The 135,853-nt window shown below is 50.5% G+C and overlaps 2 protein-coding genes and 2 non-coding genes across 4 annotated transcripts; 2 read left to right on the top strand and 2 right to left on the bottom strand.

Annotated features, from left to right (window-relative positions):
- The first annotated feature begins 6,090 nt into the window (after positions 1-6,090).
- Positions 6,091-11,630, top strand: LOC127042369 (zinc finger protein 560-like). The gene is made up of 4 exons (XM_050935859.1): positions 6,091-6,172; positions 6,854-6,980; positions 8,802-8,884; positions 11,159-11,630. The coding sequence occupies exons 1-4, from the start codon at positions 6,101-6,103 to the stop codon at positions 11,324-11,326; spliced, it is 450 nt and encodes a 149-aa protein (XP_050791816.1). The 5' UTR covers positions 6,091-6,100; the 3' UTR covers positions 11,327-11,630.
- A 2,771-nt stretch (positions 11,631-14,401) lies between these two features.
- On the bottom strand, positions 14,402-14,474 carry TRNAV-AAC (transfer RNA valine (anticodon AAC)). The gene has a single exon. It is a non-coding gene; the product is annotated as a tRNA-Val (tRNA).
- A 13,969-nt stretch (positions 14,475-28,443) lies between these two features.
- Positions 28,444-106,421, bottom strand: LOC127042372 (zinc finger protein 707-like). Its single transcript, XM_050935863.1, has 3 exons — positions 106,306-106,421; positions 30,915-30,997; positions 28,444-28,639 (listed from the first exon to the last, which is right to left on the bottom strand). Exons 2-3 carry the CDS (start codon positions 30,978-30,980, stop codon positions 28,472-28,474), a joined length of 234 nt encoding a protein of 77 aa, XP_050791820.1. The 5' UTR covers positions 30,981-30,997; positions 106,306-106,421; the 3' UTR covers positions 28,444-28,471.
- TRNAV-AAC (transfer RNA valine (anticodon AAC)) lies at positions 94,035-94,107 on the top strand. The gene has a single exon. It is a non-coding gene; the product is annotated as a tRNA-Val (tRNA).
- Positions 106,422-135,853: the final 29,432 nt, after the last annotated feature.

Raw genomic sequence — 135,853 nt, 5'->3', positions numbered from 1 at the left:
TCCGCACTGCTGGGATCCTTCCCTCATCTCCCCCCAAACCACTGCCCCACCCCCACTTCTGGGGTCCCCTCCCTACACTGTCTAACTCCACTGCTGGCAGGATCCCTTCCTGTTCCTTTCATTTCCTGCCTCCACTCTGGGCAAAAGCTCTGCACTCTTCCCACACCAGAAGTTGAACCCAGGCCACCTGGGTGAAAACCAGGAATCCTGACCACTAGCCCATATGGGACTATTGTTGCATCTGACTAAGTGGGTATTCACCCACGACAGCTCATGCTCCAATACGTCTGTTAGTCTATAAGGTGCCACCGGATTCTTGGCTGCTATTATTACTACAACTCAGGCCTTGGCTACACTGGAGAGTTACAGTGCAGGTGGTGGCTTTACAGCGCTGTAACTTACTCCCCGTCCACACTGGCAAGGCACATACAGCGCTGTATCTCCCTGGCTACAGTGCTGCATGTGCTCCACCTCGACGAGAGGAATAAAGAGAACAGAGCTGGTGATGCAGCGCTGGGGTGCCAGTGTAAACAGTGATTAATCTTACTACGCTGTCACTGACCTCCGGAACCTTCCCATAATGCTTTTAAGTAGAGATAACGCTCTTTGTTTTGGTGTGATGCCTCTGTTTGCTTTGCTGTGAGCTCAAGGCTCCCGGAGCTGCTTATCTAAAAACCAAACACAGTTACTGTTTGCAGTGAATGAGCAGAGGCAGGGGGATCCCTTTGGAACACCCACAGCTGGTGTTTGCTTGAGGAGAGAAGCAGCCGGGTGGGCACGGGGGGGGGGGGTCTGTTTTGGATCAGCGGCTTATCTGGTCTGTGAGGAAAAAAAACAAAGGCGGCTATTTGCATTTAGTGAATGAGAGAGGGGTGGGGGAGGAGGCTTGAACTTGCCAGGCAGGGAGCTGACACAGTGTCAGCTCCAAAAATCCACTCGCTCTGTCTCCCCCACGCTCCGTGTCACACTCCACCCCACCCTCCTCTTTTGAAAGCACATTGCAGCCACTTGAATGCTGGGATAGCTGCCCATAATGCACCACTCCCAACAGCGCTGCAAATGTGGCCATGACAGAGTGCTGGTAGCTGTCAGTGTGTCCACACTGCAGCGCTTTCCCTAAACAGCTGTAGGAAGACAGCTTTAAACTCCAGCGCTGGACAGCTGCAAGTGTAGCCAAACCCTCTCTAAGCCGACCCCTTATGAGAACAGCAGGGACTAGCATGACTAGATGTCCCGATTTTTGGGTCTTTTTCTTATATAGGTGCCTATTAACCCCACCCCCATCCCAATTTTTCACATTTGCTGTCGGATCACCCTAGCAGGGGTTGCACACAGGGCTGCATTAACCTTCAGGTGCTGAGGTTTCCCTCTCTCCATTCCCAGAGCCTGTGATCAGGAAACAGACATCAGGGCTCCCAGGTGCTGCACAGACCATGACTGAGATCAGACCCCATATTATGCAAGGTGCTGTACAAACCCTGGGCAACACTGAGACACCCAGGAGGTTCCCCTCAATTTCCCTGAGCCTCTGCTGCCCAACTTCTTCTGAATCCCTCTGGCTCACCCCCGCCCACAAAAAACCCCACCTTTCCAAACAGTCCTTCTTTCCTTGCCCCCTGATTCTGGTTTCACACCCTGGGACCATCTCCTCTCTTTGTCTCTCCCCCTCCAGGTGAAGCAGAGATGGAGGCAACTTCAGCCACTGGAGTCAGCCTCAGCGAGCACTGCAGCCGGCCCCGGGGGAGGGGGGGTGTTTGCAGACACAGGAAGGGAGCAGGGGGTGCTGGGAAGAAGGCGGCAGGAGAACAAAGCTCAGAGACCCAACATGGGGAAATTCCAGGGGGCGGGGCTCTGACACATCCCAGGTGCGGGCAGCTCCTGGGGGCGGGGCTCTGGCTCAGCTCAGGGGGCAGGGCAGCTCTCGGGGCGGGGCTCCAGCACAGAGCAGGGGCGGGGCAGCTCCTGGGGGCGGGGCTCCAGCACAGAGCGGGGGCGGAGCAGCTCCTGGGGGGCGGGGCTCTGGCACAGCCCATGGGCAGGGCAGCTCCTGGGGGCGGGGCTCTGGCACATTGTGACGCCGAGCCCGGGCTGAACAGCTGCTTCCTGGTTCTCCACGTGCTGCCAGCAGCGCTGGAGCTGCCCGAGCCGCAGCGGAGCGCTGTTCTCAGCTGCAGCCAGGATCTGCCCCCGGCCCCGGCTGGGATCCAGGTGGGGACAGAGACTGGGGCCCGGGGGTTCCCCTTGGTGTGGCTGGCGGGGGCGGGGAGGGGAGAAGCCGGAGCTGCAGGCGGGGGAAGGGCGGTGGGACATTGTGACCCGGAGCCCCCGGGGAATGAGAGGCGCTGGGGGGCAGGAAAGTGACTCTGCCCCAGGGAGCCTGGGAGAAGCCTTGAAGGCGCCTCGGCCCCAGTGGAGCTGCAGGAGGATCCGCCCGCCCGCCCCGCTGGGATGGGGGGGCCGGGGCCCGGCCGTCGTGTGGGGGGAGGGGCGGACCCCGGGCCCGGCGGGGGGGGGCGGTGTATTAAATCCCTCCCCATAGCAATGTGCTACTCCCGGGCACTGCGCATGCCCAGTAACAGCCGCTGAAGCCGCTGCCCTTCCCCCTGCCCGGACCAGCCGTAACGTTCCGCCGGGCGCTGGGGGCGGGGCTGGAGCGGGGCGGGGGAGTAACAGGGAGCGTGGGAGGGGCGGGCGCAGAGCAGGAAATTGATGGGCAGGGGGGGGTCAGGCAGCTGGAGGCAGGGTTCGTGGGGGGCTAAAGGGCACAATCCGGGCTGGGGGGAGGAGCAGGAGTTGAGCTCAGGGGGAGGCGCTGGCAGAGCCCCCCCCTTTGGTGTGAGGGCGGAGGTGTCGAGGGGGGAGGAGAAGCCGGAGTTGCAGGTGGGGGAGGTCACTGGGGTGGGGGTGTAGATCTGTCTCTGTGCAGCCAGGACATTCCCGGGGTGGGAGGGAGGTGAGTTAACTGGATCCTGTCCCTGTTTTTGCCACTTCCTCCCACACACACATTCTCTCAAGATTTCCCCTTTTCTCTCTCATTATCACACGTGGCTATAAAATCCAGGGAGATTCTCCTCCCCCCCCCAATGATCAGCTCTCTAATTGCCTCTGATTTTCCCTTTTCTCTCCATACTTCTCAAATGTCAATTTAAAATCTCTCCGATGGGGGGTGGATTTTCCCACCCATTTATCTGCAGCGATTTGTCCTTGTTTGGGTGGGAAATTGTTGCCCTGGGTCATTCCCCAGAACATGGCTCCCACTGGAGTGGGATGGGATGAGGTTCCCGTTCTCTGCCAGGGCAGGGAAGGGAAGGGAGGAGCACATCCCCCATGGAGACTGCCCAGACCCCATTTCCCAATTCCCCTGCGGCCCCCTTCCATTGTCCAGGGAGCCTTCCAGCTCCCCCCCCGCCCTTAAATCAGCTCCTCAAAGGGCTCTGAGCTGCTCACGTGAATGGTTGCCCCGTGGCCGGGGGGGACCATCACATTCTGTTTATGTATTGGACAGTCATATAAAATCCAGTCCAACAGTCCCCCTTTTCCACTAGTTATTTAATAGCAACATCAAATCCCCTCCGATCTTGGTGGTTTTCTCTCATGTTATCAAATGTCGTTTGTGACAGGGTTCTCTCTGCGTGTCTCAAAGATTGATATAAAATACCCCAAACATTTGCCCCACTTCTCTCTAGTTGTTTTATTTCTAATTGAATATGATGGGTTGTTTCCCAATGTGCTAAGATGCAGCCGCCTCTGGGGTGGATCCATGGTGGCCATTATTTGCTAGTGACAGCCCGTGGATCTTTCTTGCCCTCCAGGCCTTCCATTCTCCTGTTAAAGAAGCACTCCCCAGGCTCCCTCTGCCTGTGTGACTGGCCAGCAGGAGGTGGTGTTAACTTTCTAGCCACTTCTCACACTCTGTGAGGTAACACTTGCAGGGGCAGGGAAGGTGTCTGTGTGGGGAGATTGCAGCTGAAGGGGCATTGTGGTAGGGGGAGGCCTCTGGGTGGCTGGGCAGGGGGTACCCTAGTCAGGTTGGTGGGTTGTGGAGGTTTGGGGTTTTCGGGGGTGGTGGTTCTGATGTGCCCATCCCTGAGGCTATGGGTCCTGGAGGTGGGTATCGCTGGGGGCCTGGTGGCTGCAGAACAGTGGGGGTGGGTGTCTCTTGGGGAGGCGGGACAGAGGGTTAGAGGGAGCCTGGTTCTGTGCCAGGGGCTCTGTCTGTGCTTCCCCCGCTGGTTCCTGGTTTTGTTGCCATGCCCAGTGCACAGAGCTGGGGGAGGGGATCCCTGGCACTAGGTGAGGGCATGCCAGGGAAGCAGAGTGATGGGTCGCACTGTAAAGCATCAGGGGGTCACACTGGGCAGAGGAGGGGGTCCCAGGCAAATGTCAGGGTAGATCGTTCTGGAGGGTGGGGAAGTTCCTAGGCAGGCAGTGAGGGACTGAGTTCCCAGTGGGGGGGGGGTCCCTTGAGGGGGTCCCTGGCTGCTGGGGGCTCTTGGTGGGGGGAACCCTTTGGGATTCCCAACCTGGCAATCATGGTGTGGTGGGGGTTCTCTGGCCGGTGGGGCTTTGAGGGGTATCTGGGGTCCCTGGCCAGGGACTCTGGGGGCTGCGTCCCAGGGAATATCTGATGAGATCCTGGCTGGGGGGTGTCTGGGGCCCCTGGCTGGGGGGTCTGGGCTCTGGGTACTAGGGGGTGTCTGGGGGCTGCTGCTAACCATGATCCTTCTCTCTGGTCAACTTGTACCAGAGTTCTGGCTCCTAGTCACCAGGTCACCAAGTCCATTCCCCAGTCACGTGCCCTGTCACTGTGATAACTTTCTGTCCACTTAGCAAACACTGTTAGTGTGAATTCACAGAATTTACTTTTCTCCTCTTTTGAAAACTGCAGGAACTTTCGGTTCCGTTTGGAAAATTTTTGCCCCCAGTCCTTGTCCTAGATCTGCGGGGGTGAGGGAGGTGGGAAGGGAGTCAGCACTGCCACACGATGGTCTTTTCCACAGCGTTCTGAACTCATTCTTTCTGAAATCCGGTGTCATTGAGACCGTTGTTAATCCAGAGTCACTGTATGGAAAGACAAGGAGTGATTCCAGATGGACAGTGGGTCAAATGAGATCAGCCATTCTCCCTGTGAGGAGGGGCTCCCATTAGCTGCTCTCCCCAGAGAGCTAAAGGAGGGAAGCTGCTCATACACTCCGTCCCTCTCTGCTCAGGATATTGGGGTTCAGCTTCCTGGGTCAGATGCTGCAGCCTCCATTGTGATCTGGGAGACCAGGCTTGGCAGCTGCTGCTCCCCCAGTGGGGCTCTGTGCTGGGAAGTGACCTTAATTAAAGCTTCTTCTCTGCCCGGCCCAGGGGATGACTTTCTGCAGCTGGTCCTAGCCCCCTAGGGCAGTCCTGGGCCCTGTTACTACTAAATTCTGAGCCAGAGTCTCCAGGTAACTGAAAGACCTCAGGGAATGTCCTAGGGTCTGGCAAGAAAGTGACTCTGCACAAACAACACCACCTCATTTCTCCTCCCATTAGCGGTTGCCAGGAGGAAATCCAGCCATGGGAGAGCAAAGCCCCCAGGAATGGGACTGTCCCAGCCAGAGGGGCAGGGAGAGAGGACAGGGGAAGGAGAGGCTGAAAGGGGCAGTGGGAGAAATGAATGTGGGGGAGAGATTTCCAGCTCTCTAGTCCACCCAGACACATGTATTGCTGCATCCTGGGGCAGAACCACTTTCCAGTGAACAAAACAAGGATCAGACAGAGCAAAAGCCAGTTCCTGACTCCATATTCCCCCTGCTGGGGTGTGGCTGCCGTGGGGTCAGTGTCTGAGGGAATCCCCCACAGTGACTCCTTTGGTTCTGCTCTTATCTAGCCTTGTGTTCAGAGAAGGGGTGAGGGGAGAGAGAAGGGAGGTTAAAAATGTGTCTGTGGACTTAGCCTGGCAGGAGGGGCCAGGTCTAAATTGTAATAAACAGATTGAGCATTTCCCAGCATGACAGAATCTAGGGTGTCTGTCTGCAGGGAAAGGGCCTGGGGGAATTGTGATGTGAAATTAACTAAAACCGGTTCTGAAACGCCCACAACTGCCCTTCTCCCCCAGACAGGCTGCAGAATGTTTTGCTCCAGCTCATCCCAGCCTGGCGTGGGACAGGGAAGAGAAATGGCTGCAGTGGAGTCAGTCCAGGTAGAGATTATCGGGGGGTTGCTGGTGGGTTCCTGCTGGAGGAAAGGGAGAGCAAATACACCAGAGGTGGGAAGGTTTGCAGAGTCTGGTTTGGAGGTTGGAGCGGGGCAGGAAATTCACAGCGTGGGGAAAGGAGGAGGCCAGGGTGTGGCAGACCTGCTGGGAGTTATTTACTAAGTGGCCTAGATTCTAGGAACAGACCCAGGAAGTTTGGAGGTGGAAATGCCCTAATTTGTGAAGAGAGAAAATAACCCACCTACATGGAGCTAGTCAAACTGACCAGACTCCTAGTGCTGGAGCCTGACCTCATTAACCATCAGCTGCTGTGAGATATAAAGGGGACACCCATGAGTCAGGCTTATTGGAGCTGCCTCTCCCTTCATATCCCGCTCCTCACAATGAGGAGGGTGTTGGGCATCCTACCAGCGAGCTCTCCCTGGACCCTGCTAGGGGCTCCATCTCCTGTATCAGTCAGTGGCTAGTAGGGGGGTGATGGATATGCTGGGAGAGATAAGGGGCTCTCTCTTCATCCCCTCACCCTGGCATTTGCTGGATACTCTGAGCCAGGTCGAGGTGGGACTCTCCTGACTATGATCCACCCAGAGCTTCCATTTGATTCACTCTTCTCTGCCACAAATAGTGGGGCAGCAAGTCCTTAGTGTTGGACTCTTACTCTTTCAGGGGCTGGTGACCTTCAAGGAGATGGCTATGTATTTCACCAGGGAAGAGTGGGCTCTGCTGGACACCACTCAGAGAGCCCTCTACTGGGATGTCATGCAGGAGAACTATGAGACTGTGACCTCGCTGGGTAAGGGTTCCTGTCCCTTCTGTTCTTGGAAGGGGAAATGAAGAGTGAAGGTTCACGCCACCCCCACAATGCCATCTGTACCCTGTCCTGTTTCAGCATCACCCCAATAGGCCAGTGACACACATAATACCAGAGACCCTCCTCTGCTGCAGAACACTTTGGGAACAGAGCACAGGAGCCGTATTGCACAGTGTCAAATATCTCCTGTTTGCTCAAGTGAAACTGGGGGTTAGGTCTGGCATAACTGTCCCATACCCCTAATCATTTTTCTTGCCCTTTTCTGAACCTTTTCCAATTCCAATATTTCTATTTTTGAGATGGGGTGACATGTGCATGCAGTATTCAAGATGTGGGTGTATCATGGATTTATTTGCTGTTTTTACAAATATGATCTATGAGATATTCTGTCATATCTATCACTTTCTTAATTATTTCCTACATTGTTCACTTTTTTTCACTGCTGCTGCACATTGAGTGGATGTTTTCAGAGAACTATCCACAGTGACTCCAAGATCACTCTCTTGAGTGGAAACAACTAATTTAGACCCCATCATTTTGTATGTATAGTTGGGATTGTGTTTTCCAATGGGCTGCACTATGTGCTATCCTGTCATCTAGTACTGCTAAGATCCTGGATTCAGTAATATCCCTGCCCTTCCTGTTCCCTTTCTCCACCGAACCCCGCCAGCCCATGCTTCCTGTTCCCAGCTTCCCCAGGATTCTCGCACTGTCTCTGAACCTCTCTGTCAGCAAGAAGCAGTGCCAGGGACACTTGCCCTCTGTCTGGAGTCTTCGATTTCTGGGACATGGATTTACTTTCTCTGTGTTGTAAGAGGCTCTGTCATAATGAGTGTCTGTGATGTTACCCAGAGTACAATCTGGACTGTTAAATAGCTGTACCTCAGTCCTCCAGCATGGGGTGCCTTTTCCACTGTTTTCCCGCGAGAACAGCCCCTCTTGGCCAATTAACACACAGTCTCCAGCATGTAACTCACTCCCAGCTACACAGTATTGAGTGCTGCTAGACAGCCACTCATGAATTACACCTCAGGAGAAAACCAGCAAATTCTCAAGTGCCCAACTTTCCCCCAGAAATGTGCATCTTGCACTGTCCAGCACGCTGCTGAACGACCCAAGCTCATATGAAGTCTGTCATTTCATCAGCGGAAAATGACATGCACCAGCTTGTTATCCCAAACAGAGTTTCCAACACACTTCAATCCACACATACTGGTTAGATGAACAATAAACCAAGCTTGTTAACTACCAAAAACTAAAACTAGGCCCAGTCCATGAAAGGGGCACTCCCAGGAGAGACTGTACAAAGGCTGGAACATGAAACACCTTTGTAAACCTGAGACAGCTGCCTTGGGGACAATGACAGGGAGAATCCCCCAAAGTGACTCCTTTGTTTCTGCTCTTCTCTGGCCTCCGATTGTTCCTTCCAACGTGGAGTACTTTGCACTTGTCTCTACTGAATTTGATCCTATTTACTTCAGATCATTTCTCCCGTTTGTCCAGATCATTTTGAATTTTAATCCAATCCTCCAAAGCACTTACAACCCCTCCCAGCTTGGTGTTGTCCACAAACTTGATACGTGTAAGAGAGAGACTGTTACTGGGAGGGTTTCCCCATGTGTCAGAGGGTTACACCCTGGTGGGAGGGGGCTAGGCCTGTACTGGAATAAGGTCACTCTGTGCTTCACAGTGTGCTAGAACCTAGAATGTGCATTAGCAGGGGAAAAGCTGGGGGGAATCGGCTTGTGGAATGGACAAAAGCCTAGTCTGAATTCTCACACCTTGCCCTTTTCACCCCGGCAGGCCAGAGAATAACATCCATGTTTCGCTGCAGATCATCTCGTCCTCCCAGGGGCAAGGAAATGGCTGCAATGGAGCTGGCTCAGGTAAGAGATTATCAGGGTGGCGGGCTCTGCTTGGAGGTTGAGGAGCAGTAAATGCATAAGAGGGTGGGAATTGCTAGAGGTGGTGGGAAGCAGGAAATATCTCGGGTGGAGAAAGGGAGGGGACAGCATGTGACAAACCTGCTGAGACTTGTGTAGTGTAGGGCGTGATGGGTTGTCACCCCCAGGAGGCAGTTTGTGGAGCTTCTGGGAACTGCTGTGTCCTCTAACCCTCACGCTGGGCTGGCCCTTCTCACACTGCTTTGCTGGAGATTTCGCCAGCCTCTCCAGGGCCTGTTATCACCCAACACAACAGCAGGTGGCGCCATGCAGCCAACTAAGCTACCTGAGTGCGTTACCTAAGCCACTCAAGGACAGATAGAAGACAAGAGCCAATTTCCCACTCCCCAACCTTGCACACTTGCTGTAGTATAAATCCAGAATGATACCATCTTATAGTGCACAGGGATCTCTATAATACAAGCTCATTAATGTAGTTCCCCTTCCCCTCGATATGGGACAGATGTGCACAACAAGCTGAGATTTTCCCCAGACACTTCACTCAAAATACGCTGGTTAAGATAAAGCATCAAACAAGTTTATTAACTGCAGAAAGATAGATTAAGTGATTATAAGTGATAACAAACAGATCAAAGCAGATTATTTAGCAAATAACCAAAACTCAGACTAAGCCTAACATACTAGATGGATAGAATTTGAATTAGCAATTTCTCACCCTGACTGATGGTACAAGCAGTCCCCCAAGTTTCCATACACAAGCTAGAAATCTCTTGATCCTGGGAGCAGCACTTCCCCCACATCCGTTTTTGTTTCTCAGGTGTTTCCAGAAGTTCTCTTGTGTGGAGAATGAGGCCAAGAGATGATGTCACACCCCACCTTATGTAGCTTTTCCATATGGTGGGAACCTTTTGTTCCAAACTCAGTTCCTAGTCCAGTTTGTGGAAAAATACAGGTACTAAAATGGAGTTTAGTGTCATGTGGTCTGGTCACAGGCCCTGCTGAGTCATAGTAGCCATGACTCATAGGCTGGCTGAAACATTCACAGGAAGGCTAAGCTCTTCCACAGTCCATTGTCTTTGTTGAGCCATCAGCACTGTCTGGCTTCTTCCTTGTTGTACCTGAAAGGCTCATTGTGGGTGTTACCCAGAGTAAGCACATTTGAAATACAGATACAGAGTCAATATCCATAACTTCAGATACGAACATGATATGTGCACACAAATAGGATAATCATATTCAGCAAATCAGAACTTTTCCAGTGACACCACACATGATGCATCTTCTACAAAATAGATCATAATTATGTCCTAATCATATTATAATCATACCACTATGATGAATATGGGGGTGTAGTGTCAGATAGGTCCTAATTTCAAGGCACAGGAGTTGGGAATGGAACTTCCCCTCTTTGTGGAACAGGAAATAACCCTCCAGCCAGGGCTGGGACAACTTCCCAGACTCTCAGCGATGGAGCCTGAATCTACTGACATTTCATTAATTACCACCAACCCCAATCTTTGTGGCAACTGTAAACTTTATCAGTGATGATTTTGTACTCTCTTCTAAGTCATGGATAAGAATGTTAAATAGCACAGGGCCAAGAACCAATCCCTGCAGGAACCTGCTAGAAAGAAATCCACTCGATCATGGTTCCCCATTTACTATCAGAGTTTTTAATCTATTTAATGTATGCCGTGTTTATTTTGTATCATTCTAGTTTTTTTTAGTAAAAATATTGTGCTAATCAAGTCATGTCCCTTACGGAAGTTTAGGTATATTACATCAATACTATTAGCTGCAACCAAACTTTTGATCTCATCCAATAAGGATATCCCGTTAGTTTGATAGGCTCTATTTTCTCTAAACCTTTGTTAATGGGCACTACAATTCTGACCTTCTAACTTCTATTCTTTATGATTGACTTCCCCTTTCTTCCATATATTTTATTTGGAGAGTGCTTGGATTCCTACCAGGGAGCCACTATCAGGGTCCAGAGACAGCCCCATCTCCTATATTAAGCTCTGGCTAGTAGCTATGTGATAAATGTGAAGACCCTGCTTCTGTCTGTCAGATGGGAGACACAAAGGTTCTCTCTTTCTACCCTCTGATGCCTCCTGGCTGCTGTAAGCAAGGTGGGGTGGGACTCTGTTAACATGTGCCTCCCGGAGCTTCCATTTCCCTGGTGCTGCTGTTCCGTGAATAGTGGGGTTGTGAGTGGGTCAGCAGGTACTGAGTATTGGACTCCTGCTCTTTCAGGGGCCGGTGACCTTCGAGGAGGTGGCTGTGTATTTCTCCAGGGAAGAGGGGACTCTGCTGGACCCCACTCAGAGAGCCCTCTACAGAGATGTCATGCAGGGGAACTATGAGACGATGGTCTTGCTGGGTAAGGATTCCTGTCCCTTCTGTTCTTGGAAGGGGAAATGAAGAGTGAAGGTTCATGCCACCCCCACAATGCCATCTGTACCCTGTCCTGTTTCAGCATCACCCCAATAGGCCAGTAACATACATACTACCAGAGACCCTCCTCTGCTGCAGAACACTTTGGGAACAGAGCACAGGAGCAGCATCACACAATGTCAAATATCTCCTCTTTACTCAAGTAAAACTGGGGTTAGGTCCAGCATAATGAACAGAAGCTTCCTACCCCCAGCCTTCTCTCAAACCCTGAGCCTTCTCTACCCAAACCAGAATGTGCTTGGGGTGTAACAAGCAGGCGGCTGGAGTCAGAGCTGCCAGTCCAGGGTTACTTATCATACAGACACTCAGTGCGTCCTTGAACGCTGGCTGGGAGTATCCAGACAGGGGAGCTCCAGCAGCAGAACACTGAATCTCACCCAGGATTACAGATGACACAACTCCTCGCCGATCTGGATTGCACCCCAGCATGTGAAAATGGCCTAGGTTGGTAGTGACATTTCTTGAGACATGGAGAGTCTTGCTCCCATATCACCAGGTGTAATAAAAATAACAGGAAAGGCCAAATATGGAAAACTGATTGTTCAGCTTGCTTTTGACCTGCATCATATTTTGCAGTATATTCCAAATAAGGAAATTAACGTGCAACGTATGTGTCATTGTTTGTGGTTTTGAGCTGTAAAAGGCTTGTGTGATTTTTAGCTCAGGAACAGTATTCCAATAGCTGTCGCCCCCTGCGTGCTTGTAACCAAGAAAAGAGCCTCAGGCTGAGCTGATTCAAATATTAATCCTGTGGTCGTTTTCCACAACAGCCTCAATAGGTCCCTGTGATGGAATGTAAGGCTACATCTAGACTACCCACCGTATCGGCGGGTTAAAATCGATTGCTCGGGGATCGATATATGGCGTCTCATCTAGACGCCATATATCGATCCCCGAGCGCGCTTATATCGATTCCGGAACAACACCAACCCCAACGGAGTTGCTGATTTGACAGGGGGAGCCGCGGACATCGATCCCGCGCGGTGAGGATGGGTGAGTAATCCGATCTTAGATATTCGACTTCAGTTACGTTATTCACGTAGCTGAATTTGCGTATCTAAGATCGATTTCCCCCCGTAGTGTAGACCAGCCCTTAATGTCTTCACACCTTCCCCCTGCAGGAGAATGGCTGTTTGACCAGCTGTTTGCCTTGCTGTCTCTGAGGAACTGGTCTGTGGGTGTTCCCCAGAACTGTAACTTTTTCAGTAATATCATACTGTAAAATCTCACAATTTTCCATACAGTGTTACTACACATTTTAACAGGAGGATAATATTCAGTAGGTTATGCATTTTCTAATGATACCTCACAAGCCATTTTCCACTAGCAGGGTCTTCTCTGTTCACAGAATTTCTGATAGTTTGATGTCTGCTGGCACTGGATATCACTATTTTGGCATCTCTCTCTCTGTCTCAGTGAGCACCCGCTGTGGTTGTTGAAAGTCTGTGATGGGATCTATGGGATGCAACTGAACAGTGGCACCCCTGAGCCCTTTGTCCCACCACCTGGGCTCCCTCTCACACATGTGATGCTGAGACAAGCTGTGAATCTCTGGCAGATATTGCACTTACACAGACATCCGTAGGTAGGGACACAGCCAACTGAATTACATGAATGCTTCTGCAGCCACTCATAACACTAATGATAGAAAGTCGCCCCCCCTACAGCTCTGCAGCCTTGCACCCCTGGATCATACCATCTTGCCTTAATCAGAAGCCTGATCAGTGTGAGTTTATTACACAGGGTCCACCCCTCCCTCACTGTGAATAGTACATGAACCAGCCTTGTAATGGAGCTGAGATTTCCCAAGAACTTCAAGCAAAATACACCAGTTTAAGTAGAGCATAAAACAGATTTATTAACTACAGAAAGATGGAGTTTTAAGGATTATAAGTGGTAGGAATAAAAGATCAAAGTAAATTACCATGGAAATTAAAGATAAATTCACAATCTAAACTTTACACCTTATTACACTAGGGCGTAGTTCAGTTATGCACACAGGAAGGCTTAATGCTCGAGCTGCTGCACATGCTGGGCAGGCTTAAGGTCGGGCTCCCCATGGCAGGAGAGAAGAAGACTCGGCCCCTGGAGGGGCAGGCTGGGGCTTCCTGGATCCCATTTGCTCACAGCCAGCGCCCTGCCCCCATTCCCAAGTCATCCATGGCGCCCCCAGGTCGGCCAGAATGGAGCAGCAGTTTTCACTGCACTACGTCCACTTATGGCTTACAGGCAACTCCCAGACTCACCACAGTCCACCATCTCGGCCAGAAAGGAGCCCACTCAGCCTCACCATTGCTGCTTTTCCTTCCCCCCAGAACCCCGCTTCTCCTGGGCTGCAAGTAGCCATCCCTGGGATGCCAACAGGCAGCCACAGGGGTCTGTCTCTCAGCAGCCAACCGCACCTCCATGGGTTCAGCCCTCAGAAGGGCAGGTGGGGGTTTCCTGGATCCCAGTTGCTCACAGCCAGCCCAGCCTCCACCTCTAAAACCATCAGTCATGCCCCCAGGTTGGCCATAAAGGAGCCGCCATTCTCCACTTGGACTCAGCTTTGCTTGTTTTCCTTTCACCCAGAACCTCCCTTCTTCTCCTGGGCTGCAAGTAGCCACTCCTGGGAAGCCAAGAGGCAGGCACAGGATTCTACCTCCCAGCAGCCAACCACACCTCCCCAGGCTTTGCAGAATGAAGGGTGGTGCTCTACTAACCCCACTTAACCGCACAGCTTCTTCCCTGCCTTCCTCAGCTCAACTTTCCTCTATTGCCCCATTCCTGCCTCACTTCCTCCTTTGGCCAGTCACGCAAAGGAGCCCAGCAGGAAGTGAGAGCCTCTATAGGCCAACCTCCAACAGCAGAGGTGGCCAAGCCACAAGCCTCCAAATGGTGACTGGCCTAACTACTCTAGGTTCTCCAGCCTGACACCAAGGTGCTTTCTCCACTGCTGTCAGCATCCTCTGTCATGCAGGGGTTGGAGTTATCCCAGGGACAGGCCAATAGGAGGAGTGCCCTTTCTGAATAACAAGGGGATCTGGGAAAAGAAAGCCAGCATGTTTCTGCCTGGTTTTGAACCAGGGACCTTTTGCGTGTTAGGCAAATGTGATAACCACTACACTACAGAAACTCCACCTACTGGGTTGTTGCTCACTCTGGCACAGACCGATGGACAAATCTAGAGAATGTGGTGGTAGCCCCTCGATAGGTCAGCTGGCAGGGCAGAGGACTGGAGCCAGCACTCAGGAAGTCGTCCTTACCTCGCCCGTGTGACTCCAGCTTGAGGGAGAGCTTCTTTTTCTTCTCCTTGCTGACAAAGAGCAAGAGAAGAATGAAAGGTCAGGTGGGCCAACTCGGTGCAGAAGCCCATGCTGTCTTTTCCTGCTGCATAGCCTGAAATGAGGGACTCGTGGCAGTTAAAGGAACTGCTGCACTCTCAGAAAACATCCCGCCCGTGCATAAAGGAGGATAGAAGAGCCTGTTAGTCTAGCACGCTCCCAACTGAACTGTTTCAGCATCTGCTAGGTTTCTTTTTGGCCTGTTACTTTTCTGTCTGGGATGTTGTTGTCAGCTGTGGCACAGAAAAAGGACGTCATTGCGAGCTGCCCATGAAGATAAGATTAACTTTTGCCTTCCTTGCTCGGCTTTACTTGCTTCCTCACCCTATTCCTGCCTTAGTTCCTGTGTTACCTGAAGGCAACGGGGGCCCAGCAGTACGAAGAGGAAGTTAGACAGCTAGACCCTGGTGGCAAAAGTTCTGCCACCGCTTGCCACCCCACTCTCTTCTCCCAGCTTCACATATTGACCGCCAGGGACTTGGTGCCCAGCAGCGCAACGGAAGGCAGTGGACAGAGCCACCCTCGCCTTGAAGCTCTGGCTCATTAAACCGTATCTTCAGTCGCTGATGGCCAATGAGAGACCAACAGCGCTTGCCATTTTAGCACTTGAAAATGCCATTGGTCAGTCACTGGATCTCTTTAATGCTGTTACATAACAAATGAAAATAGAATCTCAGTGTGACATTCTGTACCTTTGGGGGAGTGTGCTGTAACCCCCATATTCCTCATTTTCATATAATCGTGATCTTATATACAGAGCATGCCTTGTAAGGTATCAGGGGAAAGGATATGATCTGCTGAAAGTCATTTCTCTACCCATAGATGTTTACCATTCATGCATATGAAGTTATGAGAATTGTGCAGTGTGGTTATCACTATGCTGTAAGGTGGGGGAGTCAGCCAAATATTAGCTCCCCAGTGACAACAGCAAGGAAAGTAACCAACACCCGGACAGGGTGTCAAACAACCCATCAACAGCCATTGTTCAGCAAGGGAGCTACAGTGCAATCACTTACCTGCAAGAGGACACCCCAGGGGAATTGCTCAGACTTGCTTGGAGAGACGCAGTGATGCTCACCTGACTCTGAAGGGGGAGCAAAGCCAAGAGGGAAGAAAGGACATGATAAAAGCAGAGACATTTGCCATGCTTTGTCTCTCTCGTCCACCTACATCTACAGACACCCCCACACCAAGCAACTGAAGCGCTGACGAAAGGGGAGAGCCTGGCTGAAAAGCCACCAGCCGGCCTGTGGTGAGAAGCATCTAAGTTTGTAAGGACATTGAAAGGGTTAAGATCAGCTTAGAGTGCATTTTGCTTTTATTTCACAAAAACAACGAGGAGTCCGGTGACACCTTAAGAACTAACAGATTTATTTGGACACAAGCATTCGTGGGTAAAAAGCCCTCTTCTTCAGATGCATGGAGTGAAAATTGCAGATAGAGGCATAAATATATATTGGAACATGATGTAAAGGGAGTTACCATACAAGGGGAGAACCAGTGTTGAAGGCTAATTCAGTCAGGGTGGATGTGGCTCTCTCCAAGTAATTGACAGGGAGGTGTCAATACCAAGAGAGGGAAAATTGCTTTTGTAGTGAGCCAGTCACCCCCAGTCCCTCTTCAAGCTCAAATTAATGGTGTTAAGTTTGCAGATCAGTTGTAACTCTGCAATTTCTCTTTGAAGTCTGTTTTTGAAGTTTTTTGAATGGCTTCTTTTAAATGGCTACTTTGAATGGCTACGTTTAATTGTGTTATTGAATATGAACATGTAAACGTGTTATGGAAGTCCCATGTGGTCTAGTGGTTAGGATTCTTGGCTTTCACCCAGACAGCCTGGGTTCAATTCCCCACACAGGAACAATGCAGAGCTTCTCCTTGGAGGGGAGGCAAGAAACAAAAAGAATAGGAAGGGATCCTGCCAGCAGCAGAGCTGGATAGAGTTGGGAGCAGTACTGGATTTGACATGGTGCCATAGTGCTAGGCCCAAGCTCTGAAGGGACCTGTAACAGTAACTTCCTCCCCTCTGCAGAAAGGGAGCCTCAGAGCAGCCTGGATATTCAGTAGGGGAGCTGAGACCCCATAGGGCCCTGGGAGCTGTAGTTCCTTGACCAGCTCCCTGCCTTGGAGCAGAGAAGGAACATTTCCCAGCATTCCCTTGGCTGCTATCAACAGGAAAGGGAGGGGGGAAGCTGTGAGACTCCATGTGCTGCAGCTTGCTGGGGCTGGGGGGCTGGCTGGCTGCCTGCTAGAAGGGGGTGCCACCTGTGAGTAGGGAAGAGGTGTGACCAAGGAGTAGAAGGCTTTGGCCCAGGTAGCACCCTCAGAAGACTTCCCCAGACAGGCTTAGGGATGCTGGTGTGACCTCGCCTGGCAGCCCCCAAAGATGGAACTGGGTGGACTAACTGGACAGGGCCCCTCTCTATCTGAAGCTGGGCAAGGGAGGTATGTGGATCCCACCAGAAGGTAAAATGGTAAGTAAGGAAGGGGAGGCTCTACTGGACCTGGACAGCTTCAGATACAGGACAGGAGGATTTCCACTTCTGAGCCATGAAAATAGAAATTGACTTTTCCTTTCCAGATGTATCTAATATTCATAAAGGGAATCTAGCCCCTGCCTTCCAGATCTGAACACCTCAAAATCAGGAGTGCTCAAGCTCAATTTGGGCAGCTGTTACTTCATTTCTCCCAAATCAAATATGCTGATCCACTGTCATTTACTGTAGAAAAAGTAGGAGAAAATTGAGCAACAAACGTTGGGGTCTTCACAGTGCTAACGAGGGCTGGAATTGCTATTTTCAACAGCCATTACACTTTTTTTTTTAGTTTTGTTTGTTTAAAAGGAAGACAGTGATATTGCACTGGCAAATTCCCCATAGAAACAAAGAATGGAACAAAAGAATAATAAAGGCACCTCAACTTTCCTCATTTATGTAGGACGGTCTTATTAGATGGATCCAGACATCTTCCAATCACAGAAGCTGATAATTGTTCCACTTTACTGCAGTTCTGTAACCATGCAGGAACCTAGAGGAGGAAAGTGCCTAACTCCAGAGTCTGCAGCTGCCTAGGGCCAGTGCTGAGGATTTAGAGTCCCTAGTGCTGCCCTTGCAAGGTTCAAGCATGCTCAGCCTTGGCATTGCCTCCGCTCCTGCGGCTAGTAGCTGCAGCTGTCTAAGGCTGGCCTCTGGCAGTTGCCCCATGGCTGTAGCTAGAGAAACTACAAGTGGCTCTATGACTCCTGGGGCCATTAAGCTAGAGCTCCTAAAGACACTGGAGTTAACCTCAAGGAACAGAGGTCACCAGTAGGAAAGGAATGTCGGGGGAGCAGGGAAGGCGGGAGCAGGTCAGGCTTGCAGAGGGAGCTTCCAGCTGGTTGGGAGCATGTCCAAAGTAGAAAGGAAACAAGTATGGGGAGAGGTGGTGGTGACCAGGTAGCAGACTAGCATGTAGATGGGAGCAGAGGGAGAGACGCTGGTGTCTTCAGATTCCCAAGGGCTAAGTCCTCACTTTGGGGAAATGGTGTTTGCAGGTGGCTTGCTCACATGGCAGGATGGGGGCTGAGGGAGGGATCTGTCAGAAATGATCAGGTGTCTGCTGGCTTTAGGACTTTGAGCTGAGACTAGGACCACATGCAGTGACTGGTGACATGGGGGGTACTGGAGACGTGGCTAGAGAAGGTCTGAATGAGGAAAGAGATAAATCTGTGGGGAGTTTCCTTGGTCACTATGAAAGTTCTGCTCACTGTGGACACTGGTAAACCCACATGGGTGTACAGCTCAATAAGAAAACCCGCGGGCTGAGGGAGCTGTGTATGGCAATGCATATAGTCATGGAGAGGTGTGTGATCAAAATGAAAAATGTCTCTGAGGTTCAGTACCGGGTATACGAAGGCACCAATGGCACTGCCCCACCAGGCCCACACTCGGAGCCCACAGTTACTACACTGGGGCCCCCAAATATGTTTGGTGCCAGGGCCAACAAAAGGTTAATCCAGCCCTGACTGCCTGAGCACTATTTCAGCCTCACATTTTTGGGTGGAACTCCCACAGTGAGAGCTGCAGAGCACTCCCCCGCAACACACACGCACACACTCGTCCTGGTGTTGGGAGGGGAACAGGAGAAAGGACAAAAGAAGAGATGAAGAGAAAGGAGGGAGGGACAGGTGGATGGAGGAAAAGGTGAAACACAAAGGACAAACCCTAATGTCCCCATGATTCTAAGGGACAAAATCCCAGGTGCGGAATAAAATTCTGCCTCCTTAAGCTCATGTTTTCCATGCCTAGAATTCAACTCTCACCAGATGGATCAGACTGAACAGGTTTCACACCTCCAGGAGGCTCTTACCTTCTAAACAGGGACGGCTGTTTTCTAGTAAAATCACTACAAGGGAAGGAGAAAACTGGAAAGAGGTTTCTCCTGGCGCTCACGTCCGTGAACCCGAATACTCTCTCAGTCCTCAGACAGAGACCTGGAGAAGGAGACTTGCTGAAGCAAAGCCACAGGGGTCTCTGAGGTTTCCCTAGCCCCTGGCCCCTGACTGATGTCAGGATCTCTCTGTGAGGTCACCACCTGCTCACCAATAGTCTTTGACCAATAGTGTGAGGTCCTGCAAAAGGCCTTTGTGATGTCACTGCCACACCCCGCCCTTGCTGTGCCAATGTCCTGCCCCTGGCCAGGCACTTTGGAGCTTTGAGCTACTCCCTGTGGATCACCTCACTCAAGGAGCTTTTCTGTAGAGCATCCTCAGATGTCTAAGCACACGAGTGCCATGGCAATGAACTGACACACATGGCACCAAGAGGAGATCATTAGTAGACTAACCTATAGGAGAAGGACACCCCAGCATTAGTAGGGGAGAAATCCCTACTGAACATGCATTACACCTAGCAGCCCCTGCGTGGGGTCGGGCAGGGGCTGCGGAGGGGGGAGACCTGGGAAAGGGATGGATGGAAAATGTCTGTGCAGCCGAGACATGGCCGGGGGGCGAGGGGAGAAGAGCAGGTGACCCCTGAGGAGCGGGGAGAAAAAGGGAGGGCTGAGATCCCCTCGGAATTACCACTGCCCCCTCCGTGGAGATCCCCCTCCTCTCCTGTCCTGCCCCCTTTCTCCCTAGAGAGCAACAAGCAACATCCAGGCTGACACCCCCTTCCCTCAAACCCCTGAGAAGTTCCCTGTTCCCCTCCCCCCATTGTGCCCCATTTTCTCTCCCCTTTGCCAATGGCCAGTTCAGATCTCAGGTTTGGGGTGTTTCTCCCCATTTTCACCTGCAGTGATTTGTCCTTGTGTAGGTGGGAAATGGTTCCCCCGAGTGATTTCTGAACTGGGCAGAGGCTGGGGGGGGCCTGAGACAGGGACACCTCTGGGTTGGGCTGGGGGGGCCACTCTCTGCTGGCAACAGGGCGTGGGAAGGGCCAGGAAGGGGAGGGGGGAGCAAGTGTCCCCCATAGAGAGGGTCCAGCCCCAGGCTGCTACCAGTAGCACATTCCTATCCTGGCCGGGGTGGGGGGGGCTTTCTCCAGCTGGGACCTGCCCCCTAGGCAGCCCCAGGCTCTGACCGCACCAGCCCCGCCTGGAGCCCCCAGTGAGTGAGAGACCCCGGAGGGGGAGGGGGAGGGAGCACTGGGCCCTGACAGGAAAGTGACTCTCTCCCCTCAGATCTTGGTGTTTTCCTCTCATGTTATCAAATATGCAGTTTGTGACACAATTTCTTTGCAAATCTCAAAGATTCAAATAAAATAACCTAAACATTTGCCCCACTTCTCTCTAGTTGTCTATTTCTAATTGAATATGCCCTGAGATTTTCCTGTCTCTAATTATAAAATAATAAGAAAATCTCAGATTTACACCTTTTCTCAGATTATTGAACACAAAATGTTTGCAAATGTTGCCCATTTCCTCTTTATTCATTTACCAAGTATTCATGTGAAACACTCAGATTTTACCTCCTATCAACAACTGATATAAAATCCCTCTGATTTTCCACTTTCCTCTCTATAATTTGCAAAATGGATCCAAAATCTCTGATTTCCACCCTTTGTCTTTCATTTCTGAACACTGATCTGAAAGCTCAGGTTTTCCCTCTGTGTCATTATCAAATGTCAATTAACAATCCTCTCAAGTTTTGTGCTGTTCCTTATGTTTCTAAATCCCAAAAACTTCTTCCTTCGGGGGAACCTGTTGCCCTGAGTCGCTCTCCATTCTGGATGTTGCAGGGGATTACATTTCCCAGTGATTGTCTTTCCCCTCTCCTTTGAGGATCATTTGTTCCCTCTTTTAGCTCTGTTAGATATTTGCCAAAGAAAGAGACCAGCCTGATATTTAATACACATCAAAGCCAGAGGCCTCCCCCTGTTTGGGGATCAGTGGTTCGCAGCTGGTAGTGGGAGAGTTGGCTGGCCCCTTTTCTTTTCTCCAGCTGGCACAGGATGAGGGGGTCACTCTGAGTGCAGCATGTCTTGAGAAGTATCCCAAACCACAAGACAAATGGTCTCTGTGAAGGGTTGCTTCCCACAGTGCTAAGATGTAGCCACCTCTGGCAGGATCCATGGTGGCTACTATTTGCTAGTGACAGGCCACGGAAATTTCTTACCTATTTTGCCCCTCCATGCCAGGCCTGTACAACATACGGCCCACGGGCAACGTGCGGCCCGTGAAGTCTCACTGTGCGTCCCGCAGCCGGGAATCAAAGGGCTCTGGGCTGCCCGTAGCCGCGGGGAATCCAAACCCCTTTAAAGTTCAGCCGCGGCCGGGATTCAAAAGGTTCTGAGCTGCCCGCAGCCGCAGGGAGCCCAGAGCTCTTTAAATCTCAGCCGCAGCCAGGATTTATAGGGCTCTGGGCAGGCGGGCGGGGAGCTCAGAGCTCTTTAAATCCCAGCCACCAGGGCCGGCTTTAGGCCAATTTAACCAATTCCCTTGAATCGGCCTCGCTCCTAAGAGGACCCCGCACCCAAGCCCCAGTACCAGCAAAAGCCAGTGCGCTGTACCAGGGTGGCCCAGTTTCCCCAGGGGGCAATTTAAAAGGCCTGGGGCTCCCAGCAGGGGCTGGAAGCCCAGGCCCTTTAAATTGCCACTAGAGCCCTGCTGCTGGAGCCCTGGGGTATGGCTGCGGGGCTCTGGGGGCTATTTAAAAAGTCCAGGACTCCCATTGCTTCTACCTCCCTGGCCCTTTAAATAGCCACTGGAGCCCCGCCGCTTCCCCAGGGTTCCCGCGGCTATTTACAGAGCTGGGGCAGTGGAAGCAGGGGCGCCTCGGGCCCTTGAAATAGCCCCCAAGCCCCAGGCTGCTGCTGCTACCCTAGTGGGAGAGGGGGGAGGAGGAGGAGGAGAAGGAGGCACTCACCATAGAGGATGGGCTGTACCCCCTGTACCTGCACCCCCTGCCCTGCCTGCAGCCAGCCCATCCCCAGCCAGCCCCTGCTGCACCCCCTGCCCGCACCAGCCCCGCACCTCCTGCCCTGCTTGCACCAGTTCCTGCCTGCAGCCTGCCCATCTCCAGCCAGCCCCACACCCCCTGCCTTGCCTTCAGCCCTGCACCAACCCCTGTCTCCAGCCAGCCCTGCACCCCCTTCCCTGTCTCCAGCCAGCCCCTGCCACACTGCCTGCCCTGCCCGCACCAGCCCTGCACCCCCTGCCCTGTCTCCAGCCAACCCCGTACCCCCTGCCTTGCCTTCAGCCCTGCACCAACCCGTCTCCAGCCAACCCCTGCCGCACCCCGCTGCCTGAAGCCAGCCAGTCCCACACTCCTTTGTCTCCAGCCCTGCCAACCCATGCAGCACCCTCCCTGTGGCCCTGCCTGAAGCCAGCCAGCCCACCCCACACCTCTTGTCTCCAGCCTGCCCCACACCCCTTGCCCAGCCTGCAGCCAGACCCTACCTCTCGCATCCTCCCCCTCCCCCACCTCCAGCCAGCCCCATGTTCACTGGTGCCCTGCAGTTCCGAGGGAAGTAACCCTGCACACCTGCTTCAATGAGATGGGCAGGGAGCAGCTGGGACCCACACATGTGCACCCTAGCACACCCTAAGGGAGTGGCAGAGCTCATTTCTAGTTCAGACCCATCTTTTTAAAAAAGAACTTTTAGGTAGGGTTAACATACATCTGTACTTTCCCGGACATGTCAGGCTTTTTGGTTCTTAAATCGCCATCTGGGAGGAAAATACGGACGTATGGTAACCCTACTGGTACAAAAAATACATACTGTGGCAGAACTTTTTATAGGGAACCGGTTGTTAAGAACTGAAAGGCTTTTTTTTCCCCAGTCATCCCTGCGGGGCCCCGCACTTCCTAAAGCCGGCCTGCCAGCCACGGCCGGGATTCAAAGGGCTCTGGGCTGCTCGCAGAGATTCCCGGCCGCAGCTGAGGTTTAAAGGTCTCAGGTCTCCCCACCGCCACGGGCAGCCCAGAGCCCTTTGAATCCCGGCAGCAGCTGAGATTTAAAGGGCTCAGGGATCCCTGTGGCTGCAGGCAGCACAGAGCCCTTTGAATCCTGGCGGCAGCTCCAGGGGATGGAGTGAGGCTGGGATTTCAAGGGCTCAGGCTCCCCTCAGCAGCAGGAGCTCTGGGACCTTTAAATCCCTGTCCCAGCCCTGAAAAGCTCCGGGTTCCCCCAGTCGTCAGAGCCCCAGGCCCTTTAATTTGACCCTGAGGGCTCCCAGCCACCTCTTTGGCTGGGAGTCCCTGGTTGATTTAACATCAAGTAACACCTCCCCACCACCAACCTTCCTTTTTGACCCACAGCTGTTTTGGTGGGGCGGCGCTGGGGAAGGAGGGTTTGTTTCTGCAGGGCTGGGCGGGGTGTTTCCGCCAGGCTGGGAGGTCCTGAGTGGGGGGTGTTTCCGCAGGGCCGGGGGGTTTCGGTCCTCAGCTGTTTTCTTTGGAGTATTGTGGCCCTCGCTGTTTTACTCAAAGTACTGTACAGGAACTTTTCAGGGGGATTAAGGCAAAATGCCACATTTATTAGTAATACAGGTATCAATTAATACTCTATGATATGCACATGAGATATATATCACAGTCATGCATTCACGCACACACACAGACATAAACACACTCCGTCTTGCTGTTGTTACCAACTAGTTGCTCCCCTTAACTGCACTGGCCAGGTGAGTTAGATGGGGGAGGGGTGGAGCCGGACTTCTACCGATCCAAATCGATGGTCTGATGGTGACAAGACGAGATCCGGGGTCCTTCTGCAAGACACCTCGCATTTATAGCAGCTTCCCTCTTATGCAAATCTAGACCAGATTCAAAATCTGGGTCTGGGTCCGTTGGTCTTTGTGCTGCTTTTCTCTGGGTGTTGTCCCAATGCTGCTCAAAGAGGGTGTTTTCTAAAGAAGGTGCTTGCTTCTAATCCCTGAGGCCATCAATATGTCTGCTCTTCTTTATTGGGCCCACTTGACAAGTTGTATTGTCCTTTGCTCTGGCTCCCATTCCCTCTTCAACTGTTGTAGCTGTCTGGAGGTGGGTGTCTTCCAAGCCTCACTCATTCACACCTCATTCAGTCAATAGAGCAATTGATTACAGAGTGCGGGGGAAGATCTTATTCTACTTCTAGCAAAAAGGCACATGTTTTCTTTTACTTTAACTATACTATCCTTAGGGGCTATAACATTTGATACAAAGTTTTCTACCAATTCTCTATATAGGGATCTAATACAAAGTTGTATGAAAATAGAGAGGCACAATGCCAAGTCATATGAATTACAAAATAACATCATGCCGGATGCAATGTCATAAAGATAAAGATACTTAATACAAAATAACACAATGCAACGTTATAAAGATTTATAGAGATAGTTAATACAGAGATTTCTCTACATCACCACTTTACGAGTTGTGCAGGCCTGCTGACGGCATTCGCGGGGCTTCTTGCTCGTGTGGATTCTCTGATGCTGAATAAGGTGAGAGCTGCGATTGAAGGTTTTCCCGCACTCACTGCATTCATAGGACCCCTCCTGTGTGTGGATTCTCTGATGCCGAATAAGGTGTGAGCTGCGACTGAAAGTTTTCCCGCACTCACTGCATTCAGGAGGGAGAGGATAGCTCAGTGGTTTGAGCATTGGCCTACTAAACCCAGGGTTGTAAGTTCAATCCTTGAGGGAACCATTTGGGAATTGGTCCTGCTTTGAGCAGGGGGTTGGACTAGATGATCTCTTGAGGTCCTTTCCAACCCTTATAAGCTAGGATTCTATGATAGGATCTCTTCCCTGTGTGGATTCTCTGATGCCCAATAAGGTGCGAGCTGCGACTGAAAGTTTTCCCGCACTCATTGCATTCACAGGGCCTCTCCCCTGTGTGGATTCTCTGATGTTGAGAAAGGCCTGATCTGTAAGTGAAGTTTTTCCCACACTCAGCACATGTATTTTTTTTGCTTTTCCCTGCAGATTTCCTGCTGTATTCTGGTTTCCTTAAGGCCCTTCTGAGTTCCCTGACAGGAAATAAATTTATCCATTTTCTCCCCTGGCTGGTTTCCCTGCTCTTTTTCTGGTCTGTGCTGAACCTCACACGTCATTGCATCACCTGCTGTGATAGAGACAGAAACCTCAAACAGGGATGGAAAGGGGAAGGCCAAACCAAAACAAGTGCTGGAGAGAGGACAAATAAAAATCAGGAACTCAGCTCCCCCCAACAGGAGAGAGGAGGGGATCAATTCAGCCTTCACATCCCATCCAACTTCACAGGGGGAAGGGAGAAAGCTACTGCCCGGTGTCTGCTAGCATCTATAGGAAGCCTTGAGCTATATTTACCCTGTGGATGCGACCCCTGCTATGGACAATAATGAACTGAGAGACTTCCCAAGAGCTTTGTAGGGCATCCTAGATGTTTCCTTCAGGCACTTACAGATTCTGAGTTGGTTTAATGTTTCCTCATCTGTGCGGGGAGATCTCAGGATCTCTCTTTCCTCTGAACCCTGGAGCTCTGGGACCCATGGCTCTTCCCCTTGTTCCAGCTGGGAGATCATATCACGTTGGAAAACCAGAAACTCCGCTCAGATGAAAGAAAACAAAGGAGTTCAGTTGATTTCATACAACTTGATCATCAAAAACATTCTGTTAATTTATCTTCAGTGCTTAGTGTGACCTAGTGTGCCTGGGGCAGTCCTCACTGAAAATGCCAAGGTCAGAGCAGGCTGAAAAAAGGGAGAGCAGATGCTCCCCATACTGGTGGTTAACACTGAAGTTAAACTCACTGACCAGTCACAAACTGTGCTTCTGATCCCACACACTGGTTAACGAGACTCTGAAAAAAGAAATCACACGGCCCCCTTTATTGCATGACAGTTCTCTGACTCCTAATCAGCAACTAGGTCCCGTACAGTGAGAGGTTATTTAAAAACTCTGCTCACTGTGATACAGCATGGCCAGAGGGCAACAGGAGAGTGATCCTAATTGGATCCAGGAAGTGGGTGGGTAGAAGGTTAGCCACATTACCCAGGTTTGGATCTCATCCAAAATACCATGCTGCCAGCCAATCCTTTAGCAATTAAACTAAATGTTTAGAAGAAAGAACAAATGAAAGAATGAAGTTAAATTCCATCCTTCCAGACAATTCTTTAGCATCTAAACTAAAGGTTTAAAAGAAAGAAAGACAGAAAGAATTTAAATGGAAAAGCAGTCAGATACATTCCAAAATGGATATATCAGGTTCTTAGCAGTATTGGTGAGTTGCTGGCTTGAAAGTCTGTCTGGAACGCATCCACAGCTTGGATGGGTCATTCAGTCCTTTGTTCCAGGGTTCAGTTTGTAGAGAAGTTGCTCCAGAGGTAGGAAGGGGGATTGAAGACAAGATGGAGATGATGCAGCTGCGCTTTATATTCCTTTTGCCATGTGGCTTGTACTTCCTGTGTCCCAAACACAAGCTTCACAGCACATGGCATGGAAAAGCTTTGGAGGTTTCATTACACAGGCAAACCCCGGCATGTCTTGCTGACTCAATAGGTGTGTCCCCTTGGTCCATAGGTTCATTGTACAGCTGATGACCCTCAATGGGCCATCAAACATGCTAGGCAATGTTGATGCCAATATGTCTGGGGGTGTCACCCAGAAAAACTGCACAAGTCTGGAAATACAGATATACCTTACATATCTGTAACTCACAATACAAAGGTGATAGAAACATAGAAACAAAATTATCATACTTGGCAAATCATAACATTTTCACTGACACTTTACATGGCATACCTAGCATGATTCATTGCAATTTTATCAGATTATATTATTTTATTATTAATACCAAAGTGTCTCACAATTTCATGCAGTCTCACACTTGCTAAACTAGTGAATTCCCAGGACCAGTTCCCCAGGTCCTTGAAGATGCCAAACATTGTGCTTATGAGGGATTGAAATACCCACATATCTGCTGGGAACACACACACAGACACTGTGTCAATCTGTACCCCTGTGTTCACTCTTCTAGAAAATTATGATCAATTTTGTACCCAGTATGGCTTGTGAGGTATCATTAGAAAACACATAACCTACTGAATATTATCCTCCTGTTAAAATGTGTAGTAACACTGTATGTAAAATTGTGAGATTTTACAGTATGATATTACTGAAAAAGTTACAGTTCTGGGGAACACCCACAGACCAGTTCCTCAGAGACAGCAAGGCAAACAGCTGGTCAAACAGCCATTCTCCTGCAGGGGGAAGGTGTGAAGACATTAAGGGCTGGTCTACACTACGGGGGGAAATCGATCTTAGATACGCAAATTCAGCTACGTGAATAACGTAACTGAAGTCGAATATCTAAGATCGGATTACTCACCCATCCTCACCGCGCGGGATCGATGTCCGCGGCTCCCCCTGTCAAATCAGCAACTCCGTTGGGGTTGGTGTTGTTCCGGAATCGATATAAGCGCGCTCGGGGATCGATATATGGCGTCTAGATGAGACGCCATATATCGATCCCCGAGCAATCGATTTTAACCCGCCGATACGGTGGGTAGTCTAGATGTAGCCTTACATTCCATCACAGGGACCTATTGAGGCTGTTGTGGAAAACGACCACAGGATTAATATTTGAATCAGCTCAGCCTGAGGCTCTTTTCTTGGTTACAAGCACGCAGGGGGCGACAGCTATTGGAATACTGTTCCTGAGCTAAAAATCACACAAGCCTTTTACAGTTTAAAACCACAAACAATGACACATACGTTGCACGTTAATTTCCTTATTTGGAATATATTGCAAAATATGATGCAGGTCAAAAGCAAGCTGAACAATCAGTTTTCCATATTTGGCCTTTCCTGTTATTTTTATTACACCTGGTGATATGGGAGCAAGACTCTCCATGTCTCAAGAAATGTCACTACCAACCTAGGCCATTTTCACATGCTGGGGTGCAATCCAGATCGGCGAGGAGTTGTGTCATCTGTAATCCTGGGTGAGATTCAGTGTTCTGCTGCTGGAGCTCCCCTGTCTGGATACTCCCAGCCAGCGTTCAAGGACGCACTGAGTGTCTGTATGATAAGTAACCCTGGACTGGCAGCTCTGACTCCAGCCGCCTGCTTGTTACACCCCAAGCACATTCTGGTTTGGGTAGAGAAGGCTCAGGGTTTGAGAGAAGGCTGGGGGTAGGAAGCTTCTGTTCATTATGCTGGACCTAACCCCAGTTTTACTTGAGTAAAGAGGAGATATTTGACATTGTGTGATGCTGCTCCTGTGCTCTGTTCCCAAAGTGTTCTGCAGCAGAGGAGGGTCTCTAGTAGTATGTATGTTACTGGCCTATTGGGGTGATGCTGAAACAGGACAGGGTACAGATGGCATTGTGGGGGTGGCATGAACCTTCACTCTTCATTTCCCCTTCCAAGAACAGAAGGGACAGGAATCCTTACCCAGCAAGACCATCGTCTCATAGTTCCCCTGCATGACATCTCTGTAGAGGGCTCTCTGAGTGGGGTCCAGCAGAGTCCCCTCTTCCCTGGAGAAATACACAGCCACCTCCTCGAAGGTCACCGGCCCCTGAAAGAGCAGGAGTCCAATACTCAGTACCTGCTGACCCACTCACAACCCCACTATTCACGGAACAGCAGCACCAGGGAAATGGAAGCTCCGGGAGGCACATGTTAACAGAGTCCCAACCCACCTTGCTTACAGCAGCCAGGAGGCATCAGAGGGTAGAAAGAGAGAACCTTTGTGTCTCCCATCTGACAGACAGAAGCAGGGTCTTCACATTTATCACATAGCTACTAGCCAGAGCTTAATATAGGAGATGGGGCTGTCTCTGGACCCTGATAGTGGCTCCCTGGTAGGAATCCAAGCACTCTCCAAATAAAATATATGGAAGAAAGGGGAAGTCAATCATAAAGAATAGAAGTTAGAAGGTCAGAATTGTAGTGCCCATTAACAAAGGTTTAGAGAAAATAGAGCCTATCAAACTAACGGGATATCCTTATTGGATGAGATCAAAAGTTTGGTTGCAGCTAATAGTATTGGTGTAATATACCTAAACTTCCGTAAGGGACATGACTTGATTAGCACAATATTTTTACTAAAAAAAACTAGAATGATACAAAATAAACACGGCATACATTAAATAGATTAAAAACTCTGATAGTAAATGGGGAACCATGATCGAGTGGATTTCTTTCTAGCAGGTTCCTGCAGGGATTGGTTCTTGGCCCTGTGCTATTTAACATTCTTATCCATGACTTAGAAGAGAGTACAAAATCATCACTGATAAAGTTTACAGTTGCCACAAAGATTGGGGTTGGTGGTAATTAATGAAATGTCAGTAGATTCAGGCTCCATCGCTGAGAGTCTGGGAAGTTGTCCCAGCCCTGGCTGGAGGGTTATTTCCTGTTCCACAAAGAGGGGAAGTTCCATTCCCAACTCCTGTGCCTTGAAATTAGGACCTATCTGACACTACACCCCCATATTCATCATAGTGGTATGATTATAATATGATTAGGACATAATTATGATCTATTTTGTAGAAGATGCATCATGTGTGGTGTCACTGGAAAAGTTCTGATTTGCTGAATATGATTATCCTATTTGTGTGCACATATCATGTTCGTATCTGAAGTTATGGATATTGACTCTGTATCTGTATTTCAAATGTGCTTACTCTGGGTAACACCCACAATGAGCCTTTCAGGTACAACAATGAAGAAGCCAGACAGTGCTGATGGCTCAACAAAGACAATGGACTGTGGAAGAGCTTAGCCTTCCTGTGAATGTTTCAGCCAGCCTATGAGTCATGGCTACTATGACTCAGCAGGGCCTGTGACCAGACCACATGACACTAAACTCCATTTTAGTACCTGTATTTTTCCAGCAAACTGGACTAGGAACTGAGTTTGGAACAAAAGGTTCCCACCATATGGAAAAGCTACATAAGGTGGGGTGTGACATCATCTCTTGGCCTCATTCTCCACACAAGAGAACTTCTGGAAACACCTGAGAAACAAAAACGGATGTGGGGGAAGTGCTACTCCCAGTATCAAGAGATTTCTAGCTTGTGTATGGAAACTTGGGGGACTGCTTGTACCATCAGTCAGGGTGAGAAATTGCTAATTCAAATTCTATCCATCTAGTATGTTAGGCTTAGTCTGAGTTTTGGTTATTTGCTAAATAATCTGCTTTGATCTGTTTGTTATCACTTATAATCACTTAATCTATCTTTCTGCAGTTAATAAACTTGTTTGATGCTTTATCTTAACCAGCGTATTTTGAGTGAAGTGTCTGGGGAAAATCTCAGCTTGTTGTGCACATCTGTCCCATATCGTGGGGAAGGGGAACTACATTAATGAGCTTGTATTATAGAGATCCCTGTGCACTATAAGATGGTATCATTCTGGATTTATACTACAGCAAGTGTGCAAGGTTGGGGAGTGGGAAATTGGCTCTTGTCTTCTATCTGTCCTTGAGTGGCTTAGGTAACGCACTCAGGTAGCTTAGTTGGCTGCATGGCGCCACCTGCTGTTGTGTTGGGTGATAACAGGCCCTGGAGAGGCTGGCGAAATCTCCAGCAAAGCAGTGTGAGAAGGGCCAGCCCAGCGTGAGGGTTAGAGGACACAGCAGTTCCCAGAAGCTCCACAAACTGCCTCCTGGGGGTGACAACCCATCATGCCCTACACTACACAAGTCTCAGCAGGTTTGTCACATGCTGTCCCCTCCCTTTCTCCACCCGAGATATTTCCTGCTTCCCACCACCTCTAGCAATTCCCACCCTCTTATGCATTTACTGCTCCTCAACCTCCAAGCAGAGCCCGCCACCCTGATAATCTCTTACCTGAGCCAGCTCCATTGCAGCCATTTCCTTGCCCCTGGGAGGACGAGATGATCTGCAGCGAAACATGGATGTTATTCTCTGGCCTGCCGGGGTGAAAAGGGCAAGGTGTGAGAATTCAGACTAGGCTTTTGTCCATTCCACAAGCCGATTCCCCCCAGCTTTTCCCCTGCTAATGCACATTCTAGGTTCTAGCACACTGTGAAGCACAGAGTGACCTTATTCCAGTACAGGCCTAGCCCCCTCCCACCAGGGTGTAACCCTCTGACACATGGGGAAACCCTCCCAGTAACAGTCTCTCTCTTACACGTATCAAGTTTGCGGACAACACCAAGCTGGGAGGGGTTGTAAGTGCTTTGGAGGATTGGATTAAAATTCAAAATGATCTGGACAAACGGGAGAAATGATCTGAAGTAAATAGGATCAAATTCAGTAGAGACAAGTGCAAAGTACTCCACGTTGGAAGGAACAATCGGAGGCCAGAGAAGAGCAGAAACAAAGGAGTCACTTTGGGGGATTCTCCCTGTCATTGTCCCCAAGGCAGCTGTCTCAGGTTTACAAAGGTGTTTCATGTTCCAGCCTTTGTACAGTCTCTCCTGGGAGTGCCCCTTTCATGGACTGGGCCTAGTTTTAGTTGTTGGTAGTTAACAATCTTGGTTTATTGTTCATCTAACCAGTATGTGTGGATTGAAGTGTGTTGGAAACTCTGTTTGGGATAACAAGCTGGTGCATGTCATTTTCCGCTGATGAAATGACAGACTTCATATGAGCTTGGGTCGTTCAGTAGCGTGCTGGACAGTGCAAGATGCACATTTCTGGGGGAAAGTTGGGCACTTGAGAATTTGCTGGTTTTCTCCTGAGGTGTAATTCATGAGTGGCTGTCTAGCAGCACTCAATACTGTGTAGCTGGGAGTGAGTTACATGCTGGAGACTGTGTGATAATTGGCCAAGAGGGGCTGTTCTCGCGGGAAAACAGTGGAAAAGGCACCCCATGCTGGAGGACTGAGGTACAGCTATTTAACAGTCCAGATTGTACTCTGGGTAACATCACAGACACTCATTATGACAGAGCCTCTTACAACACAGAGAAAGTAAATCCATGTCCCAGAAATCGAAGACTCCAGACAGAGGGCAAGTGTCCCTGGCACTGCTTCTTGCTGACAGAGAGGTTCAGAGACAGTGCGAGAATCCTGGGGAAGCTGGGAACAGGAAGCATGGGCTGGCGGGGTTCGGTGGAGAAAGGGAACAGGAAGGGCAGGGATATTACTGAATCCAGGATCTTAGCAGTACTAGATGACAGGATAGCACATAGTGCAGCCCATTGGAAAACACAATCCCAACTATACATACAAAATGATGGGGTCTAAATTAGTTGTTTCCACTCAAGAGAGTGATCTTGGAGTCACTGTGGATAGTTCTCTGAAAACATCCACTCAATGTGCAGCAGCAGTGAAAAAAAGTGAACAATGTAGGAAATAATTAAGAAAGTGATAGATATGACAGAATATCTCATAGATCATATTTGTAAAAACAGCAAATAAATCCATGATACACCCACATCTTGAATACTGCATGCACATGTCACCCCATCTCAAAAATAGAAATATTGGAATTGGAAAAGATTCAGAAAAGGGCAACAAAAATGATTAGGGGTATGGGACAGTTATGCCAGACCTAACCCCCAGTTTCACTTGAGCAAACAGGAGATATTTGACACTGTGCAATACGGCTCCTGTGCTCTGTTCCCAAAGTGTTCTGCAGCAGAGGAGGGTCTCTGGTATTATGTGTGTCACTGGCCTATTGGGGTGATGCTGAAACAGGACAGGGTACAGATGGCATTGTGGGGGTGGCGTGAACCTTCACTCTTCATTTCCCCTTCCAAGAACAGAAGGGACAGGAACCCTTACCCAGCGAGGTCACAGTCTCATAGTTCTCCTGCATGACATCCCAGTAGAGGGCTCTCTGAGTGGGGTCCAGCAGAGCCCACTCTTCCCTGGTGAAATACATAGCCATCTCCTTGAAGATCACCAGCCCCTGAAAGAGTAAGAGTCCAACACTAAGGACTTGCTGCCCCACTATTTGTGGCAGAGAAGAGTGAATCAAATGGAAGCTCTGGGTGGATCATAGTCAGGAGAGTCCCACCTCGACCTGGCTCAGAGTATCCAGCAAATGCCAGGGTGAGGGGATGAAGAGAGAGCCCCTTATCTCTCCCAGCATATCCATCACCCCCCTACTAGCCACTGACTGATACAGGAGATGGAGCCCCTAGCAGGGTCCAGGGAGAGCTCGCTGGTAGGATGCCCAACACCCTCCTCATTGTGAGGAGCGGGATAGGAAGGGAGAGGCAGCTCCAATAAGCCTGACTCATGGGTGTCCCCTTTATATCTCACAGCAGCTGATGGTTAATGAGGTCAGGCTCCAGCACTAGGAGTCTGGTCAGTTTGACTAGCTCCATGTAGGTGGGTTATTTTCTCTCTTCACAAATTAGGGCATTTCCACCTCCAAACCTCCTGGGTCTGTTCCTAGAATCTAGGCCACTTAGTAAATAACTCCCAGCAGGTCTGCCACACCCTGGCCTCCTCCTTTCCCCACGCTGTGAATTTCCTGCCCCGCTCCAACCTCCAAATCAGACTCTGCAAACCTTCCCACCTCTGGTGTATTTGCTCTCCCTTTCCTCCAGCAGGAACCCACCAGCAACCCCCCGATAATCTCTACCTGGACTGACTCCACTGCAGCCATTTCTCTTCCCTGTCCCACGCCAGGCTGGGATGAGCTGGAGCAAAACATTCTGCAGCCTGTCTGGGGGAGAAGGGCAGTTGTGGGCGTTTCAGAACCGGTTTTAGTTAATTTCACATCACAATTCCCCCAGGCCCTTTCCCTGCAGACAGACACCCTAGATTCTGTCATGCTGGGAAATGCTCAATCTGTTTATTACAATTTAGACCTGGCCCCTCCTGCCAGGCTAAGTCCACAGACACATTTTTAACCTCCCTTCTCTCTCCCCTCACCCCTTCTCTGAACACAAGGCTAGATAAGAGCAGAACCAAAGGAGTCACTGTGGGGGATTCCCTCAGACACTGACCCCACGGCAGCCACACCCCAGCAGGGGGAATATGGAGTCAGGAACTGGCTTTTGCTCTGTCTGATCCTTGTTTTGTTCACTGGAAAGTGGTTCTGCCCCAGGATGCAGCAATACATGTGTCTGGGTGGACTAGAGAGCTGGAAATCTCTCCCCCACATTCATTTCTCCCACTGCCCCTTTCAGTCTCTCCTTCCCCTGTCCTCTCTCCCTGCCCCTCTGGCTGGGACAGTCCCATTCCTGGGGGCTTTGCTCTCCCATGGCTGGATTTCCTCCTGGCAACCGCTAATGGGAGGAGAAATGAGGTGGTGGTGTTTGTGCAGAGTCACTTTCTTGCCAGACCCTAGGACATTCCCTGAGGTCTTTCAGTTACCTGGAGACTCTGGCTCAGAATTTAGTAGTAACAGGGCCCAGGACTGCCCTAGGGGGCTAGGACCAGCTGCAGAAAGTCATCCCCTGGGCCGGGCAGAGAAGAAGCTTTAATTAAGGTCACTTCCCAGCACAGAGCCCCACTGGGGGAGCAGCAGCTGCCAAGCCTGGTCTCCCAGATCACAATGGAGGCTGCAGCATCTGACCCAGGAAGCTGAACCCCAATATCCTGAGCAGAGAGGGACGGAGTGTATGAGCAGCTTCCCTCCTTTAGCTCTCTGGGGAGAGCAGCTAATGGGACCCCTCCTCACAGGGAGAATGGCTGATCTCATTTGACCCACTGTCCATCTGGAATCACTCCTTGTCTTTCCATACAGTGACTCTGGATTAACAACGGTCTCAATGACACCGGATTTCAGAAAGAATGAGTTCAGAACGCTGTGGAAAAGACCATCGTGTGGCAGTGCTGACTCCCTTCCCACCTCCCTCACCCCCGCAGATCTAGGACAAGGACTGGGGGCAAAAATTTTCCAAACGGAACCGAAAGTTCCTGCAGTTTTCAAAAGAGAAGAAAAGTAAATTCTGTGAATTCACACTAACAGTGTTTGCTAAGTGGACAGAAAGTTATCACAGTGACAGGGCACGTGACTGGGGAATGGACTTGGTGACCTGGTGACTAGGAGCCAGGACTCTGGTACAAGTTGACCAGAGAGAAGGATCATGGTTAGCAGCAGCCCCCAGACACCCCCTAGTACCCAGAGCCCAGACCCCCCAGCCAGGGGCCCCAGACACCCCCCAGCCAGGATCCCATCAGATATTCCCTGGGACGCAGCCCCCAGAGTCCCTGGCCAGGGACCCCAGATACCCCTCAAAGCCCCACCGGCCAGAGAACCCCCACCACACCATGATTGCCAGGTTGGGAATCCCAAAGGGTTCCCCCCACCAAGAGCCCCCAGCAGCCAGGGACCCCCTCAAGGGACCCCCCCCCACTGGGAACTCAGTCCCTCACTGCCTGCCTAGGAACTTCCCCACCCTCCAGAACGATCTACCCTGACATTTGCCTGGGACCCCCTCCTCTGCCCAGTGTGACCCCCTGATGCTTTACAGTGCGACCCATCACTTTGCTTCCCTGGCATGCCCTCACCTAGTGCCAGGGATCCCCTCCCCCAGCTCTGTGCACTGGGCATGGCAACAAAACCAGGAACCAGCGGGGGAAGCACAGACAGAGCCCCTGGCACAGAACCAGGCTCCCTCTAACCCTCTGTCCCGCCTCCCCAAGAGACACCCACCCCCACTGTTCTGCAGCCACCAGGCCCCCAGCGATACCCACCTCCAGGACCCATAGCCTCAGGGATGGGCACATCAGAACCACCACCCCCAAAAACCCCAAACCTCCACAACCCACCAACCTTACTAGGGTACCCCCTGCCCAGCCACCCAGAGGCCTCCCCCTACCACAATGCCCCTTCAGCTGCAATCTCCCCACACAGACACCTTCCCTGCCCCTGCAAGTGTTACCTCACAGAGTGTGAGAAGTGGCTAGAAAGTTAACACCACCTCCTGCTGGCCAGTCACACAGGCAGAGGGAGCCTGGGGAGTGCTTCTTTAACAGGAGAATGGAAGGCCTGGAGGGCAAGAAAGATCCACGGGCTGTCACTAGCAAATAATGGCCACCATGGATCCACCCCAGAGGCGGCTGCATCTTAGCACATTGGGAAACAACCCATCATATTCAATTAGAAATAAAACAACTAGAGAGAAGTGGGGCAAATGTTTGGGGTATTTTATATCAATCTTTGAGACACGCAGAGAGAACCCTGTCACAAACGACATTTGATAACATGAGAGAAAACCACCAAGATCGGAGGGGATTTGATGTTGCTATTAAATAACTAGTGGAAAAGGGGGACTGTTGGACTGGATTTTATATGACTGTCCAATACATAAACAGAATGTGATGGTCCCCCCCGGCCACGGGGCAACCATTCACGTGAGCAGCTCAGAGCCCTTTGAGGAGCTGATTTAAGGGCGGGGGGGGGGAGCTGGAAGGCTCCCTGGACAATGGAAGGGGGCCGCAGGGGAATTGGGAAATGGGGTCTGGGCAGTCTCCATGGGGGATGTGCTCCTCCCTTCCCTTCCCTGCCCTGGCAGAGAACGGGAACCTCATCCCATCCCACTCCAGTGGGAGCCATGTTCTGGGGAATGACCCAGGGCAACAATTTCCCACCCAAACAAGGACAAATCGCTGCAGATGAAATGGGTGGGAAAATCCACCCCCCATCGGAGAGATTTTAAATTGACATTTGAGAAGTATGGAGAGAAAAGGGAAAATCAGAGGCAATTAGAGAGCTGATCATTGGAGGGGAGAGGAGAATCTCCCTGGATTTTATAGCCACGTGTGATAATGAGAGAGAAAAGGGGAAATCTTGAGAGAATGTGTGTGTGGGAGGAAGTGGCAAAAACTGGGACAGGATCCAGTTAACTCACCTCCCTCCCACCCCGGGAATGTCCTGGCTGCACAGAGACAGATCTACACCCCCACCCCAGTGACCTCCCCCACCTGCAACTCCGGCTTCTCCTCCCCCCTCGACACCTCCGCCCTCACACCAAAGGGGGGGGCTCTGCCAGCGCCTCACCCTGAGCTCAACTCCTGCTCCTCCCCCCAGCCCGGATTGTGCCCTTTAGCCCCCCACGAACCCTGCCTCCAGCTGCCTGACCCCCCCCCGCCCATCAATTTCCTGCTCTGGGCCCGCCCCTCCCACGCTCCCTGTTACTCCCCCGCCCCGCTCCAGCCCCGCCCCCAGCGCCCGGCGGAACGTTACGGCTGGTCCGGGCAGAGGGAAGGGCAGCGGCTTCAGCGGCTGTTACTGGGCATGCGCAGTGCCCGGGAGTAGCACATTGCTATGGGGAGGGATTTAATACACCGCCCCCCCCGCCTGGCCCGGGGTCCGCCCCTCCCCCCCACACGACGGCCGGGCCCCGGCCCCCCCATCCCAGCGGGGCAGGCGGGCGGATCCTCCTGCAGCTCCACTGGGGCCGAGGCGCCTTCAAGGCTTCTCCCAGGCTCCCTGGGGCAGAGTCACTTTCCTGCCCCCCCAGCGCCTCTCATTCCCCGGGGGCTCCGGGTCACAATGTCCCACCGCCCTTCCCCCGCCTGCAGCTCCGGCTTCTCCCCCCCCCGCCCCCGCCAGCCAGCTGGCAGCAGTGGAGAACCAGGAAGCAGCTGTTCAGCCCGGGCTCCGCGTCACAATGTGCCAGAGCCCCGCCCCCAGGAGCTGCCCTGCCCATGGGCTGTGCCAGAGCCCCGCCCCCAGGAGCTGCCCTGCCCATGGGCTGTGCCAGAGCCCCACCCCCAGGAGCTGCCCCGCCCCCGGGCTGTGCCAGAGCCCCACCCCCAGGAGCTGCCCTGCCCATGGGCTGTGCCAGAGCCCCGCCCCCAGGAGCTGCTCCGCCCCCGCTCTACGCTGGAGCCCCGCCCCCAGGAGCTGCCCCGCCCCTGCTCTGTGCTGGAGCCCCGCCCCGAGGAGCTGCCCTGCCCCCGAGCTGAGCCAGAGCCCCGCCCCCAGGAGCTGTCCGCACCTGGGATGTGTCAGAGCCCCGCCCCCTGGAATTTCCCCATGTTGGGTCTCTCAGCTTTGTTCTCCTGCCGCCTTCTTTCCAGCACCCCCTGCTCCCTTCCTGTGTCTGCAAACACCCCCCCTCTCCCGGGGCCGGCTGCAGTGCTCGCTGAGGCTGACTCCAGTGGCTGAAGTTGCCTCCATCTCTGCTTCACCTGGAGGGGGAGAGACAAAGAGAGGAGATGGTCCCAGGGTGTGAAACCAGAATCAGGGGGCAAGGAAAGAAGGACTGTTTGGAAAGGTGGGTTTTTTGTGGGGGGGGGGTGAGCCAGAGGGATTCAGAAGAAGTTGGGCAGCAGAGGCTCAGAGAAATTGAGGGGAACCTCCTGGGTGTCTCAGTGTTGCCCAGGGTTTGTACAGCACCTTGCATAATATGGGGTCTGATCTCAGTCATGGTCTGTGCAGCACGTGGGAGCCCTGATGTCTGTTTCCTGATCACAGGCTCTGGGAATGGAGAGAGGGAAACCTCAGCACCTGAAGGTTAATGCAGCCCTGTGTGCAACCCCTGCTAGAGTGATCCGACAGCAAATGTGAAAAATTGGGATGGGGGTGGGGTTAATAGGCACCTATATAAGAAAAAGACCCAAAAATCGGGACATCTAGTCATGCTAGTCCCTGCTGTTCTCATAAGGGGTCGGCTTAGAGAGGGTTTGGCTACACTTGCAGCTGTCCAGCGCTGGGAGTTAAAGCTGTCTTCCTACAGCTGTTTAGGGAAAGCGCTGCAGTGTGGACACACTGACAGCTACCAGCACTCTGTCATGGCCACATTTGCAGCGCTGTTGGGAGTGGTGCATTATGGGCAGCTATCCCAGCATTCAAGTGGCTGCAATGTGCTTTTCAAAAGAGGAGGGTGGGGTGGAGTGTGACACGGAGCGTGGGGGAGACAGAGCGAGTGGATTTTTGGAGCTGACACTGTGTCAGCTCCCTGCCTGGCAAGTTCAAGCCTCCTCCCCCACCCCTCTCTCATTCACTAAATGCAAATAGCCGCCTTTGTTCTTTTCCTCACAGACCAGATAAGCCGCTGATCCAAAACAGACCCCCCCTCCCCCGTGCCCACCCGGCTGCTTCTCTCCTCAAGCAAACACCAGCTGTGGGTGTTCCAAAGGGATCCCCCTGCCTCTGCTCATTCACTGCAAACAGTAACTGTGTTTGGTTTTTAGATAAGCAGCTCCGGGAGCCTTGAGCTCACAGCAAAGCAAACAGAGGCATCACACCAAAACAAAGAGCGTTATCTCTACTTAAAAGCATTATGGGAAGGTTCCGGAGGTCAGTGACAGCGTAGTAAGATTAATCACTGTTTACACTGGCACCCCAGCGCTGCATCACCAGCTCTGTTCTCTTTATTCCTCTGGTCGAGGTGGAGCACATGCAGCACTGTAGCCAGGGAGATACAGCGCTGTATGTGCCTTGCCAGTGTGGACGGGGAGTAAGTTACAGCGCTGTAAAGCCACCACCTGCACTGTAACTCTCCAGTGTAGCCAAGACCTGAGTTGTAGTAATAATAGCAGCCAAGAATCCGGTGGCACCTTATAGACTAACAGACGTATTGGAGCATGAGCTGTCGTGGGTGAATACCTACTTCGTCAGATGCAACAATAGTCCCATATGGGCTAGTGGTCAGGATTCCTGGTTTTCACCCAGGTGGCCTGGGTTCAACTTCTGGTGTGGGAAGAGTGCAGAGCTTTTGCCCAGAGTGGAGGCAGGAAATGAAAGGAACAGGAAGGGATCCTGCCAGCAGTGGAGTTAGACAGTGTAGGGAGGGGACCCCGGAAGTGGGGGTGGGGCAGTGGTTTGGGGGGAGATGAGGGAAGGATCCCAGCAGTGCGGGAAGTTGACAACCTGGAGAGCACAGGCCTGGAATGGGGACCTGGAAGAGTGAATGTGTCCCTCTAAACCCATCAACTGCAGACTAGGCAGGCTTGGAAGAATTGTGTATTTGTTAGTAAATGTCAATTTCTGTGTAAACACACAACCCAATGGCAAAATATTTCCATCAATAATCATCAAAATTGACAGATGGGCAAAGTAAGAAACATGCTGCTTGAGAACTTATCATGTTGTAGGAGCAGCAGTGATCTGTATGCTCTGTATAACCTGTATGCTCAAAAGGTCTGTTAAACTCCCCCAGCTTGTGCCCTTTCCTGCTTTGAATGCCTGTGAAGTGGCTTTCCCACTCTCCTTTGTACCTCCAGTGAATGCCCTTCACCCGGCCCATCTGGCCAGTGGTTCGCTGTGTTACATTCTATTGCACCTCAGGGAGACTGATCTTCATCGCACCGTCCATCGCTGCGCTGTGGGACACTTACCTTAAAGGATCCTGACATCTCCACTGCCAGGCCTGTCCTGGGAGCGTGAGTATGAATGTGACACCCTCCCCCATCCCTTCTTTTGAGCTTAGCTATCAAGCTAATAAATGTGCTGCTTTCTGCCAAACTCTGGGGGGGAGGGGCATTATTAGTCCTCTCTAAGCTTACTAACTGACCCAATTTTGGGTAACACAAGCAACATTGTTTGATCTGTTATTGTACCAAAGGGGGAGATGGTTGTCTATAAAGGAGGGTGAAGACTAAATGCCTCTGATGAGAATGGGATTTGAACCCATGCAGGCAGAGCATAATGGGGTAGCAGTCCATCACCTTAACCACTCGGTCACCTCATCTGAGCTGTCAAAAAACGGACAGGAGGAGAAATCTAAGGCCGGCAGAGATAGGGACACTAAGGAGTTTTTAAATACTAAGCGAAAGCAGGGTCTGAATGAGCTCCCCTCTCTCACCTAGTGAGGAGCTGGGGAAAGACTTCCGGAACAGACCGTGTTTGCATAGACACACCTACTCTGCCTAGCTATGCAGCATGATGGGGCCGCTTCCCCAAAATGACCAGTTTGGGATGGTCTTGGGTTACAAATGACTTTAGGATTGAGTGGAATGAAATGTTATTCTCCTTCCTGTATGAGTGAAGGGCAGCAGAACATACCTAGTCCGTCCTGATGGAGGGGTAGGTGAGTGAGGAATAGCTTTTATTGGACTGCAGAGAAGTGATTGAGGACGTCACCCTAAACCAGTGGTCCCCAAACATTTCACATCGTGCCCTCTTAGCCATGGCTGTGGCCCCTCGGAAGCCACGGTCAAGAACCGGGGCTGGGAGGAGTGGGGCTGTTGCTTGCTGGGGTGAGGGGTACGGACAGGGGTAAAGGGGTCGACGCCGGGCTGGGAGCCAGAGTCTCAGGCTGAGGGTGGGGTTGGGGAAGAGCTGTGGCAGAGTGGTGCTCCCTCCCTGCCCTCTATGTGGGCTGGCTCAGGTCCTGAGGTGCCCCCATGAATGTTCCTCTGTGTCCCCCTAGGAGTCGCACCCCACATTATGGGGACCACTGAACCCTACTCGCTAAGCCGGGGCTAGTGATGCCAAACCCCCGGGAAAGGGAGAACAAGTGTGGGGGCCCCAGCACCAGAACCATGCCCCTACCTTCTGTCTGTGGCTCTACCCCCTTCCACCCATGGCCCCATCCACTGTCACTTCTGTTCCACCCCTTCCCCCACCAGCCCCACCCTATCACTCCTTTACCCCTGCCTCGCTGTGGCCCTGAGACCAGAGAAGCTCTGTGCCCCTGCTGCAGCCCCCGGGCTGTAGCAGGGAGTGGGAGGGAAGTTTGTGTGTGAGTTCTTTGTTCTTTGTCTTGTGTCTGTGGCGTCTCGGCTATGAGAGTGATTTTTCTATCTCCTGCCTTTCTAATCTTCTGTTTCCAAGTTGTAAGTACAAAGATAATAAGACAATAAGTTTATATTGGTTTTTTTTGTATTTACATGTGTGTAGTTGCTGGAATGTTTAAATTGTATTCTTTTTGGATAAGGCTGTTTATTCATTTTTTTCTTTTAAGCAAATAACCCTGTATTTGTCACCTTAATACAGAGAGACCATTTTTATGTCCTTTTCTTTCTTTTTATATAAAGCTTTCTTTTTAAGACCTGTTGGATTTTTTCTTTAGTGGGGACTCCAGGGAATTGAGTCTGCAGCTCACCAGGGAATTGGTGGGAGGAAGAAGTCAGGGGGAAAATCTCGTTGTGTTAGATTTACTAGCCTGACTTTGCATACCCTCTGGGTAAGGGGGAAGAGAGATTAGCTATCTTGGTACTTCTATTTCCAGGACTGGAAACAGGGAGGGGGGAGTCCCTCTGTTTAGATTCACGGAGCTTGCTTCTGTATATCTCTCCAGGAACCCAGGGAGGGAACACCTGGAGGGGAGGAGGGGGAAGGGAAATGGTTTATTCCCCTTTGTTGTGAGACTCAAGGCATCTGAGTCTGGGGGTCCCCCGGGGAAGGTTTTGGGGAGACCACAGCGAGCCAGGCACTGTATAAATCCCTGGCTGGTGGCAGCTTTACCAGGTCCAAGCTGGTAACTAAGCTTGGAGGTTTTCATGCTAACACCCATATTTTGGACGCTAAGGTCCAAATCTGGGAAAAAATGTTATGACGCCCCTCCCCCCTGAGCCTCCATTACGAGCCGCCCAGGCTACCACTGCTCAGTGTGTGGCCAGTCTCTGTGTTTTCTGCTGCTCGTTCTGGGGAGCCTGGCCGGCCTTAGGGGTGGTGCCCCCCGATAGCCGCCCAGGGCTCCAGGGGTCAAAGGGCACCGTGTGGCAGTGCAAAGGTGCTCACTGCTTTCCCCTGCCCCAATGCTCCTCCATGGGTCCATAGAGGTTTGAGGGGAGTAAGGAGCAACCCTATGTGCTCCATGCGTCCTGGTCACTTTTCCCACTTGGGCTGTGCTGTGAGGGGAGCATCAGAAGCTGCTGCTCTCTGCCCTCCCGCTATGCAGCCCGGCTGAGGAAAGTGACCTGGATGCAGGGAGCTCGGATGATCTCACTTCTTGCCCCCACATCCCACAGCCCCTAGGGGTGCCCAGATGAGCAGTGTTTCAGGGAGGAGTGGGGGGCAGCAATGCCAGCTGCTCCATGCACACAGGTCAGTCTCCCCATGTGGGTGCAGGAGGGGGTGCAAGGGTTTCTGTGATGCCTATTCTATCAATATCGTCACTCAATACCAGGCACTCAAATTCACCAGTCTTAGTACTTAGACGTTTAGCGTTTGTATTTAAGCACTTCTAAAATGTGTCCCATTTTAGCTGTCTGCTATTACATGATGTAATTGAGAGAGACTCTTTCATTTCACTGTTTCTCATCAGAACCTACCTGTACATTATCATCTTCCATCCTCTCCACCTTACTAGGCTATAGAGAATCCCTGTGAATAGTTCCTCTCCTAACGGATGTCTCTGTCTGAACCCTGTGCTCCTCAGCGCCTGTCGGCTTTCCCCAGCTCTGAGGCTGTGTCTACACCGCGCACCTTACCACGGTGCAGCTGTGCCACTCTAACCATGCCATTGTAAGGTGCGCTGTGTGGCCGTCCTTATCGCTGAGAGAGAGCTTCCCCTGCAACAAAGCCAAACTACCTCCAATGAGGGGCAGGAGCTTTGTCACCGGGAGCACAGCTCCACCTATGATGCGCTGTTCACACTGCCGCTTTTCATGGCTCAAATTTTGGCATTCGGGGAGTGTTTTTTCTCACTGCAGAGAGACAAAATTTTTAGCAACAAAAGCCGAAATTAAAAAAAACTCCTCTGCAACCTATTTAATTTTACCTTTATACAACCTTTATACTGCCTCCAGTTCTGGTATCCTCATTTGAAAAAGATGTTGTGAAATTGGAGCTAGGGCAGCAAAGAGCCACCAAATGTTCTGAGGGCTGGAGAAAAATGCCTTCCAGTGAGCTATTGAAAGAGCTCAACCTGTTTAGCTTATCAAAAGAAGATTGAAAGGTGATTTCATTGAAATGTTGAAGGGCCTTAATGGAGAGAAAAGATTGGGTATTTACGGGCTCTTGAATGGAGCAGAGAAAGGCATAACAAGACCCAATGGCTGGAAAGTGAAAAGAGACAAATTCATATTACAACTGAGGCACAGTAGTCAACAGCGAGGATGATTCACCACAGGAGCAAGCTACCAAGGAAAGTGGTGGATTCACCATCTCCTGATGTCATTTAATGAAGACTAGATGCCTTTCTGGAATGTGTTTGCCCCCAAAGTAGCTGTTATGTCATACAGGAGGCCTGTGATATGCAGGTTAGATGCTCTAATGGTGTCTTCTGACCATGAAGTCGACTAATTTCTGAAAAACTGAGTGTAGCATTGGGAGCAGCGTCTGATGTTTTCCTGTCTAGCCGGCTTGCTGCCTAGAACGAATGCTCCTTGAGTGGGGTGATCCACAGGGAGTAGCTCAAACCTCCAAAGTGCCTGGCCAGGGGCAGGACATTAGCCCAGCAAGGGAGGGGTGTGGCAGTGACATCACAAAGGCCGTTTGCAGGACCTCAGACTATTGGTCAAAGGTGGTGGGGAGGTGGTGACCTCACAGAGAGATGCTGACATCAGCCAGGCAGGACAGGGGCGAGGGGCCAGGGAAACCTCAGAGACCTCTGTGGCTTTGCTTCAGCACGTTTCCTTCTCCAGGTCTCTCTTTGAGGACTGAGAGATTATTTGGGGTCATGGACGTGAGCGCCAGGAGGAACCTCTTCCGAGTTTCCTCCTTCCCTTGTAGTGATTTTACTAGAAAACAGCCATCCCTGTTTAGAAGGTAAGAGCCTCCTGGAGGTTTGAAACCTGTTCAGTCTGATCTATCTGGTGACAAGTGAATTCTAGGCATGGAAAACACGAGCTTAAGGAGGCAGAATTTTATTGCGCACCTGGGATTTTGTCCCTTAGAATCGCTGGGGACATTAGGGTTTGTCCTTTTTGTTTCACCTCTTCCTCCATCCCTCCCTCCTCTTCTTCTCTTGCTTCTTTTGTCCTTTCTCCTGTTCCCTTCCCAACAACAGGACGGAGGTGTGTGTGTGTGTGTTGCAGGGAAGTCCTCTGCAGCTCCCACTATGGAAGGTCCACCCAAAAATGTGGGACTGAAATAGTGCTCGGGCAGTGATCCCCACCGGTGACCTGGGCCATCCTTTGGGCTCTCTGGTGAGAACCCTCAGCCTCCCGTCCTCCGTCTCTACCCTGATTGGTTGAGCAGGGGGATGTTGACAGGGAGGAGACTCAGGTCCTTGTTGTTCTCTTTTAAGATCAAGTAAATAAGTCAGAACCAGTTCTATCTTTGATTAATTTTGCTGCTTCTCTGCATTAATTGTCTCTGAGCAGTTGATGATTCCCTCTAACATTGCAGTTCTCCTCAAATACTTGCTGAATAATTACTGTCACTGTTGTTGGTCTGGAGCTCATCTGAGAGCACAATATTCAGGTCATTCAATGTCTGAAATTCAAGATCCGATGGTTTGTTTGAAAATCAGGGCTCTTTGGTCCTATTCCCAACACTGCCTCTGACGGGCTGTGTGACCTAAGACAAGTCAATTCTCCTTTCTCAGCCTGAGCTTCTCCCTCTTTCAAGTAGGGATAATAATGATCCGCTCTTACCTACCTCATGGTGGGTGAAGGATGCGGATCCATTTGGGAGTGTCACTAGAAGTAGTGCATAATATGAAGTTTCCCAGATTATGACATAATAGATTAGCTGAAATCGTCTATTTTATTTGTATTTTTTTATTTTGAAATTGTTAATAGTAGCAACGACTTAGCTCAGATTGAAGCATCTTATCTAATGGTTGAGATGTAAGTGTCTCCTCTTTGTGTGCGAGGAGACAATTTAACACACTCTGACAAAGAGGAGATGCTTTTGTTTTGCAACAAAATATTTTTGCAAAGATCTTTCATCCCACTTGTTATGATTTTGAGAAACAAACTGGTTTAGTCTAAATGGGATTTTCGGACAGAAACGGTTTGAATGAAATTTTCCCACCATCTCGATTCCTGGGCTCTGGGGTGTTTTCATCTGTTAGAACAGGAGTCAGAACTGGTTGCTTCTCTTTCTGGCTCTGCCATCGCCTTGTTGTGTAGGCCTTGGGTAGGTCACTTCCCTTCTCCCATCTGTCCAATCGGAACAGGAACAGTTCTCGAACTATGGGCAGTTTAGAGCCCAAGTGAGATAAGGGGTATTAAAGCCCTCTGTGAAGGAGAAAGGGGAGTTTCACAGTGTTTAGCACCAAGGAATTCTAAAGTTTGCTAAAATGTCTAGTCTGTGGAAACAAGAAATGGTCGGGGCCAAACTTATTAACCACTGCCTTTTTAAAGCCCATTCAAAGATGTGAGTCCCTATCTTTTAGGTACCTGTGGTTCTTTGCCAGCAGCAGAGAAGAGGTTCCTGCCTCCGTTTTTGTGGCCTTAACAAACCAGGTGTTGTGCCCCAGTTCTCGTCTGAGACCCCTGAAAAAGAACATCTTCCCATCCATGAACAAGACAGGACCTATCTTTCAAAGGAGAACAAAAAGACCTCTGGGACTTACAGACTAGCTAGCCTGACTGCCATAGCTGGAGAGATCCTGCAATACATTCTTAAACACTCAGTTTGTCAGCAGCACCTACAGGATGATTTGGTTCTTCTGACTAGTGAGCGTGGAATTGTCAAGAACAAATCATTCCAAACCAATCCTCTTTCCTTCTTTGGCAGGGTTCTGGGCCTGGTAGAGGTGAGTAAACAATAGATGGGATCTAGCTTGGTGTTACTAAGGCTTTCGACACAGTCCCATAGGACATTCTCAGAAGCAAACGAGGGAAATGTAGTCCAGCTGCAATCAGTGTAATGTGGGTGCAGAGCTGGTTGAAAGCCAAGACTCCAGGAGCCCTTCTCCATGTTTAGCTGCCCAACGGGGAGGGTGAACCTAGTGGGTCTGGCAGGGATCAGTCCGGTGTCAGGTACTATTCTATATTTTCATGAATGATTTGGAAAATGGAGTGGAGAGCATGCTCCTAAAGTTTACAACTGACACCAAGCACTTTGGAGCACAGGATTGAAATTCAAAACACCCTTAACAAATTGGAGACTTGGTCTTCTTGAGCCAAACTCCATGGTTAGGGCTCTCTCTCTACACTGGGCTGAAGTGAAACCCCAGAGCCAAGCACTCCTCCTGGGCAGTGAGCTCCGACCTTGAATGGTCAGATGCTGCTTAGCACTGTCAGAGCAGCTTTTGCTGGGGGATTCTCCCAGCACTTTCCAATAGCGGGAAGGTATGAAATCCCCATTTGACTGCTGGGGACAGAGCCCGAGAGTGGGGAGCAACTTGCCCAAAGTCCCCAGAAAAAGGAAAACAACCAGCAGAGGAACCAATAGGAAACCCAGCAATGGAACTCAGGAGTCCTGGGGGTGTGCTGTGGTGACCAGATGTCCCAATTTTATAGGGACAGTCCGAATTTTGGGGTCTTATCTAGGATCCTATTACCACCCACGCCGTCCCGATTTTTCACACTTGCTGTCTGGTCACCCTAGGGTGTGCACATGTGTGGGTCCCAGCTGCTCCCTGCCCCCCTCATTGAAGCAGATGTGCAGGGTTACTGCCCTGGGAAGTGCAGGGCACCAGTGGATGTGGGGTTGGCTGGAGGTAGGGTCTGGCTTCAGGCAGGGCAAGGGCTGCGTGGCTGGCTGGCTTCAGGCAGGGGGGTGCATCAGGGGTTGGCTGGAGACAGGGCAGGGAGGATGCGGCTGGTGCAGGCAAAGCAGAAGGTGCAGGGCTGGCTGGAGACAGAGGCTGACTGCCGGCAGGGCAGGGCAGGGGGTGCAGGGCTGGCTGCAGGCAGGGCGTGGGGCAGGGCCGTTGCAAGGAAGTTTCATGCCCTAGGCGAAACTTCCACCTTGCACCCTCCCCCCCCCGCACCCCTGCCCTGAGGCGCCCCACCCGTGGCAGCTCCCCCCTCCACCCTGAGGCTCCCCTCTTGTGGCAACTCTCCTGCTCTGCCCTGCGGCACCCCCGTCGCCCGAGCTCACCCCTGCTCCGAGCACGAGCACCCCGAGCACGCCGTGGCCGCTTCACTTCTCCCACCTCCAAGGCTTGCGGCGCCTAAGCCTGCCAGGCAGTTAAGCACCCTCCTCTGAGCCACAGCAGCCCTGACAGTTGACAATAGAGGCACCTTAACCCCTGAGTTCCTTCAATGTGTCCCCCTCGGGGGTCCAGCTCCGATCACCAGATACTCGGGGTATGTCTATACCACCTGCCGAATCGGTGGGCAGCGATCGATCCAGCGGGGGTTGATATATCGCGTCTAGTGTAGATGCAATACATTGAGTGCTCTCCCCTCGACTGCTGTACTCCAGCTCGGTGAGAGGCGCAGGCAGAGTCTACGGGGAGCTGCAGCAGTCAACTCCCCGAGACTGTGACATTATAATTGTTAGGCCTGAATAAAGATATAGCAGACAAAACCAGGTATGCCAACCTGACCAAAGTCAGGCTAACAGAGGTTTGTGGGTAATCCCTGAGTGGAAAACACTGAGAAGCAGCAGCATGTCTCACAAGCGCTGGGAAAAAGTGAGATAAGAGAGAAGCTGCATTCCTGGCATAGTACCAGATGTGCTGTGTTCGGGCAGCTCCTTCGAAGAACTGATAAGAGTCCTAGTTTCCCAGCCTCCTTGTTTTCGCTCCCTGGTTTTGTTCTTTGTTTGTTTTTAACTCCCCTACATTTCTAACTTTAGGCATGCATGTATACTAAAGGTGTCTAGTTTCTAGTTGTTAGAAGAAGGGGGTGGGTTGCTCCAGTGAATAATTTATGACGCGACGGAACTGTCTACATAGGCTTATACTAAGATGTAAAGAGCAGGCTGGTTCTCTCTGGAGACGAGCTGCTCTCTATTGATGCGTGCACTTGTCAATAAAGAGCTTTTGATCGGACCTTGCTGGTGTTGCCTGTCTCTCTCGCGGTCAGACAACGAACTTTGCCGTCTGGGTTAGAGTCCCTGACATAAGTATAATCTAATATCTCATTGAAAGGTGACAGGGCCAGAAAGAGTTAATTAACTCACCTCACCGACTGACCTGACCCGTGGGTGAACCTTAAAAACTGGTTAACAAGATATGTAAATGAACAGAGCTTTGAAATGCAAGTCTGCAGTGTTAGAGGTAGAAGGGGAGGTGTTTGCTCAGGTCTTGTGATGTCAGCAAAGAAGTCTTGTCTATTGCTCTAGTTTTAATTCAAAGAGCAAAAAAAGAATATTAACATTTATGATGATACTTGAGTGAAATAGTATTATTCTCTGTGTCTCTTTGAAGGTTGTGGTAATCTGTATCTGAACTGTTTGATGGATGTACTAATTGCCAGGATGTTTGGAAGAAGAGTTAAGCCTATTGTTTTCTCAGGCTGAAAGGCTGCTGGAAATGTTTAAGAACCTGGGACACGATCCTTCTTCATCTCAGATCTGCTTTGGGTTTCAAGAGGGGGAAACCTTAAGCCACAAGGATTGAGATCCCCAGTCATTGACTGGAGCCACCCTGAATATGGACAGTGGATTATAACCTATGGACTATTTCTAAAAGGACTTTTGGCAACTACAAGCTCATCTCTACTTTGTATCTGAACCTCAAAAATTGAATTCAAGTCTATATGTCTATTAATCTTTTAACCAACACTCACTCTCTCTCTTTTCTTTTCTAATAAATTTTAGCTTAGTTAATAAGAATTGGCTATAGCATGTATTTTAGGTAAAATCTAAGTTATAATTGAACCTGGTTATGTGGCTGATCCTTTGGGATCGGAAGAATCTTTTCTTTTATATGATGAAGTAAGATTTTCAGGAATCATCATCATATCTAACAGGTGTGTCTGGACGGAGGCCTGAGGCTGGGTACTTTAAGGGAACTGCGTGGTTTAAACTTCTAAGTAACCAGTGAGGTACTACAGAAGCTGTTTTGTGCTGGCTTGGTAAATCTAAGTATTGAAATAACCAGCAGCGTTTGGGATTTGTCTGCCCTGTTTTGTTTGCAATTCACTCTGATTGAGTGAGCTGAGCTGGCTCCCACGGGCAGCACCGTCACACCTACAGCCAGGCTGCAGAGGTCCGGGGGATCTTAGGGGCCTTGGGGTGCACAGATACCTATGTCCAGGCCATAGCGGTCCCTGGGGGGCTTAGAGAGTTTGGGGGGGACACAGATACCAATCTCCATGCTCTAGGGTCCCATGGGGGCTTAGAGGGTTCGTGGGGGGCACATATTCCTACATCCAGGCTGTAGGGTTACCAGGGGGGCTTAGGGGGTTAGTGGGGGGCAAAGATACCTACGTCCAGGCTGGAGGCATCCTGGGAGTCTTAGGGGATTTGTGGGGGCCAAAGACACCTATGATGTCCAGGCTGTAGGGGTACCAGTGGGTTTTAGGGGTTCGAGTGGGCACAGATACGTATGTCCAGGCTGTATCGTTCCCAGGGGGAGTTAGAGGTTTCGTGAGGGGCACAGATATCTACGTCCAGATTGTAGATGTCCCGGGAGGGGGGGGTTAGGGGGGTTGTGGGAGTGCAAATACCTATGTCCAGGCTGTAGGGGTTCCTGGGGGCTTAGAGGGTTTCTGAGGGGCACATATACCTACGTGCACACTGGAGTGTTGCAAGGGGCTTATGGAGTCTATATGGGGAACAGATACCAATGTTCTGGCTGTATACGTCCCTCGGGGGCTTAGGGGATTTGTGGGGGGCACAGATACCTAAGTTCAGGCTGGAGGGATCTCTGAGTGTCTTAGGTGTTTGGTGGGAGGCACAGATACCTACGTCCAGGCTGCAGGGGTCTCGGAGGGGCTTAGGGTCTGTCACGGAGTGTGGGACAGTCCGGTCCTGCACCCCTCTTCCTGGGACTCACAGTGACTCTCAGCCAGCCAGTAAAACAGAAGGTTTATTGGACAACAGGAGCGAAGGATACGGCAGAGCTTGGAGGCACAAGCAGGACCCCACAATCAAGTCCTTCTAGGGGTTCAGGAAACTTAGTTCCCAGTTTGGGAATCCCTGAATTCAAACCACCCAGACCAAAACCGAAACTGAACTAACCCAACTCCCTCCAGCCGGCCATTTGCTGTGTCCAGCTTCCCGGGCAAAGGTGCTGACCCCTCCCCCCGCCTAGCTCAGGTTACAAGCTGAGCACGTGTCCGGTCCTAAAGTCACCCCCTGCTCTCCCATCCCCCACACAGACAGTCCCTACTCCATCACAGTAATGCACAGAGCATTTCCCGCATGGAGCAACAGTGACACCATGTGGCCAGGCAGGGTAATGCACAGAGCATTTCCCACATGGAGCAACATTGACGCCTTGTGACCACACCAGCTAATGGACAGAGCATTTCCTGCATGGAGCAACAGTGACACCATGTGGCCATGCAGGGAAATGCCCAGAGCATTTCCTGGATGGAGGAACAGTGATTCCATGTGGCCACGCAGGGTAATGCACAGAGAATTTCTCTCATAGAGGAACAGTGACAACATGTGGCCATGCAGGGTAATGCACAGAGCATCATGCCTATGTAGAGGCTGTAGAGATCCCTGGGGGGCTTAAGGGTCGTGGGGGGCACAGATAGCTACGTCCAGGCTGGAGACATTCTGGTGGGCATTAGGGGCTTCATGAGGGGCACAAATATCTACGTCAGGGCTGGAGAGGTCCCTGGATGGCTTAGGGGGTTGTGGTGAGCATAGGTACATATGTCCAGGCTGCAGGGGTCCCAGAGGGACTTAGGGGGTGTCACGTAGTGTGGTGGAATCTGGCCCTGCACACCTCTTCCTGGGACACACCGTGACTCAGCCAGCCAGTAAAACAGAAGGTTTTTTTGGCCAACAGGAACGAAGGATACAGCAGGGCTTTTGGGCACAACCAGGACCCCTCAATCGAGTCCTTCTGGGGGATCAGGAAGCTTAGTTCCCAGTTTGGGATTCCCTGAATTCCAACAACCCGGCTCCAAACCAAAACTGAACTAACTCCCTCCAGCCAGCCCCTTCCTTTATTCAGCTTCCTGGGCAAAGGTGCTGACCCCCTCCCCGCTGCCTAGCTTAAGTTACAGGCTTAGGTCCTGTCCCTCACCTAAAGTCACCCGCTGCTCTCCCATCCCCCACACAGACAGTCCCCACTCCATCACAGTAATGCCCAGAGCATTTCGCGCATGGAGCAACAGTAACACTGTGTGGCCATGCAGGGTAATGCCCAGAGCATTTCCCCTGTGGAGCAACAGTGACACCATGTGGCCACACAGGGTAATGCACAGAGCATTTCCTGCATGGGGCAAGAGTGACACCGTGTGGCCACACAGGGTAATACACAGAGCATTTCCTGCATGGAGCAACAGTGACGCCATGTGGCCATGCAGGGAAATGCACAGAGCATTTCCTGGATGGAGCAACAGTGATTCCATGTGGCCACGCAGAGTAATGCACAGAGCATTTCTCTCATAGAGGAACAGTGACAACATGTGGCCATGCAGGGTAATGCACAGAGCATCACGCCTATGTAGAGGTTGTAGAGATCCCTGGGGGACTTAGGGGTCATGGGGGGCACAGATAGCTACGTCCAGGCTGGAGACATTCTGGTGGGCATTAGGGGCTTCATGAGGGGCACAAATATCTACGTCAGGGCTGGAGAGGTCCCTGGATGGCTTAGGGGGTTGTGGTGAGCATAGATACATACGTCCATGCTGTAGTGGTCCCTGGGGGTTTAAGGAGTTGGTAAGGGTCACAGAAACCTACGTATGGTCTGGAGGGGTCCCTGGGGGACTTAAGGGTTTGTGGTTGCGCAGATACCTACGTGCCGGTTGGAGGGGGCCCTGGGGAGCTTAGGGGGTTTGTGTGGCGTACACATAGCTATAACCAGGCTGGTGGGGGCCCTATGGGTCTTAGAAGGCTGGTGGGGGGCAGAGATACCTATGTAGGGACTGGAGAAGTCCTGGGGAGGGCTTTGGGGGTTCCTGGAAGTCACAAATATCTACGTCCAGGCTGGAGGAGTTCTGGGGGTATTAGGGAGTTGTGCGGGGGCACAGATACCTATATCGAGGCTGTAGGGGTCCTGGGGTTGCTTTGGGGAATTTTGGGGTACAGATACCTACTTCCATGATGTAGGGGTCGCTGGGAGGATCAGTGGGTTCGTGAGGGTGCACAGATATCTACGTCCGGTCTATAGGGATCCTGGGGGGGGGTTAGGGGTTTGTAAGGGGCACAGATACATTCATCCAGGCAAGAGGGGTCCTAGGGACCTTAGTGGGCTCATGCTGGGCACAGATACCTGCGTCTAGGCTGGAGGGGTTTTGGGGATCTTAGGAGGGTTGTGTGGGCACAGATACCTATGTCGATGCTGGAGGGGTCCTGTCATGTCTTAGCGGAGTCGTGGGGTCAGAGATACCTACATCTAGGCTGGAGGGGTTCCGGGGGGATTAGGTGTGTTTGGGGGGGGAACAGATACCTACATCCTGATGGTAGGTGGCCCTGGGTAGCTTAGGCGGTTTTTGTTGGTCACAGATACAAACATCCATGCTGTAGGGGTCCCGAGGGACTTTGTGGGGCTCTAGGGGTCACAGATACCTACCTACAGTCTGGAAGGTTCCTGTGGGTATTAAGGGGTGTGTGGGGCATACAGATGCCTACATCTGGGCTTGTGGGTTCCCTGGGGGGCTTAGAGGTTTGTGGAGAGCACAGATACCATTATCCAGGCTAGATGGGTTCTGGTGGGATTAGGGGGTTGTGGGGGGCACAGATACCTATGTAAGCAGAAGCAGGATGAACTCTACCCTCCCATCTGGTGGTGAATTATGGCAAGTGTGGAAAAGGATTTCAGGGTCTGATCATGTTTGCATAGACACACTCACCGTGCGTGACACGGCCACGGCAGCCTGGGATGGTTACTTTGGCAGCTATGGTATCCCCAGTTTATTTGTTGTTGGGGTGTGAGATGTGGAGTGTTGTCACCCTGATTGTGTGGATGAGGAACTGTGAAACAGCTTTGAGACAGGGATTCTCACCATCAGTTGAGTGGCACTCACTAGACAAGGGAGTGGGCTCCTTGGGTGAGCTAGAGTCACCAATTGCACTTTTTTTCTTTTAACAGTTGAATAGCAGTGTTGATTTTTTATTCTCTTAAAAGTTGAGTTTCTAGGTTCTTGAGCTGAAATCAGTGAAAAGATGTATTAGCTTGTGGGGGACTCTGAAACTGTATTGCAGAACACAGTAGTTGGCAGACAGGAGCAGTTTGTGGGAGTGTCCCACGGAGTGAGGTGAGTCTAGCAGTTTTGGGGGATAGCTGGAGCAGAACACAGGTCGGCTGGCAGAGCAGCTGGTGGACCGAGCTGAGCAGTTTGTGGGGAAGGCAAAAGCAGAATCCCATGGAGAGGCAGAGCAGTCAGCAGTGGACCACATAATGTGCCCCTTTCTACTCAGGCTGGCAGGGGGAAAAACCCTGCAGATAGACTCTTGAAGTCTGGGGTTGCGCAACTGTGGGTGATTTTGGGGTTGCTGGACTCTTGAAACGTTGGAGATATTGGACTTTGGAGCCTTGGGATGATTTGGGGATTGCTGGACTCATGAGCCCAGGGAAAAGGACACGGCCTAGTTGAGGTGTTTTCCCAATTTAATGCTATGTTGTTTATCTCACGTTATTAAACATTTTCTGCTACACCCAGACTCTGTGCTTGCGAGAGGGGAAGTATTGCCTCTTTGAGGCACCTAGGAGTGCGTATGTAAAATTTTCCCATGTCACTGGGTGGGGGCTCGAGCTGGTTTGCATTACATTGTAGGCAAGGGACCCCTATGTATTGAACCCAGTCCTTGCTGCTATCAGTTCAGCCTGGCAGAAGGGTTCCACCTACGTCCAGGCTCAAAGGGTCCCTGGGGGGCTTAGGGAGTTCGTGGGGGGCACAGATATCTAGGTCCAGGCTGTAGGGGGTCGGGGGGGGCTCAGGAGTTTGGTGGGGGGCACAGATACCTACGTCCAGGCTGCAGGGGTCCCAGAGGGACTTAGGGGGTGTCACGTAGTGTGGTGGAATCTGGCCCTGCACCCCTCTTCCTGGGACACACAGTGACTCAGCCAGCCAGTAAAACAGAAGGTTTTTTTGGCCAACAGGAACGAAGGATACAGCAGGGCTTTTGGGCACAACCAGGACCCCTCAATCGAGTCCTTCTGGGGGTTCAGGAAGCTTAGTTCCCAGTTTGGGATTCCCTGAATTCCAACAACCCAGCTCCAAACCAAAACTGAACTAACTCCCTCCAACCAGCCCCTTCCTTTATTCATCTTCCTGGGCAAAGGTGCTGACCCCCTCCCAGCTGCCTAGCTTAAGTTACAGGCTTAGGTCCTGTCCCTCACCTAAAGTCACCCGCTGCTCTCCCATCCCCCACACAGACAGTCCCCACTCCATCACAGTAATGCCCAGAGCATTTCCCCAGTGGAGCAACAGTGACACCATGTGGCCATACAGGGTAATGCACAGAGCATTTCCTGTATGGAGCAACAGTGACACCGTGTGGCCACACAGGGTAATGCACAGAGCAGTTCCACGCATGGAGCAACAGTGGCACCGTGTGGCCACGCAGGCTAATACACAGAACATTTCCTGCATGGAGCAACAGTGACACCGTGTGGTCACGCAGGGTAATGCACAGAGCATTTCCACGCATGGAGCAACAGTGACACCGTGTGGCCACAGAGGGTAATACACAGAGCATTTCCCCGCATGGAGCAACAGTGACACCATGTGGTCACGCAGGGTAATGCACAGAGCATTTCCTGCATGGAGCAACAGTGACACCATGTGGTGACGCAGGGTAATGCACAGAGCATTTCCTGCATGGAGCAACAGTGACACCATGTGGCCACACAGGGTAATGCACAGAGCATCGCACCTACGTGGAGGCTGTAGAGATCCCTCGAGGGCTTACGGGGGTTCGTAGGGTCACAGATATCTACATCCAGTATGGGCGGGACCCTGGGAGAGTTAGGGGTGTTGTGAGGGGCATAGGTACTTGCGTCCAGGCTGTAGAGGTCCTGGTGGGGATTAAAGGCTTCCTGGAGGACAGCAATATCTACGTCCAGGCTGAAGGGGTCCCTGGACGCTTAGGGGGTTGTGGTGAGCACCGTGATCCCTGGGGGTATAGGGACTTGGTGAGGGGCACAGATACCTATGTATGTCCTGGAGGGGTCCCTGGGGGGAGGCTTAGTGGTACTGTAGGAGACACAGATACCTACGTCCAGGCTATAGGCATTCTGGGGGGGCTTAGGGCTTTGGGGGGGCACAGATACCTACATCCAGGCTGGAGGGGTCCCGGGGGGCTTAGGTGGTTTGTGGGGAGGGGCACAGATATGTACATCCAGGCTGGAGAGGTTCCGGAGAGGATTAGGGGTTTTTGCGGATGGCAGAGATACCTATCTCCATACTCTAGGGGTCCCGGGAGGCTTAGGTTTTTTTGGGAGGCACAGATATCTATGTCCAGGTTGGAGTGGTTCCTGGGGGGTTTAGGGAGTTCCTGGGGGGCACAGATACCTAGGTCCATGCTGTAGGGTTCCCTGGGTGGATTAGGGGTTTTCTGGGTGGCAGAGATACCTACGTCTAGGCTGTAGGGGTCCCTGGGAGGCTTAGGGGGTTTGTGGGGGGCAGAGATACCTACTTCCAGGCAATAGGTCTTCCAGGGGGAATTAGTGTGTTGGGGGGGCACAGATACCTAGGTTTAGGCTGGAGGGTTCCTGGGGGGGCTAAAGCGGTTTCTGGTGGGCACAGATAACTACCTCCAGGCTGGAGGGGTTTCTCGGCACTTAGGGGTTGTGGGGGCACAGATACTTCCATCCAGGCTGGAGGGTCCCTGGGGGGCTTAGCGGGTTCATGTGGGGCACAGATACCTAAGTCCAGACTGGATGGGTCCAGGGGGGGCTTATGGGGTTCAGGGAGCACAGATGCTTATCTCTAGGCTATAGGGGTCCCTGGTGGGCTTAGGGGGTTTTGGGGGGCCCCAGATACCTAAGTCCATGCTGTAGGCGTCCCTACAGGTGCTTATGGGTTCATGGGGTGCACAGATACTTATGTCCAGTCTGGAGGGGACAGGGGGGGTTGGGGTTTCATGAGGAGCACAGATACAAACCTCCAGGCTGTAGGAGTCTCAGGGAGGCTGTGGGGGTGCAGATACCTACATCTAGTCTGGATGGGTCCTGGGGGTTATGGGGGGTTTGTGGGGGGCACAGATACCTAGGTACAGGCTGTCGGTGTCCCGAGGAGATTAGGCGGTTCACTGGGGGCTCAGATACATCCAGGCTGGATGTGTCCCGAGGAGCTTAGGGGGTTTGTGGGGTGCTCAGACACCTGTGTCCAGGCTGTAGGGATCCCTGGGAGGTTAGAGGTTCGTGGGTGTCACAGATAGGGACTTCCAGGCTGAAGGGGTCGCTGGGACGTTTAGGGGGTTTGTGGGAGTACAGATACCTACGTCCAGGCTAAAGGGGTAATGGGGGTGCTTAGGGAATCGGGGCGGACACAGATACCTACGTCCAGGGTCTCGGGGTCCCGAGGGGATTGGGGGTTGAGGGGGGAACAGATGCCTACGTCCTAGCTGAAGGGGTCCTGGGTGGTTTAGGAGGTTCGTTGGAGTCACAGATCCCTAAGTCCAGGCTGTAGGGGTTCCTGGGGTATTCGGGGATTTCTGGGGGTCACAGATACCTACGTTCAGACTGGAAGGGTTCCAGAGGGCTTAGGAGATTTATAGGGGGACAGATAACAACATCCTGGCTGTAGGGGTTCCCGTGGGGATTAGGTGGTTTATGGGGGGCACAGATTACTCATAGACTCATAGACTCTAGGACTGGAAGGGACCTCGAGAGGTCATCGAGTCCAGTCCCCTGCCCTCATGGCAGGACCAAATACTGTCTAGACCATCCCTAATAGACATTTATCTAACCTACTCTTAAATATCTCCAGAGATGGAGATTCCACAACTTCCCTAGGCAATCTATTCCAGTGTTTAACTACCCTGACAGTTAGGAACTTTTTCCTAATGTCCAACCTAAATCTCCCTTGCTGCAGTTTAAGCCCATTGCTTCTTGTTCTATCATTGGAGGCTAAGGTGAACAAGTTTTCTCCCTCCTCCTGATGACACCTTTTTAGATACCTGAAAACTGCTATCATGTCCCCTCTCAGTCTTCTCTTTTCCAAACTAAACAAACCCAATTCCTTCAGCCTTCCTTCATAGGTCATGTTCTCAAGACCTTTAATCATTCTTGTTGCTCTTCTCTGGACCCTCTCCAATTTCTCCACATCTTTCTTGAAATGTGGTGCCCAGAACTGGACACAATACTCCAGTTGAGGCCTAACCAGCGCAGAGTAAAGCGGAAGAATGACTTCTCGTGTCTTGTTTACAACACACCTGTTAATGCATCCCAGAATCACGTTTGCTTTTTTTGCAACAGTATCACACTGTTGACTCATATTAAGCTTGTGGTCCACTACGACCCCTAGATCTCTTTCTGCCATACTCCTTCCTAGACAGTCTCTTCCCATTCTGTATGTGTGAAACTGATTGTTCCTTCCTAAGTGGAGCACTTTGCATTTATCTTTATTGAAGTTCATCCTGTTTACCTCAGACCATTTCTCCAATTTGTCCAGATCATTTTGAATTTTGACCCTGTCCTCCAAAGCAGTTGCAATCCCTCCCAGTTTGGTATCATCCGCAAACTTAATAAGCGTACTTTCTATGCCAACCTCTAAATCGTTGATGAAGATATTGAACAGATCCGGTCCCAAAACAGACCCCTGCGGAACCCCACTTGTTATACCTTTCCAGCAGGATTGGGAGCCATTAACAACTACTCTCTGAGTACGGTTATCCAGCCAGTTATGCACCCACCTTATAGTAGCCCCATCTAAATTGTACTTTCCTAGTTTATCTATAAGAATATCATGCGAGACCGTATCAAATGCCTTACTAAAGTCTAGGTATATCACATCCACCGCTTCTTCCTTATCCACAAGGCTCGTTATCCTATCAAAGAACGCTATCAGATTAGTTTGACACGATTTGTTCTTTACAAATCCATGCTGGCTATTCCCTATCACCTTACCACCTTCCAAGTGTTTGGAGATGATTTCTTTGATTACCTGCTCCATTATCTTCCCTGGCACAGAAGTTAAACTAACTGGTCTGTAGTTTCCTGGGTTGTTTTTATTTCCCTTTTTATAGATAGGCACTATATTTGCCCCCTTCCAGTCTTCTGGAATCTCCCCCGTCTCCCATGATTTCCCAAAGATAATAGCTAGAGGCTCAGATACCTCCTCTATTAACTCCTTGAGTATTCTAGGATGCATTTCATCAGGCCCTGGTGACTTGCAGGCATCTAACTTTTCTAAGTGATTTTTTACTTGCTCTTTCCTTATTTTCTCTTCTAAACCTACCCTCTTCCCGTAAGCATTCACTATACTAGACATTCCTTCAGACTTCTCAGTGAAGACTGAAACAAAGAAGTCATTAAGCATCTCTGCCATTTCCAAGTCTCCCGTTACTGTTTCCCCCTCCTCACTGAGCAGTGGGCCTACCCTGTCCTTAGTCTTCCTCTTGCTTCTAATGTATGACAGATACCAATGTCCTGGCTGTAGATGTTCCTCCACGGTGGCCTCAGGGCTGGAAGAGCTCCCACTCCCTTCTATTACCTGGGGGCTGCAGCAGGGGCACAGAGCTTCTCTGGTCTCACTCCTTTACCCCTGCCCCGCTGTGGCCCTGACACCAGAGAAGCTCTGTGCCCCTGCTGCAGCCTCTGCGCCATATCAGGGAGTGGGAGCTCCTCCAGCCCTGGGGCCACCGTGAGGGAGACTTTTCCAGAGGGACCCAATTTGGCCAGGGGCCCCCGGGACCCCGACAGCCTGGATGTAGGGTTATGTGCGACCACAGCCCCTCTATGTACCCCAGGAACATCTACAGCCAGGACATTGGTATCTGTGCCCCCCGAACCCACAAAGCCCCCCAGGGAACTTTACAGCCAGTATGTTGGTATCTGTGCCCCCCATAAATCTCCTAAGCGCTCCAGGACCCCTCCAGTCTGCACGTAGGTATCTGTGACCCCCAGAAATCCCTGAATGCCCCAGGAACCGCTACAGCCTGGACTTAGGTATCTGTGACTCCAACGAACCTCCTAAACCACCCAAGACACCTCCAGCTATGACGTAGGTATCTGTTCCCCCCTCAACCCCCAATCCCCTCGGGACCCCTAGACCCTGGACGTAGGTATCTGTGTCAGCCCCGATCCCTTAAGCACTCCCATTACCCCTTCAGCCTGGACGTAACTACCTGTGACCCCCACGAACCCCCTAAGCCCCCAGGGATCCCTACAGCCTGGACACAGGTGTCTGAGCACCGCACGAACCCCCTAAGCTCCTCGGGACACATCCAGCCTGGATGTATCTGAGCCCCCAGTGAACCGCCTCATCTCCTCGGGACACCGACAGCCTGTACCTAGGTATCTGTGCCCCCCACAAACCCTCTATACCCCCCAGGAACCCTCCAGCCCAGATGTAGGTATCTGTACCCCCACAGCCCCCTGGGACTCCTACAGCCTGGAGGTTCGTATCTGTGCCCCCCATGAAACCCCAACCCCCCCTGCTCCCTCCAGCCTGGACATAAGAATCTGTGCACCCCATGAACCCATAAGCACCTGTAGGGACCCCTACAGCATGGACTTAGGTATCTGGGGCCCCCCAAAACCCCCTAAGCCCACCAGGGACCACTACAGCCTAGAGATAAATATCTGTGCCCCCTGAACCCCATAAGCCCCCCCTGGATCCCTCCAGCCTGGATTTAGGTATCTGTGCCCCCTACGAACCCGCTAAGCTCCCCAGGGACCCTCCAGCCTGGACGGAGGTATCTGTGCCCCCCCACAATCCCTAAGTGCCGAGACACCCCTCCAGCCTGGAGGTAGGTATCTTTGCCGAACACAAACTGCCTAAGCCCCCCCCCATCGGGAACCCTCCAGCCTGGATCTAGGTATCTGTGCCCCCCCAACACACTAATTCCCCCTGGAAGCCCTATTGCCTGGACTTAGGTATGGCTGCCCCCCACAAACCCCCTAAGCCTCCCAGGGACCCCTACAGCCTAGACGTATGTATCTGTACCCCTCAGAAAACCCCTAATCCACCCGGGGACCCCTACAGCATGGACCTAGGTATCTGTGCCCCCCAGGAACCCCCTAAACCCCCCAGGAACCACTCCAACCTGGACATAGTTATCTGTGCCTCCCAAAAAAACCCTAAGCCCCCCAGGGACCCCTAGATCCTGGAGATAGGTATCTCTGCTGTCCACAAAAATTCCTTATACTCCCTGGAACCTCTCCAGCCTGGACGTACATAGCTGTGCCCCCCACAACCCCCCTAAGCCCCCCGGGGCCCCTCCAGCCTGGATGTAGGTATCTGTGCCCCCCCAAAGCCCTAAGCCCCCCCAGAATGCCTATAGCCTGGACGTAGGTATCTGTGTCCCCTACAATACCACTAAGCCCCCCCAGGGACCCCTCCAGGAGAAACATAGGTATCTGTGCCCCTCACCAAGTTCCTAAACCCCCAGGGATCACTGTGCTCCCCTACAATACCACTAAGCCGTCCAGGGACCTCTCCAGCCCGGACATAGATATTGGTGTCCTCCAGGAAGCCCTTAATCCCCACCAGGACCTCTACAGCCTGGACGCAAGTACCTATGCCCCCCACAACCCCCCTAACTCCCCCAGAGTCCCGACCATCCTGGACGTAGGTATCTGTGACCCTACGAACCCCCTTAAACCCCCCAGAATGCCTCCAGCCTGGACGTAGCTATCTGTACCTCCCATGACCCCTAAGCCCCCAGGGATCTCTACAGCCTCTACGTAGGTGTGATGCTCTGTGCATTACCCTGAGTGGCCACACAGTGTCACTGTTGCTCCATGCAGGAAATGCTCTGGGCATTACCCTGCGTGGCCACATGGTGTCACTGTTGTTCCATGCGGGAAATGCTCTGGGCATTACTGTGATGGAGTGGGGACTGTCTGTGTGGGGGATGGGAGAGCAGGGGGTGACTTTAGGTGAGGGACAGGACCTAAGCCTGTAACTCGAGCTAGACAGGGCTGAGAGAGTGAGCACCTTTGCCCGGGAAGCTGGACACAGGAAGGGGTCGGCTGGAGGGAGTTAGTTCAGTTTTGGTTTGGAGCTGGGTAGTTGGAATTCAGAGAATCCCAAACTGGGAACTAAGCTTCCTGAACCCCCAGAAGGACTCGAGGGAGTTAGTTCAGTTTTGGTTTAGAATTCCTTGGTGCAAAAGCACCGTGAAACTCCCCTTTCTTCTTCACAGAGGGCTTCAACACCCCTTTTCTCACTCAGGCTCACAACTGCCCAGAATTCGAGAACTGTCCCTGTTCCCATTGGACAAATGGGAGGAGCCTGAGGTACAGAGAAGGGAGGTGACCTACCCAAGGGCCTACACAGCAAGGCGGTGGCAGAGCCAGAAAGAGAAGCCGCCAGTCAGACTCCTGTTCTAACAGACAACAAATCCCCCCAGAGGCAGGGATAGAGCTCAGGAACTGGGATGGTGGGAAAATTTCATTCCAACCGTCTCTGTCCAAATATCCCATTCAGACTAAACCAGTTTGTTTCTCAGAATCATAACAAGTGAGATGGAAGTTCTTTGCAAAAAGATTTTGTTGCAAAACAAAAGCATCTCCTGTTTGTCACAGTGTGTTAAATTGTGTCATCACACACAAGGAGGAGACACTTAGATCTTGAAAATTAGATAAGATGCTACAGTCTGAGCTAAGTCATTGCTGCTCTTAACAATTCCAAAATAAAAAAATACAAATAAAAAAGACTGTTTCAGCTAATCTATTATGTCATAATCTGCTCTGAGTAAACGTGATGGGACACCTCATATTATGCACTACTCTTAGTCACACTCTCCAATGGATCCCCATCCTCCACCCACCATGAGGTAGGTAAGAGTGGATCATTATTATCCCTACTTGAAAGCACACCATGGCCGCTTCACTTCTCCTGCCTCCCCTAGACCCTGGACGTAGGTATCTGTGTCAGCCCCGATCCCTTAAGCACTCCCATTACCCCTTCAGCCTGGACGTAACTACCTGTGACCCCCGCGAACCCCCTAAGCCCCCAGGGTTCCCTACAGCCTGGACACAGGTGTCTGAGCACCCCACAAACCCCCTAAGCTCCTCGGGACACATCCAGCCCTAAGCCCCCCGAGAACCCTAGAGTATGGATATAGATATCTCTGCCATCCGCAAAAACCCCTAATCCTCTCCGGAACCTCTCCAGCCTGGATGTACATATCTGTGCCCCTCCCCACAAACCACCTAAGCCCCCCGGGACCCCTCCAGCCTGGATGTAGGTATCTATGCCCCCCCAAAGCCCTAAGCCCCCCCAGAATGCCTATAGTCTGGACGTAGGTATCTGTGTCTCCTACAGTATCACTAAGCCCCCCCCAGGGACCCCTCCAGGACATACATAGGTATCTGTGCCCCTCACCAAGTCCCTATACCCCCAGGGATCACTGTGCTCACCACAACCCCCTAAGCGTCCAGGGACCCCTTCAGCCTGGACGTAGATATTGCTGTCCTCCAGGAAGCCTTTAATCCCCACCAGGACCTCTACAGCCTGGACGCAAGTACCTATGCCCCTCACAACCCCCCTAACTCTCCCAGGGTCCCGCCCATACTGGATGTAGATATCTGTGACGCTACGAACCCCCGTAAGCCCTCGCGGGATCTCTACAGCCTCAACGTAGGTGCGATGCTCTGTGCATTACCCTGTGTGGCCACATGGTGTCACTGTTGCTCCATGCGTGGAAATGCTCTGTGCATTACCCTGCGTGACCACATGGTGTCACTGTTGCTCCATGCGGGGAAATGCTCTGTGCATTACCCTGCATGACCACATGGTGTCACTGTTGCTCCATGCGGGGAAATGCTCTGTGCATTACCATGCCATGGTGTCACTGTGCTCAATGCGGTGTCACTCACTCTTGCTCCATGCAGGAAATGCTCTGTGCATTACCCTGTGTGGCCACATGGTGTCACTGTTGTTCCATGCGCGAAATGCTCTGGGCATTACTGTGATGGAGTGGGGACTGTCTGTGTGCGGGATGGGAGAGCAGCGGGTGACTTTAGGTGAGGGACAGGACCTAAGCCTGTAACTTAAGCTAGGCAGCTGGGAGGGGGTCAGCACCTTTGCCCAGGAAGGTGAATAAAGGAAGGGGCTGGCTGGAGGGAGTTAGTTCAGTTTTGGTTTGGACCTGGGTTGTTGGAATTCAGGGAATCCCAAACTGGGAACTAAGCTTCCTGAACCCCCAGAAGGACTCGATTGAGAGGTCCTGGTTGTGCCCAAAAGCCCTGCTGTATCCTTCATTCCTGTTGGCCAAAAAAACCTTCTGTTTTACTGGCTGGCTGAGTCACTGTGTGTCCCAGGAAGAGGAGTGCAGGGCCAGATTCCACCAAACTACGTGACACCCTCTAAGTCCCTCTGGGACCGCTGCAGCCTGGACGTAGGTATCTGTTCCCCCCACCAAACTCCTGACCCCCCCCGACCCCCTACAGCCTGGACCTAGATATCTGTGCCCCCCACGAACTCCCTAAGCCCCCCAGGGACCCCTTGAGCCTGGACGTAGGTGGAACCCTTCTGCCAGGCTAAACTGATAGCAGCAAGGACTGGGTTCAATACATAGGGGTCCCTTGCCTACAATGTAATGCAAACCAGCTCGAGTCCCCACCCAGTGACATGGGAAAATTTTACATACGCACTCCTAGGTGCCTCAAAGAGGCAATACTTCCCCTCTCGCAAGCACAGAGTCTGGGTGTAGCAGAAAATGTTTAATAACGTGAGATAAACAACATAGCATTAAATTGGGAAAACACCTCAACTAGGCCGTGTCCTTTTCCCTGGGCTCATGAGTCCAGCAATCCCCAAATCACCCCAAGGCTCCAAAGTCCAATATCTCCAACGTTTCAAGAGTCCAGCAACCCCAAAATCACCCACAGTTGCGCAACCCCAGAGTTCAAGAGTCTATCTGCAGGGTTTTTCCCCCTGCCAGCCTGAGTAGAAAGGGGCACCTTATGTGGTCCACTGCTGACTGCTCTGCCTCTCCATGGGATTCTGCTTTTGCCTTCCCCACAAACTGCTCAGCTCGGTCCACCAGCTGCTCTGCCAGCCGACCTCTGTTCTGCTTCAGCTATCCCCCAAAACTGCTAGACTCATCTCACTCCGTGGGACACTCCCACAAACTGCTCCTGTCTGCCAACTACTGTGTTCTCCAATATAGGTTTAGAGTCCCCCACAAACTAAAACATCTTTTCAGTGATTTCAGCTCAAGAACCTAGAAATTCAACTTTTAAGAGAATAAAAAATCAACACTGCTATTCAACTGTTAAAAGAAAAAAAGTGCAATTGGTGACTCTAGCTCACCCAAGGAGCCCACTCCCTTGTCTAGTGAGTGCCACTCAACTGATGGTGAGAATCCCTGTCTCAAAGCTGTTTCACAGTTCCTCATCCACACAATCAGGGTGACAACACTCCACATCTCACACCCCAACAACAAATAAACTGGGGATACCATAGCTGCCAAAGTAACCATCCCAGGCTGCCGTGGCCGTGTCACGCACGGTGAGTGTGTCTATGCAAACATGATCAGACCCTGAAATCCTTTTCCACACTTGCCATAATTCACCACCAGATGTGAGGATAGAGTTCATCCTGCTTCTGTTTACATAGGTATCTGTGCCCCCCACAACCCCCTAATCCCACCAGAACCCATCTAGCCTGGATAATGGTATCTGTGCTCTCCACAAACCTCTAAGCCCCCCAGGGAACCCACAAGCCCAGATGTAGGCATCTGTATGCCCCACACACCCCTTAATACCCACAGGAACCTTCCAGACTGTAGGTAGGTATCTGTGACCCCTAGAGCCCCACAAAGTCCCTCGGGACCCCTACAGCATGGATGTTTGTATCTGTAACCGACAAAAACCGCCTAAGCTACCCAGGGCCACCTACCATCAGGATGTAGGTATCTGTTCCCCGCCTCAAACACACCTAATCCCCCCGGAACCCCTCCAGCCTAGATGTAGGTATCTCTGACCCCACGAATCCGCTAAGACATGACAGGACCCCTCCAGCATCGACATAGGTATCTGTGCCCACACAACCCTCCTAAGACCCCCAAAACCCCTCCAGCCTAGACGCAGGTATCTGTGCCCAGCATGAACCCACTAAGGTCCCTAGGACCCCTCTTGCCTGGATGAATGTATCTGTGCCCCTTACAAACCCCTAAGCCCCCCCCCCAGGATCCCTATAGACCGGACGTAGATATCTGTGCACCCTCACGAACCCACTGATCCTCCCAGCGACCCCTACAGCATAGAAGTAGGTATCTGTACCCCAAAATTCCCCAAAGCAACCCCAGGACCCCTACAGCCTCGATATAGGTATCTGTGCCCCCGCACAACTCCCTAATACCCCCAGAACTCCTCCAGCCTGGACGTAGATATTTGTGACTTCCAGGAACCCCCAAAGCCCTCCCCAGGACTTCTCCAGTCCCTACATAGGTATCTCTGCCCCCCACCAGCCTTCTAAGACCCATAGGGCCCCCACCAGCCTGGTTATAGCTATGTGTACGCCACACAAACCCCCTAAGCTCCCCAGGGCCCCCTCCAACCGGTACGTAGGTATCTGCGCAACCACAAACCCTTAAGTCCCCCAGGGACCCCTCCAGACCATACGTAGGTTTCTGTGACCCTTACCAACTTCTTAAACCCCCAGGGACCACTACAGCATGGACGTATGTATCTATGCTCACCACAACCCCCTAAGCCATCCAGGGACCTCTCCAGCCCTGACGTAGATATTTGTGCCCCTCATGAAGCCCCTAATGCCCACCAGAATGTCTCCAGCCTGGACGTAGCTATCTGTGCCCCCCACGACCCCTAAGCCCCCCAGGGATCTCTACAGCCTCTACATAGGCGTGATGCTCTGTGCATTACCCTGCATGGCCACATGTTGTCACTGTTCCTCTATGAGAGAAATGCTCTGTGCATTACCCTGTGTGGCCACATGGAATCACTGTTGCTCCATCCAGGAAATGCTCTGGGCATTTCCCTGCATGGCCACATGGTGTCACTGTTGCTCCATGCAGGAAATGCTCTGTCCATTAGCTGGTGTGGTCACAAGGCGTCAATGTTGCTCCATGTGGGAAATGCTCTGTGCATTACCCTGCCTGGCCAGACGGTGTCACAGTTGCTCCATATGGGAAATGTTCTGTGCATTACCGTGCGTGGCCACATGGTGTCACTGTTGCTCCATGCGGGAAATGCTCTGTGCATTACTGTGATGGAGTAGGGACTGTCTGTGTGGGGGATGGGAGAGCAGGGGGTGACTTTAGGACCGGACACGTGCTCAGCCTGTAACCTGAGCTAGGCGCGGGGAGGGGTCAGCACCTTTGCCCGGGAAGCTGGACACAGCAAATGGCCAGCTGGAGGGAGTTGGGTTAGTTCAGTTTCGGTTTTGGTCTGGGTGGTTGGAATTCAGGGATTCCCAAACTGGGAACTAAGTTTCCTGAACCCCTAGAAGGACTTGATTGTGGGGTCCTGCTTGTGCCTCCAAGCTCTGCTGTAACCTTCGCTCCTGTTGTCCAATAAACCTTCTGTTTTACTGGCTGGCTGAGAGTCACTGTGAGTCCCAGGAAGAGGGGTGCAGGACCGTACTCCCCCACACTCCGTGACAGACCCTAAGCCCCTCCGAGACCCCTGCAGCCTGGACGTAGGTATCTGTGCCTCCCACCAAACACCTAAGACACTCAGAGATCCCTCCAGCCTGAACTTAGGTATCTGTGCCCCCCACAAACCCCCTAAGCCCCCGAGGGACCTATACAGCCAGAACATTGGTATCTGTTCCCCATATAGACTCCATAAGCCCCTTGCGACACTCCAGTGTGCACGTAGGTATATGTGCCCCTCAGAAACCCTCTAAGCCCCCAGGAACCCCTACAGCCTGGACATAGGTATTTGCACTCCCACAACCCCCCTAACCCCCCCCTCCCGGGACATCTACAATCTGGACGTAGATATCTGTGCCCCTCACGAAACCTCTAACCCCCCCTGGGAACGATACAGCCTGGACATACGTATCTGTGCCCACTCGAACCCCTAAAACCCACTGGTACCCCTACAGCCTGGACATCATAGGTGTCTTTGGCCCCCACAAGTCCCCTAAGACTCCCAGGATGCCTCCAGCCTGGACGTAGGTATCTTTGCCCCCCACTAACCCCCTAAGCCCCCCTGGTAACCCTACAGCCTGGATGTAGGAATATGTGCCCCCCACGAACCCTCTAAGCCCCCATCGGACCCTAGAGCATGGAGATTGGTATCTGTGTCCCCCCCAAACTCTCTAAGCCCCCCAGGGACCGCTATGGCCTGGACATAGGTATCTGTGCACCCCAAGGCCCCTAAGATCCCCCGGACCTCTGCAGCCTGGCTGTAGGTGTGACGGTGCTGCCCGTGGGAGCCAGCTCAGCTCACTCAATCAGAGTGAATTGCAAACAAAACAGGGCAGACAAATCCCAAACGCTGCTGGTTATTTCAATACTTAGATTTACCAAGCCAGCACAAAACAGCTTCTGTAGTACCTCACTGGTTACTTAGAAGTTTAAACCACGCAGTTCCCTTAAATTACCCAGCCTCAGGCCTCCGTCCAGACACACCTGTTAGATATGATGATGATTCCTGAAAATCTTACTTCATCATATAAAAGAAAAGATTCTTCCGATCCCAAAGGATCAGCCACATAACCAGGTTCAATTATAACTTAGATTTTACCTAAAATACATGCTATAGCCAATTCTTATTAACTAAGCTAAAATTTATTAGAAAAGAAAAGAGAGAGAGTGAGTGTTGGTTAAAAGATTAATAGACATATAGACTTGAATTCAATTTTTGAGGTTCAGATACAAAGTAGACATGAGCTTGTAGTTGCCAAAAGTCCTTTTAGAAATAGTCCATAGGTTATAATCCACTGTCCATATTCAGGGTGGCTCCAGTCAATGACTGGGGATCTCAATCCTTGTGGCTTAAGGTTTCCCCCTCTTGAAACCCAAAGCAGATCTGAGATGAAGAAGGATCGTGTCCCAGGTTCTTAAACATTTCCAGCAGCCTTTCAGCCTGAGAAAACAATAGGCTTAACTCTTCTTCCAAACATCCTGGCAATTAGTACATCCATCAAACAGTTCAGATACAGATTACCACAACCTTCAAAGAGACACAGACAATAATACTATTTCACTCAAGTATCATCATAAATGTTAATATTCCTTTTTTGCTCTTTGAATTAAAACTATAGCAATAGACAAGACTTGTTTGCTGACATCACAAGACCTGAGCAAACACCTCCCCTTCTACCTCTAACACTGCAGACTTGCATTTCAAAGCTCTGTTCATTTACATATCTTGTTAACCAGTTTTTAAGGTTCACCCACGGGTCAGGTCAGTCGGTGAGGTGAGTTAATTAACTCTTTCTGGCCCTGTCACCTTTCAATGAGATATTAGATTATACTTATGTCAGGGACTCTAACCCAGACGGCAAAGTTCGTTGTCTGACCGCGAGAGAGACAGGCAACACCAGCAAGGTCCGATCAAAAGCTCTTTATTGACAAGTGCACGCATCAATAGAGAGCAGCTCGTCTCCAGAGAGAACCAGCCTGCTCTTTACATCTTAGTATAAGCCTATGTAGACAGTTCCGTCGCGTCATAAATTATTCACTGGAGCAACCCACCCCCTTCTTCTAACAACTAGAAACTAGACACCTTTAGTATACATGCATGCCTAAAGTTAGAAATGTAGGGGAGTTAAAAACAAACAAAGAACAAAACCAGGGAGGCTGGGAAACTAGGACTCTTATCAGTTCTTCGAAGGAGCTGCCCGAACACAGCACATCTGGTACTATGCCAGGAATGCAGCTTCTCTCTTATCTCACTTTTTCCCAGCGCTTGTGAGACATGCTGCTGCTTCTCAGTGTTTTCCACTCAGGGATTACCCACAAACCTCTGTTAGCCTGACTTTGGTCAGGTTGGCATACCTGGTTTTGTCTGCTATATCTTTATTCAGGCCTAACAATCCCCCCTTTGTCCCTAGAGGACCATAATGGGACTCTTGGGACACATATCCATTTAACAATTGTACGGGGGAGGCTAGTAAACCATGACCCAAGGTCTGAGTGGAGGTCCTTAAAACTAAAAGTGTGATCAAGAGATATAGCATGGAAAACAACAGCAACATTCTTAATAGCTTGTAAATCTTTGTCAATTAAGCCAGAGTGATTAACAGCAAAGCAACATTTTTCCCCAATGCGAGCACAAGCCCCTCTCTAATTCAGCATTCATGGCATTTAGCACACGTCTATTTTGCAAAGTTACTTCTGCTACTTCATCAGTCTTTCGTTGCAACTTTTGGAAAGCGTCTATTAATGCATTAGCTGTTTTTTTTCAAGCTCTGCAGAAATATTTACAACTGTTCTCTTGAGCTTAGCCACCCACAATCCAGGAATGAATGCACGGACAAAAGAGTGGAATCCTGTTTGTCTGACAACTAAGGGATTGGGGCACTGACTATAAATCAGTTAGGTATACCAAGTGGTCTAATTTCCCAGATGTTTCGGTGAATAATCCAGTCCCATGTGCATCCTCCCCATGGACCCGTCAGGATTCGGTATGTGGAAGCCCACACCCCCCAGTCCAAATGCTTGGAAGGAGCACTGTAAATGTTTACACTTTCACCCAGAAAGTCTTTAGTATATCTCCATGACCACAGATCAGATGGTACTCCTGATGTGTCTGTAAGGGCAGTGGGCCAAGTCTGGTACTCAAGATCACTCCAAATGGCCATCAGCTGGTCATTCAGGAAATTCTGAATCTCCAAACATACTAGATCCCACTGCAATGCCTTCCCAGCCTCAGTGATATTTAATACCATCTTTCCTTGGTGTAGTACTATATTACATTTGTTATTTAACTATTTTCAGGTACTTTTAAAAGGCATTGACATTAATAGCATAGGAGGGGGTTACATTATTAGTCACTGGAATGGTTTCAATACAGGTAAAATTTCCAGTGGCAGAACAAACTCTTCGGGTACTTGTTATTTAAAATCCAATTAGAGAGAGCAATACATGCTGAAGAATTTATCCACAACACAGGGCACAGCCTGTAGAATAAACCCCAAAATCCAATCAATACCACATTCCCAAGCATGGGTCCCACAAATTTTTTCTGCCAGTGTACAATTCTTTGTTTCTTCACCGGGGTCAGTTCTTAATGTCCTTTCTAGTCAGGAATTCCTGGACTTTAGCAATTTCAGTGGAGTGAGTGTTCCTTCTTCTTTCCCAAAACAGTCTTGGTGCAGCATCATATAGGGGAGAGGTTACTAGCACATCACCCTGTAATGGTTTTGCTTTTTCTAGAAAAATTCAAAGGCACAGTAGATCTGTCAGTGGATAAGGGAGAGGCTACTAGCACTTCACCTTGTACTTTTTCCCTACTGTCCAGAAGGCACAGTGGAGCTAGAAGGTGAAATAGGCTAATCATCAGTAGGAGAATTCTCCCAATGTGGAGGGGTCTTTTTGCAGTGAGAATCTTGGGTCCAAGCAGTCAGTCTTTGGTACTTCACAGCGGTGTTGGTAGTCATCAGGACTTAAGGGCCTTTCCAGCATGGAGCCAAGGCAGTCTTTCGTTGGTGGACCTTTACATCAATCCCGTCTCCTGGTTCCAAGGAGTGGCAGGGCTGCTAGGGTCTTTGGGTAGCGCTTCCTTACCTGTGAGAAAAAAAACTTAACACATTTCATTAGTGCCTGGCAGTGTTTTTCAGATCTCATAGCTGCATGGGCAAATTCAAGCCCTCCCTTTCCTGGTTGTTAACCAAGTCTTAACTGTGAGCAGTGTCCTTGAATGGAGTCAGTGTCTTATCTATAGCCTGAGCTTGCTATTTTATTTTATTTTATTTTTTCAGTTAATTCATTCTGTTCTTTGTGCTTCTTCCTTTCTTGGCTTCTTTTAACCTGCAAAGGAAACTTTCACTTTTTACTTATACACCTTTTTCCCAACAATGAACACCTACACATTGTCATTATACAGTACATTAGTCTTATTATTTAATATATGCCACACACACCCTTTTACTAAAATAACCTTATTACAGAGCTTTCGAGCAACAAGCCAGGACAAGCACACCCACTTTGAGGAGTTCACTTAATACAACCTCTAGTCCAATAGCCTTCCACCATCCCCAGCCCTCTGGCTAGAAATCTGAGGTAGCCAGAAAGATCCCATGTACAATATGGGGAGTGGGTTAACTTTTCATGTCCTTGCTTTCAAAGACTGTTAGTATGCAAATTTTAACAACAATTTTTGCAATTAACAATTTGACCAATAAAGTTTCTTTTCCTTACTTAAGGAAATGCATTAGACTTTAGTATATCACATTCTCCTGATTTATCTAAACACTTTGTATTCCAAGTTGAACAAAACAAGTATCTGCATTTTAATTTAACCTTTTTGTTTGATTTTAAACTAGATTATTTTATAAAAATATTAAACACAAAAATTCCGGCCACAAGACAAACACCACAAGACAGAACATAGAACACAAAACATAATTTCTATTGTGCCAGTAAATGCATGGCACGTTGAATGCTGTTTAGCTGGCATCAGTTTTCTCTGATTATCTGAAAGACAAAAAAACAGAGGTCTACCCCTTCTGGGCAGACAATCATTGCTTAAAATAGACAAATACCCTTGTTGATTTCAGGAAAAACAGAGGAATTATCCCATATTTTATGTGTTTCATAGGCAGCCCAGGTTTCAGTGGCTCCTATCTTATCAGTTAGATAATTTGCATGAATACAGATGCTTTCTGGCTTGCTTTTTACTTTTAACTCTTGCTTTCAAACACTGAAAGAAAACATCACTACTTATAGTGCCCTTACAGCCTAATAAAATTTCAATGACATAGCACTATATATTTTCTTCAGCTAATTTAACTAAATTCTAAATGATTGCAATTAACAATCTCTTTGCCTCAATTTATTTACAAACATTTCAAAGACACCAAGAACTTTCCTCTTTAGCATTTTTACAAAGTTCAACTGCTGTTTCCTCCAGCAACTACAGAGTTAACTTCTCACTCTCCCTTAAATCACTTGCTTGTCTCCCAACAGCCACTTTTATCAACTCAAATCACCATTCCAAGTAAGTTCTGGGTATTTGAAATCCCCATGCTTACACTTACTTACTCCTTCCTTCCACTACACCCTTAAAGTTTTCCAACCTGTTTTCCAATCTCTCTGTCTGTTGCCTGCCCGCCTGGGCCCGATCCTGCTTTTCTCACTGAACCGTCCCTTCCATAGGCACCAACTTATTCCACTACCAGTTTAGCTAGGAGGGTGGGCTTCTCAACTAGCCCCCCACCCCTCCTGGTCTCTTCCCTTAAACATTCTTACTCACAAGACTACCCGAGTCCTCCTTCATGAGGATTGCCACCTAGACGAAGACACATGGCCCATTGGGCAAAGGCCATTTACTTAACATATAATTTGAAGGACTACTCTTAGAGGGTTTACCCAGAGACTCATTCATCTGTTTGACACTTAAACAGAAAAGAGAATTACACAGAGAGCAGAGGGAATTACAGTCTAAGCCAGACTTTCCCACTTCTATACACTGACCGCTACAGGGGACAGGACAGAAGGATCTCAATTTAACCTCAGAGCTGTCTCACACACATGGCTTCCACTCCGAGGAATTACGAACAAGAGGTTCAGTTCCACCCACACTCCTAACACCCAAATGAACAGAGAAAAAAAAACAACAACAGTAACTGGTTAAATAGAACAGAACCAGAACCAAATAGTGTTTCCTTATCCTATTAGGACTCACTTTTACTCATGCAGTTCTCAGCATATAACACCAACAGTACCAAGCAAAGCAAACACAAAATAACAAGGGTAAAACAAATAGATGGTGTAAATTCTGCAGGGCTCCCCCCTTCTTAATTGCTCACCAAACTGTGACAAATTTCTGTTACCAATCTATCCCTCATGTCAGATGATCAGGCTGACACTACAGGATCGTTGGGGGAAGATAAAGAAAACACACCATATAACTGAATTTTAAAGCTTCATTAATAAAATAATAAAACAACAACGGAGAGTGTTGGGAACGCTCTCACATCACTCAGGAAAATATTAATGCCCCAAGCCCGAAGCTCCTTTCATACTTACACACGTACGTCCAGACTGGCCACTTCTGTGTATAATGTTCAGAGGAGGGGGAGAGGTGGAAGGGAGATTATCCTGTATACAGCTTGTCCAGAATTTCCAACATGCTTCTGCTCTTGGGAGGGCTGTTCTTTTACACCCTGGAATCTCCTGCGGCGTCTCTTTCAGAGATTCCAGTCCAGGTCGGCTGCCTGTGGCTTCTTTGGTGTCACCAAGCCACACCGACTCCAGGGTCACAAAGGCACACTGTTGGATCTTACTGGACAGTTAAGCTTTGCAAATGTAATTTCAGTTCTGTAACTTGTATTTCCTTTGCTTCGCCTCTGTCTATATTTTTTCCTTCACAGCCAGCTGGGGCCGAAAGCAGCCCCTCCCTGCACCAAGCACAGTCCGCGCCGATTCCTGACCCTGAACGCAGAGCACCCCCCTCCTTCCATCCCGGGGCCAAGATGATTTTTAAATTAACCCGTTCCTTATGTCTTTTTCTTTCTTTTTCTCTTTCCCATTAAACATTCTAGTAGCAATGCTAACTACTTCAGACAAACTTTTCCCTTGCGTACCATCTGGATGCTTTCTAAATCTTTTTGCAATATCCTTTGCACATTGTGTCATGAAAACCATTTTAACCATCTCCTTTCCATGATCAGTTTCAGGATTTAAATTCCCATGCTTTTTAACTTCACAAATCAGTCGAGCACAAAAGTCAGAGAGGTGCTTATCTGGATGCTGAACACAAGCAGTCACCTTGCTCCAATTTGGAGTAGCCTCCCCTGCATCTCTAATACCATTCAAAACAGCTTTTAAAAATCCATCCAACTTTGTCTTTTGAGCTGGATTATTGGGATTCCAGTTAGGGTCAGTAATTAGCCAAGGTGCATTCAAATGAGCTGCAGATTTTTCTTTTACTTTTTGTCTTTCATCTTCTGTCATGAGAGTATCTAATAACTGATTTACATTTGCCCAAGTGGGCACATGAGTGAAAAAGATTGTGCAGAACATTCTTTCCACTGCCTCAGGATTGTCTCATAAGTGAGGCATAGTGCACTGCCAGTTAAACAAATTTGAAGTTGCAAACAGGGTATGGGTAAAACCATCTCATGTTCCCCAGCAACCAGTAGAACCAGATAAGTTCTCAATGAGGCTTGTAATATCAGAGGTATCTCAGAAACATTCTCTCTCATGGAGTTAAGTAACCTAGTGGGGGTCCACAAGGGCAAGGACAAGGGCTGCTGTAATATTGGGGGTGTTTGAAAAGCAGTCCCTGACCAAGTTTGCAAAAGGCTGGCTGGAGGCTGCACAGAGGGGGTGAGGCTGCCTGATTCCTCTGAAGATGAGGGAACATCACTCTGAGCTCCCCCTTGATTCTCCTCTGTCCCTGAACTGTCCCTAACCTGCTTTTGAATCCTTGCACTCCATCAGACGGGGAAGAACAGGAACAAAATTGTCCTCCTCCCGGTGCGGCTCTGGTGCATATGGTGGGTGATTTTTTTACAAGAGCTCTCCATACAAACAGCTTCAAAAGCTACCCATCCCTCCATGGGTTTATAATTATACCATACAAACAAGTAATCCATTTGTCTCGGCCTAAGATCAACCAAAATATCCCTTAAGGAGTTCCTCCTATCTGTGGAAAAGGTTTCACCCACCGGCCAGTCTCTAGTTGGGGACAAATGAAAGGTAAATGATGGCCATTGGATCCAACACAGATTTCTCATCTTAAATTTAACTAGATCAGCTGTCTCAGAAATCTCTTTCCAATCTCTAAGTATCAGAGACAACGGGGCATCCCCCGGGCACTTACTGCCAACTTGTCTCATTTTAATGAAGGGACTCTAACCCCTCCTCCCCGGGTCGAGGTAAAGGGACTCTAACCCCCACCTCCCCGCGTCGAGCGCTCGCTTACCTCTCCAGGGACTTGAACACCTGGACTGAGACTCAAACCCAGGCTGGGACTCTAACCCAGACAACTTGGATCCTGTGCAAACCTGGACTGGGACTCTAACCCAGACCTGGACTGGGACTCTAACCCAGACCTAAGTAGTCAGGGACCCTAACCCCGACAACCTGGACCCTACTCAATGGGTAGGTGGACGTTGCTGGATTTCCAAGAGTTTCAGCTGGTTCACAGAACACGCCTTATCGCCAACGCAGAGATCAGATCACCAGGCAAGGCTCCTCTAAACTGGAGGATGCGCGCTGCGTTGCCTCAGGGTCCGATCCCCCGCCGGAGAGTCAGACGGGTCCCGGCGGAGTCGCCAAAGATGTCAGGGACTCTAACCCAGACGGCAAAGTTCGTTGTCTGACCGCGAGAGAGACAGGCAACACCAGCAAGGTCCGATCAAAAGCTCTTTATTGACAAGTGCACGCATCAATAGAGAGCAGCTCGTCTCCAGAGAGAACCAGCCTGCTCTTTACATCTTAGTACAAGCCTATATAGACAGTTCCGTCGCGTCATAAATTATTCACTGGAGCAACCCACCCCCTTCTTCTAACAACTAGAAACTAGACACCTTTAGTATACATGCATGCCTAAAGTTAGAAATGTAGGGGAGTTAAAAACAAACAAAGAACAAAACCAGGGAGCGAAAACAAGGAGGCTGGGAAACTAGGACTCTTATCAGTTCTTCGAAGGAGCTGCCCGAACACAGCACATCTGGTACTATGCCAGGAATGCAGCTTCTCTCTTATCTCACTTTTTCCCAGCGCTTGTGAGACATGCTGCTGCTTCTCAGTGTTTTCCACTCAGGGATTACCCACAAACCTCTGTTAGCCTGACTTTGGTCAGGTTGGCATACCTGGTTTTGTCTGCTATATCTTTATTCAGGCCTAACAATTATAATGTCACAGTCTCGGGGAGTTGACTGCTGCAGCTCCCCGTAGACTCTGCCTGCGCCTCTCACCGAGCTGGAGTACAGCAGGCGAGGGGAGAGCACTCAATGTATTGCATCTACACTAGACGCGATATATCAACCCCCGCTGGATCGATCGCTGCCCACCGATTCGGCAGGTGGTATAGACATACCCCGAGTATCTGGTGATCGGAGCTGGACCCCCGAGGGGGACACATTGAAGGAACTCAGGGGTTAAGGTGCCTCTATTGTCAACTGTCAGGGCTGCTGTGGCTCAGAGGAGGGTGCCTGACTGCCTGGCAGGCTTAGGCGCCGCAAGCCTTGGAGGTGGGAGAAGTGAAGCGGCCACGGCGTGCTCGGGGTGCTCGTGCTCGGAGCAGGGGTGAGCTCGGGCGACGGGGATGCCGCAGGGCAGAGCAGGAGAGTTGCCACAAGAGGGGAGCCTCAGGGTGGAGGGGGGAGCTGCCACGGGTGGGGCGCCTCAGGGCAGGGGTGCGGGGGGGGAGGGTGCAAGGTGGAAGTTTCGCCTAGGGCATGAAACTTCCTTGCACCGGCCCTGCCCCACGCCCTGCCTGCAGCCAGCCCTGCACCCCCTGCCCTGCCCTGCCGGCAGTCAGCCTCTGTCTCCAGCCAGCCCTGCACCTTCTGCTTTGCCTGCACCAGCCGCATCCTCCCTGCCCTGTCTCCAGCCAACCCCTGATGCACCCCCCTGCCTGAAGCCAGCCAGCCACGCAGCCCTTGCCCTGCCTGAAGCCAGACCCTACCTCCAGCCAACCCCACATCCACTGGTGCCCTGCACTTCCCAGGGCAGTAACCCTGCACATCTGCTTCAATGAGGGGGGCAGGGAGCAGCTGGGACCCACACATGTGCACACCCTAGGGTGACCAGACAGCAAGTGTGAAAAATCGGGACGGCGTGGGGGGTAATAGGATCCTAGATAAGACCCCAAAATTCGGACTGTCCCTATAAAATTGGGACATCTGGTCACCACAGCACACCCCCAGGACTCCTGAGTTCCATTGCTGGGTTTCCTATTGGTTCCTCTGCTGGTTGTTTTCCTTTTTCTGGGGACTTTGGGCAAGTTGCTCCCCACTCTCGGGCTCTGTCCCCAGCAGTCAAATGGGGATTTCATACCTTCCCGCTATTGGAAAGTGCTGGGAGAATCCCCCAGCAAAAGCTGCTCTGACAGTGCTAAGCAGCATCTGACCATTCAAGGTCGGAGCTCACTGCCCAGGAGGAGTGCTTGGCTCTGGGGTTTCACTTCAGCCCAGTGTAGAGAGAGAGCCCTAACCATGGAGTTTGGCTCAAGAAGACCAAGTCTCCAATTTGTTAAGGGTGTTTTGAATTTCAATCCTGTGCTCCAAAGTGCTTGGTGTCAGTTGTAAACTTTAGGAGCATGCTCTCCACTCCATTTTCCAAATCATTCATGAAAATATAGAATAGTACCTGACACCGGACTGATCCCTGCCAGACCCACTAGGTTCACCCTCCCCGTTGGGCAGCTAAACATGGAGAAGGGCTCCTGGAGTCTTGGCTTTCAACCAGCTCTGCACCCACATTACACTGATTGCAGCTGGACTACATTTCCCTCGTTTGCTTCTGAGAATGTCCTATGGGACTGTGTCGAAAGCCTTAGTAACACCAAGCTAGATCCCATCTATTGTTTACTCACCTCTACCAGGCCCAGAACCCTGCCAAAGAAGGAAAGAGGATTGGTTTGGAATGATTTGTTCTTGACAATTCCACGCTCACTAGTCAGAAGAACCAAATCATCCTGTAGGTGCTGCTGACAAACTGAGTGTTTAAGAATGTATTGCAGGATCTCTCCAGCTATGGCAGTCAGGCTAGCTAGTCTGTAAGTCCCAGAGGTCTTTTTGTTCCCCTTTGAAAGATAGGTCCTGTCTTGTTCATGGATGGGAAGATGTTCTTTTTCAGGGGTCTCAGACGAGAACTGGGGCACAACACCTGGTTTGTTAAGGCCACAAAAACGGAGGCAGGAACCTCTTCTCTGCTGCTGGCAAAGAACCACAGGTACCTAAAAGATAGGGACTCACATCTTTGAATGGGCTTTAAAAAGGCAGTGGTTAATAAGTTTGGCCCCGACCATTTCTTGTTTCCACAGACTAGACATTTTAGCAAACTTTAGAATTCCTTGGTGCTAAACACTGTGAAACTCCCCTTTCTCCTTCACAGAGGGCTTTAATACCCCTTATCTCACTTGGGCTCTAAACTGCCCATAGTTCGAGAACTGTTCCTGTTCCGATTGGACAGATGGGAGAAGGGAAGTGACCTACCCAAGGCCTACACAACAAGGCGATGGCAGAGCCAGAAAGAGAAGCAACCAGTTCTGACTCCTGTTCTAACAGATGAAAACACCCCAGCGCCCAGGAATCGAGATGGTGGGAAAATTTCATTCAAACCGTTTCTGTCCGAAAATCCCATTTAGACTAAACCAGTTTGTTTCTCAGAATCATAACAAGTGGGATGAAAGATCTTTGCAAAAATATTTTCTTGCAAAACAAAAGCATCTCCTCTTTGTCAGAGTGTGTTAAATTGTCTCCTCGCACACAAAGAGGAGACACTTACATCTCAACCATTAGATAAGATGCTTCAATCTGAGCTAAGTCGTTGCTACTATTAACAATTTCAAAATAAAAAATACAAATAAAATAGACGATTTCAGCTAATCTATTATGTCATAATCTGGGAAACTTCATATTATGCACTACTTCTAGTGACACTCCCAAATGGATCCGCATCCTTCACCCACCATGAGGTAGGTAAGAGCGGATCATTATTATCCCTACTTGAAAGAGGGAGAAGCTCAGGCTGAGAAAGGAGAATTGACTTGTCTTAGGTCACACAGCCCGTCAGAGGCAGTGTTGGGAATAGGACCGAAGAGCCCTGTTTTTCAAACAAACCATCGGATCTTGAATTTCAGACATTGAATGACCTGAATACTGTGCTCTCAGATGAGCTCCAGACCAACAACAGTGACAGTAATTATTCAGCAAGTATTTGAGGAGAACTGCAATGTTAGAGGGAATCATCAACTGCTCAGAGACAATTAATGCAGAGAAGCAGCAAAATTAATCAAAGATAGAACTGGTTCTGACTTATTTACTTGATCTTAAAAGAGAACAACAAGGACCTGAGTCTCCTCCCTGTCAACATCCCCCTGCTCAACCAATCAGGGTAGAGACGGAGGACGGGAGGCTGAGGGTTCTCACCAGAGAGCCCAAAGGATGGCCCAGGTCACCGGTGGGGATCACTGCCCGAGCACTATTTCAGTCCCACATTTTTGGGTGGACCTTCCATAGTGGGAGCTGCAGAGGACTTCCCTGCAACACACACACACACACCTCCGTCCTGTTGTTGGGAAGGGAACAGGAGAAAGGACAAAAGAAGCAAGAGAAGAAGAGGAGGGAGGGATGGAGGAAGAGGTGAAACAAAAAGGACAAACCCTAATGTCCCCAGCGATTCTAAGGGACAAAATCCCAGGTGCGCACTAAAATTCTGCCTCAAGCTCGTGTTTTCCATGCCTAGAATTCACTTGTCACCAGATAGATCAGACTGAACAGGTTTCAAACCTCCAGGAGGCTCTTACCTTCTAAACAGGGACGGCTGTTTTCTAGTAAAATCACTACAAGGGAAGGAGGAAACTCGAAAGAGGTTCCTCCTGGCGCTCACGTCCATGACCCCAAATAATCTCTCAGTCCTCAAAGAGAGACCTGGAGAAGGAAACGTGCTGAAGCAAAGCCACAGAGGTCTCTGAGGTTTCCCTGGCCCCTCGCCCCTGTCCTGCCTGGCTGATGTCAGCATCTCTCTGTGAGGTCACCACCTCCCCACCACCTTTGACCAATAGTCTGAGGTCCTGCAAAAGGCCTTTGTGATGTCACTGCCACACCCCTCCCTTGCTGGGCTAATGTCCTGCCCCTGGCCAGGCACTTTGGAGGTTTGGGCTACTCCCTGTGGATCACCCCACTCAAGGAGCGTTCGTTCTAGGCAGCAAGCCGGCTAGACAGGAAAACATCAGACGCTGCTCCCAATGCTACACTCAGTTTTTCAGAAATTAGTCGACTTCATGGTCAGAAGACACCATTAGAGCATCTAACCTGCATATCACAGGCCTCCTGTATGACATAACAGCTACTTTGGGGGCAAACACATTCCAGAAAGGCATCTAGTCTTCATTAAATGACATCAGGAGATGGTGAATCCACCACTTTCCTTGGTAGCTTGCTCCTGTGGTGAATCATCCTCGCTGTTGACTATTGTGCCTCAGTTGTAATATGAATTTGTCTCTTTTCACTTTCCAGCCATTGGGTCTTGTTATGCCTTTCTCTGCTCCATTCAAGAGCCCGTAAATACCCAATCTTTTCTCTCCATTAAGGCCCTTCAACATTTCAATGAAATCACCTTTCAATCTTCTTTTGATAAGCTAAACAGGTTGAGCTCTTTCAATAGCTCACTGGAAGGCATTTTTCTCCAGCCCTCAGAACATTTGGTGGCTCTTTGCTGCCCTAGCTCCAATTTCACAACATCTTTTTCAAATGAGGATACCAGAACTGGAGGCAGTATAAAGGTTGTATAAAGGTAAAATTAAATAGGTTGCAGAGGAGTTTTTTTTAATTTCGGCTTTTGTTGCTAAAAATTTTGTCTCTCTGCGGTGAGAAAAAACACTCCCCGAATGCCAAAATTTGAGCCATGAAAAGCGGCAGTGTGAACAGCGCATCATAGGTGGAGCTGTGCTCCCGGTGACAAAGCTCCTGCCCCTCATTGGAGGTAGTTTGGCTTTGTTGCCGGGGAAGCTCTCTCTCAGCGATAAGGACGGCCACACAGCGCACCTTACAATGGCACGGTTAGAGTGGCACAGCTGCACCGTGGTAAGGTGCGCGGTGTAGACACAGCCTCAGAGCTGGGGAAAGCCGACAGGCGCTGAGGAGCACAGGGTTCAGACAGAGACATCCGTTAGGAGAGGAACTATTCACAGGGATTCTCTATAGCCTAGTAAGGTGGAGAGGATGGAAGATGATAATGTACAGGTAGGTTCTGATGAGAAACAGTGAAATGAAAGAGTCTCCCTCAATTACATCATGTAATAGCAGACAGCTAAAATGGGACACATTTTAGAAGTGCTTAAATACAAACGCTAAACGTCTAAGTACTAAGACTGGTGAATTTGAGTGCCTGGTATTGAGTGACGATATTGATAGAATAGGCATCACAGAAACCCTTGCATCCCCTCCTGCACCCACATGGGGAGACTGACCTGTGTGCATGGAGCAGCTGGCATTGCTGCCCCCCACTCCTCCCTGGAACGCTGCTCATCTGGGCACCCCTAGGGGTTGTGGGATGTGGGGGCAAGAAGTGAGATCATCCGAGCTCCCTGCATCCAGGTCACTTTCCTCAGCCGGGCTGCATAGCGGGAGGGCAGAGAGCAGCAGCTTCTGATGCTCCCCTCACAGCACAGCCCAAGTGGGAAAAGTGACCAGGACGCATGGAGCACATAGGGTTGCTCCTTACTCCCCTCAAACCTCTATGGACCCATGGAGGAGCATTGGGGCAGGGGAGAGCAGTGAGCACCTTTGCACTGCCACACGGTGCCATTTGACCCCTGGAGCCCTGGGCGGCTATCGGGGGGCACCACCCCTAAGGCCGGCCAGGCTCCCCAGAACGAGCAGCAGAAAACACAGAGACTGGCCACACACTGAGCAGTGGTAGCCTGGGCGGCTCGTAATGGAGGCTCAGGGGGGAGGGGCGTCATAACATTTTTTCCCAGATTTGGACCTTAGCGTCCAAAATATGGGTGTTAGCATGAAAACCTCCAAGCTTAGTTACCAGCTTGGACCTGGTAAAGCTGCCACCAGCCAGGGATTTATACAGTGCCTGGCTCGCTGTGGTCTCCCCAAAACCTTCCCTGGGGGACCCCCAGACTCAGATGCCTTGAGTCTCACAACAAAGGGGAATAAACCATTTCCCTTCCCCCTCCTCCCCTCCAGGTGTTCCCTCCCTGGGTTCCTGGAGAGATATACAGAAGCAAGCTCCGTGAATCTAAACAGAGGGACTCCCCCCTCCCTGTTTCCAGTCCTGGAAATAGAAGTACCAAGATAGCTAATCTCTCTTCCCCCTTACCCAGAGGGTATGCAAAGTCAGGCTAGTAAATCTAACACAACGAGATTTTCCCCCTGACTTCTTCCTCCCACCAATTCCCTGGTGAGCTGCAGACTCAATTCCCTGGAGTCCCCACTAAAGAAAAAATCCAACAGGTCTTAAAAAGAAAGCTTTATATAAAAAGAAAGAAAAGGACATAAAAATGGTCTCTCTGTATTAAGGTGACAAATACAGGGTTATTTGCTTAAAAGAAAAAAATGAATAAACAGCATTATACAAAAAGAATACAATTTAAACATTCCAGCAACTACACACATGTAAATACAAAAAAAACCAATATAAACTTATTGTCTTATTATCTTTGTACTTACAACTTGGAAACAGAAGATTAGAAAGGCAGGAGATAGAAAAATCACTCTCATAGCCGAGACGCCACAGACACAAGACAAAGAACAAAGAACTCACACACAAACTTCCCTCCACCCAGATTTGAAAAAGTCTTGTTTCCTGATTGGTCCTCTGGTCAGGTGTTTTAGGTTACTGGTGTTACCCCTTTATAGGTAAAAGAACATTAACCCTTAGCTATCTGTTTATGACAAGGGGGCTCAGCCTCCCCAAACCTTGCACTGCCAAGGGGACAGTGGGGCCCATGATCAGGGGCCCTGGCCAAGTTAGGTCCCCCTGGAAAAGTCTCCCCTATGTCAGCCCCAGGGCTGGAGGAGCTCCCACTCCCTGCTACAGCCCGGGGGCTGCAGCAGGGGCACAGAGCTTCTCTGGTCTCAGGGCCACAGCGAGGCAGGGGTAAAGGAGTGATAGGGTGGGGCTGGTGGGGGAAGGGGTGGAACAGAAGTGACAGTGGATGGGGCCATGGGTGGAAGGGGGTAGAGCCACAGACAGAAGGTAGGGGCATGGTTCTGGTGCTGGGGCCCCCACACTTGTTCTCCCTTTCCCGGGGGTTTGGCATCACTAGCCCCGGCTTAGCGAGTAGGGTTCAGTGGTCCCCATAATGTGGGGTGCGACTCCTAGGGGGACACAGAGGAACATTCATGGGGGCACCTCAGGACCTGAGCCAGCCCACATAGAGGGCAGGAAGGGAGCACCACTCTGCCACAGCTCTTCCCCAACCCCACTCTCAGCCTGAGACTCTGGCTCCCAGCCCGGCGTCGACCCCTTTACCCCTGTCCGCACCCCTCACCCCAGCAAGCAACAGCCCCACTCCTCCCAGCCCCGGTTCTTGACCGTGGCTTCCGAGGGGCCACAGCCATGGCTAAGAGGCCACAATGTGAAATGTTTGGGGACCACTGGTTTAGGGTGACGTCCTCAATCACTTCTCTGCAGTCCAATAAAAGCTATTCCTCACTCACCTACCCCTCCATCAGGACGGACTAGGTATGTTCTGCTGCCCTTCACTCATACAGGAAGGAGAATAACATTTCATTCCACTCAATCCTAAAGTCATTTGAAACCCAAGACCATCCCAAACTGGTCATTTTGGGGAAGCGGCCCCATCATGCTGCATAGCTAGGCAGAGTAGGTGTGTCTATGCAAACACGGTCTGTTCCGGAAGTCTTTCCCCAGCTCCTCACTAGGTGAGAGAGGGGAGCTCATTCAGACCCTGCTTTCGCTTAGTATTTAAAAACTCCTTAGTGTCCCTATCTCTGCCGGCCTTAGATTTCTCCTCCTGTCCGTTTTTTGACAGCTCAGATGAGGTGACCGAGTGGTTAAGGTGATGGACTGCTACCCCATTATGCTCTGCCTGCAGGGGTTCAAATCCCATTCTCATCAGAGGCATTTAGTCTTCACCCTCCTTTATAGACAACCACCTCCCCCTTTGGTACAATAACAGATCAAACAATGTTGCTTGTGTTACCCAAAATTGGGTCAGTTAGTAAGCTTAGAGAGGACTAATAATGCCCCTCCCCCCCAGAGTTTGGCAGAAAGCAGCACATTTATTAGCTTGATAGCTAAGCTCAAAAGAAGGGATGGGAGAGGGTGTCACACTCATACTCACGCTCCCAGGACAGGCCTGGCAGTGGAGATGTCAGGATCCTTTAAGGTAAGTGTCCCACAGCGCAGCGATGGACGGTGCGATGAAGATCAGTCTCCCTGAGGTGCAATAGAATGTAACACAGCGAACCACTGGCCAGATGGGCCGGGTGAAGGGCATTCACTGGAGGTACAAAGGAGAGTGGGAAAGCCACTTCACAGGCATTCAAAGCGGGAAAGGACACAAGCTGGGGGAGTTTAACAGACCTTTTGAGCATACAGGTTATACAGAGCATACAGATCACTGCTGCTCCTACAACGTGATAAGTTCTCAAGCAGCATGTTTCTTACTTTGCCCATCTGTCAATTTTGATGATTATTGATGGAAATATTTTGCCATTGGGTTGTGTGTTTACACAGAAATTGACATTTACCAACAAATACACAATCCTTCCAAGCCTGCCTAGTCTGCAGTTGATGGGTTTAGAGGGACACATTCACTCTTCCAGGTCCCCATTCCAGGCCTGTGCTCTCCAGGTTGTCAACTTCCCGCACTGCTGGGATCCTTCCCTCATCTCCCCCCAAACCACTGCCCCACTCCCACTTCTGGGGTCCCCTCCCTACACTGTCTAACTCCACTGCTGGCAGGATCCCTTCCTGTTCCTTTCATTTCCTGCCTCCACTCTGGGCAAAAGCTCTGCACTCTTCCCACACCAGAAGTTGAACCCAGGCCACCTGGGTGAAAACCAGGAATCCTGACCACTAGCCCATATGGGACTATTGTTGCATCTGACGAAGTGGGTATTCACCCACGACAGCTCATGCTCCAATACGTCTGTTAGTCTATAAGGTGCCACCGGATTCTTGGCTGCTATTATTACTACAACTCAGGCCTTGGCTACACTGGAGAGTTACAGTGCAGGTGGTGGCTTTACAGCGCTGTAACTTACTCCCCGTCCACACTGGCAAGCCACATACAGCGCTGTATCTCCCTGGCTACAGTGCTGCATGTGCTCCACCTCGACGAGAGGAATAAAGAGAACAGAGCTGGTGATGCAGCGCTGGGGTGCCAGTGTAAACAGTGATTAATCTTACTACGCTGTCACTGACCTCCGGAACCTTCCCATAATGCTTTTAAGTAGAGATAACGCTCTTTGTTTTGGTGTGATGCCTCTATTTGCTTTGTTGTGAGCTGAAGGCTCCCGGAGCTGCTTATCTAAAAACCAAACACAGTTACTGTTTGCAGTGAATGAGCAGAGGCAGGGGGATCCCTTTGGAACACCCACAGCTGGTGTTTGCTTGAGGAGAGAAGCAGCCGGGTGGGCACGGGGGGGGGGTCTGTTTTGGATCAGCGGTTTATCTGGGGGGTGCAGGGTGTGCAGCAGGGGAAGGCTGGGGATGGGCTGGCTGCAGGCAGGGCAGGGGGTGCAGGTACAGGGGGTACAGCCCATCCTCTATGGTGAGTGCCTCCTTCTCCTCCTCCTCCTCCCCCCTCTCCCTCTAGGGTAGCAGCAGCAGCCTGGGGCTTGGGGGCTATTTCAAGGGCCCGGGGCGCCCCTGCTTCCACTGCCCCAGCTCTGTAAATAGCCGCGGGAACCCTGGGGAAGCGGCGGGGCTCCAGTGGCTATTTAAAGGGCCAGGGAGGTAGAAGCAATGGGAGTCCTGGACTTTTTAAATAGCCCCCAGAGCCCCGCAGCCATACCCCAGGGCTCCAGCAGCAGGGCTCTAGTGGCAATTTAAAGGGCCTGGGCTTCCAGCCCCTGCTGGGAGCCCCAGGCCTTTTAAATTGCCCCCTGGGGAAACTGGGCCACCCTGGTACAGCGCACTGGCTTTTGCTGGTACTGGGGCTTGGGTGCGGGGTCCTCTTAGGAGCGAGGCCGATTCAAGGGAATTGGTTAAATTGGCCTAAAGCCGGCCCTGGTGGCTGGGATTTAAAGAGCTCTGAGCTCCCCGCCCGCCTGCCCAGAGCCCTATAAATCCTGGCCGCGGCTGAGATTTAAAGAGCTCTGGGCTCCCTGCGGCTGCCGGCAGCTCAGAACCTTTTGAATCCCGGCCGCGGCTGAACTTTAAAGGGGTTTGGATTCCCCGCGGCTACGGGCAGCCCAGAGCCCTTTGATTCCCGGCTGCGGGACGCACAGTGAGACTTCACGGGCCGCACGTTGCCCGTGGGCCGTATGTTGTGCAGGCCTGGCATGGAGGGGCAAAATAGGTAAGAAATTTCCGTGGCCTGTCACTAGCAAATAGTAGCCACCATGGATCCTGCCAGAGGTGGCTACATCTTAGCACTGTGGGAAGCAACCCTTCACAGAGACCATTTGTCTTGTGGTTTGGGATACTTCTCAAGACATGCTGCACTCAGAGTGAGCCCCTCATCCTGTGCCAGCTGGAGAAAAGAAAAGGGGCCAGCCAACTCTCCCACTACCAGCTGCGAACCACTGATCCCCAAACAGGGGGAGGCCTCTGACTTTGATGTGTATTAAATATCAGGCTGTTCTCTTTCTTTGGCAAATATCTAACAGAGCTAAAAGAGGAAACAAATGATCCTCAAAGGAGAGGGGAAAGACAATCACTGGGAAATATAATCCCCTGCAACATCCAGAATGGAGAGCGACTCAGGGCAACAGGTTCCCCCGAAGGAAGAAGTTTTTGGGATTTAGAAACATAAGGAACAGCACAAAACTTGAGAGGATTGTTAATTGACATTTGATAATGACACAGAGGGAAAACCTGAGCTTTCAGATCAGTGTTCAGAAATGAAAGACAAAGGGTGGAAATCAGAGATTTTGGATCCATTTTGCAAATTATAGAGAGGAAAGTGGAAAATCAGAGGGATTTTATATCAGTTGTTGATAGGAGGTAAAATCTGAGTGTTTCACATGAATACTTGATAAATGAATAAAGAGGAAATGGGCAACATTTGCAAACATTTTGTGTTCAATAATCTGAGAAAAGGTGTAAATCTGAGATTTTCTTATTATTTTATAATTAGAGACAGGAAAATCTCAGGGCATATTCAATTAGAAATAGACAACTAGAGAGAAGTGGGGCAAATGTTTAGGTTATTTTATTTGAATCTTTGAGATTTGCAAAGAAATTGTGTCACAAACTGCATATTTGATAACATGAGAGGAAAACACCAAGATCTGAGGGGAGAGAGTCACTTTCCTGTCAGGGCCCAGTGCTCCCTCTTCCTCCCCCTCCGGGGTCTCTCACTCACTGGGGGCTCCAGGCGGGGCTGGTGCGGTCAGAGCCTGGGGCTGCCTAGGGGGCAGGTCCCAGCTGGAGAAAGCCCCTCCCCCCCGGCCAGGATAGGAATGTGCTACTGGTAGCAGCCTGGGGCTGGACCCTCTCTATGGGGGACACTTGCTCCCCCCTCCCCTTCCTGGCCCTTCCCACGCCCTGTTGCCAGCAGAGAGTGGCCCCCCCAGCCCAGCCCAGAGGTGTCCCTGTCTCAGGCCCCCCCCAGCCTCTGCCCAGTTCAGAAATCACTCGGGGTACCATTTCCCACCTACACAAGGACAAATCACTGCAGGTGAAAATGGGGGGAAACACCCCAAACCTGAGATCTGAACTGGCCATTGGCAAAGGGGAGAGAAAATGGGGCACAATGGGGGGAGGGGAACAGGGAACTTCTCAGGGGTTTGAGGGAAGGGGGTGTCAGCCTGAATGTTGCTTGTTGCTCTCTAGGGAGAAAGGGGGGAGGACAGGAGAGGAGGGGGGTCTCCACGGAGGGGGCAGTGGTAATTCCGAGGGGATCTCAGCCCTCCCTTTTTCTCCCCGCTCCTCAGGGGTCACCTGCTCTTCTCCCCTCGCCCCCCGGCCATGTCCCGGCTGCACAGACATTTTCCATCCATCCCTTTCCCAGGTCTCCCCCCTCCGCAGCCCCCACCCGACCCCACGCAGGGGCTGCTAGGTGTAATGCATGTTCAGTAGGGATTTCTCCCCTACTAATGCTGGGGTGTCCTTCTCCTATAGGTTAGTCTACTAATGATCTCATCTTGGTGCCATGTGTGTCAGTTCATTGCCATGGCACTCGTGTGCTTAGACATCTGAGGATGCTCTATAGAAAAGCTCCTTGAGTGAGGTGATCCACAGGGAGTAGCTCAAAGCTCCAAAGTGCCTGGCCGGGGCAGGACATTGGCACAGCAAGGGCGGGGTGTGGCAGTGACATCACAAAGGCCTTTTGCAGGACCTCACACTATTGGTCAAAGACTATTGGTGAGCAGGTGGTGACCTCACAGAGAGATCCTGACATCAGTCAGGGGCCAGGGGCTAGGGAAACCTCAGAGACCCCTGTGGCTTTGCTTCAGCAAGTCTCCTTCTCCAGGTCTCTGTCTGAGGACTGAGAGAGTATTCGGGTTCACGGACGTGAGCGCCAGGAGAAACCTCTTTCCAGTTTTCTCCTTCCCTTGTAGTGATTTTACTAGAAAACAGCCGTCCCTCTTTAGAAGGTAAGAGCCTCCTGGAGGTGTGAAACCTGTTCAGTCTGATCCATCTGGTGAGAGTTGAATTCTAGGCATGGAAAACATGAGTTTAAGGAGGCAGAATTTTATTCCGCACCTGGGATTTTGTCCCTTAGAATCATGGGGACATTAGGGTTTGTCCTTTGTGTTTCACCTTTTCCTCCATCCACCTGTCCCTCCCTCCTTTCTCTTCATCTCTTCTTTTGTCCTTTCTCCTGTTCCCCTCCCAACACCAGGACGAGTGTGTGCGTGTGTGTTGCGGGGGAGTGCTCTGCAGCTCTCACTGTGGGAGTTCCACCCAAAAATGTGAGGCTGAAATAGTGCTCAGGCAGTCAGGGCTGGATTAACCTTTTGTTGGCCCTGGCACCAAACATATTTGTGGGCCCCAGTATAGTCACTGTGGGCTCCGAGTGTGGGCCTGGTGGGGCAGTGCCATTGGTGCCTTCGTATACCCGGTACTGAACCTCAGAGACATTTTTCATTTTGATCACACACCTCTCCATGACTATATGCATTGCCATACACAGCTCCCTCAGCCCGCGGGTTTTCTTATTGAGCTGTACACCCATGTGGGTTTACCAGTGTCCACAGTGAGCAGAACTTTCATAGTGACCAAGGAAACTCCCCACAGATTTATATCTTTCCTCATTCAGACCTTCTCTAGCCATGTCTCCAGTACCCCCCCATGTCACCAGTCACTGCATGTGGTCCTAGTCTCAGCTCAAAGTCCTAAAGCCAGCAGACACCTGATCAGTTCTGACAGATCCCTCCCTCAGCCCCCATCCTGCCATGTGAGCAAGCCACCGGCAAACACCATTTCCCCAAAGTGAGGACTTAGCCCTTGGGAATCTGAAGACACCGGCGTCTCTCCCTCTGCTCCCATCTACGTGCTAGTCTGCTACCTGGTCACCACCACCTCTCCCCATACTTGTTTCCTTTCTACTTTGGACATGCTCCCAACCAGCTGGAAGCTCCCTCTGCAAGCCTGACCTGCTCCCGCCTTCCCTGCTCCCCCGACATTCCTTTCCTACTGGTGACCTCTGTTCCTTGAGGTTAACTCCAGTGTCTTTAGGTGCTCTAGCTTTATGGCCCCAGGAGTCATAGAGCCACTTGTAGTTTCTCTAGCTACAGCCATGGGGCAACTGCCAGAGGCCAGACTTAGACAGCTGCAGCTACTAGCCGCAGGAGCGGAGGCAATGCCAAGGCTGAGCATGCTTGAACCTTGCAAGGGCAGCACTAGGGACTCTAAATCCTCAGCACTGGCCCTAGGCAGCTGCAGGCTCTGGAGTTAGGCACTTTCCTCCTTTAGGTTCCTGCATGGTTACAGAACTGCAGTAAAGTGGAACAATTATCAGCTTCTGTGATTGGAAGATGTCTGGATCCATCTAATAAGACCGTCCTACATAAATGAGGAAAGTTGAGGTGCCTTTATTATTCTTTTGTTCCATTCTTTGTTTCTATGGGGAATTTGCCAGTGCAATATCACTGTCTTCCTTTTAAACAAACAAAACTAAAAAAAAAGTGTAATGGCTGTTGAAAATAGCAATTCCAGCCCTCGTTAGCACTGTGAAGACCCCAACGTTTGTTGCTCAATTTTCTCCTACTTTTTCTACAGTAAATGACAGTGGATCAGCATATTTGATTTGGGAGAAATGAAGTAACAGCTGCCCAAATTGAGCTTGAGCACTCCTGATTTTGAGGTGTTCAGATCTGGAAGGCAGGGGCTAGATTCCCTTTATGAATATTAGATACATCTGGAAAGGAAAAGTCAATTTCTATTTTCATGGCTCAGAAGTGGAAATCCTCCTGTCCTGTATCTGAAGCTGTCCAGGTCCAGTAGAGCCTCCCCTTCCTTACTTACCATTTTACCTTCTGGCGGGATCCACATACCTCCCTTGCCCAGCTTCAGATAGAGAGGGGCCCTGTCCAGTTAGTCCACCCAGTTCCATCTTTGGGGGCTGCCAGGCGAGGTCACACCAGCATCCCTAAGCCTGTCTGGGGAAGTCTTCTGAGGGTGCTACCTGGGCCAAAGCCTTCTACTCCTTGGTCACACCTCTTCCCTATTCACAGGTGGCACCCCCTTCTAGCAGCCAGCCAGCCCCCCAGCCACAGCAAGCTGCAGCACATGGAGTCTCACAGCTTCCCCCCTCCCTTTCCTGTTGATAGCAGCCAAGGGAATGCTGGGAAATGTTCCTTCTCTGCTCTAAGGAAGGGAGCTGGTCAAGGAACTACAGCTCCCAGGGCCCTATGGGGTCTCAGCTCCCCTACTGAATCCAGGCTGCTCTGAGGCTCCTTTTCTGCAGAGGGGAGGAAGTTACTGTTACAGGTCCCTTCAGAGCTTGGGCCTAGCACTATGGCACCATGTCAAATCCAGTACTGCTCCCAACTCTATCCAGCTCTGCTGCTGGCAGGATCCCTTCCTATTCTTTTTGTTTTTTGCCTCCCCTCCAAGGAGAAGCTCTGCATTGTTCCTGTGTAGGGAATTGAACCCAGGCTGTCTGGGTGAAAGCCAAGAATCCTAACCACTAGACCACATGGGACTTCCATAACACGTTTACATGTTCATATTCAATAACACAATTAAACGTAGCCATTCAAAGTAGCCATTTAAAAGAAGCCATTCAAAAAACTTCAAAAACAGACTTCAAAGAGAAATTGCAGAGTTACAACTGATCTGCAAACTTAACACCATTAATTTGAGCTTGAAGAGGGACTGGGGGTGACTGGCTCACTACAAAAGCAATTTTCCCTCTCTTGGTATTGACACCTCCCTGTCAATTACTTGGAGAGAGCCACATCCACCCTGACTGAATTAGCCTTCAACACTGGTTCTCCCCTTGTATGGTAACTCCCTTTACATCATGTTCCAATATATATTTATGCCTCTATCTGCAATTTTCACTCCATGCATCTGAAGAAGAGGGCTTTTTACCCACGAATGCTTGTGTCCAAATAAATCTGTTAGTTCTTAAGGTGTCACCGGACTCCTCGTTGTTTTTGTGAAATAAAAGCAAAATGCACTCTAAGCTGATCTTAACCCTTTCAATGCCCTTACAAACTTAGATGCTTCTCACCACAGGCCGGCTGGTGGCTTTTCAGCCAGGCTCTCCCCTTTCGTCAGCGCTTCAGTTGCTTGGTGTGGGGGTGTCTGTAGATGTAGGTGGACGAGAGAGACAAAGCATGGCAAATGTCTCTGCTTTTATCATGTCCTTTCTTCCCTCTTGGCTTTGCTCCCCCTTCAGAGTCAGGTGAGCATCACTGCGTCTCTCCAAGCAAGTCTGAGCAATTCCCCTGGGGTGTCCTCTTGCAGGTAAGTGATTGCACTGTAGCTCCCTTGCTGAACAATGGCTGTTGATGGGTTGTTTGACACCCTGTCCGGGTGTTGGCTACTTTCCTTGCTGTTGTCACTGGGGAGCTAATATTTGGCTGACTCCCCCACCTTACAGCATAGTGATAACCACACTGCACAATTCTCATAACTTCATATGCATGAATGGTAAACATCTATGGGTAGAGAAATGACTTTCAGCAGATCATATCCTTTCCCCTGATACCTTACAAGGCATGCTCTGTATATAAGATCACGATTATATGAAAATGAGGAATATGGGGGTTACAGCACACTCCCCCAAAGGTACAGAATGTCACACTGAGATTCTATTTTCATTTGTTATGTAACAGCATTAAAGAGATCCAGTGACTGACCAATGGCATTTTCAAGTGCTAAAATGGCAAGCGCTGTTGGTCTCTCATTGGCCATCAGCGACTGAAGATACGGTTTAATGAGCCAGAGCTTCAAGGCGAGGGTGGCTCTGTCCACTGCCTTCCGTTGCGCTGCTGGGCACCAAGTCCCTGGCGGTCAATATGTGAAGCTGGGAGAAGAGAGTGGGGTGGCAAGCGGTGGTAGAACTTTTGCCACCAGGGTCTAGCTGTCTAACTTCCTCTTCGTACTGCTGGGCCCCCGTTGCCTTCAGGTAACACAGGAACTAAGGCAGGAATAGGGTGAGGAAGCAAGTAAAGCCGAGCAAGGAAGGCAAAAGTTAATCTTATCTTCATGGGCAGCTCGCAATGACGTCCTTCTTCTGTGCCACAGCTGACAACAACATCCCAGACAGAAAAGTAACAGGCCAAAAAGAAACCTAGCAGCTGCTGAAACAGTTCAGCTGGGAGCGTGCTAGACTAACAGGCTCTTCTATCCTCCTTTATGCACGGGCGGGATGTTTTCTGAGAGTGCAGCAGTTCCTTTAACTGCCACGAGTCCCTCATTTCAGGCTATGCAGCAGGAAAAGACAGCATGGGCTTCTGCACCGAGTTGGCCCACCTGACCTTTCATTCTTCTCTTGCTCTTTGTCAGCAAGGAGAAGAAAAAGAAGCTCTCCCTCAAGCTGGAGTCACATGGGCGAGGTAAGGACGACTTCCTGAGTGCTGGCTCCAGTCCTCTGCCCTGCCAGCTGACCTATCGAGGGGCTACCACCACATTCTCTAGATTTGTCCATCAGTCTGTGCCAGAGTGAGCAACAACCCAGTAGGTGGAGTTTCTGTAGTGTAGTGGTTATCACATTTGCCTAACACGCAAAAGGTCCTTGGTTCAAAACCAGGCAGAAACAGGCTGGCTTCCTTTTCCCAGATCCCCTTGTTATTCAGAAAGGGCACTCCTCCTATTGGCCTGTCCCTGGGATAACTCCAACCCCTGCATGACAGAGGATGCTGACAGCAGTGGAGAAAGCACCTTGGTGTCAGGCTGGAGAACCTAGAGTAGTTAGGCCAGTCACCATTTGGAGGCTTGTGGCTTGGCCACCTCTGCTGTTGGAGGTTGGCCTATAGAGGCTCTCACTTCCTGCTGGGCTCCTTTGCGTGACTGGCCAAAGGAGGAAGTGAGGCAGGAATGGGGCAATAGAGGAAAGTTGAGCTGAGGAAGGCAGGGAAGAAGCTGTGGGGTTAGTAGAGCACCACCCTTCATTCTGCAAAGCCTGGGGAGGTGTGGTTGGCTGCTGGGAGGTAGAATCCTGTGCCTGCCTCTTGGCTTCCCAGGAGTGGCTACTTGCAGCCCAGAAGAAGAAGGGAGGTTCTGGGTGAAAGGAAAACAAGCAAAGCTGAGTCCAAGTGGAGAATGGCGGCTCCTTTATGGCCAACCTGGGGGCATGACTGATGGTTTTAGAGGTGGAGGCTGGGCTGGCTGTGAGCAACTGGGATCCAGGAAACCCCCACCTGCCCTTCTGAGGGCTGAACCCATGGAGGTGCGGTTGGCTGCTGAGAGACAGACCCCTGTGGCTGCCTGTTGGCATCCCAGGGATGGCTACTTGCAGCCCAGGAGAAGCGGGGTTCTGGGGGGAAGGAAAAGCAGCAATGGTGAGGCTGAGTGGGCTCCTTTCTGGCCGAGATGGTGGACTGTGGTGAGTCTGGGAGTTGCCTGTAAGCCATAAGTGGACGTAGTGCAGTGAAAACTGCTGCTCCATTCTGGCCGACCTGGGGGCGCCACGGATGACTTGGGAGTGGGGGCAGGGCGCTGGCTGTGAGCAAATGGGATCCAGGAAGCCCCAGCCTGCCCCTCCAGGGGCCGAGTCTTCTTCTCTCCTGCCATGGGGAGCCCGACCTTAAGCCTGCCCAGCATGTGCAGCAGCTCGAGCATTAAGCCTTCCTGTGTGCATAACTGAACTATGCCCTAGTGTAATAAGGTGTAAAGTTTAGATTGTGAATTTATCTTTAATTTCCATGGTAATTTACTTTGATCTTTTATTCCTACCACTTATAATCCTTAAAACTCCATCTTTCTGTAGTTAATAAATCTGTTTTATGCTCTACTTAAACTGGTGTATTTTGCTTGAAGTTCTTGGGAAATCTCAGCTCCATTACAAGGCTGGTTCATGTACTATTCACAGTGAGGGAGGGGTGGACCCTGTGTAATAAACTCACACTGATCAGGCTTCTGATTAAGGCAAGATGGTATGATCCAGGGGTGCAAGGCTGCAGAGCTGTAGGGGGGGCGACTTTCTATCATTAGTGTTATGAGTGGCTGCAGAAGCATTCATGTAATTCAGTTGGCTGTGTCCCTACCTACGGATGTCTGTGTAAGTGCAATATCTGCCAGAGATTCACAGCTTGTCTCAGCATCACATGTGTGAGAGGGAGCCCAGGTGGTGGGACAAAGGGCTCAGGGGTCCCACTGTTCAGTTGCATCCCAAAGATCCCATCACAGACTTTCAACAACCACAGCGGGTGCTCACTGAGACAGAGAGAGAGATGCCAAAATAGTGATATCCAGTGCCAGCAGACATCAAACTATCAGAAATTCTGTGAACAGAGAAGACCCTGCTAGTGGAAAATGGCTTGTGAGGTATCATTAGAAAACGCATAACCTACTGAATATTATCCTCCTGTTAAAATGTGTAGTAACACTGTATGTAAAATTGTGAGATTTTACAGTATGATATTACTGAAAAAGTTACAGTTCTGGGGAACACCCACAGACCAGTTCCTCAGAGACAGCAAGGCAAACAGCTGGTCAAACAGTCATTCTCCTGCAGGGGGAAGGTGTGAAGACATTAAGGGCTGGTCTACACTACGGGGGGAAATCGATCTTAGATACGCAAATTCAGCTACGTGAATAACGTAACTGAAGTCGAATATCTAAGATCGGATTACTCACCCATCCTCACCGCGCGGGATCGATGTCCGCGGCTCCCCCTGTCAAATCAGCAACTCTGTTGGGGTTGGTGTTGTTCCGGAATTGATATAAGCGCGTTCGGGGATCGATATATGGTGTCTAGATGAGACGCCATATATAGATCCCCGAGCAATCGATTTTAACCCGCCGATACAGTGGGTAGTCTAGATGTAGCCTTACATTCCATCACAGGGACCTATTGAGGCTGTTGTGGAAAACGACCACAGGATTAATATTTGAATCAGCTCAGCCTGAGGCTCTTTTCTTGGTTACAAGCACGCAGGGGGCGACAGCTATTGGAATACTGTTCCTGAGCTAAAAATCACACAAGCCTTTTACAGCTTAAAACCACAAACAATGACACATACGTTGCACGTTAATTTTCTTATTGGAATATACTGCAAAATATGATGCAGGTCAAAAGCAAGCTGAACAATCAGTTTTCCATATTTGGCCTTTCCTGTTATTTTTATTACACCTGGTGATATGGGAGCAAGACTCTCCATGTCTCAAGAAATGTCACTACCAACCTAGGCCATTTTCACATGCTGGGGTGCAATCCAGATCGGCGAGGAGTTGTGTCATCTGTAATCCTGGGTGAGATTCAGTGTTCTGCTGCTGGAGCTCCCCTGTCTGGATACTCCCAGCCAGCGTTCAAGGACGCACTGAGTGTCTGTATGATAAGTAACCCTGGACTGGCAGCTCTGACTCCAGCCGCCTGCTTGTTACACCCCAAGCACATTCTGGTTTGGGTAGAGAAGGCTCAGGGTTTGAGAGAAGGCTGGGGGTAGGAAGCTTCTGTTCATTATGCTGGACCTAACCCCAGTTTTACTTGAGTAAAGAGGAGATATTTGACATTGTGTGATGCTGCTCCTGTGCTCTGTTCCCAAAGTGTTCTGCAGCAGAGGAGGGTCTCTGGTAGTATGTATGTTACTGGCCTATTGGGGTGATGCTGAAACAGGACAGGGTACAGATGGCATTGTGGGGGTGGCATGAACCTTCACTCTTCATTTCCCCTTCCAAGAACAGAAGGGACAGGAATCCTTACCCAGCAAGACCATCGTCTCATAGTTCCCCTGCATGACATCTCTGTAGAGGGCTCTCTGAGTGGGGTCCAGCAGAGTCCCCTCTTCCCTGGAGAAATACACAGCCACCTCCTCCAAGGTCACCGGCCCCTGAAAGAGCAGGAGTCCAATACTCAGTACCTGCTGACCCACTCACAACCCCACTATTCACGGAACAGCAGCACCAGGGAAATGGAAGCTCCGGGAGGCACATGTTAACAGAGTCCCACCCCACCTTGCTTACAGCAGCCAGGAGGCATCAGAGGGTAGAAAGAGAGAACCTTTGTGTCTCCCATCTGACAGACAGAAGCAGGGTCTTCACATTTATCACATAGCTACTAGCCAGAGCTTAATATAGGAGATGGGGCTGTCTCTGGACCCTGATAGTGGCTCCCTGGTAGGAATCCAAGCACTCTCCAAATAAAATATATGGAAGAAAGGGGAAGTCAATCATAAAGAATAGAAGTTAGAAGGTCAGAATTGTAGTGCCCATTAACAAAGGTTTAGAGAAAATAGAGCCTATCAAACTAACGGGATATCCTTATTGGATGAGATCAAAAGTTTGGTTGCAGCTAATAGTATTGATGTAATATACCTAAACTTCCGTAAGGGACATGACTTGATTAGCACAATATTTTTACTAAAAAAAACTAGAATGATACAAAATAAACACGGCATACATTAAATAGATTAAAAACTCTGATAGTAAATGGGGAACCATGATCGAGTGGATTTCTTTCTAGCAGGTTCCTGCAGGGATTGGTTCTTGGCCCTGTGCTATTTAACATTCTTATCCATGACTTAGAAGAGAGTACAAAATCATCACTGATAAAGTTTACAGTTGCCACAAAGATTGGGGTTGGTGGTAATTAATGAAATGTCAGTAGATTCAGGCTCCATCGCTGAGAGTCTGGGAAGTTGTCCCAGCCCTGGCTGGAGGGTTATTTCCTGTTCCACAAAGAGGGGAAGTTCCATTCCCAACTCCTGTGCCTTGAAATTAGGACCTATCTGACACTACACCCTCATATTCATCATAGTGGTATGATTATAATATGATTAGGACATAATTATGATCTATTTTGTAGAAGATGCATCATGTGTGGTGTCACTGGAAAAGTTCTGATTTGCTGAATATGATTATCCTATTTGTGTGCACATATCATGTTCGTATCTGAAGTTATGGATATTGACTCTGTATCTGTATTTCAAATGTGCTTACTCTGGGTAACACCCACAATGAGCCTTTCAGGTACAACAATGAAGAAGCCAGACAGTGCTGATGGCTCAACAAAGACAATGGACTGTGGAAGAGCTTAGCCTTCCTGTGAATGTTTCAGCCAGCCTATGAGTCATGGCTACTATGACTCAGCAGGGCCTGTGACCAGACCACATGACACTAAACTCCATTTTAGTAGCTGTATTTTTCCACAAACTGGACTAGGAACTGAGTTTGGAACAAAAGGTTCCCACCATATGGAAAAGCTACATAAGGTGGGGTGTGACATCATCTCTTGGCCTCATTCTCCACACAAGAGAACTTCTGGAAACACCTGAGAAACAAAAACGGATGTGGGGGAAGTGCTGCTCCCAGGATCAAGAGATTTCTAGCTTGTGTATGGAAACTTGGGGGACTGCTTGTACCATCAGTCAGGGTGAGAAATTGCTAATTCAAATTCTATCCATCTAGTATGTTAGGCTTAGTCTGAGTTTTGGTTATTTGCTAAATAATCTGCTTTGATCTGTTTGTTATCACTTATAATCACTTAATCTATCTTTCTGCAGTTAATAAACTTGTTTGATGCTTTATCTTAACCAGCGTATTTTGAGTGACGTGTCTGGGGAAAATCTCAGCTTGTTGTGCACATCTGTCCCATATCGAGGGGAAGGGGAACTACATTAATGAGCTTGTATTATAGAGATCCCTGTGCACTATAAGATGGTATCATTCTGGATTTATACTACAGCAAGTGTGCAAGGTTAGGGAGTGGGAAATTGGCTCTTGTCTTCTATCTGTCCTTGAGTGGCTTAGGTAACGCACTCAGGTAGCTTAGTTGGCTGCATGGCGCCACCTGCTGTTGTGTTGGGTGATAACAGGCCCTGGAGAGGCTGGCGAAATCTCCAGCAAAGCAGTGTGAGAAGGGCCAGCCCAGCGTGAGGGTTAGAGGACACAGCAGTTCCCAGAAGCTCCACAAACTGCCTCCTGGGGGTGACAACCCATCACGCCCTACACTACACAAGTCTCAGCAGGTTTGTCACATGCTGTCCCCTCCCTTTCTCCACCCGAGATATTTCCTGCTTCCCACCACTTCTAGCAATTCCCACCCTCTTATGCATTTACTGCTCCTCAACCTCCAAGCAGAGCCCGCCACCCTGATAATCTCTTACCTGAGCCAGCTCCATTGCAGCCATTTCCTTGCCCCTGGGAGGACGAGATGATCTGCAGCGAAACATGGATGTTATTCTCTGGCCTGCCGGGGTGAAAAGGGCAAGGTGTGAGAATTCAGACTAGGCTTTTGTCCATTCCACAAGCCGATTCCCCCCAGCTTTTCCCCTGCTAATGCACATTCTAGGTTCTAGCACACTGTGAAGCACAGAGTGACCTTATTCCAGTACAGGCCTAGCCCCCTCCCACCAGGGTGTAACCCTCTGACACATGGGGATACCCTCCCAGTAACAGTCTCTCTCTTACATGTATCAAGTTTGCGGACAACACCAAGCTGGGAGGGGTTGTAAGTGCTTTGGAGGATTGGATTAAAATTCAAAATGATCTGGACAAACGGGAGAAATGATCTGAAGTAAATAGGATCAAATTCAGTAGAGACAAGTGCAAAGTACTCCACGTTGGAAGGAACAATCGGAGGCCAGAGAAGAGCAGAAACAAAGGAGTCACTTTGGGGGATTCTCCCTGTCATTGTCCCCAAGGCAGCTGTCTCAGGTTTACAAAGGTGTTTCATGTTCCAGCCTTTATACAGTCTCTCCTGGGAGTGCCCCTTTCATGGACTGGGCCTAGTTTTAGTTTTTGGTAGTTAACAAGCTTGGTTTATTGTTCATCTAACCAGTATGTGTGGATTGAAGTGTGTTGGAAACTCTGTTTGGGATAACAAGCTGGTGCATGTCATTTTCCGCTGATGAAATGACAGACTTCATATGAGCTTGGGTCGTTCAGTAGCGTGCTGGACAGTGCAAGATGCACATTTCTGGGGGAAAGTTGGGCACTTGAGAATTTGCTGGTTTTCTCCTGAGGTGTAATTCATGAGTGGCTGTCTAGCAGCACTCAATACTGTGTAGCTGGGAGTGAGTTACATGCTGGAGACTGTGTGTTAATTGGCCAAGAGGGGCTGTTCTCGCGGGAAAACAGTGGAAAAGGCACCCCATGCTGGAGGACTGAGGTACAGCTATTTAACAGTCCAGATTGTACTCTGGGTAACATCACAGACACTCATTATGACAGAGCCTCTTACAACACAGAGAAAGTAAATCCATGTCCCAGAAATCGAAGACTCCAGACAGAGGGCAAGTGTCCCTGGCACTGCTTCTTGCTGACAGAGAGGTTCAGAGACAGTGCGAGAATCCTGGGGAAGCTGGGAACAGGAAGCATGGGCTGGCGGGGTTCGGTGGAGAAAAGGAACAGGAAGGGCAGGGATATTACTGAATCCAGGATCTCAGCAGTACTAGATGACAGGATAGCACATAGTGCAGCCCATTGGAAAACACAATCCCAACTATACATACAAAATGATGGGGTCTAAATTAGTTGTTTCCACTCAAGAGAGTGATCTTGGAGTCACTGTGGATAGTTCTCTGAAAACATCCACTCAATGTGCAGCAGCAGTGAAAAAAAGTGAACAATGTAGGAAATAATTAAGAAAGTGATAGATATGACAGAATATCTCATAGATCATATTTGTAAAAACAGCAAATAAATCCATGATACACCCACATCTTGAATACTGCATGCACATGTCACCCCATCTCAAAAATAGAAATATTGGAATTGGAAAAGGTTCAGAAAAGGGCAAGAAAAATGATTAGGGGTATGGGACAGTTATGCCAGACCTAACCCCCAGTTTCACTTGAGCAAACAGGAGATATTTGACACTGTGCAATACGGCTCCTGTGCTCTGTTCCCAAAGTGTTCTGCAGCAGAGGAGGGTCTCTGGTATTATGTGTGTCACTGGCCTATTGGGGTGATGCTGAAACAGGACAGGGTACAGATGGCATTGTGGGGGTGGCGTGAACCTTCACTCTTCATTTCCCCTTCCAAGAACAGAAGGGACAGGAACCCTTACCCAGCGAGGTCACAGTCTCATAGTTCTCCTGCATGACATCCCAGTAGAGGGCTCTCTGAGTGGGGTCCAGCAGAGCCCACTCTTCCCTGGTGAAATACATAGCCATCTCCTTGAAGGTCACCAGCCCCTGAAAGAGTAAGAGTCCAACACTAAGGACTTGCTGCCCCACTCACAGCCCCACTATTTGTGGCAGAGAAGAGTGAATCAAATGGAAGCTCTGGGTGGATCATAGTCAGGAGAGTCCCACCTCGACCTGGCTCAGAGTATCCAGCAAATGCCAGGGTGAGGGGATGAAGAGAGAGCCCCTTATCTCTCCCAGCATATCCATCACCCCCCTACTAGCCACTGACTGATACAGGAGATGGAGCCCCTAGCAGGGTCCAGGGAGAGCTCGCTGGTAGGATGCCCAACACCCTCCTCATTGTGAGGAGTGGGATATGAAGGGAGAGGCAGCTCCAATAAGCCTGACTCATGGGTGTCCCCTTTATATCTCACAGCAGCTGATGGTTAATGAGGTCAGGCTCCAGCACTAGGAGTCTGGTCAGTTTGACTAGCTCCATGTAGGTGGGTTATTTTCTCTCTTCACAAATTAGGGCATTTCCACCTCCAAACCTCCTGGGTCTGTTCCTAGAATCTAGGCCACTTAGTAAATAACTCCCAGCAGGTCTGCCACACCCTGGCCTCCTCCTTTCCCCACGCTGTGAATTTCCTGCCCCGCTCCAACCTCCAAACCAGACTCTGCAAACCTTCCCACCTCTGGTGTATTTGCTCTCCCTTTCCTCCAGCAGGAACCCACCAGCAACCCCCCGATAATCTCTACCTGGACTGACTCCACTGCAGCCATTTCTCTTCCCTGTCCCACGCCAGGCTGGGATGAGCTGGAGCAAAACATTCTGCAGCCTGTCTGGGGGAGAAGGGCAGTTGTGGGCGTTTCAGAACCGGTTTTAGTTAATTTCACATCACAATTCCCCCAGGCCCTTTCCCTGCAGACAGACACCCTAGATTCTGTCATGCTGGGAAATGCTCAATCTGTTTATTACAATTTAGACCTGGCCCCTCCTGCCAGGCTAAGTCCACAGACACATTTTTAACCTCCCTTCTCTCTCCCCTCACCCCTTCTCTGAACACAAGGCTAGAAAAGAGCAGAACCAAAGGAGTCACTGTGGGGGATTCCCTCAGACACTGACCCCACGGCAGCCACACCCCAGCAGGGGGAATATGGAGTCAGGAACTGGCTTTTGCTCTGTCTGATCCTTGTTTTGTTCACTGGAAAGTGGTTCTGCCCCAGGATGCAGCAATACATGTGTCTGGGTGGACTAGAGAGCTGGAAATCTCTCCCCCACATTCATTTCTCCCACTGCCCCTTTCAGTCTCTCCTTCCCCTGTCCTCTCTCCCTGCCCCTCTGGCTGGGACAGTCCCATTCCTGGGGGCTTTGCTCTCCCATGGCTGGATTTCCTCCTGGCAACCGCTAATGGGAGGAGAAATGAGGTGGTGTTGTTTGTGCAGAGTCACTTTCTTGCCAGACCCTAGGACATTCCCTGAGGTCTTTCAGTTACCTGGAGACTCTGGCTCAGAATTTAGTAGTAACAGGGCCCAGGACTGCCCTAGGGGGCTAGGACCAGCTGCAGAAAGTCATCCCCTGGGCCGGGCAGAGAAGAAGCTTTAATTAAGGTCACTTCCCAGCACAGAGCCCCACTGGGGGAGCAGCAGCTGCCAAGCCTGGTCTCCCAGATCACAATGGAGGCTGCAGCATCTGACCCAGGAAGCTGAACCCCAATATCCTGAGCAGAGAGGGACGGAGTGTATGAGCAGCTTCCCTCCTTTAGCTCTCTGGGGAGAGCAGCTAATGGGAGCCCCTCCTCACAGGGAGAATGGCTGATCTCATTTGACCCACTGTCCATCTGGAATCACTCCTTGTCTTTCCATACAGTGACTCTGGATTAACAACGGTCTCAATGACACCGGATTTCAGAAAGAATGAGTTCAGAACGCTGTGGAAAAGACCATCGTGTGGCAGTGCTGACTCCCTTCCCACCTCCCTCACCCCCGCAGATCTAGGACAAGGACTGGGGGCAAAAATTTTCCAAACGGAACCGAAAGTTCCTGCAGTTTTCAAAAGAGGAGAAAAGTAAATTCTGTGAATTCACACTAACAGTGTTTGCTAAGTGGACAGAAAGTTATCACAGTGACAGGGCACGTGACTGGGGAATGGACTTGGTGACCTGGTGACTAGGAGCCAGGACTCTGGTACAAGTTGACCAGAGAGAAGGATCATGGTTAGCAGCAGCCCCCAGACACCCCCTAGTACCCAGAGCCCAGACCCCCCAGCCAGGGGCCCCAGACACCCCCCAGCCAGGATCCCATCAGATATTCCCTGGGACGCAGCCCCCAGAGTCCCTGGCCAGGGACCCCAGATACCCCTCAAAGCCCCACCGGCCAGAGAACCCCCACCACACCATGATTGCCAGGTTGGGAATCCCAAAGGGTTCCCCCCACCAAGAGCCCCCAGCAGCCAGGGACCCCCTCAAGGGACCCACCCCCACACTGGGAACTCAGTCCCTCACTGCCTGCCTAGGAACTTCCCCACCCTCCAGAACGATCTACCCTGACATTTGCCTGGGACCCCCTCCTCTGCCCAGTGTGACCCCCTGATGCTTTACAGTGCGACCCATCACTCTGCTTCCCTGGCATGCCCTCACCTAGTGCCAGGGATCCCCTCCCCCAGCTCTGTGCACTGGGCATGGCAACAAAACCAGGAACCAGCGGGGGAAGCACAGACAGAGCCCCTGGCACAGAACCAGGCTCCCTCTAACCCTCTGTCCCGCCTCCCCAAGAGACACCCACCCCCACTGTTCTGCAGCCACCAGGCCCCCAGCGATACCCACCTCCAGGACCCATAGCCTCAGGGATGGGCACATCAGAACCACCACCCCCGAAAACCCCAAACCTCCACAACCCACCAACCTGACTAGGGTACCCCCTGCCCAGCCACCCAGAGGCCTCCCCCTACCACAATGCCCCTTCAGCTGCAATCTCCCCACACAGACACCTTCCCTGCCCCTGCAAGTGTTACCTCACAGAGTGTGAGAAGTGGCTAGAAAGTTAACACCACCTCCTGCTGGCCAGTCACACAGGCAGAGGGAGCCTGGGGAGTGCTTCTTTAACAGGAGAATGGAAGGCCTGGAGGGCAAGAAAGATCCACGGGCTGTCACTAGCAAATAATGGCCACCATGGATCCACCCCAGAGGCGGCTGCATCTTAGCACATTGGGAAACAACCCATCATATTCAATTAGAAATAAAACAACTAGAGAGAAGTGGGGCAAATGTTTGGGGTATTTTATATCAATCTTTGAGACACGCAGAGAGAACCCTGTCACAAACGACATTTGATAACATGAGAGAAAACCACCAAGATCGGAGGGGATTTGATGTTGCTATTAAATAACTAGTGGAAAAGGGGGACTGTTGGACTGGATTTTATATGACTGTCCAATACATAAACAGAATGTGATGGTCCCCCCCGGCCACGGGGCAACCATTCACGTGAGCAGCTCAGAGCCCTTTGAGGAGCTGATTTAAGGGCGGGGGGGGAGCTGGAAGGCTCCCTGGACAATGGAAGGGGGCCGCAGGGGAATTGGGAAATGGGGTCTGGGCAGTCTCCATGGGGGATGTGCTCCTCCCTTCCCTTCCCTGCCCTGGCAGAGAACGGGAACCTCATCCCATCCCACTCCAGTGGGAGCCATGTTCTGGGGAATGACCCAGGGCAACAATTTCCCACCCAAACAAGGACAAATCGCTGCAGATAAAATGGGTGGGAAAATCCACCCCCCATCGGAGAGATTTTAAATTGACATTTGAGAAGTATGGAGAGAAAAGGGAAAATCAGAGGCAATTAGAGAGCTGATCATTGGCGGGGGGGAGAGGAGAATCTCCCTGGATTTTATAGCCACGTGTGATAATGAGAGAGAAAAGGGGAAATCTTGAGAGAATGTGTGTGTGGGAGGAAGTGGCAAAAACAGGGACAGGATCCAGTTAACTCACCTCCCTCCCACCCCGGGAATGTCCTGGCTGCACAGAGACAGATCTACACCCCCACCCCAGTGACCTCCCCCACCTGCAACTCCGGCTTCTCCTCCCCCCTCGACACCTCCGCCCTCACACCAAAGGGGGGGGCTCTGCCAGCGCCTCCCCCTGAGCTCAACTCCTGCTCCTCCCCCCAGCCCGGATTGTGCCCTTTAGCCCCCCACGAACCCTGCCTCCAGCTGCCTGACCCCCCCCGCCCATCAATTTCCTGCTCTGCGCCCGCCCCTCCCACGCTCCCTGTTACTCCCCCGCCCCGCTCCAGCCCCGCCCCCAGCGCCCGGCGGAACGTTACGGCTGGTCCGGGCAGGGGGAAGGGCAGCGGCTTCAGCGGCTGTTACTGGGCATGCGCAGTGCCCGGGAGTAGCACATTGCTATGGGGAGGGATTTAATACACCGCCCCCCCCCGCCTGGCCCGGGGTCCGCCCCTCCCCCCCACACGACGGCCGGGCCCCGGCCCCCCCCTCCCAGCGGGGCGGGCGGGCGGATCCTCCTGCAGCTCCACTGGGGCCGAGGCGCCTTCAAGGCTTCTCCCAGGCTCCCTGGGGCAGAGTCACTTTCCTGCCCCCCAGCGCCTCTCATTCCCCGGGGGCTCCGGGTCACAATGTCCCACCGCCCTTCCCCCGCCTGCAGCTCCGGCTTCTCCCCTCCCGCCCCCGCCAGCCACACCAAGGGGAACCCCCGGGCCCCAGTCTCTGTCCCCACCTGGATCCCAGCGGGGCCGGGGGCAGATCCTGGCTGCAGCTGAGAACAGCGGCTCCGCTCCGGCTCGGGCAGCTCCAGCGCTGCTGGCAGCACGTGGAGAACCAGGAAGCAGCTGTTCAGCCCGGGCTCTGCGTCACAATGTGCCAGAGCCCCGCCCCCAGGAGCTGCCCTGCCCATGGGCTGTGCCAGAGCCCCGCCCCCAGGAGCTGCTCCGCCCCCGCTCTGTGCTGGAGCCCCGCCCCGAGGAGCTGCCCCGCCCCCTGAGCTGAGCCAGAGCCCCGCCCCCAGGAGCTGCCCGCACCTGGGATGTGTCAGAGCCCCGCCCCCTGGAATTTCCCCATGTTGGGTCTCTGAGCTTTGTTCTCCTGCCGCCTTCTTCCCAGCACCCCCTGCTCCCTTCCTGTGTCTGCAAACACCCCCCCTCCCCCGGGGCCGGCTGCAGTGCTCGCTGAGGCTGACTCCAGTGGCTGAAGTTGCCTCCATCTCTGCTTCACCTGGAGGGGGAGAGACAAAGAGAGGAGATGGTCCCAGGGTGTGAAACCAGAATCAGGGGGCAAGGAAAGAAGGACTGTTTGGAAAGGTGGGTTTTTTTGTGGGGGGGGGGGGTGAGCCAGAGGGATTCAGAAGAAGTTGGGCAGCAGAGGCTCAGGGAAATTGAGGGGAACCTCCTGGGTGTCTCAGTGTTGCCCAGGGTTTGTACAGCACCTTGCATAATATGGGGTCTGATCTCAGTCATGGTCTGTGCAGCACCTGGGAGCCCTGATGTCTGTTTCCTGATCACAGGCTCTGGGAATGGAGAGAGGGAAACCTCAGCACCTGAAGGTTAATGCAGCCCTGTGTGCAACCCCTGCTAGGGTGATCCGACAGCAAATGTGAAAAATTGGGATGGGGGTGGGGTTAATAGGCACCTATATAAGAAAAAGACCCAAAAATCGGGACATCTAGTCATGCTAGTCCCTGCTGTTCTCATAAGGGGTCGGCTTAGAGAGGGTTTGGCTACACTTGCAGCTGTCCAGCGCTGGGAGTTAAAGCTGTCTTCCTACAGCTGTTTAGGGAAAGCGCTGCAGTGTGGACACACTGACAGCTACCAGCACTCTGTCATGGCCACATTTGCAGCGCTGTTGGGAGTGGTGCATTATGGGCAGCTATCCCAGCATTCAAGTGGCTGCAATGTGCTTTTCAAAAGAGGAGGGTGGGGTGGAGTGTGACACGGAGCGTGGGGGAGACAGAGCGAGTGGATTTTTGGAGCTGACACTGTGTCAGCTCCCTGCCTGGCAAGTTCAAGCCTCCTCCCCCACCCCTCTCTCATTCACTAAATGCAAATAGCCGCCTTTGTTTTTTTCCTCACAGACCAGATAAGCCGCTGATCCAAAACAGACCCCCCCTCCCCCGTGCCCACCCGGCTGCTTCTCTCCTCAAGCAAACACCAGCTGTGGGTGTTCCAAAGGGATCCCCCTGCCTCTGCTCATTCACTGCAAACAGTAACTGTGTTTGGTTTTTAGATAAGCAGCTCCGGGAGCCTTGAGCTCACAGCAAAGCAAACAGAGGCATCACACCAAAACAAAGAGCGTTATCTCTACTTAAAAGCATTATGGGAAGGTTCCGGAGGTCAGTGACAGCGTAGTAAGATTAATCACTGTTTACACTGGCACCCCAGCGCTGCATCACCAGCTCTGTTCTCTTTATTCCTCTCGTCGAGGTGGAGCACATGCAGCACTGTAGCCAGGGAGATACAGCGCTGTATGTGCCTTGCCAGTGTGGACGGGGAGTAAGTTACAGCGCTGTAAAGCCACCACCTGCACTGTAACTCTCCAGTGTAGCCAAGGCCTGAGTTGTAGTAATAATAGCAGCCAAGAATCCGGTGGCACCTTATAGACTAACAGACGTATTGGAGCATGAGCTGTCGTGGGTGAATACCCACTTCGTCAGATGCAACAATAGTCCCATATGGGCTAGTGGTCAGGATTCCTGGTTTTCACCCAGGTGGCCTGGGTTCAACTTCTGGTGTGGGAAGAGTGCAGAGCTTTTGCCCAGAGTGGAGGCAGGAAATGAAAGGAACAGGAAGGGATCCTGCCAGCAGTGGAGTTAGACAGTGTAGGGAGGGGACCCCAGAAGTGGGGGTGGGGCAGTGGTTTGGGGGGAGATGAGGGAAGGATCCCAGCAGTGCGGGAAGTTGACAACCTGGAGAGCACAGGCCTGGAATGGGGACCTGGAAGAGTGAATGTGTCCCTCTAAACCCATCAACTGCAGACTAGGCAGGCTTGGAAGAATTGTGTATTTGTTGGTAAATGTCAATTTCTGTGTAAACACACAACCCAATGGCAAAATATTTCCATCAATAATCATCAAAATTGACAGATGGGCAAAGTAAGAAACATGCTGCTTGAGAACTTATCATGTTGTAGGAGCAGCAGTGATCTGTATGCTCTGTATAACCTGTATGCTCAAAAGGTCTGTTAAACTCCCCCAGCTTGTGTCCTTTCCCGCTTTGAATGCCTGTGAAGTGGCTTTCCCACTCTCCTTTGTACCTCCAGTGAATGCCCTTCACCCGGCCCATCTGGCCAGTGGTTCGCTGTGTTACATTCTATTGCACCTCAGGGAGACTGATCTTCATCGCACCGTCCATCGCTGCGCTGTGGGACACTTACCTTAAAGGATCCTGACATCTCCACTGCCAGGCCTGTCCTGGGAGCGTGAGTATGAGTGTGACACCCTCTCCCATCCCTTCTTTTGAGCTTAGCTATCAAGCTAATAAATGTGCTGCTTTCTGCCAAACTCTGGGGGGGAGGGGCATTATTAGTCCTCTCTAAGCTTACTAACTGACCCAATTTTGGGTAACACAAGCAACATTGTTTGATCTGTTATTGTACCAAAGGGGGAGATGGTTGTCTATAAAGGAGGGTGAAGACTAAATGCCTCTGATGAGAATGGGATTTGAACCCATGCAGGCAGAGCATAATGGGGTAGCAGTCCATCACCTTAACCACTCGGTCACCTCATCTGAGCTGTCAAAAAACGGACAGGAGGAGAAATCTAAGGCCGGCAGAGATAGGGACACTAAGGAGTTTTTAAATACTAAGCGAAAGCAGGGTCTGAATGAGCTCCCCTCTCTCACCTAGTGAGGAGCTGGGGAAAGACTTCAGGAACAGACCGTGTTTGCATAGACACACCTACTCTGCCTAGCTATGCAGCATGATGGTGCCGCTTCCCCAAAATGACCAGTTTGGGATGGTCTTGGGTTACAAATGACTTTAGGATTGAGTGGAATGAAATGTTATTCTCCTTCCTGTATGAGTGAAGGGCAGCAGAACATACCTAGTCCGTCCTGATGGAGGGGTAGGTGAGTGAGGAATAGCTTTTATTGGACTGCAGAGAAGTGATTGAGGACGTCACCCTAAACCAGTGGTCCCCAAACATTTCACATTGTGCCCTCTTAGCCATGGCTGTGGCCCCTCGGAAGCCACGGTCAAGAACCGGGGCTGGGAGGAGTGGGGCTGTTGCTTGCTGGGGTGAGGGGTGCGGACAGGGGTAAAGGGGTCGACGCCGGGCTGGGAGCCAGAGTCTCAGGCTGAGGGTGGGGTTGGGGAAGAGCTGTGGCAGAGTGGTGCTCCCTCCCTGCCCTCTATGTGGGCTGGCTCAGGTCCTGAGGTGCCCCCATGAATGTTCCTCTGTGTCCCCCTAGGAGTCGCACCCCACATTATGGGGACCACTGAACCCTACTCGCTAAGCCGGGGCTAGTGATGCCAAACCCCCGGGAAAGGGAGAACAAGTGTGGGGGCCCCAGCACCAGAACCATGCCCCTACCTTCTGTCTGTGGCTCTACCCCCTTCCACCCATGGCCCCATCCACTGTCACTTCTGTTCCACCCCTTCCCCCACCAGCCCCACCCTATCACTCCTTTACCCCTGCCCCGCTGTGGCCCTGAGACCAGAGAAGCTCTGTGCCCCTGCTGCAGCCCCCGGGCTGTAGCAGGGAGTGGGAGCTCCTCCAGCCCTGGGGCTGACATAGGGGAGACTTTTCCAGGGGGACCTAACTTGGCCAGGGCCCCTGATCATGGGCCCCACTGTCCCCTTGGCAGTGCAAGGTTTGGGGAGGCTGAGCCCCCTTGTCATAAACAGATAGCTAAGGGTTAATGTTCTTTTACCTATAAAGGGGTAACACCAGTAACCTAAAACACCTGACCAGAGGACCAATCAGGAAACAAGACTTTTTCAAATCTGGGTGGAGGGAAGTTTGTGTGTGAGTTCTTTGTTCTTTGTCTTGTGTCTGTGGCGTCTCGGCTATGAGAGTGATTTTTCTATCTCCTGCCTTTCTAATCTTCTGTTTCCAAGTTGTAAGTACAAAGATAATAAGACAATAAGTTTATATTGGTTTTTTTTGTATTTACATGTGTGTAGTTGCTGGAATGTTTAAATTGTATTCTTTTTGGATAAGGCTGTTTATTCATTTTTTTCTTTTAAGCAAATAACCCTGTATTTGTCACCTTAATACAGAGAGACCATTTTTATGTCCTTTTCTTTCTTTTTATATAAAGCTTTCTTTTTAAGACCTGTTGGATTTTTTCTTTAGTGGGGACTCCAGGGAATTGAGTCTGCAGCTCACCAGGGAATTGGTGGGAGGAAGAAGTCAGGGGGAAAATCTCGTTGTGTTAGATTTACTAGCCTGACTTTGCATACCCTCTGGGTAAGGGGGAAGAGAGATTAGCTATCTTGGTACTTCTATTTCCAGGACTGGAAACAGGGAGGGGGGAGTCCCTCTGTTTAGATTCACGGAGCTTGCTTCTGTATATCTCTCCAGGAACCCAGGGAGGGAACACCTGGAGGGGAGGAGGGGGAAGGGAAATGGTTTATTCCCCTTTGTTGTGAGACTCAAGGCATCTGAGTCTGGGGGTCCCCCGGGGAAGGTTTTGGGGAGACCACAGCGAGCCAGGCACTGTATAAATCCCTGGCTGGTGGCAGCTTTACCAGGTCCAAGCTGGTAACTAAGCTTGGAGGTTTTCATGCTAACACCCATATTTTGGACGCTAAGGTCCAAATCTGGGAAAAAATGTTATGACGCCCCTCCCCCCTGAGCCTCCATTACGAGCCGCCCAGGCTACCACTGCTCAGTGTGTGGCCAGTCTCTGTGTTTTCTGCTGCTCGTTCTGGGGAGCCTGGCCGGCCTTAGGGGTGGTGCCCCCCGATAGCCGCCCAGGGCTCCAGGGGTCAAAGGGCACCGTGTGGCAGTGCAAAGGTGCTCACTGCTCTCCCCTGCCCCAATGCTCCTCCATGGGTCCATAGAGGTTTGAGGGGAGTAAGGAGCAACCCTATGTGCTCCATGCGTCCTGGTCACTTTTCCCACTTGGGCTGTGCTGTGAGGGGAGCATCAGAAGCTGCTGCTCTCTGCCCTCCCGCTATGCAGCCCGGCTGAGGAAAGTGACCTGGATGCAGGGAGCTCGGATGATCTCACTTCTTGCCCCCACATCCCACAGCCCCTAGGGGTGCCCAGATGAGCAGCGTTCCAGGGAGGAGTGGGGGGCAGCAATGCCAGCTGCTCCATGCACACAGGTCAGTCTCCCCATGTGGGTGCAGGAGGGGGTGCAAGGGTTTCTGTGATGCCTATTCTATCAATATCGTCACTCAATACCAGGCACTCAAATTCACCAGTCTTAGTACTTAGACGTTTAGCGTTTGTATTTAAGCACTTCTAAAATGTGTCCCATTTTAGCTGTCTGCTATTACATGATGTAATTGAGGGAGACTCTTTCATTTCACTGTTTCTCATCAGAACCTACCTGTACATTATCATCTTCCATCCTCTCCACCTTACTAGGCTATAGAGAATCCCTGTGAATAGTTCCTCTCCTAACGGATGTCTCTGTCTGAACCCTGTGCTCCTCAGCGCCTGTCGGCTTTCCCCAGCTCTGAGGCTGTGTCTACACCGCGCACCTTACCACGGTGCAGCTGTGCCACTCTAACCATGCCATTGTAAGGTGCGCTGTGTGGCCGTCCTTATCGCTGAGAGAGAGCTTCCCCGGCAACAAAGCCAAACTACCTCCAATGAGGGGCAGGAGCTTTGTCACCGGGAGCACAGCTCCACCTATGATGCGCTGTTCACACTGCCGCTTTTCATGGCTCAAATTTTGGCATTCGGGGAGTGTTTTTTCTCACCGCAGAGAGACAAAATTTTTAGCAACAAAAGCCGAAATTAAAAAAAACTCCTCTGCAACCTATTTAATTTTACCTTTATACAACCTTTATACTGCCTCCAGTTCTGGTATCCTCATTTGAAAAAGATGTTGTGAAATTGGAGCTAGGGCAGCAAAGAGCCACCAAATGTTCTGAGGGCTGGAGAAAAATGCCTTCCAGTGAGCTATTGAAAGAGCTCAACCTGTTTAGCTTATCAAAAGAAGATTGAAAGGTGATTTCATTGAAATGTTGAAGGGCCTTAATGGAGAGAAAAGATTGGGTATTTACGGGCTCTTGAATGGAGCAGAGAAAGGCATAACAAGACCCAATGGCTGGAAAGTGAAAAGAGACAAATTCATATTACAACTGAGGCACAATAGTCAACAGCGAGGATGATTCACCACAGGAGCAAGCTACCAAGGAAAGTGGTGGATTCACCATCTCCTGATGTCATTTAATGAAGACTAGATGCCTTTCTGGAATGTGTTTGCCCCCAAAGTAGCTGTTATGTCATACAGGAGGCCTGTGATATGCAGGTTAGATGCTCTAATGGTGTCTTCTGACCATGAAGTCGACTAATTTCTGAAAAACTGAGTGTAGCATTGGGAGCAGCGTCTGATGTTTTCCTGTCTAGCCGGCTTGCTGCCTAGAACGAACGCTCCTTGAGTGGGGTGATCCACAGGGAGTAGCTCAAACCTCCAAAGTGCCTGGCCAGGGGCAGGACATTAGCCCAGCAAGGGAGGGGTGTGGCAGTGACATCACAAAGGCCGTTTGCAGGACCTCAGACTATTGGTCAAAGGTGGTGGGGAGGTGGTGACCTCACAGAGAGATGCTGACATCAGCCAGGCAGGACAGGGGCGAGGGGCCAGGGAAACCTCAGAGACCTCTGTGGCTTTGCTTCAGCACGTTTCCTTCTCCAGGTCTCTCTTTGAGGACTGAGAGATTATTTGGGGTCATGGACGTGAGCGCCAGGAGGAACCTCTTCCGAGTTTCCTCCTTCCCTTGTAGTGATTTTACTAGAAAACAGCCGTCCCTGTTTAGAAGGTAAGAGCCTCCTGGAGGTTTGAAACCTGTTCAGTCTGATCTATCTGGTGACAAGTGAATTCTAGGCATGGAAAACACGAGCTTAAGGAGGCAGAATTTTATTGCGCACCTGGGATTTTGTCCCTTAGAATCGCTGGGGACATTAGGGTTTGTCCTTTTTGTTTCACCTCTTCCTCCATCCCTCCCTCCTCTTCTTCTCTTGCTTCTTTTGTCCTTTCTCCTGTTCCCTTCCCAACAACAGGACGGAGGTGTGTGTGTGTGTGTGTTGCAGGGAAGTCCTCTGCAGCTCCCACTATGGAAGGTCCACCCAAAAATGTGGGACTGAAATAGTGCTCGGGCAGTGATCCCCACCGGTGACCTGGGCCATCCTTTGGGCTCTCTGGTGAGAACCCTCAGCCTCCCGTCCTCCGTCTCTACCCTGATTGGTTGAGCAGGGGGATGTTGACAGGGAGGAGACTCAGGTCCTTGTTGTTCTCTTTTAAGATCAAGTAAATAAGTCAGAACCAGTTCTATCTTTGATTAATTTTGCTGCTTCTCTGCATTAATTGTCTCTGAGCAGTTGATGATTCCCTCTAACATTGCAGTTCTCCTCAAATACTTGCTGAATAATTACTGTCACTGTTGTTGGTCTGGAGCTCATCTGAGAGCACAGTATTCAGGTCATTCAATGTCTGAAATTCAAGATCCGATGGTTTGTTTGAAAATCAGGGCTCTTCGGTCCTATTCCCAACACTGCCTCTGACGGGCTGTGTGACCTAAGACAAGTCAATTCTTCCTTTCTCAGCCTGAGCTTCTCCCTCTTTCAAGTAGGGATAATAATGATCCGCTCTTACCTACCTCATGGTGGGTGAAGGATGCGGATCCATTTGGGAGTGTCACTAGAAGTAGTGCATAATATGAAGTTTCCCAGATTATGACATAATAGATTAGCTGAAATCGTCTATTTTATTTGTATTTTTTTATTTTGAAATTGTTAATAGTAGCAACGACTTAGCTCAGATTGAAGCATCTTATCTAATGGTTGAGATGTAAGTGTCTCCTCTTTGTGTGCGAGGAGACAATTTAACACACTCTGACAAAGAGGAGATGCTTTTGTTTTGCAAGAAAATATTTTTGCAAAGATCTTTCATCCCACTTGTTATGATTTTGAGAAACAAACTGGTTTAGTCTAAATGGGATTTTCGGACAGAAACGGTTTGAATGAAATTTTCCCACCATCTCGATTCCTGGGCTCTGGGGTGTTTTCATCTGTTAGAACAGGAGTCAGAACTGGTTGCTTCTCTTTCTGGCTCTGCCATCGCCTTGTTGTGTAGGCCTTGGGTAGGTCACTTCCCTTCTCCCATCTGTCCAATCGGAACAGGAACAGTTCTCGAACTATGGGCAGTTTAGAGCCCAAGTGAGATAAGGGGTATTAAAGCCCTCTGTGAAGGAGAAAGGGGAGTTTCACAGTGTTTAGCACCAAGGAATTCTAAAGTTTGCTAAAATGTCTAGTCTGTGGAAACAAGAAATGGTCGGGGCCAAACTTATTAACCACTGCCTTTTTAAAGCCCATTCAAAGATGTGAGTCCCTATCTTTTAGGTACCTGTGGTTCTTTGCCAGCAGCAGAGAAGAGGTTCCTGCCTCCGTTTTTGTGGCCTTAACAAACCAGGTGTTGTGCCCCAGTTCTCGTCTGAGACCCCTGAAAAAGAACATCTTCCCATCCATGAACAAGACAGGACCTATCTTTCAAAGGGGAACAAAAAGACCTCTGGGACTTACAGACTAGCTAGCCTGACTGCCATAGCTGGAGAGATCCTGCAATACATTCTTAAACACTCAGTTTGTCAGCAGCACCTACAGGATGATTTGGTTCTTCTGACTAGTGAGCGTGGAATTGTCAAGAACAAATCATTCCAAACCAATCCTCTTTCCTTCTTTGGCAGGGTTCTGGGCCTGGTAGAGGTGAGTAAACAATAGATGGGATCTAGCTTGGTGTTACTAAGGCTTTCGACACAGTCCCATAGGACATTCTCAGAAGCAAACGAGGGAAATGTAGTCCAGCTGCAATCAGTGTAATGTGGGTGCAGAGCTGGTTGAAAGCCAAGACTCCAGGAGCCCTTCTCCATGTTTAGCTGCCCAACGGGGAGGGTGAACCTAGTGGGTCTGGCAGGGATCAGTCCGGTGTCAGGTACTATTCTATATTTTCATGAATGATTTGGAAAATGGAGTGGAGAGCATGCTCCTAAAGTTTACAACTGACACCAAGCACTTTGGAGCACAGGATTGAAATTCAAAACACCCTTAACAAATTGGAGACTTGGTCTTCTTGAGCCAAACTCCATGGTTAGGGCTCTCTCTCTACACTGGGCTGAAGTGAAACCCCAGAGCCAAGCACTCCTCCTGGGCAGTGAGCTCCGACCTTGAATGGTCAGATGCTGCTTAGCACTGTCAGAGCAGCTTTTGCTGGGGGATTCTCCCAGCACTTTCCAATAGCGGGAAGGTATGAAATCCCCATTTGACTGCTGGGGACAGAGCCCGAGAGTGGGGAGCAACTTGCCCAAAGTCCCCAGAAAAAGGAAAACAACCAGCAGAGGAACCAATAGGAAACCCAGCAATGGAACTCAGGAGTCCTGGGGGTGTGCTGTGGTGACCAGATGTCCCAATTTTATAGGGACAGTCCGAATTTTGGGGTCTTATCTAGGATCCTATTACCCCCCACGCCGTCCCGATTTTTCACACTTGCTGTCTGGTCACCCTAGGGTGTGCACATGTGTGGGTCCCAGCTGCTCCCTGCCCCCCTCATTGAAGCAGATGTGCAGGGTTACTGCCCTGGGAAGTGCAGGGCACCAGTGGATGTGGGGTTGGCTGGAGGTAGGGTCTGGCTTCAGGCAGGGCAAGGGCTGCGTGGCTGGCTGGCTTCAGGCAGGGGGGTGCATCAGGGGTTGGCTGGAGACAGGGCAGGGAGGATGCGGCTGGTGCAGGCAAAGCAGAAGGTGCAGGGCTGGCTGGAGACAGAGGCTGACTGCCGGCAGGGCAGGGCAGGGGGTGCAGGGCTGGCTGCAGGCAGGGCGTGGGGCAGGGCCGGTGCAAGGAAGTTTCATGCCCTAGGCGAAACTTCCACCTTGCACCCTCCCCCCCCCGCACCCCTGCCCTGAGGCGCCCCACCCGTGGCAGCTCCCCCCTCCACCCTGAGGCTCCCCTCTTGTGGCAACTCTCCTGCTCTGCCCTGCGGCACCCCCGTCGCCCGAGCTCACCCCTGCTCCGAGCACGAGCACCCCGAGCACGCCGTGGCCGCTTCACTTCTCCCACCTCCAAGGCTTGCGGCGCCTAAGCCTGCCAGGCAGTCAGGCACCCTCCTCTGAGCCACAGCAGCCCTGACAGTTGACAATAGAGGCACCTTAACCCCTGAGTTCCTTCAATGTGTCCCCCTCGGGGGTCCAGCTCCGATCACCAGATACTCGGGGTATGTCTATACCACCTGCCGAATCGGTGGGCAGCGATCGATCCAGCGGGGGTTGATATATCGCGTCTAGTGTAGATGCAATACATTGAGTGCTCTCCCCTCGCCTGCTGTACTCCAGCTCGGTGAGAGGCGCAGGCAGAGTCTACGGGGAGCTGCAGCAGTCAACTCACCGAGACTGTGACATTATAATTGTTAGGCCTGAATAAAGATATAGCAGACAAAACCAGGTATGCCAACCTGACCAAAGTCAGGCTAACAGAGGTTTGTGGGTAATCCCTGAGTGGAAAACACTGAGAAGCAGCAGCATGTCTCACAAGCGCTGGGAAAAAGTGAGATAAGAGAGAAGCTGCATTCCTGGCATAGTACCAGATGTGCTGTGTTCGGGCAGCTCCTTCGAAGAACTGATAAGAGTCCTAGTTTCCCAGCCTCCTTGTTTTCGCTCCCTGGTTTTGTTCTTTGTTTGTTTTTAACTCCCCTACATTTCTAACTTTAGGCATGCATGTATACTAAAGGTGTCTAGTTTCTAGTTGTTAGAAGAAGGGGGTGGGTTGCTCCAGTGAATAATTTATGACGCGACGGAACTGTCTATATAGGCTTATACTAAGATGTAAAGAGCAGGCTGGTTCTCTCTGGAGACGAGCTGCTCTCTATTGATGCGTGCACTTGTCAATAAAGAGCTTTTGATCGGACCTTGCTGGTGTTGCCTGTCTCTCTCGCGGTCAGACAACGAACTTTGCCGTCTGGGTTAGAGTCCCTGACATCTTTGGCGACTCCGCCGGGACCCGTCTGACTCTCCGGCGGGGGATCGGACCCTGAGGCAACGCAGCGCGCATCCTCCAGTTTAGAGGAGCCTTGCCTGGTGATCTGATCTCTGCGTTGGCGATAAGGCGTGTTCTGTGAACCAGCTGAAACTCTTGGAAATCCAGCAACGTCCACCTACCCATTGAGTAGGGTCCAGGTTGTCGGGGTTAGAGTCCCTGACTACTTAGGTCTGGGTTAGAGTCCCAGTCCAGGTCTGGGTTAGAGTCCCAGTCCAGGTTTGCACAGGATCCAAGTTGTCTGGGTTAGAGTCCCAGCCTGGGTTTGAGTCTCAGTCCAGGTGTTCAAGTCCCTGGAGAGGTAAGCGAGCGCTCGACGCGGGGAGGTGGGGGTTAGAGTCCCTTTACCTCGACCCGGGGAGGAGGGGTTAGAGTCCCTTCATGAAGAGGGGTTAGAGTCCCTTCATTAAAATGAGACAAGTTGGCAGTAAGTGCCCGGGGGATGCCCCGTTGTCTCTGATACTTAGAGATTGGAAAGAGATTTCTGAGACAGCTGATCTAGTTAAATTTAAGATGAGAAATCTGTGTTGGATCCAATGGCCATCATTTACCTTTCATTTGTCCCCAACTAGAGACTGGCCGGTGGGTGAAACCTTTTCCACAGATAGGAGGAACTCCTTAAGGGATATTTTGGTTGATCTTAGGCCGAGACAAATGGATTACTTGTTTGTATGGTATAATTATAAACCCATGGAGGGATGGGTAGCTTTTGAAGCTGTTTGTATGGAGAGCTCTTGTAAAAAAATCACCCACCATATGCACCAGAGCCGCACCGGGAGGAGGACAATTTTGTTCCTGTTCTTCCCCGTCTGATGGAGTGCAAGGATTCAAAAGCAGGTTAGGGACAGTTCAGGGACAGAGGAGAATCAAGGGGGAGCTCAGAGTGATGTTCCCTCATCTTCAGAGGAATCAGGCAGCCTCACCCCCTCTGTGCAGCCTCCAGCCAGCCTTTTGCAAACTTGGTCAGGGACTGCTTTTCAAACACCCCCAATATTACAGCAGCCCTTGTCCTTGCCCTTGTGGACCCCCACTAGGTTACTTAACTCCATGAGAGAGAATGTTTCTGAGACACCTCTGATATTACAAGCCTCATTGAGAACTTATCTGGTTCTACTGGTTGCTGGGGAACATGAGATGGTTTTACCCATACCCTGTTTGCAACTTCAAATTTGTTTAACTGGCAGTGCACTATGCCTCACTTATGAGACAATCCTGAGGCAGTGGAAAGAATGTTCTGCACAATCTTTTTCACTCATGTGCCCACTTGGGCAAATGTAAATCAGTTATTAGATACTCTCATGACAGAAGATGAAAGACAAAAAGTAAAAGAAAAATCTGCAGCTCATTTGAATGCACCTTGGCTAATTACTGACCCTAACTGGAATCCCAATAATCCAGCTCAAAAGACAAAGTTGGATGGATTTTTAAAAGCTGTTTTGAATGGTATTAGAGATGCAGGGGAGGCTACTCCAAATTGGAGCAAGGTGACTGCTTGTGTTCAGCATCCAGATAAGCACCTCTCTGACTTTTGTGCTCGACTGATTTGTGAAGTTAAAAAGCATGGGAATTTAAATCCTGAAACTGATCATGGAAAGGAGATGGTTAAAATGGTTTTCATGTCACAATGTGCAAAGGATATTGCAAAAAGATTTAGAAAGCATCCAGATGGTACGCAAGGGAAAAGTTTGTCTGAAGTAGTTAGCATTGCTACTAGAATGTTTAATGGGAAAGAGAAAAAGAAAGAAAAAGACATAAGGAACGGGTTAATTTAAAAATCATCTTGGCCCCGGGATGGAAGGAGGGGGGTGCTCTGCGTTCAGGGTCAGGAATCGGCGCGGACTGTGCTTGGTGCAGGGAGGGGCTGCTTTCGGCCCCAGCTGGCTGTGAAGGAAAAAATATAGACAGAGGCGAAGCAAAGGAAATACAAGTTACAGAACTGAAATTACATTTGCAAAGCTTAACTGTCCAGTAAGATCCAACAGTGTGCCTTTGTGACCCTGGAGTCGGTGTGGCTTGGTGACACCAAAGAAGCCACAGGCAGCCGACCTGGACTGGAATCTCTGAAAGAGACGCCGCAGGAGATTCCAGGGTGTAAAAGAACAGCCCTCCCAAGAGCAGAAGCATGTTGGAAATTCTGGACAAGCTGTATACAGGATAATCTCCCTTCCACCTCTCCCCCTCCTCTGAACATTATACACAGAAGTGGCCAGTCTGGACGTACGTGTGTAAGTATGAAAGGAGCTTCGGGCTTGGGGCATTAATATTTTCCTGAGTGATGTGAGAGCGTTCCCAACACTCTCCGTTGTTGTTTTATTATTTTATTAATGAAGCTTTAAAATTCAGTTATATGGTGTGTTTTCTTTATCTTCCCCCAACGATCCTGTAGTGTCAGCCTGATCATCTGACATGAGGGATAGATTGGTAACAGAAATTTGTCACAGTTTGGTGAGCAATTAAGAAGGGGGGAGCCCTGCAGAATTTACACCATCTATTTGTTTTACCCTTGTTATTTTGTGTTTGCTTTGCTTGGTACTGTTGGTGTTATATGCTGAGAACTGCATGAGTAAAAGTGAGTCCTAATAGGATAAGGAAACACTATTTGGTTCTGGTTCTGTTCTATTTAACCAGTTACTGTTGTTGTTTTTTTTCTCTGTTCATTTGGGTGTTAGGAGTGTGGGTGGAACTGAACCTCTTGTTCGTAATTCCTCGGAGTGGAAGCCATGTGTGCGAGACAGCTCTGAGGTTAAATTGAGATCCTTCTGTCCTGTCCCCTGTAGCGGTCAGTGTATAGAAGTGGGAAAGTCTGGCTTAGACTGTAATTCCCTCTGCTCTCTGTGTAATTCTCTTTTCTGTTTAAGTGTCAAACAGATGAATGAGTCTCTGGGTAAACCCTCTAAGAGTAGTCCTTCAAATTATATGTTAAGTAAATGGCCTTTGCCCAATGGGCCATGTGTCTTCGTCTAGGTGGCAAGCCTCATGAAGGAGGACTCGGGTAGTCTTGTGAGTAAGAATGTTTAAGGGAAGAGACCAGGAGGGGTGGGGGGCTAGTTGAGAAGCCCACCCTCCTAGCTAAACTGGTAGTGGAAGAAGTTGGTGCCTATGGAAGGGACGGTTCAGTGAGAAAAGCAGGATCGGGCCCAGGCGGGCAGGCAACAGACAGAGAGATTGGAAAACAGGTTGGAAAACTTTAAGGGTGTAGTGGAAGGAAGGAGTAAGTAAGTGTAAGCATGGGGATTTCAAATACCCAGAACTTACTTGGAATGGTGATTTGAGTTGATAAAAGTGGCTGTTGGGAGACAAGCAAGTGATTTAAGGGAGAGTGAGAAGTTAACTCTGTAGTTGCTGGAGGAAACAGCAGTTGAACTTTGTAAAAATGCTAAAGAGGAAAGTTCTTGGTGTCTTTGAAATGTTTGTAAATAAATTGAGGCAAAGAAATTGTTAATTGCAATCATTTAGAATTTAGTTAAATTAGCTGAAGAATGTATATAGTGCTATGTAATTGAAATTTTATTAGGCTGTAAGGGCACTATAAGTAGTGATGTTTTCTTTCAGTGTTTGAAAGCAAGAGTTAAAAGTAAAAAGCAAGCCAGAAAGCATCTGTATTCATGCAAATTATCTAACTGATAAGGTAGGAGCCACTGAAACCTGGGCTGCCTATGAAACACATAAAATATGGGATAATTCCTCTGTTTTTCCTGAAATCAACAAGGGTATTTGTCTATTTTAAGCAATGATTGTCTGCCCAGAAGGGGTAGACCTCTGTTTTTTTGTCTTTCAGATAATCAGAGAAAACTGATGCCAGCTAAACAGCATTCAACGTACCATGCATTTACTGGCACAATAGAAATTATGTTTTGTGTTCTATGTTCTGTCTTGTGGTGTTTGTCTTGTGGCCGGAATTTTTGTGTTTAATATTTTTATAAAATAATCTAGTTTAAAATCAAACAAAAAGGTTAAATTAAAATGCAGATACTTGTTTTGTTCAACTTGGAATACAAAGTGTTTAGATAAATCAGGAGAATGTGATATACTAAAGTCTAATGCATTTCCTTAAGTAAGGAAAAGAAACTTTATTGGTCAAATTGTTAATTGCAAAAATTGTTGTTAAAATTTGCATACCAACAGTCTTTGAAAGCAAGGACATGAAAAGTTAACCCACTCCCCATATTGTACATGGGATCTTTCTGGCTACCTCAGATTTCTAGCCAGAGGGCTGGGGATGGTGGAAGGCTATTGGACTAGAGGTTGTATTGAGTGAACTCCTCAAAGTGGGTGTGCTTGTCCTGGCTTGTTGCTCGAAAGCTCTGTAATAAGGTTATTTTAGTAAAAGGGTGTGTGTGGCATATATTAAATAATAAGACTAATGTACTGTATAATGACAATGTGTAGGTGTTCATTGTTGGGAAAAAGGTGTATAAGTAAAAAGTGAAAGTTTCCTTTGCAGGTTAAAAGAAGCCAAGAAGGGAAGAAGCACAAAGAACAGAATGAATTAACTGAAAAAATAAAATAAAATAAAATAGCAAGCTCAGGCTATAGATAAGACACTGACTCCATTCAAGGACACTGCTCACAGTTAAGACTTGGTTAACAACCAGGAAAAGGAGGGCTTGAATTTGCCCATGCAGCTATGAGATCTGAAAAACACTGCCAGGCACTAATGAAATGTGTTAAGTTTTTTTTCTCACAGGTAAGGAAGCGCTACCCAAAGACCCTAGCAGCCCTGCCACTCCTTGGAACCAGGAGACGGGATTGATGTAAAGGTCCACCAACGAAAGACTGCCTTGGCTCCATGCTGGAAAGGCCCTTAAGTCCTGATGACTACCAACACCGCTGTGAAGTACCAAAGACTGACTGCTTGGACCCAAGATTCTCACTGCAAAAAGACCCCTCCACATTGGGAGAATTCTCCTACTGATGATTAGCCTATTTCACCTTCTAGCTCCACTGTGCCTTCTGGACAGTAGGGAAAAAGTACAAGGTGAAGTGCTAGTAGCCTCTCCCTTATCCACTGACAGATCTACTGTGCCTTTGAATTTTTCTAGAAAAAGCAAAACCATTACAGGGTGATGTGCTAGTAACCTCTCCCCTATACGATGCTGCACCAAGACTGTTTTGGGAAAGAAGAAGGAACACTCACTCCACTGAAATTGCTAAAGTCCAGGAATTCCTGACTAGAAAGGACATTAAGAACTGACCCCGGTGAAGAAACAAAGAATTGTACACTGGCAGAAAAAATTTGTGGGACCCATGCTTGGGAATGTGGTATTGATTGGATTTTGGGGTTTATTCTACAGGCTGTGCCCTGTGTTGTGGATAAATTCTTCAGCATGTATTGCTCTCTCTAATTGGATTTTAAATAACAAGTACCCGAAGAGTTTGTTCTGCCACTGGAAATTTTACCTGTATTGAAACCATTCCAGTGACTAATAATGTAACCCCCTCCTATGCTATTAATGTCAATGCCTTTTAAAAGTACCTGAAAATAGTTAAATAACAAATGTAATATAGTACTACACCAAGGAAAGATGGTATTAAATATCACTGAGGCTGGGAAGGCATTGCAGTGGGATCTAGTATGTTTGGAGATTCAGAATTTCCTGAATGACCAGCTGATGGCCATTTGGAGTGATCTTGAGTACCAGACTTGGCCCACTGCCCTTACAGACACATCAGGAGTACCATCTGATCTGTGGTCATGGAGATATACTAAAGACTTTCTGGGTGGAAGTGTAAACATTTACAGTGCTCCTTCCAAGCATTTGGACTGGGGGGTGTGGGCTTCCACATACCGAATCCTGACGGGTCCATGGGGAGGATGCACATGGGACTGGATTATTCACCGAAACATCTGGGAAATTAGACCACTTGGTATACCTAACTGATTTATAGTCAGTGCCCCAATCCCTTAGTTGTCAGACAAACAGGATTCCACTCTTTTGTCCGTGCATTCATTCCTGGATTGTGGGTGGCTAAGCTCAAGAGAGCAGTTGTAAATATTTCTGCAGAGCTTGAAAAAAACCAGCTAATGCATTAATAGACGCTTTCCAAAAGTTGCAACGAAAGACTGATGAAGTAGCAGAAGTAACTTTGCAAAATAGACGTGTGCTAAATGCCATGAATGCTGAATTAGAGAGGGGCTTGTGCTCGCATTGGGGAAAAATGTTGCTTTGCTGTTAATCACTCTGGCTTAATTGACAAAGATTTACAAGCTATTAAGAATGTTGCTGTTGTTTTCCATGCTATATCTCTTGATCACACTTTTAGTTTTAAGGACCTCCACTCAGACCTTGGGTCATGGTTTACTAGCCTCCCCCGTACAATTGTTAAATGGATATGTGTCCCAAGAGTCCCATTATGGTCCTCTAGGGACAAAGGGGGGATTGTTAGGCCTGAATAAAGATATAGCAGACAAAACCAGGTATGCCAACCTGACCAAAGTCAGGCTAACAGAGGTTTGTGGGTAATCCCTGAGTGGAAAACACTGAGAAGCAGCAGCATGTCTCACAAGCGCTGGGAAAAAGTGAGATAAGAGAGAAGCTGCATTCCTGGCATAGTACCAGATGTGCTGTGTTCGGGCAGCTCCTTCGAAGAACTGATAAGAGTCCTAGTTTCCCAGCCTCCTTGTTTTCGCTCCCTGGTTTTGTTCTTTGTTTGTTTTTAACTCCCCTACATTTCTAACTTTAGGCATGCATGTATACTAAAGGTGTCTAGTTTCTAGTTGTTAGAAGAAGGGGGTGGGTTGCTCCAGTGAATAATTTATGACGCGACGGAACTGTCTACATAGGCTTATACTAAGATGTAAAGAGCAGGCTGGTTCTCTCTGGAGACGAGCTGCTCTCTATTGATGCGTGCACTTGTCAATAAAGAGCTTTTGATCGGACCTTGCTGGTGTTGCCTGTCTCTCTCGCGGTCAGACAACGAACTTTGCCGTCTGGGTTAGAGTCCCTGACATAAGTATAATCTAATATCTCATTGAAAGGTGACAGGGCCAGAAAGAGTTAATTAACTCACCTCACCGACTGACCTGACCCGTGGGTGAACCTTAAAAACTGGTTAACAAGATATGTAAATGAACAGAGCTTTGAAATGCAAGTCTGCAGTGTTAGAGGTAGAAGGGGAGGTGTTTGCTCAGGTCTTGTGATGTCAGCAAACAAGTCTTGTCTATTGCTCTAGTTTTAATTCAAAGAGCAAAAAAAGAATATTAACATTTATGATGATACTTGAGTGAAATAGTATTATTGTCTGTGTCTCTTTGAAGGTTGTGGTAATCTGTATCTGAACTGTTTGATGGATGTACTAATTGCCAGGATGTTTGGAAGAAGAGTTAAGCCTATTGTTTTCTCAGGCTGAAAGGCTGCTGGAAATGTTTAAGAACCTGGGACACGATCCTTCTTCATCTCAGATCTGCTTTGGGTTTCAAGAGGGGGAAACCTTAAGCCACAAGGATTGAGATCCCCAGTCATTGACTGGAGCCACCCTGAATATGGACATTGGATTATAACCTATGGACTATTTCTAAAAGGACTTTTGGCAACTACAAGCTCATCTCTACTTTGTATCTGAACCTCAAAAATTGAATTCAAGTCTATATGTCTATTAATCTTTTAACCAACACTCACTCTCTCTCTTTTCTTTTCTAATAAATTTTAGCTTAGTTAATAAGAATTGGCTATAGCATGTATTTTAGGTAAAATCTAAGTTATAATTGAACCTGGTTATGTGGCTGATCCTTTGGGATCGGAAGAATCTTTTCTTTTATATGATGAAGTAAGATTTTCAGGAATCATCATCATATCTAACAGGTGTGTCTGGACGGAGGCCTGAGGCTGGGTACTTTAAGGGAACTGCGTGGTTTAAACTTCTAAGTAACCAGTGAGGTACTACAGAAGCTGTTTTGTGCTGGCTTGGTAAATCTAAGTATTGAAATAACCAGCAGCGTTTGGGATTTGTCTGCCCTGTTTTGTTTGCAATTCACTCTGATTGAGTGAGCTGAGCTGGCTCCCACGGGCAGCACCGTCACACCTACAGCCAGGCTGCAGAGGTCCGGGGGATCTTAGGGGCCTTGGGGTGCACAGATACCTATGTCCAGGCCATAGCGGTCCCTGGGGGGCTTAGAGAGTTTGGGGGGGACACAGATACCAATCTCCATGCTCTAGGGTCCCATGGGGGCTTAGAGGGTTCGTGGGGGGCACATATTCCTACATCCAGGCTGTAGGGTTACCAGGGGGGCTTAGGGGGTTAGTGGGGGGCAAAGATACCTACGTCCAGGCTGGAGGCATCCTGGGAGTCTTAGGGGATTTGTGGGGGCCAAAGACACCTATGATGTCCAGGCTGTAGGGGTACCAGTGGGTTTTAGGGGTTCGAGTGGGCACAGATACGTATGTCCAGGCTGTATCGTTCCCAGGGGGAGTTAGAGGTTTCGTGAGGGGCACAGATATCTACGTCCAGATTGTAGATGTCCCGGGAGGGGGGGGTTAGGGGGGTTGTGGGAGTGCAAATACCTATGTCCAGGCTGTAGGGGTTCCTGGGGGCTTAGAGGGTTTCTGAGGGGCACATATACCTACGTGCACACTGGAGTGTTGCAAGGGGCTTATGGAGTCTATATGGGGAACAGATACCAATGTTCTGGCTGTATAGGTCCCTCGGGGGCTTAGGGGGTTTGTGGGGGGCACAGATACCTAAGTTCAGGCTGGAGGGATCTCTGAGTGTCTTAGGTGTTTGGTGGGAGGCACAGATACCTACGTCCAGGCTGCAGGGGTCTCGGAGGGGCTTAGGGTCTGTCACGGAGTGTGGGGGAGTCCGGTCCTGCACCCCTCTTCCTGGGACTCACAGTGACTCTCAGCCAGCCAGTAAAACAGAAGGTTTATTGGACAACAGGAGCGAAGGATACAGCAGAGCTTGGAGGCACAAGCAGGACCCCACAATCAAGTCCTTCTAGGGGTTCAGGAAACTTAGTTCCCAGTTTGGGAATCCCTGAATTCAAACCACCCAGACCAAAACCGAAACTGAACTAACCCAACTCCCTCCAGCCGGCCATTTGCTGTGTCCAGCTTCCCGGGCAAAGGTGCTGACCCCTCCCCCCGCCTAGCTCAGGTTACAGGCTGAGCACGTGTCCGGTCCTAAAGTCACCCCCTGCTCTCCCATCCCCCACACAGACAGTCCCTACTCCATCACAGTAATGCACAGAGCATTTCCCGCATGGAGCAACAGTGACACCATGTGGCCACGCACGGTAACGCACAGAACATTTCCCATATGGAGCAACTGTGACACCGTGTGGCCAGGCAGGGTAATGCACAGAGCATTTCCCACATGGAGCAACATTGACGCCTTGTGACCACACCAGCTAATGGACAGAGCATTTCCTGCATGGAGCAACAGTGACACCATGTGGCCATGCAGGGAAATGCCCAGAGCATTTCCTGGATGGAGCAACAGTGATTCCATGTGGCCACGCAGGGTAATGCACAGAGAATTTCTCTCATAGAGGAACAGTGACAACATGTGGCCATGCAGGGTAATGCACAGAGCATCATGCCTATGTAGAGGCTGTAGAGATCCCTGGGGGGCTTAAGGGTCGTGGGGGGCACAGATAGCTACGTCCAGGCTGGAGACATTCTGGTGGGCATTAGGGGCTTCATGAGGGGCACAAATATCTACGTCAGGGCTGGAGAGGTCCCTGGATGGCTTAGGGGGTTGTGGTGAGCATAGATACATATGTCCAGGCTGCAGGGGTCCCAGAGGGACTTAGGGGGTGTCACGTAGTGTGGTGGAATCTGGCCCTGCACCCCTCTTCCTGGGACACACAGTGACTCAGCCAGCCAGTAAAACAGAAGGTTTTTTTGGCCAACAGGAACGAAGGATACAGCAGGGCTTTTGGGCACAACCAGGACCCCTCAATCGAGTCCTTCTGGGGGTTCAGGAAGCTTAGTTCCCAGTTTGGGATTCCCTGAATTCCAACAACCCAGCTCCAAACCAAAACTGAACTAACTCCCTCCAGCCAGCCCCTTCCTTTATTCAGCTTCCTGGGCAAAGGTGCTGACCCCCTCCCCGCTGCCTAGCTTAAGTTACAGGCTTAGGTCCTGTCCCTCACCTAAAGTCACCCGCTGCTCTCCCATCCCCCACACAGACAGTCCCCACTCCATCACAGTAATGCCCAGAGCATTTCGCGCATGGAGCAACAGTAACACTGTGTGGCCATGCAGGGTAATGCCCAGAGCATTTCCCCCGTGGAGCAACAGTGACACCATGTGGCCACACAGGGTAATGCACAGAGCATTTCCTGCATGGAGCAAGAGTGACACCGTGTGGCCACACAGGGTAATACACAGAGCATTTCCTGCATGGAGCAACAGTGACACCGTGTGGCCACACAGGGTAATGCACAGAGCATTTCCCGCATGAAGCAACATTGACACCTTGTGACCACACCAGGTAATGGACAGAGCATTTCCTGCATGGAGCAACAGTGACACCATGTGGCCATGCAGGGAAATGCACAGAGCATTTCCTGGATGGAGCAACAGTGATTCCATGTGGCCACGCAGAGTAATGCACAGAGCATTTCTCTCATAGAGGAACAGTGACAACATGTGGCCATGCAGGGTAATGCACAGAGCATCACGCCTATGTAGAGGCTGTAGAGATCCCTGGGGGACTTAGGGGTCATGGGGGGCACAGATAGCTACGTCCAGGCTGGAGACATTCTGGTGGGCATTAGGGGCTTCATGAGGGGCACAAATATCTACGTCAGGGCTGGAGAGGTCCCTGGATGGCTTAGGGGGTTGTGGTGAGCATAGATACATACGTCCATGCTGTAGTGGTCCCTGGGGGTTTAAGGAGTTGGTAAGGGTCACAGAAACCTACGTATGGTCTGGAGGGGTCCCTGGGGGACTTAAGGGTTTGTGGTTGCGCAGATACCTACGTACCGGTTGGAGGGGGCCCTGGGGAGCTTAGGGGGTTTGTGTGGCGTACACATAGCTATAACCAGGCTGGTGGGGGCCCTATGGGTCTTAGAAGGCTGGTGGGGGGCAGAGATACCTATGTAGGGACTGGAGAAGTCCTGGGGAGGGCTTTGGGGGTTCCTGGAAGTCACAAATATCTACGTCCAGGCTGGAGGAGTTCTGGGGGTATTAGGGAGTTGTGCGGGGGCACAGATACCTATATCGAGGCTGTAGGGGTCCTGGGGTTGCTTTGGGGAATTTTGGGGTACAGATACCTACTTCCATGCTGTAGGGGTCGCTGGGAGGATCAGTGGGTTCGTGAGGGTGCACAGATATCTACGTCCGGTCTATAGGGATCCTGGGGGGGGGCTTAGGGGTTTGTAAGGGGCACAGATACATTCATCCAGGCAAGAGGGGTCCTAGGGACCTTAGTGGGTTCATGCTGGGCACAGATACCTGCGTCTAGGCTGGAGGGGTTTTGGGGGTCTTAGGAGGGTTGTGTGGGCACAGATACCTATGTCGATGCTGGAGGGGTCCTGTCATGTCTTAGCGGATTCGTGGGGTCAGAGATACCTACATCTAGGCTGGAGGGGTTCCGGGGGGATTAGGTGTGTTTGGGGGGGGAACAGATACCTACATCCTGATGGTAGGTGGCCCTGGGTAGCTTAGGCGGTTTTTGTCGGTCACAGATACAAACATCCATGCTGTAGGGGTCCCGAGGGACTTTGTGGGGCTCTAGGGGTCACAGATACCTACCTACAGTCTGGAAGGTTCCTGTGGGTATTAAGGGGTGTGTGGGGCATACAGATGCCTACATCTGGGCTTGTGGGTTCCCTGGGGGGCTTAGAGGTTTGTGGAGAGCACAGATACCATTATCCAGGCTAGATGGGTTCTGGTGGGATTAGGGGGTTGTGGGGGGCACAGATACCTATGTAAGCAGAAGCAGGATGAACTCTACCCTCACATCTGGTGGTGAATTATGGCAAGTGTGGAAAAGGATTTCAGGGTCTGATCATGTTTGCATAGACACACTCACCGTGCGTGACACGGCCACGGCAGCCTGGGATGGTTACTTTGGCAGCTATGGTATCCCCAGTTTATTTGTTGTTGGGGTGTGAGATGTGGAGTGTTGTCACCCTGATTGTGTGGATGAGGAACTGTGAAACAGCTTTGAGACAGGGATTCTCACCATCAGTTGAGTGGCACTCACTAGACAAGGGAGTGGGCTCCTTGGGTGAGCTAGAGTCACCAATTGCACTTTTTTTCTTTTAACAGTTGAATAGTAGTGTTGATTTTTTATTCTCTTAAAAGTTGAATTTCTAGGTTCTTGAGCTGAAATCAGTGAAAAGATGTATTAGCTTGTGGGGGACTCTGAAACTGTATTGCAGAACACAGTAGTTGGCAGACAGGAGCAGTTTGTGGGAGTGTCCCACGGAGTGAGGTGAGTCTAGCAGTTTTGGGGGATAGCTGGAGCAGAACACAGGTCGGCTGGCAGAGCAGCTGGTGGACCGAGCTGAGCAGTTTGTGGGGAAGGCAAAAGCAGAATCCCATGGAGAGGCAGAGCAGTCAGCAGTGGACCACATAATGTGCCCCTTTCTACTCAGGCTGGCAGGGGGAAAAACCCTGCAGATAGACTCTTGAACTCTGGGGTTGCGCAACTGTGGGTGATTTTGGGGTTGCTGGACTCTTGAAACGTTGGAGATATTGGACTTTGGAGCCTTGGGGTGATTTGGGGATTGCTGGACTCATGAGCCCAGGGAAAAGGACACGGCCTAGTTGAGGTGTTTTCCCAATTTAATGCTATGTTGTTTATCTCACGTTATTAAACATTTTCTGCTACACCCAGACTCTGTGCTTGCGAGAGGGGAAGTATTGCCTCTTTGAGGCACCTAGGAGTGCGTATGTAAAATTTTCCCATGTCACTGGGTGGGGGCTCGAGCTGGTTTGCATTACATTGTAGGCAAGGGACCCCTATGTATTGAACCCAGTCCTTGCTGCTATCAGTTCAGCCTGGCAGAAGGGTTCCACCTACGTCCAGGCTCAAGGGGTCCCTGGGGGGCTTAGGGAGTTCGTGGGGGGCACAGATATCTAGGTCCAGGCTGTAGGGGGTCGGGGGGGGCTCAGGAGTTTGGTGGGGGGCACAGATACCTACGTCCAGGCTGCAGGGGTCCCAGAGGGACTTAGGGGGTGTCACGTAGTGTGGTGGAATCTGGCCCTGCACCCCTCTTCCTGGGACACACAGTGACTCAGCCAGCCAGTAAAACAGAAGGTTTTTTTGGCCAACAGGAACGAAGGATACAGCAGGGCTTTTGGGCACAACCAGGACCCCTCAATCGAGTCCTTCTGGGGGTTCAGGAAGCTTAGTTCCCAGTTTGGGATTCCCTGAATTCCAACAACCCAGCTCCAAACCAAAACTGAACTAACTCCCTCCAGCCAGCCCCTTCCTTTATTCAGCTTCCTGGGCAAAGGTGCTGACCCCCTCCCAGCTGCCTAGCTTAAGTTACAGGCTTAGGTCCTGTCCCTCACCTAAAGTCACCCGCTGCTCTCCCATCCCCCACACAGACAGTCCCCACTCCATCACAGTAATGCCCAGAGCATTTCGCGCATGGAGCAACAGTGAACACTGTGTGGCCATGCAGGGTAATGCACAGAGCATTTCCCCTGCATGGAGCAACAGTGACACCGTGTGGCCACAGCAGGGTAATGCACAGAGCATTTCCCGCATGGAGCAACAGTGACACCAGTGTGGCCACGCAGGGTAATACACAGAGCATTTCCTGCATGGAGCAACAGTGACACCATGTGGTCACGCAGGGTAATGCACAGAGCATTTCCTGCATGGAGCAACAGTGACACCGTGTGGCCACACAAGGTAATGCACAGAGCATTTCCCCGCATGGAGCAACAGTGACACCGTGTGGTCACGCAGGGTAATGCACAGAGCATTTCCTGCATGGAGCAACAGTGACACCATCTGGCCACACAGGGTAATGCACAGAGCATCGCACCTACGTGGAGGCTGTAGAGATCCCTCGAGGGCTTACGGGGGTTCGTAGGGTCACAGATATCTACATCCAGTATGGGCGGGACCCTGGGAGAGTTAGGGGGGTTGTGAGGGGCATAGGTACTTGCGTCCAGGCTGTAGAGGTCCTGGTGGGGATTAAAGGCTTCCTGGAGGACAGCAATATCTACGTCCAGGCTGAAGGGGTCCCTGGACGCTTAGGGGGTTGTGGTGAGCACAGTGATCCCTGGGGGTATAGGGACTTGGTGAGGGGCACAGATACCTATGTATGTCCTGGAGGGGTCCCTGGGGGGGGCTTAGTGGTACTGTAGGAGACACAGATACCTACGTCCAGGCTATAGGCATTCTGGGGGGGCTTAGGGCTTTGGGGGGGCACAGATACCTACATCCAGGCTGGAGGGGTCCCGGGGGGCTTAGGTGGTTTGTGGGGAGGGGCACAGATATGTACATCCAGGCTGGAGAGGTTCCAGAGAGGATTAGGGGTTTTTGCGGATGGCAGAGATACCTATCTCCATACTCTAGGGGTCCCGGGAGGCTTAGGGTTTTTTGGGAGGCACAGATATCTATGTCCAGGTTGGAGTGGTTCCTGGGGGGTTTAGGGAGTTCCTGGGGGGCACAGATACCTAGGTCCATGCTGTAGGGTTCCCTGGGTGGATTAGGGGTTTTCTGGGTGGCAGAGATACCTACGTCTAGGCTGTAGGGGTCCCTGGGAGGCTTAGGGGGTTTGTGGGGGGCAGAGATACCTACTTCCAGGCAATAGGTCTTCCAGGGGGAATTAGTGTGTTGGGGGGGCACAGATACCTAGGTTTAGGCTGGAGGGTTCCCGGGGAGGGGGCTTACGCCGTTTGTGTTGGGCACAGATATCTGCATCCAGGCTGGAGTGGTCCCTGGGGGGGCTAAAGCGGTTTCTGGTGGGCACAGATAACTACCTCCAGGCTGGAGGGGTTTCTCGGCACTTAGGGGTTGTGGGGGCACAGATACTTCCATCCAGGCTGGAGGGTCCCTGGGGGGCTTAGCGGGTTCATGTGGGGCACAGATACCTAAGTCCAGACTGGATGGGTCCAGGGGGGGCTTATGGGGTTCAGGGAGCACAGATGCTTATCTCTAGGCTATAGGGGTCCCTGGTGGGCTTAGGGGGTTTTGGGGGGCCCCAGATACCTAAGTCCATGCTGTAGGCGTCCCTACAGGTGCTTATGGGTTCGTGGGGTGCACAGATACTTATGTCCAGTCTGGAGGGGACAGGGGGGGTTGGGGTTTCATGAGGGGCACAGATACAAACCTCCAGGCTGTAGGAGTCCCAGGGAGGCTGTGGGGGTGCAGATACCTACATCTAGTCTGGATGGGTCCTGGGGGTTATGGGGGGGTTTGTGGGGGGCACAGATACCTAGGTACAGGCTGTCGGTGTCCCGAGGAGATTAGGCGGTTCACTGGGGGCTCAGATACATCCAGGCTGGATGTGTCCCGAGGAGCTTAGGGGGTTTGTGGGGTGCTCAGACACCTGTGTCCAGGCTGTAGGGATCCCTGGGAGGTTAGAGGTTCGTGGGTGTCACAGATAGGGACTTCCAGGCTGAAGGGGTCGCTGGGACGTTTAGGGGGTTTGTGGGAGTACAGATACCTACGTCCAGGCTAAAGGGGTAATGGGGGTGCTTAGGGAATCGGGGCGGACACAGATACCTACGTCCAGGGTCTAGGGGTCCCGAGGGGATTGGGGGTTGAGGGGGGAACAGATGCCTACGTCCTAGCTGAAGGGGTCCTGGGTGGTTTAGGAGGTTCGTTGGAGTCACAGATCCCTAAGTCCAGGCTGTAGGGGTTCCTGGGGTATTCGGGGATTTCTGGGGGTCACAGATACCTACGTTCAGACTGGAAGGGTTCCAGAGGGCTTAGGAGATTTATAGGGGGACAGATACCAACATCCTGGCTGTAGGGGTTCCCGTGGGGATTAGGTGGTTTATGGGGGGCACAGATTACTCATAGACTCATAGACTCTAGGACTGGAAGGGACCTCGAGAGGTCATCGAGTCCAGTCCCCTGCCCTCATGGCAGGACCAAATACTGTCTAGACCATCCCTAATAGACATTTATCTAACCTACTCTTAAATATCTCCAGAGATGGAGATTCCACAACTTCCCTAGGCAATCTATTCCAGTGTTTAACTACCCTGACAGTTAGGAACTTTTTCCTAATGTCCAACCTAAATCTCCCTTGCTGCAGTTTAAGCCCATTGCTTCTTGTTCTATCATTGGAGGCTAAGGTGAACAAGTTTTCTCCCTCCTCCTGATGACACCTTTTTAGATACCTGAAAACTGCTATCATGTCCCCTCTCAGTCTTCTCTTTTCCAAACTAAACAAACCCAATTCCTTCAGCCTTCCTTCATAGGTCATGTTCTCAAGACCTTTAATCATTCTTGTTGCTCTTCTCTGGACCCTCTCCAATTTCTCCACATCTTTCTTGAAATGTGGTGCCCAGAACTGGACACAATACTCCAGTTGAGGCCTAACCAGCGCAGAGTAAAGCGGAAGAATGACTTCTCGTGTCTTGTTTACAACACACCTGTTAATGCATCCCAGAATCACGTTTGCTTTTTTTGCAACAGTATCACACTGTTGACTCATATTAAGCTTGTGGTCCACTACGACCCCTAGATCTCTTTCTGCCATACTCCTTCCTAGACAGTCTCTTCCCATTCTGTATGTGTGAAACTGATTGTTCCTTCCTAAGTGGAGCACTTTGCATTTATCTTTATTGAACTTCATCCTGTTTACCTCAGACCATTTCTCCAATTTGTCCAGATCATTTTGAATTTTGACCCTGTCCTCCAAAGCAGTTGCAATCCCTCCCAGTTTGGTATCATCCGCAAACTTAATAAGCGTACTTTCTATGCCAACATCTAAATCGTTGATGAAGATATTGAACAGATCCGGTCCCAAAACAGACCCCTGCGGAACCCCACTTGTTATACCTTTCCAGCAGGATTGGGAGCCATTAACAACTACTCTCTGAGTACGGTTATCCAGCCAGTTATGCACCCACCTTATAGTAGCCCCATCTAAATTGTACTTTCCTAGTTTATCTATAAGAATATCATGCGAGACCGTATCAAATGCCTTACTAAAGTCTAGGTATATCACATCCACCGCTTCTCCCTTATCCACAAGGCTCGTTATCCTATCAAAGAACGCTATCAGATTAGTTTGACACGATTTGTTCTTTACAAATCCATGCTGGCTATTCCCTATCACCTTACCACCTTCCAAGTGTTTGGAGATGATTTCTTTGATTACCTGCTCCATTATCTTCCCTGGCACAGAAGTTAAACTAACTGGTCTGTAGTTTCCTGGGTTGTTTTTATTTCCCTTTTTATAGATGGGCACTATATTTGCCCCCTTCCAGTCTTCTGGAATCTCCCCCGTCTCCCATGATTTCCCAAAGATAATAGCTAGAGGCTCAGATACCTCCTCTATTAACTCCTTGAGTATTCTAGGATGCATTTCATCAGGCCCTGGTGACTTGCAGGCATCTAACTTTTCTAAGTGATTTTTTACTTGCTCTTTCCTTATTTTCTCTTCTAAACCTACCCTCTTCCCGTAAGCATTCACTATACTAGACATTCCTTCAGACTTCTCAGTGAAGACTGAAACAAAGAAGTCATTAAGCATCTCTGCCATTTCCAAGTCTCCCGTTACTGTTTCCCCCTCCTCACTGAGCAGTGGGCCTACCCTGTCCTTAGTCTTCCTCTTGCTTCTAATGTATGACAGATACCAATGTCCTGGCTGTAGATGTTCCTCCACGGTGGCCTCAGGGCTGGAAGAGCTCCCACTCCCTTCTATTACCTGGGGGCTGCAGCAGGGGCACAGAGCTTCTCTGGTCTCACTCCTTTACCCCTGCCCCGCTGTGGCCCTGACACCAGAGAAGCTCTGTGCCCCTGCTGCAGCCTCTGCGCCATATCAGGGAGTGGGAGCTCCTCCAGCCCTGGGGCCACCGTGAGGGAGACTTTTCCAGAGGGACCCAATTTGGCCAGGGGCCCCCGGGACCCCGACAGCCTGGATGTAGGGTTATGTGCGACCACAGCCCCTCTATGTACCCCAGGAACATCTACAGCCAGGACATTG

Source organism: Gopherus flavomarginatus, unplaced genomic scaffold (assembly GCF_025201925.1).
Source record: "Gopherus flavomarginatus isolate rGopFla2 unplaced genomic scaffold, rGopFla2.mat.asm mat_scaffold_37_arrow_ctg1, whole genome shotgun sequence".
Taxonomy (NCBI): domain Eukaryota; kingdom Metazoa; phylum Chordata; order Testudines; family Testudinidae; genus Gopherus; species Gopherus flavomarginatus.
This window is presented reverse-complemented; position numbering and strand designations above follow the sequence as displayed.

Excerpts from the sequence above, each read along its gene's own strand:
- LOC127042369 (XM_050935859.1), top strand. The coding sequence starts at position 6,101 with ATGTTTTGCTCCAGCTCATCCCAGCCTGGCGTGGGACAGGGAAGAGAA. Across the intron at positions 6,173-6,853 it reads CTGCAGTGGAGTCAGTCCAG|GGGCTGGTGACCTTCAAGGA; the intron begins GTAGAGATTATC and ends TTACTCTTTCAG. Across the intron at positions 6,981-8,801 it reads TGAGACTGTGACCTCGCTGG|GCCAGAGAATAACATCCATG; the intron begins GTAAGGGTTCCT and ends TCACCCCGGCAG.
- LOC127042372 (XM_050935863.1), bottom strand. The coding sequence starts at position 30,980 with ATGTTTCGCTGCAGATCATCTCGTCCTCCCAGGGGCAAGGAAATGGCT. Across the intron at positions 28,640-30,914 it reads CTGCAATGGAGCTGGCTCAG|GGGCCGGTGACCTTCGAGGA; the intron begins GTAAGAGATTAT and ends CTGCTCTTTCAG.